Source organism: Arachis ipaensis, chromosome B6 (assembly GCF_059453495.1).
Source record: "Arachis ipaensis isolate K30076 ecotype BB chromosome B6, ASM5945349v1, whole genome shotgun sequence".
NCBI classification, from domain to species: Eukaryota; Viridiplantae; Streptophyta; class Magnoliopsida; order Fabales; family Fabaceae; genus Arachis; species Arachis ipaensis.
Genome location: NC_142441.1, coordinates 12,636,786 through 12,780,964, shown reverse-complemented (window position 1 = coordinate 12,780,964; position 144,179 = coordinate 12,636,786). Strand labels below are relative to the sequence as shown.

General features: G+C 33.0%; 9 protein-coding genes and 3 pseudogenes across 12 annotated transcripts; 7 read left to right on the top strand and 5 right to left on the bottom strand.

Moving 5' to 3' along the window:
• Window positions 1-16,013: 16,013 nt before the first annotated feature.
• Window positions 16,014-20,879, bottom strand: LOC148554644 (zinc finger BED domain-containing protein RICESLEEPER 2-like; annotated as a pseudogene).
• A 16,160-nt stretch (window positions 20,880-37,039) lies between these two features.
• Window positions 37,040-38,027, top strand: LOC107648018 (basic helix-loop-helix (bHLH) DNA-binding superfamily protein). The gene has a single exon (XM_016352048.3). The coding sequence runs from the start codon at window positions 37,248-37,250 to the stop codon at window positions 37,824-37,826; it is 579 nt and encodes a 192-aa protein (XP_016207534.1). The 5' UTR covers window positions 37,040-37,247; the 3' UTR covers window positions 37,827-38,027.
• A 10,058-nt stretch (window positions 38,028-48,085) lies between these two features.
• Window positions 48,086-53,162, top strand: LOC107645959 (importin subunit alpha-4). The gene is made up of 10 exons (XM_088490102.1): window positions 48,086-48,646; window positions 49,330-49,426; window positions 49,655-49,746; window positions 49,845-49,976; window positions 50,186-50,371; window positions 50,540-50,703; window positions 50,920-50,998; window positions 51,241-51,369; window positions 51,981-52,108; window positions 52,400-53,162. The coding sequence occupies exons 1-10, from the start codon at window positions 48,413-48,415 to the stop codon at window positions 52,779-52,781; spliced, it is 1,623 nt and encodes a 540-aa protein (XP_088346228.1). The 5' UTR covers window positions 48,086-48,412; the 3' UTR covers window positions 52,782-53,162.
• A 6,096-nt stretch (window positions 53,163-59,258) lies between these two features.
• Window positions 59,259-60,112, top strand: LOC107645960 (uncharacterized). The gene has a single exon (XM_016350122.3). The coding sequence runs from the start codon at window positions 59,421-59,423 to the stop codon at window positions 59,928-59,930; it is 510 nt and encodes a 169-aa protein (XP_016205608.1). The 5' UTR covers window positions 59,259-59,420; the 3' UTR covers window positions 59,931-60,112.
• Window positions 60,113-73,416: 13,304 nt separating this feature from the next.
• On the top strand, window positions 73,417-85,957 carry LOC148554643 (uncharacterized). Its single transcript, XM_088490421.1, has 8 exons — window positions 73,417-73,713; window positions 73,771-74,190; window positions 74,287-74,937; window positions 77,399-77,526; window positions 85,357-85,464; window positions 85,655-85,673; window positions 85,720-85,829; window positions 85,933-85,957. The coding sequence occupies exons 1-8, from the start codon at window positions 73,417-73,419 to the stop codon at window positions 85,955-85,957; spliced, it is 1,758 nt and encodes a 585-aa protein (XP_088346547.1).
• Window positions 85,958-86,629: 672 nt separating this feature from the next.
• On the bottom strand, window positions 86,630-88,573 carry LOC148554642 (uncharacterized). The gene has a single exon (XM_088490420.1). The coding sequence runs from the start codon at window positions 88,571-88,573 to the stop codon at window positions 86,630-86,632; it is 1,944 nt and encodes a 647-aa protein (XP_088346546.1).
• Window positions 88,574-97,433: 8,860 nt separating this feature from the next.
• Window positions 97,434-99,737, top strand: LOC107648494 (protein RTF1 homolog pseudogene; annotated as a pseudogene). Its single transcript, XR_015885894.1, has one exon. The product of XR_015885894.1 is annotated as a protein RTF1 homolog pseudogene (transcript).
• Window positions 99,648-102,278, bottom strand: LOC107646529 (alkaline/neutral invertase A, mitochondrial-like). The gene is made up of 6 exons (XM_016350712.3): window positions 101,480-102,278; window positions 101,247-101,406; window positions 100,956-101,167; window positions 100,379-100,872; window positions 100,222-100,270; window positions 99,648-100,110 (listed from the first exon to the last, which is right to left on the bottom strand). Exons 1-6 carry the CDS (start codon window positions 102,248-102,250, stop codon window positions 99,784-99,786), a joined length of 2,013 nt encoding a protein of 670 aa, XP_016206198.2. The 5' UTR covers window positions 102,251-102,278; the 3' UTR covers window positions 99,648-99,783.
• A 1,522-nt stretch (window positions 102,279-103,800) lies between these two features.
• LOC148554641 (uncharacterized) lies at window positions 103,801-104,464 on the top strand (annotated as a pseudogene).
• Window positions 104,465-111,984: 7,520 nt separating this feature from the next.
• Window positions 111,985-113,705, top strand: LOC107645961 (psbP domain-containing protein 1, chloroplastic). Of its 2 annotated transcripts, XM_016350124.3 has the most exons (3): window positions 111,996-112,590; window positions 112,676-112,929; window positions 113,160-113,705. In XM_016350124.3, the coding sequence occupies exons 1-2, from the start codon at window positions 112,066-112,068 to the stop codon at window positions 112,895-112,897; spliced, it is 747 nt and encodes a 248-aa protein (XP_016205610.1). In that variant the 5' UTR covers window positions 111,996-112,065; the 3' UTR covers window positions 112,898-112,929; window positions 113,160-113,705. The 2 variants fall into 2 exon arrangements, with proteins under 2 accessions (XP_088348068.1, XP_016205610.1); XM_088491942.1 differs by lacking the exon at window positions 113,160-113,705 and having other exon boundaries at window positions 111,985-112,584; window positions 112,676-112,984.
• LOC107645962 (AP-3 complex subunit mu-like) lies at window positions 113,056-115,264 on the bottom strand. The gene is made up of 8 exons (XM_016350125.3): window positions 115,102-115,264; window positions 114,915-115,014; window positions 114,731-114,841; window positions 114,549-114,638; window positions 114,222-114,469; window positions 113,776-113,985; window positions 113,422-113,629; window positions 113,056-113,306 (listed from the first exon to the last, which is right to left on the bottom strand). The coding sequence occupies exons 1-8, from the start codon at window positions 115,134-115,136 to the stop codon at window positions 113,061-113,063; spliced, it is 1,248 nt and encodes a 415-aa protein (XP_016205611.1). The 5' UTR covers window positions 115,137-115,264; the 3' UTR covers window positions 113,056-113,060.
• Window positions 115,265-115,708: 444 nt separating this feature from the next.
• LOC107648019 (Golgi apparatus membrane protein-like protein ECHIDNA) lies at window positions 115,709-117,608 on the bottom strand. 2 transcript variants are annotated; one of them, XM_016352049.3, is made up of 6 exons: window positions 117,483-117,597; window positions 117,159-117,215; window positions 116,877-117,080; window positions 116,499-116,558; window positions 116,148-116,274; window positions 115,709-116,015 (listed from the first exon to the last, which is right to left on the bottom strand). In XM_016352049.3, the coding sequence occupies exons 1-6, from the start codon at window positions 117,495-117,497 to the stop codon at window positions 115,927-115,929; spliced, it is 552 nt and encodes a 183-aa protein (XP_016207535.1). In that variant the 5' UTR covers window positions 117,498-117,597; the 3' UTR covers window positions 115,709-115,926. The 2 variants fall into 2 exon arrangements, with proteins under 2 accessions (XP_016207535.1, XP_088347532.1); XM_088491406.1 differs by having other exon boundaries at window positions 115,917-116,274; window positions 117,483-117,608.
• Between the last annotated feature and the right edge of the window lie 26,571 nt (window positions 117,609-144,179).

Below are 144,179 nucleotides of genomic sequence, written 5' to 3'. Positions count from 1 at the left end.
ATTAAGTGCCGTGGCTTGCCACCATGTGTACCAGGTTGAAAACTCGATACTCTGTTGACCCTACGACGTAAGTGTGACCGGGCACTATATAAATTCCCGGGAATGTTACCCCCATTGAGTAATATTGATTATTTGAGATAAAGCTATGCATAGACTCTTGGGGATGCACGTTGGGGGACAGTCTAAGGACAATTCAGACTTGTCGGGTTGGCTGGATAACCGACAGATGAGCCTCATCAGCCGTAGGACAGGCATGCATCATCTGCATATTACTTGAATTACTTGCTTGTGCATTAGTTGGGTGTGCCTAACTGTATTTGCCATGTTAAATGTGTAATTGTTACCTGCTGTATTTGTAACCTTCTTGTGCTTGCTTATATCTGCTTAACTGTCTGTGAAATATTGAAGGAAGTGGAGGTATGGAGGAACGGCAATATGGGGTTTAGATTTAAGGTTAAGTTAAGTCAAGTTTAGGTATTCTTAGAAAACCACCTTTTATGGCTTCTGTTTAATACTTTAAGCTCTATAATCTGAGTGTCGGCGTTCTAGGATTGCCTCTGGCATTCCCAGGACCTTATATATTATGTGTGTGGCACCTTTACCATACTGAGAACCTCCGGTTCTCATTCCATACTATGTTGTTATTTTTCAGATGCAGGTCGAGAGACATCTCGTTAGGCGTCTGGACTCTTGAAGCGGAGTGGTTACAGGGCTATTTTGTTATGCTATGATGTATATATATATGTACTCGGTTTTCTCTCCACAAATCTTGTTCTTTTGATCCTCCTAGAGGTGTCTATGGAGAGGCCGGATTGTGTATATGTACTTTTGGGTTTTGGATATGTATGTATATATATGTAAATATTCTCCGGCCAGTCTTGACTTCACAGACTGAGTTAGGATCTTGTTATTTTGTATCTTTGGCACTCTATTCCTACTTCTGTTATCATATGTTTAATAGTTATAGTTTTCTTAGTGCGCAGGTTAACTCGTTCCTTGAGCGTTGTACTTTTATTTCGCGATTTTTGCTTCCTCTATTCTTCAAGGCTCCTAGCATATTATAATACTTCTGCTATTATATGTACTCATTTTATTTTAGAGGTCGTAATACCACATCACCTCTGTTTTACGACTTAAGCGTAAAGCTTAGTGCGGTAGGGTGTTACACACCTCACATGCTTGCTTCGGTCATAATCAGAAAGAAAGAGAGAGAGAGAGAGAGAAAGGTAAATCGCAAAAAGCTAATGTCTAATCATCCAAATAAAGTAGCTAACCTAAATCAGAAGATAAAGGTGATTTATTTCCATTTGCATGTAATTTACTTTCTTTGCTTCTTCTCCAAATTTCTGCAACTCCAATTTGAGATAAAGGGAGAAAGTGTTCTCTGATGATCACTGCTGTGAATCAAAAGTTAAAATTATTTCTTAGGGACAAAGCACTTGCTCAAGGGTTCAGATTTGGATTTACCATTGAAACAAGCTCTTTGATGATCTGAGGTCTTCGGTCAAGCAAGAAGACCAGCTTTGAAATCCCTAATTTGGGGGTTAATAGAAAAAAAATGAAATGGCAAGCTTGTGAAGCACACAGCTCAAGGAGTTGACAAAGGAAAGATCCAATACAGTAACTTGTGAAGAGGTACAAAAGGAAAATTTTTGTTTTTTGAAGACTAAGGAGAGAGAACCAGATTATGAGAGTTTTGTTTTGAAGAGCTTCTCTGTAGAGTTCATCAATTTTGGACAGTGTTTTCTAGTTAAAGAAGCATTCTGCCAAGATGAAGAACTCAATCAGAGTCAGCTGAATCCGGTTCAACTTATAGCAACAGAGGCTGTTATTATATCAATCTTCTTCATGTTTTACAGTGTGTATTTCATTTTCAATGTACATCTTTCTATAATTTCTTGAAAGGTAAAAGGCTAAAAGAGAAGAATAAAAAAAAAGCCTATGAGTGATAAAAGGCTGAGTGAAACACTTGAGAGAAAAGCCTAGAGTTATTTTAGATTTCTTTAGGTTGTTTCTTATGTCTTGTGTCTTGTACCTGTGAGGTGCCCCTTTTTAAGTTGGGTTAGCACTTAGAGTGAAGATTTAGGTATTAGCATAACTAAATCAAGTTAGATTAGAACTTGAGAGAGAAAGGATTGTGTGAATCCTAAGATTGGTGTATGTAATACTTTAACTATAGTGGAAATTTCACCACTGTTGTGGTGGAGACTGGATGTAGGTTGCATTGCACAAGGCAACTGAACCAGGATACATGCCTGTGTTATTCTTCTTCTCTTTCTCTAAGTTCTGTTTTTTGATATTTATGAGACAAAACAGAATTGTCTCATAATGTTTCCGCTGCATAGTTCAAACATATTCTAAGTAAAAGTTTGTAAGTAAAGACTTAATTCATTAAATTAAAAAAGGGCCATAGATTTAACCCCCCTTCTCTAAGCCTTCTACAACCTTCAATTGGTATCTAGAGCCAAGGTCTCAAGAATCAAGCTTCACTGCTTGGAGCAAAGGTCCAATGGCAAACAACTTGGGCACAACCACAGTTGCCTACACTCTAACAGAAGGCCAGTCAAACAAAAGGCCTCCCTTCTTCAACGAGAAGAACTATGCCTACTGGAAAGAGAGGATGCGGATCTTCATCCAATCCATCGATTACAACATATGGAAAATTGTTGTTAGTGGCCCCAAAATTCCAACAAAGACAAGTGTTGATGGAGTGGTGACTCTAAAAGAAGAAACTGAATGGAATGACGACGACAAGAAGAAAGTGGAGCTGAACGCTAAAGCCATCAACCTTCTACACTGTGCTATCAGCTTTGAGGAGTATCGAAAGGTGTCAAGATGCAAGACGACCAAAGAAATCTGGGAGAAACTCTAGGTTACACACGAAGGCACCAAGCAAGTCAAAGAAACGAGGATTGATATGCTGCGAAAATAATATGAGATGTTCAACATGAAGGATGGAGAAAGTATTGATGAAATTTTTGAGAGATTCTCAATCATAATAAATATCCTAGATTCTATGGCTTTAACTCACATAGAATAAACACTAGTGAGAAAAACCCTTAGAAGCCTCACAAAGGAATGGGAAACAAAGGCCACTGTCCTAGCCGAGAGTAACAACCTAAGCCCCATAACATATGATGAGCTGAGAAAAAAACTTCTTGCCTATGAAACCACACACACAAACCAAGACTCAAAGAAAAAGGGAATAACCCTTAAGTCAAAAGTCGAATCAAAAGAGAGTGAGTCTAGTAACAGTTTTCAGATGATGAACTTGTATTTTTTGCTAGCTAGGAGACTTAGAAGGCTAATGAGGAACAAAGGCAAGTACAAGGGCTCAAGCTCAAAGGAGAACAAGAAGGACATGAGCAAAGTGATTTGTCACAACTGCAAAGAGGCTGGACACCTCAAGTACAACTGTCCGAAACACAAGAAGGAGGAAAAAAGAAAGAAAGAAAAGAAGAGAGTGCTCATGGCATCTTGTGAAGACCTTGAGAATGATTCTGATGAGGAAGAAGACTCCGAATGTGAAGCTCAAATCTGCTTTATGGCTGGTGATGATCAACTTGATGAGGTAAACTACTATGACCTGTCCATAGATGATTTACATATTATAATTGATGATCTCACACTAAATTCAGCAAAACTACTGGAAAAATACAATAAATGTAAATCCGAAAAAGAAATTCTGAAAGCTGAAAATGATTTTCTAAAAGAAAAGGTAAAGAAAACCGAATGTGCTTTGGATATTATTGAAGAAAATAGATTTTTGAAATCTGAACTTGAGAAACTAAAAGGAAACCACATTGAGGATCCTTCTCAAGAGCTTATTGCTGAAAATGAAAGATTAAATGAAATGATTAAAAGATTGAATAGTGATTTAGTAAAATTTGCGCAAAGTTCTAGCAACTTAGACAAATTACTTGCAAATCAAATACCATTATTTGAAAAATCTGGTTTAGCATATATAACAAAAGATAATGCAGGTTTTGATAGTTCTCCTACAAAATTCATGGCCTTTTTTTCAAAAACAAAATCTATCATCAACAACTCTGGTTTGGGACATGCTCCCACCTATGAAGAGGAATTTAAAAAATCTTATTCTGATGAAACTGCATTACATTCAAGAACTGAACCTATATAAAACAAGTCGGGTCTGGGCTGTCTCAAATAATGAGGTTGTTTTCAAAATTTCTCAGCTTCACAAAGAAACCTCATATTCAAGAAGCACATATGCTTTCAAAAATTCTGATTCAAATGATCTTGCAAAAAGAAACAACAATAGCAAAAATAAATTTGTCATGAGAAAGGATCATTTTTCAAAAATAAAAAAACCTCAACTTTTTAATCATTTTTAGCATAAATATTTAAATCAATTTCAGCAACATGCATCAGGAAATCATTGCATTAATTGTAAGAAAAGTAGGAAACCAAATTTACAATGTTGTTTGTGACTTTAATGCACTTGGGCAACCAAGGTGGATTAACTTCAAAGGATCCAAATTAATTTGGATACCTAAGGTTGCCTGAAATTTTATACATAATTGCCTAGCATCCAAGAAAAAGAAAGATATGTGGTTCTTAGATAGTGGGTGTTCTAGGCACATGATTGGAAAGTCAACTTTCTTCATCAAACTAAATAAGTATGATGGAAGTTTTGTGACCTTTGGAGATGATGAAAAAGGTAAAATTGTTGCTATTGAAAAAGTAGGTAACAATCACTCTATTTTATTTAATGATGTCTTTTTGGTTAATATTTTGAAGCATAATCTTTTGAGCATAAGTCAATTGTGTGATTTGGGTTATTTGGTGATTTTTAAAAGATTGGAATGTTGTGTTGTGAATGAAAAGACAAATAATATATTGTTTATAGCTAAGCATTGTGATAATGTGTATGGACTTACTCTTGATGAACAAAAGAATCAAAATGTTGCTTGTTTTCACTCTAAAGAATTTGAAAAGTGGCTATGGCACAAGAGATTGGGTCATGCTAGTATGTTTCAAATAAACAAGTTTGTCACGAAAGGATTAGTGAGGGGTCTTCTTTTGATAAAATTTGACAAAGACATCACTTGTGATGCTTGTCAAATGGAAAAACAAACAAAGAGTTCATTTAAATCAAAGGAAGACATCTCTACTAAAAAAATCACTTGAATTGCTACGTATTGATTTATTTGGTCCAACAAAAATCTAAAGTTTAGGTGGTAAACATTATGGGCTAGTGATTGTGGATGACTACACAAGGTTTGGTTGGGTTTTATTTCTTGCACACAAAAATGAAGCATTTTCGGCTTTTGAAATTTTTAGCAAGAAAATTCAAAATGAAAAGGATTTAAAGATAACTTCAATAAGAAGTGACCATGAAACTGAATTTCAAAATCAATCTTTTGAATCCTTTTGTGAGAAATTTAGAATATCACAAAATTTCACTTGTCCAAGAACACCATAACAAAATGGTGTTGTTGAAAGAAGAAACAAGAGTATTCAAGAAATGACAAGAGCTATACTTTATGAAAGTAATGTTCCAAAATTCCTTTGGGGTGAAGCTGTTAACACGGCTTGCCATATTTTGAATAGAACAATTATAACGAATTTTTTGAAGAAAACTCCTTATGAACTTTGGAAAGGCCACCCACCAAACTTGAACTACTTACATATCTTTGGATGCAAATGTTTTGTCTTAAATAACAAAGAAAACTTGGGTAAATTTGATCCAAAGGCATATGAATGTTTATTTGTAGGATACTCTACAAATAGCAAACCCTATAGAGTTTATCGTCAAGATACTAGAATTATAGAGGAGTCTATACATGTTACCTTTTGTGACACTAACTTGGTTCAAAGTATCTTGAAAGATTATGATGCAAGAAATCCAATCCAGGACAAAGATGGAGAATCTCAAAATCAAGAGAAAAAAATTTCTGGGCCAACTGAATCTGATAAAGTTACTACAGAAGATCCTGCAGGAGACAATTCTGTTTTGTCTCATGAATCTGGAAAAATTTCTGACAATACAAATTCTTTGGATCCTACTGTGATCGAAACTGCTCCTAAGTCTACAAGACCCCGTGAGTGGAGATTCTTAAAGAATTATCCACAGAAATTTGTTATTGGGGATGTTTCTCATGGTGTCACAACATGTTCATCTTCAAGAAAAATAAATGAAGAAACAAATTTGGCTTTTCTCTCTAAAATGGAGCCACAAAATATCAATGAATCTCTCAATGACCCATCTTGGGTGAAGGCTATGGAAGAAGAGCTTGGTGAATTGGAAAAGAACCAAGTTTGGACACTTGTTCCAAAGATTAATGGAAAGAAAGTGACCGGCACCAAGTGGATATTTAGGAACAAGTTAGCAGAGGATGGTAGCATTGCTAGAAACAAAGCAAGGCTAGTGGCACAAGGATATGATCAAGATGAAGAGATAAATTTTGATGAATCCTTTGCACTTGTTGTCCGAATGGAAGCCATAAGACTTCTTCTAGCCTATGCTACTCATTGTGATTTTAAATTGTATCAAATGGATGTGAAATGTACTTTTCTAAATGGTGTAATAGATAAAGAAGTGTATGTGGCACATCCACTTGGTTTTGAAAATGAGAAATTTTCTAATCATGTTTTTAAACTCTCAAAAGCTTTAAACTCTCAAAATCCCTTTATGGGTTAAGACAAGCTCCTAGGGCTTGATATAAAAGACTTAGCTCTTTTCTTTTGAAAAATGGTTTTTAAAGAGGCACCACAGACACTACTCTATTTATTAAAAATTCTAATGATTCTTTTATTTTAGTCTAAATTTATGTTGATGACATTATTTTTGGATCAGCAAATGAGACCCTTTGTACTGAATTTGAAAAACTCATGACAAGTGAATTTGATATGAGTATGATGGGTGAACTTAATTTTTTTCTTGGGCTTCAAATTAAGCAAACTAAAAATGGTATTTTTATTCATCAAGAGAAGTATGCCAAGGAACTAGTTAAGAAATTTGGTATGGAAAATGTCAAACCCATGGGAACTTCCATGCACCCTAATTTAAAATTAGAAAATGGTGAAATTGAGAAAGATGCAGATGAGACTAAGTATAGAGGAATGATTGGATCTCTTATGTATCTAACTTCCTCTAGACCTGACATTGTGCAAAGTATTGGAATGTGTTCAAGATTCCAATCAAAACCAAAAGAATCACATCTTTTAGTAGTTAAAAGAATTATTAGATATGTTCATGGCACATCCAATTTTAGTTTATGGTATCCTAAGATTAATGAGTTTTCTGCAGTTGGTTATTGTGATGTAGACTTTGCTGGAGATAGAGTAGATAGAAGGAGTACTTTAGGCATATGTTGTTTTCTTGGGAAGTCTCTAAACGTTCGATCTAGTAAGAAGCAATCCACAGTGGCTTTATCCACTGCAGAGGCTGAGTACATTACTGCTTCCTCATGTTGCTCTCAGCTTATTTGGTTGAAAACCCAACTTGCTGATTATAAATTAAATGCTGAAAATAGTCCCCTGCTATGTGACAATATGAGTGCCATAGATATTTCCAAAAATCCAGTTTTGCACTCTAGAACTAAACATATTTAGGTGAGATTTCACTCAATAAGAGAACATGTTCAAAAAGGGAATATTAGCATTCAACTTGTTAAATCAGAAAATTAATTAGCAGATATTTTCACCAAACCACTAGCTGAAGACAGATTTTGCAAGCTTAGGACAAAATCTAGGGATTTTAAGTCATGATACATTGTTTGCACATTGCTGATGTGTTTGTTGAACTTTTTGTCTCTCAGGTTGGGATGAGACAATTCTAGGCGAATGAAGAACCATCTTCCTAAATAATTTTTTCTGGGTTCAATGGCTCGTTCTTAATCTTCTAGGCCAACCCTTCAATTCAGAGATATTGTGGTCCAATATGTTTCCTTAAATTCCACCATCTCTCGGCCCAATGAGTGTTACATCATTCATGTGATTTTTTTGTTGTTTGTTTTGTCTTTTAGTGAAAAAGTTTCATTTAGATCTGTTTTATTTTATTTTTTTTTTTGTTAATAAAATAAAATCACCTTTTTCATTATGTCAAGTCTTTTCAAAGTCTAGCCATAGATGATGCAGTTGCATGTTTCAAGAAACCTTCTTTCTTGGTACAGTTACCAACCATAAATTTTCTCTCTTCATAACTCCTTCCTCCACCTCTTCGGTTCCTCCCCACTAACATTAGTGCTTTGTTTCATTCAAAACCTGGATTCACTCCAATGAGGAAGAAAATAATGATCCAAAAGAGTCCAAGGGCAAAAATCCTCAAGCTTCCAGAAAAGCCAAGACCCTCTACTCGCTCCCAAGACCAGACCTTTACACCTTCTCCTTCTCCTCCTCATACAGACCCTATGGCTTGAACAAAGAACCCTTCAAGGTTTCCATCTTCCTCCAAGCCAATCGCACCATCCAGCACTCCTTCCAAGCCAAGAACTTCGAAAGGAAAGCGCCCTGCTGCAGAGGAACCTGCACCTGAACCTACACGACCTAAACCTAGGTCTGCTCCTTCTCGTCCTCAAAGAGGTAAACCTCGTATTTCTCTCAAATATGTTAAAGAGCCCTCCATTGATCCTTTTGCACATAAATTACACTTCATGACCTCCCATTCAAACTACATTTCTCACCGTTTTCAATCTTCCATGAACAATGATTTCTATGAAGGTGTCATTGTTCATCATACCATTTGTCCCACTTTTTTTACTGATTTACCAAATCTCAAAAAGAAAGGTTTTATTTTTGCTTAAAATCTTGAATTTCTAGACTGAAACCATATTTTTAAAATAAAAAAATTCGTTTACCTAGTTTTAGTCAAGAAATTTTATACAAATATGACCTATCATGAGGGCAGTATTCACTCCTATGTCAAAGGCCGAGACCTAGTTCTGAACAATGAAACCATCAGTGATTCCTTGAAATACACTGATGTTGGTGCTTGTGCATACACCTCGGGTAAGTAGGATGAAGGGGTAGGTCTCTCTTTCAATGATGCTCTGGCCTATGTATATGAACATATCTCTTTGATTGATGGTATCACTCCAACTCATAAAGCTCTTGGTTACACTCGTGCTCAGTTGCATCGCATTGTGAACCATATCATCCTTCCTCAAAGTGTCTCATATCAAAGGGTGTCTTTCTGTGATACTTTGGTTTTGTATGCTATTCTCACAAAAACTGAAATTTCTTTTGCATACCTAATGGTAAGATAAATGTTTGTGAGAAAGATAAAGCTCTTCCTTATGGCATGTTCTTAACCTATATTTTTGAATATTTTGGTGTTAATTTGTCAAATGAGACATATAAAAATAGACGCTCATATCTAAAAGGAGGTAGTTCAGTGAAACAGCAGAAAAAGGGACCAACTCGAACTGAAAGGGTGGTTCTTGATGATAATGATGATGACTATGAGCTAGAAGAATCCCCTCCTCCATCTGCCTCTGGGACTTCAGCTTCCACTGGACACAAATCTCTTTTATATGGAGTGATGAAAGATGTAGTACAGGAATTTGTCTCTCAATCCAACCATTTGATTGCAATAAGCAAACAACAAAGGAAACTCGCTACCAAGCATGAAAACTTCCTTAGAAAATCCAGAGATAGAGTGACAGTTTTCATGAAGTTCATTGACAATCTTCAAGAGGATGAAACCATGGCCACTGACCCTAAAGATCCTGCTGATTCTCATGATGAGGATGGTTCGGATGCCAGATTTAGTCTCTTTTATTCATCTCCTATGTTATGTTCTCTTATTTTGTCTCATGAAACTCTTGTAATTTGTTTTGCACTCCCTTTGGGTGTTTCAGATGACTTTAAACCGTTTAACCACTAGTTTATTTTGCACTTGGTTCATTTAATTTTATGGGATCTGCACTAACAGCTCTTTTGCAGGTTTAGGTTTGGTTTAATGTTTTCCTTGATGACAAAAGGGGGAGTAGTATCAGTCGTATGTTTTAATTTGAATGAGTGCTCTGTGTGCTCTGTTTTTTGGTTGATTGTTTATACTATTTTTGTGCAATGTTAGGCCCTAGTTTAGGTGATGTTAAAATCGTTTGAAACTTGTGCTGAATTCTTCATCCATGGACAACAAACTGTACATATAGTATATTGTTGTGTCCCCTATGAAAATATGTAAACAGGAAAGAAGAGAAGAACACAAATTCAGGGGGAGCAACTCTTGGAAAGGAAAGGAGGAGAAATTCAAAAGCAAGTGATATCACCTAAAGAGAAGTAATTTTACTTTATCAAATTCAATTCCATTAATCTTCTCCTTTATAACTATGTTTGTCATTAAGGAGGAGATTTTTGAGTTAAAAAATTAACTAACTTAATTGATGATGACAAACATTGATGAATTGGGTTAAACACCCAATTAGCTTTGATTACATTTGATTAAGTGATACAGGTCAAAATCAAAGTTGCAGTAGCCCAAAGGAATAAAAACAAAAACAAGATCTTCAGTGGACTTTCTAACACTCAAAGCCCAAAGAAAATAATGCAAAGAAGTTAGCTGGGCTAAATGAAAATTATTCAACCAAAATCCAAGGAGATTCCATCAAGCTAAAGCCTTCCAAAGCACCTCACATGCTTGCTTCGGTCATAATCAGAAAGAAAGAGAGAGAGCTTCGTTCTTCTTCTTGTTCATTCATCAGAAAAAAAAGAGAGAGAGAAAGGTAAATCACGAAAAGCTAATGTCTAATCACCCAGATCAAAGTAAGCTAAGCTAACTCAAAAGATAAAGCTGATTTATTTCCATTTGCATGTAATTTACTTTCTTTGCTTTTTCTCTAAATTTCTGCTACAACTCCAATTTGGGATAAATGGAGAAAGTGTTCTCTGATAATCACTGCTGTAAATTAAAGGCTAAAATTGTTTTTTGGGGACAAAGCACTTGCTCAAGGGTTCACATTTGGGTTTACCATTGAAACAACCTCTTTGCTGATCTGAGGTCTTCGGTCAAGCAAGAAGACCAGCTTTGAAATCTCTAATTTTGGGGTTAACAGAAAAAAGTGAAATGACAAGCTTGGAAAGCACACAGCTCAAGGAGTTGACTAAGGAAAGATCCAATACAACAACTTGTGAAGAGGTACAAAAAGAAAATTTTTGTTTTATGAAAACTAAGGAGAGAGAACCAGATTATGAGTGTTTTGTTTTGAAGAGCTTCTCTGTAGAGTTCATCAATTTTGGACAGTATTTTCTAGTTAAAGAAGCATTCTGCCAAGATGAAGAACTCAATCAGAGTCAGCTGGATCCGGTTCAACTTATAGCAACAGAGGTTGTTATTACATCAATATCCTTCATGTTTTACAGTGTGTATTTCATTTTCAATATATATCTTTCTGTAATTTCTTGAGAGGTAAAAGGCTGAAAGAGATGAATCAAGAAAAAGCCTATGAGTGATAAAATGCTAAGTGAAACGCTTGAGAGAAAAGCCTAGAGTTATTTCAGATTTTTTTAGGTTGTTTCTTATGTCTTGTGTCTTGTACCTGTGAAGTGCCCCTTTCTAAGTTAGGTTAGCACTTAGAGTGAAGAGTTAAGTATTAGAATAACCAAGTCAAGTTAGATTAGAACTTGAGAGAGAAAGGATTATGTGAATCCTAAGAAATTGGTGTATGTAATACTTTAACTATAGTGGAAATTCCACCACTGTTGTGGTGGAGACTGGATGTAGGTTGCATTGCACAAGGCAACTGAACCAGGATACATGCCTGTGTTATTCTTCTTCTCTTTCTCTGAGTTCTATTTTCTGATATTTATGAGACAAAACGAAATTGTCTCATAAAATTTCCGCTGCACAGTTCAAACAAATTTTAAGTAAAAGTTTGTAAGTAAAGGCTTAATTCATTAAAGTAAAAGAAGGTTATAGATTCAACCCCCCCTTCTCTAAACCTTCTACAACTTTCAAATATCACACTGAGTGAGGGTGGGAAAAGAGTTATTTAAAATGTAAGGCACATCTGTCGTATCATCATTGTACAAATTATAGTAGAAAGAAGTAGCCATATTTTTCTAAAGCAAGCTTATCAGATATCCAATTACCATTATCGCCTTGGAGGGAATCAACTCTATACTTCCTTTTTCTTGCCATAGTGATACCATGAAGTACTTTGTGTTTCATCACTACATTGCATCCATTTATCCCTCGATTTTTGAAACCAAAATATCTCTTCTTGAGCAAGAATATGTTCATATTCTTCCCATAACAAGGTCTGAAGCTCTTGTTGGAATGAATTGCTGTTAAGGTTCATAGAATTTGAGATTTCTTGTAACCTACTTATAATTTTGCTCTTTCTTAGGTGAATGATACCGAACACCCTATGATTCCAGCTTTTGAGGGAAGTTTTAAAAGCATTCATACCATAATTCCATGAGCTCTGCATCTTCCAGTTCATATTAACCATGTTTGGAAAGTCTGGGCGTGATAGCCAGGCAACTTGGAACTGGAAGGGTCTTTTGCCCATGTTGGGTTGGGATTCACTACACATATTCAAACAAAGGGGGAAGTGATCTGATTTGAAATTAGGAAGATGAGTAATGCAAGCAGTAGGGAACAGAATCTGCCATTCCAAATTACAAAGCTCGCGATCAAGCCTTTCCACCAGATCACCTCTTCTCCTTGTAAACGGCCAGCCAGAATAGCCCAAGTCGAACAACCCGCAATCCGCAATGCATTCTTGAAATGCAGAGCAAGCACCCCTGTTAATGTTAGTAGATCCTTTGTGGTGTTCGAATTCATGAAGAATGGCATTAAAGCCTCTGATCAGACACCCCGTTGATCAACATCATTACTCAAGGCTTGTCATCCCACAAGTAACTACTACTAGCTCTCTGTGGACTTCCATAGATAGCTGTTAGGAACCAGTGGGAGAAGTGCCAGTTTTGACTTTCATAGCTCCATTTGCAAATTGTGAGAAAGGATTTCTACTTTCCAAATACCAGAATCCCACAAGCATCATATACCGCACGATTGATCTCTAGCCTCCTCTATAAAGTAACCATCAAAACCCATCTTGCTCTAGACTACTTTCCCACGCGACCCACTAGTGTGGGTTTCTAATAAAATGCAAAAACTAGCAGTGTATTGTTTTTTGATATCCTTGATAAGGGAGGAAAACGCCTTCCCACCCACACCTCTATAGTTCCAAGATATAATATTCATGGATAACCATTATAAAAGAAGAAAGGGTAAAAAAATGACCTCCAAATCAAACCCAGGCAGGATCCCCCATACCCGAAGCAGGCTTGGCAAACTCATTCTGGACTTCCTCAAAAGCAGTGACGGATCCAAAAAATATTAATAGTGGGGGCAAATATACTAAAAAAAAGGTTAAATTATACAGTTGGTCCCTACACTTTTAGTGAAATTACAAATTAGTCCCTACACTTTAAAAGTTTGTAATTGGATCCCTAAAGAGAATTAAAATTTACAATTTAGTCCCCGTCGGTCAAAAAGTGTTGATTTAACAGAATATTCTCAGAATATGCTGAGAATATTCTATTAAAATAGAGAATATACTGAGAATTTTCTGTTAAATCAAACACTTTTTGAACGACGGGAACTAAATTACAAATTTTAGTTATCTTTAAGGACCCAATTACAAACCTTTAAAGTATAGAGACCAATTTGCAATTTCACTGAAAGTGTAGGGACCAACTGTGTAATTTAACCTAAAAAAAACTAAACCTATATATGAAAAGTATATTTATATAAAATAAAGAAAACTTAACTTGTAATAATTTTTCTCTCTTTACTTTCAAAATAACTTAATATTTTTTAACTTAATTTTTGTACATTATTAGCTTAAAGATTTTTATATGTCTAGTCAATTATGTATCGTCAAATAAAAAAAAATAATCTTTTATATTCATTGTGAATAATTATAAAAAAATGTGATTGAATGACTACATATAAAAGTTTATATTGTCAATGCATCAAAATTAAAGTATATACTCTTAAACAATTACTTTACTATTAATTACAATTTTCAACTATTGATTACCTCCCACAATCTCACTCAATTAAAAAAATTCATTTGTTATAATATTTATGGCATTAAAAACGTTTTTAACTAAAAAATCTATTACAAGAAAAATTATTTAAGAGTTAAAATAAAAAACACTATATATTTTAAAATAAAAATATAGTTAATAAATTATTTTATCTCAACTAATTTTTGACAGAAAAACACTAATAATTTCACTTATATTTAAAAAACTAAGCTTCAATTTAGTAATTAATTAATTGTTTAGTTTCAAAAAATACATTATCACTACTTTTTTTATTGAATTGATTTAGTTATTTATTTATAATTTTGATACTAAATTAAATTTAACAAGAGAAATATTTTTGCATGTTAAGTTTAATAAAACAATTTTTTTAACATGAAACTAAAAGAATATTATAACATATTATGGGGCAAAAACAATATAACGATGGAGACAAAGATATACATTCATATATAATTATCATTTGCTTTGCAAAACTTTAGTGGAGCCAAATGCCCCCTTAAGTTTCAATGTGGGTCCGTCCTTGCTCAAAAGATTGGCTAGAATCATCCTTCATAGTTTCGTCTAGTTGTTTCTCCAGTGTTTTTCCATCAACCAATTCTGTTGTCACTACACCGGAATACCGCCCACGACAGTTTCCCTTGGGACTTGTGTGAGGAAGCTATTAGTCACAACATGTAAATCCATGAAATTATTATTCGCTTTCGATTCGTCATAAGCCTTTCACTGTTCTTTTTGAATCCTCCTCATATCTTCTACCATCTCAAGCTCCATAGAAGCTATGTTGGCATCTCTGGAAGAAAACGTTCCAAGTTGCATATTGGAGGATTGTGGCTCCGAGGAGAGCACTTTGTTTTTAATTTTCTTTGTTGCGTTTTTGGGACTTTTTTCAACATTCGAAGACCTAGCTACCCCAGCTTTATTATGTAGACTTTTTTGCTCTACTGTGGATTTTTTCCAGCTCCTTGTCTCAGGACTTTTTGATGGGCTTTAGTAGCAAGCTCATGGTTCTTTTGTTTAGAGATCAGTTGCAGCCCATTGTGTAGCACGATGGGTTAGTCATTTACGTTATTACCCTAGTTCTCATGCAAGCTATGCATATCCTCTGAATCTTCCTCAAATAAAACATTATATCTGGATTCGGATTCTGTGGCTTGACCAATGCTAGAATGAGCTCCTTCCTTAATAGGCAAAGATTCTTTCCCATATGGATTGCTTCTCTGACTCTCCGAATATTTCTCTGATTTTCTTCTAAATTGTTTTCATACCATCATCCAAGGCCCAAAGCTGGGTGGATTCTGATAAAATTTCGTTTGATTTTGTCCTCCGAATTTCGTTTTATTCCCATTTTAGTCTTCAATGATTACACCAATCCTCTGTTCGTCGAAATTAGTCTTTTCTACTATCGCTGGAAACATTCCGGCAGCCTATTTATGAACCATTGATTCACTATAGTCCTCCAAGCGATGTCCATACAAACCGCAAATGAAGTAAATAAGATGAAGACCTTCATACTCGGTGTTGAGAATACTTCCTAGCACCGAGATTCTGGGAACAAGTTTCTTAGTTAGATCTATCTCCACACAAATCCTAGCAAACCTCCCTTTAGAGTGAATAGAAGTGGCTCTATCAATTTTCAATATGGTGCCAATCGCCGCTCCCACTCTCCAAAGAAAGTAGCTATTACACAACTCGATAGGAAGGTTGGGAATACGAATCCAAGCCACTATTTTCCTTACTGATTTTTCATACTCCAGAAAGAAGGGGCGGCACCTTTGAAAAATCAGATAATGGTCCACCACCATCCAGGGTCCTCCCATCAGCGCGTGCGAATAGTCTTATTCCTTTGAAAAGTGAATCAAGAAATAGTCACGATCCATATCAATATTATTAATGTTATCTTTCTTTAACTAGTCTCGGTTGAGACGTTGTTCCATGAAGCCAAGATTGACTCCTTTTCCTAACACTTTAACGATGAGCGATGTGTGTCATGGTTTACACCATTCTTCAAACTCCTCCTGAGTTACTTTAATAGTTGGACATGGATAAAAAAGTTTCTCTTCAGTGGGGGAAACCTCGTTATCCCTATACCATCGATCCTCCGGATCGGGCGAATCCTTATCTATATCATCAAGCGATGTCATATTACTACAAGAAAGTTGCTAGAAACCGTCGGATTTACCGGCAGATTTTTTAGATAAATCTGACGGTATAAACTTCACCGGAAACTTCTTACTGTCGGAGATTTGTAGTCCAACACTAACTTTCTTCAAAATTAGTGGCGGAATATGGAGGTAGAATGGAGAAATATATAGAAAGTTACCGTCGGATTAACGTTGGCGCCATGTTTGCACATGTTCTCGCCATTTTTCCATCAGAACTTTTTTCTGGAGATTTTTTATAAAAAATTATTGGTTATTACCGTTGGTAAATTCATACGATAATGCCTACGGAAATAAGTTTTTATTAAAAATATAATTATTTTCCGTCCATTTAAAGCGTAACTTGATGACATACACAAATTAAAATAATGCTTTAAACAACGTAAAAGTATGGAATAATACATGGTAATTGATAGGGGTGTTCGCGGTGCGGTTTGGTTCGGTTTTTGAAGGAAAAGCCATCCGATCCGATCGTTTAATTAAGCTGCGGTTCGGTTTGGTTCGGTTTTTTTTCAAGGTCATCCGAACCAAACCAAACCAAACCAATTAAAATCGGTTTGGTTTGGTTCGGTTTGTTCGGTTTTTTCAATCAAATAAAAAAAATTCTACCATACTATTATGCAATGTCATAAGATTGAAATCAACAAGCCAAAATACACAATAGCTAACAAAGTCTTGATCTAATGAAATATAACGACAATAGAATTCAAATACGACAATTAAAGAAGTTTAATAGCTCAACAGTCAACACAACTGAAAATAAAAACAAATTGTCATTAAACTGATAGCAATTAGCAAAGTTATGGTGTCTTTTCCAACAAAATAGCTAAAACTTCATAATGCAAACCAACCTGAAATAATAATAAAAAAAAACAATTACATAATAAGAACAACAAGAACAACAACAAGAACAATAATAATAATAATAATAATAATAATAATAATAATAATAATAATAATAATAATAATAGGACAACAATTCATACCATAAAACTTAACAAGATGTACTTTAATTAGACTCAACACCAGAAACAATCATAACAAATAATATATATTAATAAAAACTAGATTAAAATAAAGAAAATTATAAGTAGAAACTTAACCGTACCTAATTCTAACTTCTCCAATTCCTCGATGAGTTCCTCAAGGACAAGTTTTGGAGAGTTTCGGAGCCAATTTTGGGTACAAATTAATGCTTCAGCTGTCATCGGAGTTAGAGAACTCCTATAATTATTCAACACCCTTCCTCCAGTACTAAATGCCGATTCTGAAGCAACTGTGGAAACTGGCATGGCTAAGACGTCTCTTGCAATCCCCCCAAGAATTGGAAATTTAGTGGAATTCACTTTCCACCAATTTAGAATGTCAAATTGCACGCCACTCTTCTCTAATGACTCCATAAGATATAACTCCACCTCATTCTTGTTAACACTCTCATTGAATTGCATTTCCTTCTCAAATTCCATAGCAAAAGAAGTTTCATGTGCCTCAAGCTCTTGTGTGCTAATTTCAGGAGGATCTTGCCGAGTAGACCTTTGATAGTTACCACCAAACAGCCTGTAGCTATCAAACACCTTGAAAAGCGTCTCCTTCACCTTTGAAGTTAAAAATTCAGCATCTTCTTTTTCATACAACTTTTCAAAACTCCACTTAATCAATTGAAGCTTATACCTAGGATCAAGAACAACTGCAATGAAAATCATCATGTTTGTATTCTTTATATTTCCCCAATACTTATCATACTTGGACTTCATTTTCTCAGCCATGCTTGAAAGTACCGTATCTAAGCTTCACATCCAATGCTTAAGTGTAGACAATATTTTACAAAAGTCATTAAAGTATTGAGAAGATGTCACAAACATTGAACCAGAAACTTTGTTAGTAACCTCATAAAATATTTTTAAAAACTTGACAAAATGCCTTGCATTCTCCCAATCCTCAGACCTAGGAATCCCACCAGCCATCATAGCAAACTCAGAATCTCTCTCCCCCAAACGTTTAAATGCCTTTTGAAACTTCAAAGCACTTTCAAGCATTAAAAAGGTAGAGTTCCACCTGGTAGGAACATTTAAATGGACAGTGCCTTTTTTCAGAATTCTAGCTTCCTTAATCATAGTTTTAAACCTCTCAGTACGACCAGGTGATGCACGCACATGTCGAACCGCATTACTAATCTTTAAAATTGACTCATGTATTTCTCTCAACCCATCATTCACAACAAGATTTAAAATATGAGCACAACATCTAACATGTAAAAACTCTCCCCTTAATGGATGTGAGTTCCAATCCTCCATTCTATTTTTCAAGTAAGAAAGTACAACATCATTTGAACTAGCATTATCAACAGTGATAGAAAAAACCCGGGATATCCCCCAACTCAACAAACATCTCTCAATCTTCCTACCAATTGTTTCTCCCTTGTGATTCTTGATAGCACAAAAATTCAAGATTCTTTTTTGCAACTTCCAATTAGCATCAATGTAATGAGCAGTAAGGCAAAGATAGTTTAAGTTTTGCACAGATGACCAACAATCAGTTGTCAAACAAACATTTTGATTTGGTTGAGAGAAAATAGACTTCAACTTAATTTTTTCATTCAAATAAAGCTTCCAACAATCCCTAGCAACTGTGAGCCTTCCAGGAATTGGAAACTTGGGTTGCAAACAACTCGTATAATAACGAAAACCCTCCCCCTCAACATGCGAAAAAGGCAATTCATCCACAATAATCATTCTAGCAAGCGCTTGTCTACAACGATCAACATCAAATGACACGGCAGAAAGTGAACTACCTATCCCTTTCCTATCATCTTTTACCACATCTTGAAAACAAAGAATCTTTTGGGTAGGATCTAATGCCTCCTTTGGAAATTTTTTGCATTGCGATAACAAGTGATTTTTCATGTTACTAGTGCCATTTTTATGTGTATCACATGCATAACTAGCCCCACACCAATTACATTTAGCTCTATGATACTGTGGATTACTAGTTTCATCTTTAGTAAAGTGATCCCATGTCCAAGACCTAGGTCTAGAAGGTTTTCTCTTACCTTCGTCGGTCTTAGTTTCAACAGAGTCATCAACAGGAGCTTCTTCAACAGCCCGCCTTTTCCCTCGGCCTCTACTAGCAAGCTTCCTTGTGTTTCGTTGAGGAGATGGCACAGGAGGCAAAGCAGTCGGAGATCTGATGGTTGTTGATTCATTCGGAATAGGAACTGGAGGCAATCCAGTGTCGCCCATATTCTCACTTGAACTAACGTCAAACTACATAAACAAGCAATAACCATTAACCAGCAATAAACAAGCAATAAACAAAACAGAACAAAACTTGATAATGCAAACAAGCAATGAACAAGCAATAAACCAAACAATAAACAAGCAATGAACTAGCCCTAAACCAGCAATAAACCAAACAGAATTGGCACTTGATAATGTGAACAAGCAATGAACAAATTAAACCAGCAAGGCAGCAATAAACACTAAACAGAATTTGCAAATTGAACTTGGCAATGAACAAATTGAACTTGGCAAATTAAACACTAAACAGAATAAAACTTGATAATCTCAAATTAAACCAGCAATGAACCAAACAAGCAATGAACAAGCAATAAACCATTATACCAACAAATTGAACTTGGCAATAAACAGCAATAAACCAAACAATAAACAAGTAATGAACCAGCCCTAAACCAGCAATAAACCAAACAGAATTGGCACTTGATAATGTGAACAAGCAATGAACAAATTAAACCAGCAAGGCAGCAATAAACACTAAACAGAATTTGCAAATTGAACTTGGCAATGAACAAATTGAACTTGGCAAATTAAACACTAAACAGAACAAAACTTGATAATCTCAAATTAAACCAGCAATGAACCAAACAAGCAATGAACAAGCAATAAACCATTATACCAACAAATTGAACTTGGCAATAAACAGCAATGAACCAAACAATAAACAAGCAATGAACCAGCCCTAAACCAGCTATAAACCAAACAGAATTGGCACTTGATAATGTGAACAAGCAATGAACAAATTAAACCAGCAAGGCAGCAATAAACACTAAACAGAATTTACAAATTGAACTTGGCAATGAACAAATTGAACTTGGCAAATTAAACACTAAACAGAACAAAACTTGATAATCTCAAATTAAACCAGCAATGAACCAAACAAGCAATGAACAAGCAATAAACCTTTATACCAACAAATTGAACTTGGCAATAAACAGCAATAAACCAAACAATAAACAAGCAAGGAACCAGAAACTGAAAGCCTCTATTTTAGAAGCCAAATTCAAAACTTTGATCCTATAAATGGTAAACATTACTTATAAACTATTTTTCAGGTTAAATTATGTTAATGATTAATTGATTATATTAAAATTGAACTAGATCCCTAACATCATTTTTCAGGTTAAATCTATTCAATTCTATCAATCTTTATATTAAAATTGAACTCCTAGATCCTAACGTACAAAAAAAGATGATTAAACTAACCTGAACAAACTGAACAAACTGAACATTGAACAAACTGAACAAACTGAACATTGAACAAAGTCACAAACTGAACAAACTGAACAAACTGAACATTGAACAATAACCATTAACCAGCAAGCACCAAGCAGCAATACCAACAACAAGGCAAGAATGCATAAGTAAAGTTTACCTGAATAGATGGCTTGGGCTCCATATGCACTTGAATCGGTGGCTGGGTGGGAGGCTTTCTGGGTGGAGGCGGCGAGGTCGGAGGTGGTGAGGTGACCCTACAGAACCCAGAAACGCTGCTGGGTGGAGGCTTTCTGGGTGGAGGCGGTGACGTCGGAGGTGGTGAGGTCGGAGGTCCTGTGGGTGGGTGGGTGACTGGGTCTTCGTCTTCGTGTTCGCGGTGAGTGGGTGACTGCTACCTTCGACTTCGAGTATCAAGGACAAGGAGTGAAGAAGGTGGGTGACTGCTGGCCGTTTGGGTGTGTGGGTGCGTGGGTGGTGGCTCCAATCTGGGGTTTGGGCGGCAGGGTTAGGTTTCCATGGGGGGAGCTGGGGAGGGGAGGGACTCGCGCAGCTGCTGTAAGTGTAACGCGTTTGGGGGGGTGGGGGTATGGGGGTGGGGTTGGGGTAGTTTTAATTTTAGGGTTTTCTGAAGAACCGGTTCGGTTCGGTTAGGGTTTTGGTGGCAAGAATTGAAAACCGAACCGAACCACATAAAAACCGTAAAACATCACTTTTTTTGGTTTTTTCGGTCTTCGGTTAATTCGGTTTTCGGTTTTTTCGGTTCGGTCTATCGGTTTAGTTCGGTCCGGATCGGTTTTGAACACCCCTAGTAATTGATATATCAGAAACAATGTTAATTACAATACATTATTTTCAATGTTTGGTAAAGAATTTTACATATCATAGAACTATATTTACATTAACCTTATTCAGATTCATCATCTTCTTTCTCTGGTTCACCATCCTCATCCTCTTCCGAGGTAGTTTTTTTATCATCGAACTCATCTTCCTCTTCTTCGTTCATGTCGACCCTGTCTTCTTCTTCAAGATCTTTGTCCTATTGTGGTAGTGCGTCATCTTGTAATCCAAGGTCAATGATATCATCATCCCTAACAGTAGAGCTAAGGATAATCGGCTCACCGGTATCAACCACTATTTTCAAAGGGATTGGGTCATCAATCTTGTAAGGTTCCTGACCCTCTGTCATATCATCAGACTCGATGCGGCATCTTGACTTAGTCTTAACCACAACAATCCAACTAGACTTGCATGAACCCGGATAAGGCAAAAAGTACACATGTCGTGCATTTTGAGGTAGAATAAAAGGATCGTAGTGCCTATACTTTCTAATTACATTAACTTCAGTGATATCATAGTCATTGTGTCATCATACCATTCACATTGAAACACACACACCTTGTATGTAGTACGACAGAAATACTCTAACTCAATTATGTTATGCAACACACTAAACCATCTGAATCCCCACGAACCCAAACTCCAGTGTTATCAGTTTTCTTCCCTATCGACCACTGTAAGGTATGGAACCAATATCCATTAACAGTGTGCATTGGGTATCTAGTGCCCTTATTCATTGGACTGAACTAAATGCAACTAGTTCTGAATCTATTGTGTCACTTAGATACACGCTGACATATTCTCTAAACTAATGTGAAAAGTTGTTCAATAAGGTATCAGGATTTACCTCTTGGAATAACATGTATGATAGAATAGGATAAAGAAGTTTTGATTACATTAAAAAGTTAGAATGTTACTAATTGCAATATTTACGACGACTTAATAAACTCACATGAAGTACAGTAAAATCCGGTCATAGTTAAACAACGCATGCAAATGTGCAGCATCGATTTTCTTCTGCTCTAACCAGTAATGACTGCCCGCACCCATTACAACTCCTTCGGGGCAAAGATTGGGTATATTGTTCCACTTGACGATGATTGTCCCCTCTCATCGTTCCTTGCAACCCTTGTTCTACGTGACTCAACTTGAGGATGAAAATAGAATGAGGAAAATGCGACTATTCCCTTAGCTAGGAATGCTTTGCAGATGCTGCCCTCAATCCGAGCTCTGTTCTTCTCGGTGCGCTTGAATGAACCAATCATCCTCTTAAATGGATGCATCCACTAAAATTGTACTGGCCCACACAATATTGTTTCGTATGGTAGGTGTACTGTTAAGTGCTCCATAATGTCAAAAAAGGATGGAGGGAATATCCTCTCTAGCTTACAAAGTAGGATAGGAATGTTCCTGTCCATGACTATGGGATCATTAATGCTAAGTTTGGTAGCACATAACTCCCTAAAGAACTCACTTATTTCTGTGAGGGGTTTTCAGATGTTGGTTGAAAGTTCTCTAAATGGGACCGAAAGCAAAGACTCTATGAAAACGTGACAATCATGGCTCTTCAACCCAGTAAGCCTGTCCTGTACACATTCGCACACTTGCTCAAGTTAGAGGCATAACCATCAGAAAACCTCAATTTCCTAATCTACCTACAAACATTTTGTCTCTGCTCCTTCGTTAGAGCGAACACTGTATTTAGTTTAGCCCACCGCCCTTTATCAAGTCTCCTTAAGTTCAGATCTGGCTATCTGTAAATGTCCATCAAGTCTAACCGTGCCTTATTGTTATCCCTTGTTCGTTCATCGTCCATTATTGTGTGCATGATATTATCGAACACGTTTTTCTCAATCTGCATCACATCAAAACAATGTCGAACCAAGTTGTCTCTCCAATAAGGCAACTCCCAAAATATACTCTGTTTAGTCCAATTATGATCCCTTCCATATCCCAGACGTCTCAAATATGTCCTGTTTGTGACGATCCTTGAGATTCTACTGACACGATGCCAAACTTGCCTACCATTCAACTTTACGGGTGACTCTTTGTGTTCAATTGTATTCTTTTTGAACGAGTCCCTATTACACTGAAAAGGATTATTATAGTCGAGAAATCTTCGATGGCAATCAAACCACAAATTCTTACCATCATTCGACAACCAAAATGCTTCCATATCCTTCATACAAATAGGGCATGTCATTCTGCCCTGAGTGGACCAACTTGACAACATGCCATATGCAGGAAAGTCATTAATGGTCCACATCAAGGCATCCCGCAATTGAAAGTTTATTTTCATTGAAATATCATACGTTTCTATATCATCAATCCACAACTCCTTTAACTCATTCACCGAGAGCTGCAAGAAGACATTTATTTTCGCCTTTGGATTGCTAGGACCAGGTATGATACAAGTTAGGAACATGTATGGGTCCTTCATGCACATTTCGGGACTCAGGTTATAAGATGTCACGACTACAGGCCAACACAAGTATGCGTTACCGAAGTTGGAGTTTGATGCGAACTCGTCAGAGCACAAACTTAGTCTAACATTTCTAGGCTCGCTCACAAATGTAGGATGGACCTTATCAAAATGCTTCCAGGCTTCGCCGTGTGACAGATGCATCATAGTTTCATCATCTCTCTTGTTGTTACTATGTTAGGCCATATGAGGGGCCGAACTTATCGATGAAAACAATCATTTTAGCCTAGGGATCAACGGCAAGTAGTGCATCCATTTCATTGGAACTCTCTTTAATCTGTGTTTACCAATATATTCTCTCTCGACTTGGAACCTTGTGATTTACAGAATCTGTATTCAGTTAGGTCTGCATCCCCTTGTAATATAACATGCACCCATTCAAACAACAATCAATTTTCAATGACTTTAGACCCAATTTCAAAACTAGCTTCTTTGTTTCGTAGTGGTTTCGTTGGATGCCAGAGATCCTGATAGGTACCAGTTTGTTGCAAAGGATGGCCCACTTATCAAAATACTCTTATGTATAATTTTACTCCGACTCAATAGTCATCATTCTAACACATGCAGACAACTCCGAATGAATGCTTCCCTCAAACAACAGTTTCGTAGCATATTCTAACAGATGATAAAATATCTTTGCCTTTGGGTTAGGCTCTTGTTCAGCCTCTTCCTACTCCATAACACCTGTTGCATCAAATACCATCTCGTTGTATCTCTGTTGGTTATCCTCCCAAGTCATGTATTTGATGTTTAGTTCTCTTTCGACCCGAATCTTCATTGATCGACAGTCAAACTTATTGAAATTCAAGCTAGACCGGTTAATTTTCCGTTCATCCACTTCTCCGTATTCCGTCCACATTCAATACATATCCTTGAACCCGTTACGGTAAAGGTGAAGTGTTATATCCGCAGGCCCTAACCACTCAGTCAGCCGACACTTTTCACATGGACAACTAGATACCCCTTCAGACCTAAACGGTTTTGTGCTACACACATGCCCAAAAAAAGCTTCAACCCCCTTAGGTATTGATACAGAGACTGAGAGACTGAGACTTAATATCATGTTTGTTGGTTCAGAGATTGGTACTAAAATTTCTGTCTCTGTCTCCAAAATTTCAGTATTTCAGTACCTCCAAAAAGTGGGGACACAGGGGACTAAAATTTTTAGAGATGGAGACTGAAACTTTAGTAACATTTTATACCTAAAATACCCTCATTTCAATTAATTAATTCCAATTTTACCTTTTGTACAAATTAAATTAGAGTTTCATTCTTATTTCAATTTCTGTCTCCCATTTTGTACCAAACAGAATACTGGAATTTATTTCAATCTCTATCTCTTAGTCTCTGTCTCTTAGTCTCAGTCTTTCCGTCTCTGTCTCTCCACTAAACGCTACCTTAAAGAATTAAAGTTTTAATTCCCCCATCCACTTTTATCTCTATCATACATCCATAGATGATTACTTGGAATCATTTTGAATCACACATCCTAGAATTCGATGAACAAGACAAAATTATTAAAGTTTTTACATAATCCAGCATAGCATATCCTATAATTAGAATCTTCTACAAACCAAACAATTTTTAAATCAAATCGCACGAAACTTTGGTAGAACTTTTTCTTAACTCAGAGACATCCATCAAATAAATATAACAATTTTCACAAAGGAAACAACTGCATGCATGTATTAGAACAAACACAAATTCAATAACATATCAAATCCTAGCCGTTCTAGTGCGTAACCTCTTATAACTCCACAATTTTTCAACAAACAAGGGTTTCGAGAAGGCGCCTCTACGCGACCTTCTCCCACTTCCGTCCTAAAACACTATCCTAGAAAAAGTAAGTAAAGCATAAAACTTAAACAATTTATTATAGTTAGAGATAGAAAATCTACCTGAAATACGGATGCACAAAATATGGAAGAAGCGAAATCCAATTATTCTCAGAGAAATAGCACCATTTTAATAAAAAAACTTATTAAACTCACTATGTGAAACTAATTAATTCAACAAACCAAACAAAGTCGAACAATGTTAATCTCACCCTACTTAACATACATTAACTTAATTATAATTTCTATTTGCATTAAATTAACATAACAAATCCTAACCACAATCTGCATTACCCTATTTTAATCAATAATTTGATAATAAAGTATATAACAAAATCCTATACTTACAACAAAATCTAAGAAAACTAATAAAAATTTTAAACCACACCTTAACCACAAACTCTATTACCATAATTTAGTCAGTAATTTGGTAACATATCTAACAAAATCCTAAAGTTACAAAAATTTAAAAAACAATAAAAAAAATTATACCAAATCCTAATCACAAACTTCATTATACTAATTTAAATAATAATTTCCTAAACTATCTACCAAAAAATCCTAAACTCACGTAAAAATCTTAATAAAATTTAAAAATTATGCCAAACTTACTTTTGATCATGGTTGCCGGATGTTGGAGCAGTGGTGGTACCAGTAGTGATAGCGACACCGACGATAATGGCCACCAAGAACAGCAGCAGCATTTCCAACCTCCCCGACAGTGACCGACAACTCCAGGGGCGACCACGTGATGCGGCGGTGGCACCAGAAGCTCCAGCAGGTGACGGCAACACCGACAGGCCCTCCTCCGACGACGGAACACGGGTGGCGAGAGAGAAAACCAGAGGAGGGAGAGAGAGAAGAGAGAGAGGAATTCGAACAAGTGAGAGAGAAAGGGTTCACGTTTGAATCTTATACCATTTTACTGCATCCAACGGTAAATTGAGGCAACACAGCGTTTCATTAAATCCACTTACCGTCGGCGAAAACCACCGATAAAGCCGCCGATAAGTGTGGCGCCAACAAAATAATATTTCGCGTCAGTAATCACAGTCAGATTGCAAAATATGACGGTAAATAAGTTCGGAAAATATAAACTACCTTGTATCCTACCCAAAATCTGTCGGTAAATTAGCCGCTAATATCTGATGCTAATTCCAACAGTAAATCGGATGATATTTAGCGTTTTTCTTGTAGCGTATCATCTTTTATTGAGGGACTAGTTGGTGTCAGCAGGGATTCTTTGTAAGATGCTTCTCGTTACTCTGTGGAAGGATCTTCTCCATGTCATCGCTTGGTTGGTTAAGGTCAACCTCTCCACGAGTTTTGATCTTTTTGTACTGCGTTGTACTAGATCTTCTCCTTCCTCCGTTGAAATCCTAGGAGAGTTCTCAAGGTTCTCCATCTCTGTTGGATCTGACTAAGTTAACATATATTTAGTTGTTTGGTATAAAGCACAATGATCGTGGGTTTATTCAAAGCTTGATCATAATCTATACTAACGAGAAATCCCATGATGATAGCACACTTGTTGAATAGTAATAATCTGCTTATTCACAATTTCATATCATCATTATACTAGTTTTCCTAGATTTTTTCTTTTATGAATAATATATATAATTGGAAGTTTGTATCACACCTTATATATATATATATATATAGTTTTTAAATACTAGTTGTCTTTAAATTACCTTACTAAACAATGAAAAAAAAAAAAGGAAAAATACTTAACCAATATATTGCATAACAAAGTAATCCATTCGATAAAAAGAAAGTGGAATGCAAATTAACTTTGTAGAATAATGGATTGAAGTAAAGGATGTGCAAAACTGTTTTATTGATGATTCAAATTCGTTATTAACCAGGGAGTGATACATATCATCAAATATCACATATAAAGTATTGATGAGCCAGATTTCTCCATTTGGTATTAACAAAGATTTTCAAGTTGTAGGTCTTGGAAACCTTCGAACCCAACAGGAGGATCTAAGGTTAATTAAGAGTGAATCTAAGAAAGTAAAACCTGATTGTTTCCTTTTGTAGTAAAGATCAATTTACGACCCAGAAAACTTTGAAAATTCAAATGTAAGAAGTGCACGAGGACAGCAATCAATATAGAGAACAATAAACAAAAAGAGTTTCATTTCGTGACCATGTGCACCCTATTGGGACACTTCACACTCGTATTTTGTCAGCCAGTGAAGTTTCCGAGAAAGAGGAAGGGATGTCAGTCTAATTCACATAGTTATTCCTCATTAGCATATGATTAAAGCGTACCACTTTGATTATTTCCTTACTGAAAGCGAAAACCATTGTACCGGACCAAGTTCATTCTAGTTTAACAGTATTTGTTTTCCCATGGATTTTGGAAAGCTTAAACAGTAGAGCATGTCTCTTTCTAGGGGGCAAAGTTCTGTGCCATGTCATTTGGTTGGTTGGATGCGAAACTGATCTATTGTATCAGATTTATTTTCGACTATTAATTTATGTCTCGGCTCCCTTTTTTCTTTTTTTTTAAATGACAAATAAGTCCTTAATCTTTTAATCGAACATACTTAAGTTATAAAAATTTGAAAAATTCTTATTTTTCTAAAATTTGAACATTTCGGTTCCTCATATTCACTTGTGTATGTTAAATTTAACAGAAAAATTAAACGTAACTCTCGTTGTACTAATCTAATTAATACGATTAGATAAATTAGACTCAAAAATCGATATGTGTAAATTTAAAAAAGATCAAAGACTTAAATATGTTTTTAAATTCTCAAAAACTTAAATGTCCGCATAACAAAAAGTTAATAATCGATTTGTTTTTTTCTTTTTTTTATCTCTGATATGCTCAATATTTAATATAGCACAATCTTCTTAAAACCACACAACATAGAAGCAATTGATTGAATAAAGCCGTGGGAATGGAGGGTGAACAAATAATGCAGGATTCTGTACAGAAAAATATTCTCCGAACTACATTCCAGAGAGAGGTTTGGGCAATGTGGATGAAGCCTGGCCACACCGTATGAGAGGTGAGTTCAAAGCTTCCTCCTTTTATTTGTTTATTTATTAAAATAACAAAGACGGAGGCCCAGGTGATGGAAAGTGCGATGAAAACAACCACATGCGTTCCTTTTTTTCTGTCTTGGCTTTCATTTGTATGCGTTCCCCCCTAATCATTACCGGGAATAAAACAATCAAGTCCGGCCCCATGCCCGGAACCAATGAATTGTTTCCAACACAATTTTGTCACCCAATAAGGAATTGGCACGTCATAATTGCCTTCAAAAGATTTTTTCTTTGTTTTCTGGAAACTAAAGCCATCGCTTTATATGCCTATCAATCTATTCCACCTAAACGAGAGGGAGGGTAACGTCAGTTTTTATTTGGAAAATGATATTGACTAAATACTAACAATTTATCAATTTTTCAAGGATTGAGCATTCAATCCTTGCAGATAAAGGCATGAAACTCGATGATTTTTGACATTATATAATATAAAGATAGATCTTAGCTAGTGCTTTTATCACATGCCACCGTTTTGATGGATTCAGTTTAGACCCTACCAAAATTTTAAGTAAATAGATAAAACAAACAAAGCATTATTATCGTTGGTTAAGAATTAAGGCTGCGTTTGTTTTTAGAGACAGGACAGAACATGACACTGAAACGGAGACAATAGGACGGAAACACTAAAAATTATTTTTTGTATATTGTGTTTGGATACGATGGACAAGACACTAATGTAATGTCTAGTATTATGTTTGGATACACATGGACAAGACTAAAATATTATATGAAATGACTAAAATAGCCTGTGATTCCAAATTTTCTACATCAATACAAATTAATTTAATAAAAAATGAGAGAACGTAGGAGTACAGACGGAACTTGAAAAAAATATTTGAAGAGGCAAAAAATTTTAATAAAAAAATATATTAGTATTTATATTAAAATAAAATTTATAAATATAATTATTTTATTTTAAAATTTATTATTAATATGTAGGAATACATTAATATGTAGGAATACATATGGTTAAGATTAACAAAAATAAATAAATTTGAGTTTGATTAATAAAAAATTTTGTTTAAGTTAATAAGCCAAATTAATTTTAAATAAAAAATTAATTTTAAAAAAAATTCATTTTTACATGAAAAAATAATTAGTTTTTGTATATAAAAATCTATTTTTATTTAAAAAAAAACTAATTTTTTTATCTAAAAACTGATTTTTTTTAAATTATATAAAATCAATTACAATTTATAAATTATTTTTTAGCATTTTAAAAGATGAATTTTACTTTTGTTAATATTTATCTTTCAAAAGTTTCAAGATTAATTATTTTTGTTATTATTTTTATTACAAATCAAATAATATAATATAAGGTTAAAATGGTATTGAAGTAAAACGATAAAAAGAAAAGAATTATCTACCCCCAATAAAAAATTCTACAGAAAAGAGAGAAAAGAGAGAGTACCTGAAAAAGAAAGAGATAGAGGAAAAACAGGAAGAAAGAAGTATCTCTGAACAACGCAATAGTAAAAATAAGAAGGGGTAATAGTGAAAAAAAAGGAAAACAAAATTTATAAAATTGTCCGTGTCCACTCTTCCAAATCCCGTGTCCATCATTGTCCTTCGTGAAAGAGTGGACACTAAAGTATAAAAAATTGTCTCAGAGACAATATGTCCACTGTCCATGTCTCTGCTTCCAAACACTTTTTAAACAAGTGTTGTCCATATCTCCGTGTCCTGCCCTCAAAAAACAAACGCTACCTAAGAGATGGCAATGTTCGAGCACTGTTTGATTGGAATACTTTGATGTGTGAACTTGCATCTTGTTAGGAGAAGAATAAGATCTTAATATTTACCTGCAAGTGACGTAGAGCTCAAAAGGTTGTGAACTAAACGCTAAGATATATCAAAATAGAGTATCATCTATATATTATTTATATGCAAATGAAAGTTAGACAGTTTAGTTAAAGAATACTATGATGCAATTTGGATAAATAGCTTAATTAAGTTACTTTTGAAAAAATAGCTTAAACAATAAATGACTATATTAAAAGTAGCTTGTAAATAAGTTATTTTGTATTTAAATTTTTTGTTTTAAAAGTGCTTATTTTATAGAAATGTGATAAAAAGTAGTAATATTACGATAGAAGTCATTTTTTTTAATTTCTCTATAAGCTTTTAAATAGCTTCTTAAAAAACTGTAATTTAATTTTAAAAATTATGCCAGACATTAATACTACTATTTTTCATAAGTCAAAAGTTCAAAAATATTATTTTTAAAACTTTTTAAACGGACTCTAATTCTTTAAGCTGATTCATTTTCGTCTAATATTATCTCTCATCCTTTTTACAATAAGTCATGAATCATGATTATTATCAAATATAAACATCTAAAGCAAAGACAAGACTTAAAATCTTATTAATGTGTGTTTTTTTCTTCTTTTCTTTTTGTGTCGTTGGGTACGGTCTTTACAAGCAAGTTAAGATCATTAACACAGAAAATTTTATCCATAAGCAGTTCTAAATGACAGTGATTAGATACTAACTTTAAAAGTAGAAGAAAGTATTAGAGGATCAATGAATTAATTAATAATAGTTAGTGCCTCACTCCCATAACTTGAATTTAATGTTTGCTGAAACGAATTTTGGAATAAAAAAATCTACAAAGGGGTGGTCAGGGCCTAAAATTGAAGGAAAAGATCACTAACAGGCTAGAATGAAGGAGAATGTGATAATTTATTGAAACAAGTTGTCCACTGGCACACCTTGTTCAATCATATACACGAAAATTTCCTTCATAGGAGGTGCCATGTGAGGTCACTATCTGCATCCCATTATTTTAGCATATTCAAAACACTCAAAATATTAGAGAATTAGTAAAATTTATTAGTTTTTGTTAGTAATTTGTTATTAATATTTAAAAATATAAATTATAAATTTATTATTAAATTAAAAAAATTAAATTAATAATTAAAAATATTAATAAAAAATAATAAATTATACTAGTTTTTGAACATTTTTCTAAAAGCATTGTGTTAATATATTAGTAGTGTGCTCAAACTCTCAAATGAAACTCTGCTTAGGTTATTACTCATTTATTTCGATTCATGCACTCCGCTCTAAAATAACCACCTCCTCGCATTCCCCCTAACTAATCAACAGTTGGCAGCTTGAAGATTGAAACCAATGTTAAATGCACACTGCTTGCTAACACATGGGGCTGTAAATTCATAACTGAAAATCAATAATTTAGATGTACACAATTTTTTACCTCATTTTCCCTTTTTTTGAAATTAATTGTTAACTTTAATAATTATTTACATCGAATTTTTAATCATTTCTTTTTTAAAATTTCAATATATTTTAATAATTTTTTAATCAAATTAAACATTTAAAAATAGAATATTAATTTATAGAAAAATCAAATCAAATATTTTTATTAGAAAATGTTAAAAAATTATCAAAATTTATTATTTTTTATTATTATTTTTAGCTATTAACTCAATTCTTTTAATTTAGTTATCCAATAACATATTTTAGTTCATATTTTTAAACATAGATAACTAATTAATAATTAAAAATAATAAATTCTGATAGTAATTTTTTTATTATTATATAGAGTATGAGTTGGCCAACATTTTTGTCCTATTCACTTTACATTTAAATAAATATTACCTAATTTATGTTTTTTACTATAAAAATATTAACTACTTAGCATTTACGGTTAATTTTTTTATATATTGTTTTAGTATCCGTGAATCACATAGATATTAGGTGATTTGGTATTTAATAAACTTACGAAGGCGTTTGTGACACAAACAATTCACAAAGAACCTATTATAAGAGAAAATATTTTTAATTTATAAAAATACAGTCCACAAAAAATATATTGTCAATCTATGAGCGCGTATTATAAAAAAAAAATCTTTTATTTATAAAAATATAATTCACAAAAGGTGTATTATTAATTCGCAAGTGAAGTATTATCAATTATCAGCTTTTTATAAAGCATTATTTTTTTAGGAGTGTTAGGGCCAACAAATTTTGTGAGTTGTAGTTATTAATTAGTTATCGTTAATATTTTTAATGGTGTGAGATTTCATCCAATAGTATAGAATTACTCATTTTTTTTAGTGGTTAAATACTGGCTAAATTTTAATAAAAATACTGACCCCTAATCTTTCTCTTATTCTATTTGGAGTGTGTTTTTCAGATATTACTCTATAATATCAAAATAAAAAAAATCCAATATTATTGGCCGAAAGAAAAGCAAATTAAAAATAAACAATACTCTAAAAATTGAATCAATTATCGAATCGTTCTAATTATTGGTTCATTAGTTTATTAGTTTAATGGATTCAATTGTGATTCAATCGAAAAAACTGTTTTATAATAAAATAATAAAATAAATATAAATAAATACACTAAAATATAATTATAGTTGGGTAAAGTACTAAATTGGTCTCCTAGGTTTGGGCGTAATTCTGTTTTGGTTCTTAAGGTTTAAAGTGTTCTATTTGAATCCAAAAAAGTTTCATTTAGCATCAATTTAGTCCCACAGTGAGGTTAAAATTAAATAATTAACAAAATGTCCTACATAACAACAGTTCAAGAACAAAATCGATAATCTGGAGAAAAGTACAAGCTCCAGAGGTACAAAATCAACCATTGATGCATCAATACATTTATTTATCATTTTCTTTAGTTTTATAAAAAATATTTTATTTATATTATAAAAAAATAATAAATAAATGTATTGATATATCAATTGTTGATTTTATGCCTCTGGAGCTTGTACTTGTTCTCCAGATTATCGATTTTGTTCTTGTACTATTGTTATGTAGGACATTTTGTTAATTATTTAATTTTGACCTCACTGTGAGACTAAAGTGATGCTAAATAAAACTTTTTTGGATTCAAATAGAACACTTTAAACCTTAAAGACCAAAACAAAATTACGCCCAAACCTAAGGGACCAATTTAGTACTTTACCCATTATAGTTTAATATAAATTTTTAAAATGTCATCTAAATTAAAGTTATTATATCAACTACTATTATAATTTCATTCAAATACAAATTAAAAATCAAATAACAAAAAAAACAACTAAATATAAAATATCAACGTCAAAATTTACCATCAATTATCAAAATACAAAAAAAAAACTTATATATTCAGTATTGATTATTGGATGTATCTACTAATTTAATAAGCCAACCCATTCTATGACTATCCTACGGTTATTTAATTCAGCTGAAGAATGGTGTTGTTGAAGTAAGTGTTTTCATTACATGTAATAACACTTGAGATCAGAAGCATCAACTCCTAACATATAATTTCAAGGCAATAATCAAAGTAAGCATAAATTCATTGGTTTGAAAATTTTAGCTAGACAAAAATCTTCAATTCAAAGTACGAAATTCGTCGATAAACTCAACATAATAACAAAACTATAAATATTTATCACAATCATCTTCATAAAAAATAAGGACTATCAAATTAAATACCATTTAATCAAATTGATTAAAAACAACAAACCACAACAAAAATAATTTAACAAATTAATAAATTAAAATGTCAAAAAATAACACAATAATCTAACCATCACAAAGTCAAAAACAACACCACAACAATTTAACAAATTAACAAATTAATAAGATCAAGAACATATCAAAATCAGTTAATAATCAAATAAAAAACATAACAAAACAAGTTAATAATCGAAACAAGTTAACAAACAGGGAAACTAACAACAAAACAAAAACTGTAAATTTGAAACATCAACCTAACAATTAAAACAACAACAAACTAAAATAATAACTGAAAATCAACAGAAGAGAAAAAGGAAGCTGAAACTTTATAACTCAACAGAGATGACTGAACAAAGAATTGAGCTGCGCGGAAAGGAGGCTAAGCAAAGACGGGAAGATAATGGCTGGAGTGCGGCAAAAGCACGGCAAAACAGAGGGAAAGTTCGACAAAACAGACGTGGAAGCGCGACGAACAACGGCTAAACAGAGACGTTACAATAACGCTAGAGAAGTACGAACAGCGACGATGACACGACGGTGGTTGGACAGAACAAAGGAGGGAGGGAGTGAGGGAGGAGCTCGAAGAAAAAGATGCTATTGCCTCTAGTAGTGAGTGAGTAAGTGAGTAAGGGAGGGAGGGGATTAGAGTCACTGAGTTACCTACTTATTTCCAGTTTTCCATCTTTTCTTTTTCTTACGGGACAGTTTTTGGACAGTTTGACGATTCATTTACGATTTTTAAAATAGATGGTTATAATTTCTGTTCAAACTGTTTTTTTATTGGTATACGATTTGACCGATCAATTCGAACCAATTTTCAAAACCTTAAAAATAAATAAAAGTAAATATTTTTATAAAAAAAAATAACATTATAAACCAATGTTCTGAAAATCGGTTTGAATCGGCCTGTCGAATCGGTTGAACCGTAAACCATTGGCAAATACGATTTAGACAGATGATAAAAATGACAGATTTAGAAACCAGAGTTTGACCGCTGAATCAGTCAGAAACTGATCAGTCGAAACGAACCGTGATCCGACCGGTTTTTGAAATTGACTAGCAAAACGCTGCGTTTTGCATGCTGAAGAAAGGGCCAAAGGGGAACGAACCCTAGTCTCACTTACAGACCCACTCACCCCTTTTCTCTCGAGCCTCTACGGTCCACTCTCACCTCTCGCTCTCAGTTCTCATGTCTCTGGTCTCCACCTCGAGCTTCCGGCACAACTTCTGTCCAGCCACCACCGCCGTCGCAACTTCCGTGGAGCCACCACTACTGTTCGTGAAGCCATGCTCCGTCGCCAAGTCAGCTCTCGAAAATCGCAACCACCGCCAGCGCCACTTTCTGTCGCGCAGTTAGGGACCGCCAGTGCCAGCTCTATTTAACCCTGTCACCCCTTCAGCCACCTCTTGCTGGTCACTGTCCCTGTCCTCGCCAATTCTGCATTTTTTCAGACTTCCAACTTCTAATAACCTTAGGTATGAATTTTGTTTTTTGCAATAATAATAGTTGAAATATTGATTAATTGTTGGTTCAAAATTTTGTTATTGATTGTTTGAAGCATCTTAATTTTTGAAGCATTGATAGATTAATTGATTAGGGTAGGGTTGTGTTGTGTCGTTCCAAGGTGAATATGATTATTTTGCTTTGCGACGCTTGCTGATGGTTTTTTGATGTCACTGCGTTTTAACATTTGATCAATGAATTTTTTTTGCAAATATTCAGTTTTGGTTTATATTTTCATATATTGACTTGGATTTATATTTTACTAAAAGTTATCTAACAAAATAAGTCAAAGTAATCTCAAAAAAATCCCAAATAATTAATAAGATTGAATCTAAATATTTTTGCAATTTTATATATATTAACTATAAACCCTCTATATATAGTAAAACTAGCTTAGGAAATTTAGAAAGGTTAATATAGTTTATCTAAATTATTGTAATTAATTTCCTCATAAGATCATGACATATTATTAGAAGTTGAGAATTTTTGTAATAATAATGGTTGTTTGTTAAGATTATTGGGTTGGAGTGAATTGTTGTGATATTGTAATTGGATTATATTGTTATTAAATTATTGGTAATTTTTAAGTATAGATGATAGTATCAATCAAGAACTATTTAAGAATAGTAATGCTGAAAATAATTATATTAGACTATAATTATATTTTAATGTGTTTATTTATATTTTATTTATTATTTTATTATAAAATAATTTTTTCGATTTAACTACAGTTGAACCGATTAAATCTGTAAACTAATAATTAAAATAAGAGTCCCACTAGGGAGACAATGACTTATTTATACAATGGGTTATATGAGTTACAAAATGAACATTCCCATACTATCTAAAATAATCATCTGAGTACTAGGGATAATAAACATCTTTCTAAAAGCTTAAACTAATTCAGCTGATGGAAAAAGATAACACTAATAATTATATATCTAATACTCCCTAAACTTCTATTATACACATTATACAAATATTCCATTAATTCCTCATACTTTTTCTTAAAATAATTCTATAATCAATTCGATTTTTAAAATTTTATTATAAAATATTAAAATTATTAAATAATTTAATATATTTAACCGAATATATTTAACTTAACTGCTAACTCGATACCGGTACAAATCACATATGAAAATGTCATCGTGAGTATTCCCTATAGATAAATGTGAGTAAAGCAACGACGCGTGGTTCCTCGTGAATTCTTCTCTCTCTCTCTCTCTTTCTCTCTCATACACACATCAATATCTTCCTTCGCTCATCCTTCGAGTTCCAATTCCAAAAATTTCCGATCAGTCTCACAAAGAATCTCTATTATTTCATTCCACCAATTCAATCACAGATACAGATGTCATCTCTGCAACCGAACGTCGATTCTACAAATTCGGAAGCGATGCAACGATCCAATCCCAAGAAGCGCCGGAAAATTGGACACAGCAATTCCCTCAGCCTCGTTCCATGGAGATCCGAGACGCAACAGCGGATCTACTCTTCCAAGCTCGCAGAAGCTCTCCGCCACGTCATCCATCGGAACCCTCCGTCTCCGCCGGCAAAGTCTAGTGCCGGTCGAGAGGTTCGCGAGACCGCCGACCGAGTCCTCGCTTCCACTGCAAAAGGCCGGACTCGTTGGAGCCGCGCTATCCTTGCTAGTCCACTCAACCGGTGGAAGCTCCGGCGGATGCACAAGAAGGTTCACAAGGCCTCCACCGGATTGCCGAAGAAGTCGCCGGAGACTCGCCGGAGATTACCGGTGGTGCAGAAGAAAGCGCGCGTTCTCGGCCGGTTAGTCCCCGGCTGCCGGAAGCTCACGTTCCCGAACCTTCTAGAAGAAGCCACAGACTACATCTCGGCGTTGGAGATGCAGGTGAGAGCCATGACGGCACTCACGGAGTTACTCACCGGCGGCGGCTCCCTCGCCTCGGCTTGACTCGGCCGTGAAAAAAACACGTTGACTCCCGCTGTTTTTTAGCCTTAGGCTATACAATTCGCACCAGGTGGTATTTTTTCACTTGTTTGTTTTCCTTATGAGTAAATATGTGAATTGATCCACAAATTTTATGTATGAGTTAAATTAGTCGTCAAATTTCTATTGAATTAAATTGGTTTTAAATTTATTTTTTGTATTTAAGTAGTTTGACTCATGCTTGATTTGGACGGTAAGTGTACGTAAAATGTAACAAAAAAAAAAAAACCCACGTAATTTTTCGACGTCGTGACGGAAAAAATGTTGGAAATTAATTTGATTCAATAAAATTAAAAATAATATTTAATAATATTTAAAAATATTTTATTAAATTATTAGACTAAAAAATTAAATTAACTAAAATATTAATAAAAATAATAAATTATACTAGTTTTTTTTTTATTTTTTTCATAAATAATTTATCTCATAAGTAAAATTTAAGATTTTAGAGCATTTACTCAGAATGCATGGGTTTCAGAGTCGTGTAATTTTCAGTGTATATGATGCGTTTTTTTCGATCTTCTACTTTCCATCATCGCCACTTTGCTTTTCTATTTTTCTTCTTCTTTTTATTTTTATCGTCTCGGCTAATTAAATTAAAAGTGTTTGCGTCCATTACTGCTTGAAATTTTCATAGGGTTGCTAATGCTTTTTTTTTTTAATGCTTTTATTAAGATTTCTACGAGTCGTTGAATTCTTGAATTGCATTCTTCCAAAATTATTCTTCCTGAGTTTATTAATATTATTGTTATTCTCAACAAACGATAAACTGAAAACCTTATCAAAGAGAAGTAGTTTGTTTCGTTCTTACTTCTCTTGTGTCTTGAGTGACACTTTCGCCTTCCAGCGTCTCACACAAAATGTGTTTGAAACACAATCTAATCTTTTTTTTTATCAAAATATAATAATTGTAAAGAGAATGCTAGGGGCCAGCAACATTTGGGATTTATAGCCATCAAATAGCCATCAATGAGACTTTTAATGGTGTGAGATTAATGTGAGATTTCATCCAATGGCTCACTCTTGTTTGATGGTTACATGCTGGCCAGAATTTGATAAAATTGCTGGCTCCTAGACTTTTCCAATTGTAAATGTGCTTGACCTCTCAACCCCATGGAAATATTGTATACATTTTGATTAATTGTGCTGTATAGCATATGTGACACACTGACACCAAATTGTGATTTGGATAAGTCACTGAACTTTTGTTAGTAATCAGAGACTTCACTTGAGTTGTATGCATGAGATTAAAAATTCATGTACTAAAATAATTTAGAATTCCAAATAAAACTATGAATGTGGTTAATTTGGGGAGGGGGAGGGGGATTTGAGTCCTGAACCTGGTCAGATCTTTAGGCCTTCCACTGTCTCATGTTGAAGGAGTACAATTTACCATGGTTCTGAAAATGCAATAATGCATGCATCAAACTTTTAGAAAAGTAAATAAATATATAATATAATCCACATCCATGGTCACTGACTCACTGCCTATAAGCATATTATACACACCACACGGATTTGGGGCTAAGCTTTGATATCCTTTTCTTTGAAAACTAAAAAGGAAAAATGGTAGCAGTGAGGCAGTGATCAATCAAGATCAGAGACGCAGTGCCGTACGGATGACTAGTTTATATTCCATCTGAATTAAATATTTAGCTAATACGTGTTTTTAAAAAAGAACCCTTTCAAGGTTATTAATTAAATTTTTTATATTATTTATTTATTAAATAAAAGCTTTAAATAATAATTTTAAAATATTATTTTTCAAGATATTTGTTTTATCCAAATTAACCTTGTGTGGCACATCACACAATAAGGTTTATTTAACATGTGTTTTAACTTTTAAGAATACATAATAAGATTATCCACAGTATAAAATTTTAAATTTTTTAATAAATAAAAACCAAATATATTAAAAGTATAAATTTTTTATATTTTTAATAATAATTTTTTTAATTTATAATTTTAATGTATGGTGTTATTACACAAGATAGCAAAATTCTAACTAGAAAAAGGATAATTCAGTGCTTCATACGCATATGTTACCGTAATCTCATTCAGTTCTCCATCATCTTTGGATTTACAAACTGTTCTAGTTAATAATAACATCTTGCTTAGACTGGCTTGTAAGATCAGTTACAAATAAAAGAGCCATTAACTGTATTCAGTGTAGTCAGAGGATTCTAACGGTAATTTGCATATTTTTAATTAGTTTTTGTTGCAATGGTATGGATTCATACACAACATAGAGTAATCAAGGTGAAATGGCAAGGATGCTATGACAATTTTGGATATTTGAGAGAGAGAAATAAGAACCCCACATTTAAAAGTTAGGACCAAGAATAGAGAAACTTTGAAAGAGGCTAATGAATCATGTGGGTAGGTGGCCCCGCAATATCAAGGGCCATAGGGGGCACCGAACCCTTGAACGCCCCCATTCCTCCTACAGTGGCTTGCATGTGACTATGAGACCTAAGAGAAAAAAAAAATTAAATAAATAGAAACGTTTACATGACTATACTTTGAATATTGAATTGGAATATAATTTTAATTTATTAGATAGAGCATTTTTATTTTTAAATGAAATTTACATTTATCAAATGAAAAATAAGTGCAAAGAATAGTTTAATACTTTAATTGGAAACATGGCACATTTTAAGGAAGAGACTGGTGAATTTGGTTTAATTTTGATGGAAGAGGAAGAGACAAATGAGGGTTGGAGGTACCCCACGCCTGTGTGGGCTGTTTTCCTTATAAGGGGCTGGCACGCATGCAACCTTAGCTTCAGAATACAACTGTCAATACTTCCACATAATGACATCCTCCTCCCCCATGTTAATGTGCCACCCCATCACCTTCCCATAAATTCTAGTTAAAATAGTTGTGAACAAGACAATAATTGTTGGGGTAGTATTTATTATGGTTCTAAGAATCGAATGGAACCGGTCGGTTTAACACACAAAAAAATTAGTTGTTAACAAATTGGTTAAAGAACCGATTAGTGGGTCAAATTGGTGTGATTTTTTAGCATTATTTAACCAGTTTAAAACAGTAAAATATTAAAAATTATTTTTTTGAAAAAATATATTTTATACATAAATATATTATTTTATTATAATTAATTTAACTTCAATTGAATTAAAATTAAAATTTTTTATTTTTAAAATTTTAAGAATCTTAGTATTTATGTAAAAATAATAATTAAAAATAATTAAATAATTTTACTATTTGATATAATATGGATCAATGTTTTAATTATTATTTTTTACATGAATTTATTTTTAAAATTTGTTAAAAATTTTAAAAATATTCTAAGTTTTATTTTATTTTAATTATTTTAAAATTTTTTGTCTACATCAAATATACTCATGGCAATTAATTTTTCAAGAAGTTCCTAATTCAGCAATGACTTCACAAAAAGAACTTTCAACACAAGCAAGCGAGGCACAAAATTCTGGCTCATAATTATAAAGTATTATTGCTAGATTGGTTTTAAAATTATTGAAAATTTAACTGCTAGGTACATTTGATACAAATCATAAATTATGAGATAAAATAAAAATAAAATAATACTTAAAAATATTTTTAAAATTTTTGACAAATTTTAGAAACAAAAAATATGTTTTATCCAATATTATTTTAACTATGAATAGTTATCTAAAATAATATTAATTACTAACAAAATTATTCACAATATATCATGAAGCATATTATTCCTGTATTTTTGTTATTACCATAATAAGGCCATCAACACGCACCATTCGATCAACAAAAAATAATGCATCTGGAAGAAAAAAAATGAATAATCAGTGTGCATTTCGAGTTTTAACTTTTAACGGCAACCCAATCATAGCAATAACCCACCAAAAAAGGCAAAAAACGCAGCTACATGTAACGAACCTGGTGATATGCATCGTCCTTTCTTAGCCTATTCCGATCCCTAAAGTAGCACAACAATTAGGTACAAGAGAGTTTAATTCAGGTATGTTCTTTCAAATATGGTCCATTAGACATATATGTGATCATGTGGTGTTGAACTCCTTAATATGGTAAATGGGACCATTGGTTACTACGAATCCATGCTTTTTCGTAATTTAATATATATAAAAAAAAAAAAAAGATTTCCATGTTGATCACTATTGGTGTCATAGTTTCAAATTACACATGATTTTATCCCATTATAGATAGTTTACCAAGTGATTATATATTTATATGCTCACTTTGGAGCCTAATTAAGCATCATAATTTAGGTGTTTTTCCATCTCTGTTGTCTGATTAAAGAGGATTTGATGGGATTGTTATAATATTTAGCTATTAGCTATATCTTTATTCTTTAGCATCGAACAAGTGATGTTATTAATAATATGCAAAAAGAGTTGAACTTGAGTCATAATTTATACAATATTTAAGAACTCATTATGTATCCGCATATGAGAAGGTGAAGGTGAAGGTGCTTAAAAATGTTAACCCTATTTTTTAATCAACAATCACAATCTAAGTGGGAATTGGGAACTGGGAAAGAAACACAGAGAGGGCTAAGGGAGTAAGGGGTGTGAAACAAACGAATATAACAATTAACAAACACAACAATAACGTACATGGATTGGGCCCGAAGTGTGAGTTACCACACGTGGACTCTTTGAACGGTTATAGAGGACATTGGGTATAATGGGCCCAATACTCACATGGATTGCCCACCACTCCCTTAACCCTTCATTACATCATCTTCGGTTGTAGGGAAGGAAGGGCCAGCCATGAGCCCATGAGAAAGGGATACTCTTCTGGTTCTCAGCTCTTCTCTTGTAATACATTAGATTTTCTCTATTCTAGTTAAAAAAAAAAGGGTTCACCATTCTCTCCCAGTCCCCATGCACATAAATTTGAGCTTTATTATGTGTTCTATACTTCTATCCAAAAAAAAAAAAAAACGAGCTTCATTATGCGTAAGAATGACAAATATATTTGTCCAAAGAGTCACACTAAATCCAGTGCCCAGCAATAACTGAGTGAGTGTGTCATGTGTGTATGACAAAACAAATAAATTAGGGCTTCATTTATTACTTGACTCCCACCACTATTCAAGAATTAATATTCTAAACTATTAGCATTATAGTTTAGAATTAATTATTCTTTGTTTAGGACCTTAGGTTGTTCACTAATTTTTTTTTAAATTTTTTAATAAAATAATAATTCTATTTAAATAATAATTAAAAATATACTTTTAGCATCTTTTGAACTAAATGCAAATTAGTTTTATCACTTAGGATTTATAACTAAGTGCGAATTAGTTTTCACGTAATAACAATAATAATTAATAATTATTCAATTAGTTTTTGTGTAAAAATAATAATTTTGTTTACATTATATCATTTTTTAATTAGTTGTTAGGATTTATATTTTAAACTCAAATCAAAGCCAATTAGGTTTTAGAAAATTTTAACTATGAGCCAATTATAAAAATACGAATTAGAGATGTATAGCATCGTACCTCTCTTGTTTAGTACAATTAATTACTTCTTTTAAATTTTTTCTATTTTTTTCAATGATAATTCGTGTTCACAAAATTGTTGAGATCAATCCTAAAGTTGATAATTTGTGTATACATATACGAGTGATAAGGTTATAGACACTACCGAGTTACGAAAATTTTTCATTGTCATCTTGTGTCTCAATTGTTTAGTACAATCAATTACTTCCTTTATATTCGCCTTATTTAAAATTTCTCTACTTTTTTTTAATAAAAGTTGGTATTCAGAAAATTATTGACTACGCTTAAAAATTTGTGTGTACATATACGAGTGATAAGGTTATGAATAGTTGAACACAACTGAGCTAAAAAAATTCTCTATTGCTATGTTCAATTGAGATGGTTTGCCTCGATGAAAATGTGAATTTTTTTGTCATTTTTTAATTAATGTTAAATTTGTATTATTGATCTTTCAAATGTGTTTATTTATCATTTTTATTTGTTCTTTGATTTTTGTGGGTCAATTCTAGGGAAAGAAATACACACCTCAGTTAAGAAAATTTTTGTGTTTCGATTCATGAATTTGCTAAGAGAATGAATAGTTTTGTGAGCTTAAATCAATGTATCGATGTGCGGAGACTTTCGAAATCGTCAAGTATTCCATGGATTTAGTTTTGTGAGTTTTAACACTCTCAATACTCTTGAATTCGATTACACCTATTTAGTTGGTAAGTTTATTGTTTAAAAAAAAAATATTCAATGATAAATTTATTTAACTCATTCATGATTTCGGCTGAAATTTTTAAACTAATTTATTGACAATAAATATTTTTTAATTTAATCAACTTTAAATAATATTGGATATCTTGCTGGAATTAGGAATGAGATCACTCTTAAAAAGGATAGCAAATTTAGCACATACAATATTATTAAATTAGAAGTCTATGATAGAAAATTAATTATTATTTTTTAAATATAAATATTTACACATAATAGATGAGTAAAATAAAATTTAAAAATTTTAATATTAACTTTAATGCAAATTTATTTATTTGAATTTGTTTTAAGATTTTATTCTATATAATATTCGAATTTCTTTGTTTTAGTATTTTGTATTAAATTATTATGTTAATTTTATTTTGTGATAAATATTTTTATAATATTAATTTTTTTTGTGTTTGAAGAATTTTAATTTGTTGAAAAAATTTATTTTCGATGAATAAATATTTTTTATTTAAAATATTATTAATGGTATGTTAATATTAAAAATATAAAAAATAAGCATACTTAAAAAAAATACTTTACGTCGTTTGATCTTTATAAAATTAAAATGATTAATTAATTAATTGTTAATTTTTAAATTGTCATTATTTATTTAATAAAAAATAATTTATAAATTATGTTTAAAATTTTATGAATTTGCTAATTTTTAAATTTTAAAATATAAAATATATATGAATAGAGTTTGGTACAATTTTTTTGTTGTTATTTTTTAAGTTGTAATTATTTTTTTTAATATAAACACTCACACATATTAGATGATTAAAATGAAATCTAGAAATTTTAATATTGACTTCAATGTAAATTTATTTATCTGGATTTGTTTCAATATTTTACTCTATAAATTCAAATTTATTTGCTTTAGTATTTTCTATTTAGATTGTTATTTTAATTTTATTTTATTATAAATATTTTTGTAATATTAAACTTTTTTTGTGCTTGAAATATTTTAATTTGTTAGAAAAACAATATTAAAAACTAAATATTTAGTGATGACACCTAAGTACGTTTATTTTAATATTTAGGTTTTAATATTGTTGAACTAATTATTTACTCAGGTGTTGTCATTAAAGACTTGTTTGGGTGAATTTTTAAGAAAATATTTTTTTTCGAGTTATCTTTTTTTAAAAGATCTCATGGAAAAGTAAAAGTAATTTTATGTTGGAGTATCTCATACCAAAAGATCTTTTTATCTATCAATTATGTTTGGGTATAACGATATAAAAGTAATTTTTTGTTTATTTATTACATAAAAAATATCTTTTTTTTAAGAAAAAAAGATCTTTTAAAAAAAGATGTAAATTACAACTTCTCAAAAAAATATTTTTTTTTTATTTTTCTAATACTTTTACTTTTACTACTAAAAATTTGTCAAACACGCTAAAAAATTAAAAAAAATATTTTTTATTAAAAAAATATTTTTTTATCAAGATAATTACGCCCAAACAAGCACTAAATACCTAACAACCTAAGAAAGCGTAATTTAAAATTTAAAAAAGTAACAACTTAAGCAAATAATAATTTATAATTTATAAATAAAATTCTAAAAATTTTTAGTGACGACACTTAAATATTTGTGTGTCTTGTTCATTATTTTTGCCAACAAAAAACACAATTTTAAAAACTAAATATTAAAATAAACATACTTAGGTGTAGTCACTAAATATTTAGTTTTTAATATTATTGTTCTAACAAATTAAAATCCTTCAAACACAAAAAAAAGTTTAATATTACAAAAAATATTTATAACAAAATAAAATTAAAATAACAATCTAAATAGAATATACTGAAACAAACAAATTCGAATTTCTAGAATAAAATCTTAAAACAAATTCAAATAAATAAATTTATATTAAAGTCAATATTAAAATTCTTAAATTCCGTTTTAATCATTTAATATGTGTGAGTATTTATATTAAAAAAATAATTTTAACTTAAAAAATAATAACAAAAAATTATACCAAACTATATATATATATATATATTTAAAATTAAAAAATTTTCAAATTCATAAAATTTTAACACACAATTTATAATTTATTTTTTATTAAAAAAATAGTTACAATTTAAAAATTAACAATTAATTAATTAATCATTTTAATTTTATAAAGATCAAACGATATAAAGTATTTTTTTAAGTATGCTTATTTTTTATATTTTTAATATTATTTTTAAGAGTGATAAATAAACACATTTGAAATATCAATAATATAAATTTAACATTAATTAAAAAAATGACAAAAAATTTATATCTTCATCGAGACAAACCAGCTCAATTGAGTATGGCAATAAAAATTTTTTTTAATTTGGTAGTGTCTAATTTTCCATAACCTTATCACTCGTATATGTACACACAAATTCTTAACGGTGGAATTGTTCTCAATAATTTTGTGAATACCAATTTCCATTGAAAAATGGTAGAAAATTTTCAAATAAGGCAAATATAAAGAAAGTAATTGATTGTACTAAACAATTGAGATACAAGATGGCAATGGAAAATTTTCGTAACTCACTAGTATTTATAACCTTATCACTTATATACGTACATATAAATTATCAACTTTAGGATTGATCTCCGCAATTTTGTGAACACAAATTTTTTTTTTTACCAAAAATAGGAGACTCGAACCCTCAACCTCTTAATTGAGTATGGGGAGACTATGTCATTTGAGCTATTACTCATTAGCAATTTTGTGAACACAAATTGTCATCGAAAAAAGATAAAAAAATTTAAAAGGAGTAATTAATTGTACTAAGCAAGAGAGGTATAATACTATTAGCTAGAATTTTCTAAAACCTAATTGGCTTTGATTTGAATTTAAAATATAAATCCTAACAACTAACTAAAAAATGATATAATGTAAACAAAATTATTATTGTTACACGAAAACTAATTGAATAATTATTAATTATTATTGTTATTACGCTGAAAATTAATTCGCACTTAGTTATAAATCCTAAGTGATAAAACTAATTCGCATTTAGTTCAAAAGATGATAAAAGTATATTTTTAATTATTATTTAAATAGAATTATTATTGTTATTAAAAAATTTTAGTGAACAACTAAACAAATAATAATTTATAATTTTTAAAAAATACTAATGACAACACCTAAATAAATAATTAGTTCAACAATATTAAAAACTAAATTTTCAACGATCTAAAAAAACGTATTTAAAAATTTAAAAGGTAACAACTTAAGTAAATATTAAGTTATAATTTATAAATAAACTTTTAAAAATATCTAGTATGAATGCCACGTCAACTTAAGAACTCCCTATTTGTATTATTATTATTACTATTATTATTACTATAAGAGCTATTACGATAAGAGTTATCTATTTGTATTATTATTACTATTACTATTATTATAAAGATAACGATAAAAATAAATATTATTATTACTATTATTATTATTACTACTATAAAAATAGAGATAAAAATAAAGATGAGCGTCACATCAGTATGAAAGCTTCCCATCATTATTATAATAATAAAAATTCAAATTCAAATATTATTATTATTTATTATTACAAGAGAAAATAAGTAAATTATTAATAAAAAGAGAAAATGTAATAAAAAAAAGTTAGATATTAATATATAATTTAAAAATAAATGTCAAAAATTAAATTTTGATATAAAATTTTTGTAATTAATATTAAAAAAATAACATTTTTATCTTTAAAATTTAATAATTTTATACTAAGTGAATTTTTTAATTTTTTTAGTGTAAATGATTATATTTTTTTAAAAAAATAAAAAAATTAAATTTTGTTTCAAATTATTTTTGTGAATCTTTTAAATACTTATTTAAATATTATCACAAAAATTTAGATAAATAAATAAACGATTTACTAAATATAAATTTTTTTATTATTTAAAAAATATAATATTTATTAGTTATTTTTATCATATTTTTAAATTATGTAATGCTCTTGTATCGATAAGAGAGACTTTTTCTGGGCGAAATCTTTCGTACAAATTGGTACTTAAGCCAACTAGCCAAGACAAAATAATAGAAGAGCTGAATTTATTTTAAAATATCTGGCTAGATTGAACTTTACTTTTGCAGTGAGTTACAATAGGGATTTGGTTGCATTTTGAAGCAGCATTGGTTGCGTGGGAGAGGGAACAACACACGCACTCTTCGCTCTTGTTAGTTGAACACAACACCCCCCTCTCTCACTCTCAATCCTTTCTTCAAACACTTGGTCTGCACATAACCCCCATTTCAAGATTTATTCTTTAACATTCAAATTCAACGGAGCCAGAGAGATTATAGTAATAATAATAATAATAAGAATGTCTCTGCGACCGAGTGCCAACTCTCGCTCGGAGACGAGGAAGAAGTCCTACAAGATCGGCGTCGACGCCGACGAGGCTCGTCGCCGGAGGGAGGACAACCTGGTCGAGATCAGGAAGAACAAGCGCGAGGACAGTCTTCTAAAGAAACGAAGGGAGGGCCTTCTCCTTCACCCTCATTTGCCCAGTAACAACAATAACCATGCCCCTTCTCCTTCCTTCCCCGCCAACCGGGTATGTATATATGATTCACAATCAATTTCAATCTTACGTTTGTCACGATGTTAACATTGTAGATCGTAATTTCGCTGTTTCGATTCTGTTTGCACAACCAATGAAGGAATCATATTTGTTATCTTAGACGTGATCACGGATTAGTTTCTCGAATTGTAGATCTTTGTGAGCAGTGAGTAGTGACTTGTTGACGTAGGACCACAACGGAATCAGGATGTGGTACTAGTTGGATCGGATTTGTGTTTGTCTTATAGACACAAAATGTACGATACTAGGGCATTTTTTTATGTACTTGCATTTTAACTGTGGCATTATTAGTACATTATTACAAAGCACTTTCGGGCAGAAGCTACTTAATAAACCTGCCTATAGTTGAGAGGATGCCCGGGATTTACCAGATGATCTATACTTCAAATGAAAGTGGCTTCAGGGCAGTCCTGTCAGAAAAGAGAAAAGAAAAAAAAAAGGGTTTGGAGCTAGAAATGCATTTTTGTTAAACAAATGACAGTCCCCCCCCCCCCCCCCCCCCCTCTCTTCTCTTTTTTTTTTTCTTTTTTGGGCCTTTGAATTGAAGCATAGCAATACTATATATGGGACACCTCTATTTGTACTGATCTCCAATCTTCAAGTTTCGGAATGATACCTTAGGTGTGCTAAAAAATCATCTTTATGTTGTTTAACAGTTAGAAGGCATTCCTGTGATGGTACAACGAGTATGGTCCGATGACCCAGCTGCACAATTAGAAGCAACTACTCAGTTTAGAAAGCTATTATCAATTGGTATGAATGCAATTGTCATTCTCATAAATTTGTGGTGTACCATGTATCACCTATACTTAAATCAAACAATATGATTATCCTGTCTAAATCGTATTACGGCACTAATTCTGATATGTAATTCTTTTGTTGGACTATTGTCATTGCCTTATCTGCATCTATTGGTACAGTACTCACTTGTTGTTGGATATTCCCATATGAATTTTAACTTTCATTGGCTGGTCTGTTTAGAACGCAGCCCTCCAATTGATGAGGTCATTAAGGCAGGTGTTGTCCCTAGGTTTGTGGAGTTTTTGGGAAGGCATGATCTACCACAGTTGCAAGTATGGGTGTTTCTCTACCTTTTTATTCTTGCTCTAATGCTCTCTACTTGCTTTGCAAAAGTTTTATCCTGGCTGATCCAATATTGTTCCCTATGCAGTTTGAGGCTGCATGGGCTCTAACAAATGTTGCATCTGGAACATCTGAGCACACAGGAGTTGTCATTAAACATGGTGCTGTTCCCCTGTTTGTGCAGCTTCTGAGCTCTGGCAGTGATGACGTTAGAGAACAGGTTGAGTCTTACTCAGACTCTTGGCCAGATTTTATGTTTAAATATTTTAAAATTTACTGTCTTAATGACTGATTAGATGGAAGTTTGAAGAAAATTTATTCCTTTTTTTTATGTAATAACACAAGCTCTTATTTACTTATTTATTTTTTCTGAAATAAAGGCGCCTTCTCTATTTTCTGACAATTTTTACTATCTCTTGTGCTGAATAGGCAGTATGGGCCTTGGGTAATGTTGCTGGTGACTCCCCAAACTGTAGGGATCTTGTTCTAAGTCATGGTGCACTCATGCCATTACTGTCTCAATTGAATCAACATTCTAAACCATCTATGTTGAGGAATGCTACATGGACTTTGTCTAATTTCTGCCGTGGAAAGCCTCCAACACCCTTTGAACAGGTTGGGGACATTTGCATAAAATCTTGCTTGTGACTTGTGAGGTCCTGTATAACTAACAAGAAGCTCACTTGTGAATTTGTTTCCACTATTCTACGTCCTTTCATGTGATGTTGATATTTTGTCTTCTGTACTATTGTGCTAGTATTGATTGGATTTGATCTCTACCAGGTAAAGCCTGCCTTGCCTGTTCTTCGGGAGCTCATTTACTTGAATGATGAAGAAGTTCTAACAGATGCGTGCTGGGCTCTATCTTACCTTTCAGATGGCCCAAATGAAAAAATTCAAGCTGTAATTGAAATAGGAGTATGCCCAAGACTTGTGGAGCTCTTGCTGTAAGCTACTCTGCTCTCTGAAGCTTAGCATCCTCTGAAAGTTTTAATTTGATGCCTTCGTACTTCTTATGTGTCGCTCTGTATTCTGTAAACTCATGGGTGACTCACTGACTCCATCTATCTTTCTGTTCTGTTACTGACTCCATCTATCTTTCTGTTCTGTTTTCACTTTCGTATTGTTGTACTACTTGTGCTTACTGAAGTTCCTTTTGGCAGACATCCATCACCTACAGTTCTTATACCTGCTCTTCGAACTGTAGGAAATATTGTTACCGGTGACGATGCTCAGACTCAGGTATAAAGAATGCTTATCTCCTGATTATTAAGAAAGTCTTTTTGCCATATTATCTCATAGACTTGAGCTAGTTATAACTTTGTAAATTACTAGGCCAAGTGTGTGTACATGTGTGGATCATGTTAGTATATTTTTCCATATATATACTATCTCATTATAAAGGTTGAAGATCATACAATAGTACCAAATTATTTTTTAAACCGCCTTGAATTCCTTATGACTAAATCAGCGATGTATTTCAGTTTGTAATTGATAAAGGAGTTCTCCCCTGTCTTCACCAACTTCTTTCGCAAAATAACAAGAAAAACATCAGGAAAGAAGCTTGTTGGACGATATCAAATATCACAGCTGGGAATAGAATTCAAATACAGGTAAAACGAGGGTGGATATCTAAATCTATCTTGCTTTAAGAGGGATTAATAGGGAGCTTGAACTTTACATGTGATATTTTTTACTATTATTAATAAATTCATTTATTAGTGGAGTCTAAAATTTCTTTGCTTGTTCCCAACTCTTATCTTCGTTTCATGATATTGGTCATATATGATTTGACTTCATGTTATCTAGTAAGGACAAGGTCATTTGTTGAAACGGGTGGTATTAATTTGTTTATTCTTTTGTGCATGCATTTTGTGCTGGAGTAAAAGAGTTCCTATTATTACACATCCAAGTCTTTTTATGAACCAAGTTAAACAATAAGACTTGGAATAATGCTAGCCATAACTGATTTTTGTTATGTTAGACCAACTTGGTTAACAAAAAGACTTGGATGTGTAGCATTATTCTAAAATTACCTGGAAATAACTGTGATTGATATGAAATTATTAACAATAATGGTGGCAAGTTAGTAGTTACTAATACTGCTATTAAGTGAACAATTTCTGATTGCTTTAACGTGTTCTACTAATTCACTATGTGAGTTTCAGTTTTCATTTCTATTTTAACAACCGTAAGTCCGTGACCAATATGGGTATTGCTACAGGCTGTCATTGAGGCCAACGTTATTCCTCCTCTTGTCAATCTTCTTCAGAATGCAGAATTTGAAATCAAGAAGGAAGCTGCATGGGCTATTTCCAATGCAACTTCTGGAGGATCTCATGAGCAGATTCAGTATGGTTTCACTTCACTATTACATTTGAATTTCCTGTATCATCAATTTCACCTTTTAGGGGGATATTTCTGGGTGTAAGAAAATACACGGTTTTTCCATCAGGTTAAAAAGACTAAAGGCAACAAAAACTTGAAAAGGATGCATGTATTGGGTCCTACAGTCTAAAGCTAGGGAAACTTTCTTCTATTTCTGCATTATATACAAACTTGGGATTTATGGGTTTTATTTTATAAACTTGTGTTTATAATGCTTACTTTGGTTGCAATATGTTGTGATGAACATTGCTATAGGTTCCTGGCAAGTCAAGGTTGCATCAAGCCATTGTGTGATCTATTGACATGTCCCGACCCAAGGATTGTGACAGTTTGTCTTGAGGGGCTGGATAACATTTTAAAGGTTGGAGAAGCTGACAAGGAAATGGGACACAACGGCGGGATCAATATTTTCGCTCAAATGGTTGACGAATGTGAAGGATTGGATAAGATCGAAAATCTGCAGACCCATGACAACAATGAGATTTATGAGAGGGCTGTGAAGATTTTGGAGAGATATTGGGCTGAGGATGAATTGGAAGTTGAGCAGAGTCAGAATGGCGGGGATGGTACTCAGCAAGGTTTTTCTTTTGGGACTAACCATCCCACCCTCCCGCCAGGTGGTTTTAACTTCGGGTGAAGTAATACCTAGTTTTTCTTATTTTTCCGGTCTTAAATGGATTTTCAGCTGTGTTTACTGAAGTAAGAGCCAGGATTTTTTGTCAGGCACATAGGTCATAGTTACCCGGCAATTATTGAAATTGTTAGCATGGTATATCCATATTTTCTGTTGGATTTCTTCAAAACCCCCCGCCCCCCCGCAAAAAAAAATTCTACAAATGAAAAGAGTTGTATCTAAATCTGTTCCGCGTTGCGCTCACTGAAGAGAGGAAAGTAGCTAAAGTTAATAGCAGCTTCCTAATTTCTATTTTCTAGGGTTGAAACAACTCGATCAACTACCTTTCTTGAATGAAATCCTGCATGTCAAATTCAGGTTGGGCAGCTCCTACCTACTTTTTAATTTTGTTCGTTGTTCAGTCGTTTTCCTTAGTTTCTGGCAATGAAAACCACGTGATTGATGTTTAATTTTGCAAGTTTTAGCATGATAATGCTATATCTAGCTTGATGGAATTTCAAATTCGTAAAAAAGATTCAAGTGTTTCGTAAGAAATCAAAATTGCTTACCAGGATTTTACTTATTTTATAAATAAATTGTTTTTAAATATGCTTCTTTTTCTCCCTTCTCCTCCTCCCTAAAAAAAAGAAATGATATTTGTGAACTAAAATCAGTCACTAAAATCAGTCACTAATATATTTGTGTGTAAACATATATGTTATTTAATTTATTTTTAATATATATTTTATATTGGTAGCTGATTTTAGTGTATATGTAGTATAGTTAATATAAAAAACTACCTTATTATACGTGGTAAATTATACGTATTCATATGTTACTTAATTAGATTTTATTTTGTTGTATGCTTTATTTATATGTAATCTTTTAAGTAATAGACTAACTATTTATTATCATAACATTCAAGAGTTTTACTAATAAAAATAATATACAAGAAATGCATCTCTTTTTACGATTTATAATTGCATTTTTTAAATACATCTGTAACAATGAATTCTAGATCTATGATTTTATTTTATACAAATTTCTCACCACTGAATCATTTCAAGTAGTTTGGTTTCAATAGTTTCCTTTGAGGGGGAAAAACAGAGAGTAAAAGCAGGGCAGGGATTGGAGCCAAGAAATTCAGATCCTGATCATGGTTGTTACTTGTTTTTGCCGAATCCGAGGGATGGATCTTGTCGATAATTTGGCATGAAACCAGGTGTTGTTTAGCATGAATCAAAGCAAATTTTGCCCAACTTAACATTTTACTAGAACTAAGTATATGTACCCGGGATCATATACAAAAATATAGTCTTTTTTCTGAATTTTTTAAATGAAAACACGTATAAGAATTTCCGTTATAAAAAAATTATGAAGTTACTAAATTTAAACTTTAATTATTTTTAATATTAAAAATAATGAAATTAATGAATAATAATTTTACTTGTTTTTAAAATATAATAAATAATTATTAATAGTACATATAATTTATGATTAAATTTAAATATTTACATTAGAATCTTATCGTTTTAAAGATTTTTCTTTAAATAACATTAGCAGTTGAATTTGTAAAATTTTTTTCATGATTCATGAGTAAAATTTTCAAATCATCTTACTCTTATGTTAAAACTGATATAAGTAAATACAATTTAAGGTGAGATAAAATTTGTCATTGAAATATCTTCTTTATTATTATAGCAAAAAAAACTATTATGAGCAACTGTTTTTGTTGTTTTGTATTCTAGTATCATATTTTTTCTTCAACATTATCTGTTGAAACTTAATAACATATTTTATCTGTTCTTGAATTGAAATAGTTGTATCTATATTTAGAAACGATTTCATATTTTTGTTAGTTTAACTACCTACTAAAACTTCTAAAAATAAGACGAATGCACATAATTATTACTTTAGCTGATTGGTATTCTATTCTCAATATTATTTCTAATATGATAATAAATAAATAACTCAATTAAACTACATAAATTATTATATTAATACCAAAAAATATTAACTTAGTTTAATATTTATCTTCATCAAATCAAATAACTGATATATTAGACAAATTATAATTAATTTGGTTTAATAAAATCATCTGTATGTGATTATATACTTTTAAAAGTTAGAGTACTTTTTAAAATTAATTTATACTTATTAAAATTAAAAAATTTAACATAACCTCATATATTGATAAAATTCAAATTTATTCTTATATTTGTGTTTATTTTGACTTTTTAAAATTTTAAAAATTATTTTACTAAATAAAATTTTTGTTGTACTTATTAAAAATAATTTATTTTTTATTTAATTTATTAAACACAGGTGCAACAATTTTTAAAAAAATATTTTTAAAAGTCAAATTTAATAAATTATTTTTGATAATTAAAAGTTTTAACAAACTGGTAATTAAAAAAATTTAATAATATTTGACTATAATTTCTATAAAGATATGGACATAATTATTGAATTTAAAAAATATCATAATTATTAAATATATTTTATATAAATAATTTCAATATAAAATAAAGATAGTCAAAATCAATTAATATTAGGGTCATCATTAAGTTTTTTGAGAGTATAATAAAATTATCTATTCTCTCCCATCAATTTATGTCACATACATTTAGTTTTGTTATAGACACTCATTAATAACTTGTCATTCAATTAATATATTAATATAAGAGTTATAATTTATACTGATATTACCTAATAATTTTTTTTAATACTGTATCGCAATCGCAACATTTTATGAGTGCAACGACAATCATGTTTCATCATTCAAGTAAAAAATAAAAAGTAAAAAGTAAAAAATATTACATAATTAAAATACAATATAACTCATTTCATTATCTTTTATATAAATAATAAATTAAAAAAAGCAAGTTTCAAATTTTTTTTGTACAAAATAGAATAAAATAAAATACATGAATCAAATAGGTATAAATATAAAAATCATAAAATTTTATTAACAATTTTCTTGTACAAAGTTATCATTTATAAAACTATATTAACAATCTAAAATAAATTTAATATCCTAAAACCTATTTCGGTGTCTATTTTAATATAATTACTGACCTTCTATTTTTATAATTATTAACAATCCAAATAAATAGTACTATTAACTTACTTCATTATCTATTTTAAAGTAACTAAGAGCATTCTATTTTTCTAATTATTTTTTAGTTTTATTTATCATTTATTTTCAATCAATTATATTAATGTGTAAGTAAATTAAATTAAATACGGTAATAATTATACTAATAAACATAAATTTTTAATTTGGAATTAGTTTAGTTTTTTTTTTGTAAAAAGTGATTATTAGAACAAAAAACAAATATATTGGACCAAAAAATTGTTAAAATACCAAAATACAAAGGAACAATATTAAAATACCTCAAACAAAAAAAAGTGAAATATAAAATAATAGGAATAATCATAATAAAAATTTATCCAATATTTAAGTACATCATCTTCAAATTCTTTCAATTTTTTTAATCTAATTCTTCAATCCATTTTTTTTTATCTTAGTCCCAAGCCCTTAGTTATTGTAATAAGCATATAAATTTATTGATTCTTTAGTTAAAAAGAGTTGCACCATTTTTAATACTTTTTGTTAAAATATTTGAGTCCAATACAAATTTAAGGTAATATTCAACTAAAAGAATTAATATATTAGACTAAATAAAGTAACTATCGAATAATTATAATTTTTTCAAAATTCTATAATTACATATAACTGGTTTAAAATAATTTATAATATTTTTTTTATTTCAAGATAGATAACAAAATTTTTATTAAAAGAATGATATGATTTATACTTATTTTTTATGCATAAATATTATTATATATAATTATTCATAATTTATATAAAAAGAGAAGTAAGTCAAAAAACCGAAGAAAATGTACAACAACCTTTATCGATATTATTTCATTATTCAATCTCCAAATCAGAAATAAAATTAAGTATGTAAAAAATATAATTTTAATATTGAAAATATTCAATATATGAAGAGTTATGATAAATTAATTTGTATGGGATAAAAAATTATAAAACCTTAAATAAATAAGAACAAAAGAAAAGAAATAGAAGAGATAAATATAACAAAGAATAATAATGTTTTATAGTTTATAAAAAATATGAACGAGTAAAAATAATGTATCATAGATAGAAAAAAAATATTTACCTAATGGAAGAGCTATTAGTAAAAAAAATGAGATTTTTTTTAACATATATAACTTTTTTTTACAGTGATTAAATTATAAAATATAAAAATAAAAAAATAAAATTGTGTTTTTTAAATAAATTGAAGAGAATATTTATGATTATATAATTCATAGTAGCATATAATTATTATACAATAAATTATAAAAATTATTAATAAAAATATTAAATTTGATATTAAAATAAAAATAAATATAAACAATAAATAAAAATTTAAAATTTAAAGTCAAAATGTTTAAGGTTAAAGAAGGAAAACAAGAGAAATTTTTTATAAACAATGACTCAAACATTAGTGTGATAATAAATTAAATAATTGATGTAATAAATTAATTATAATTGTTTGACTCAATAAAGTAAGTTAAACAAATAAAAAATATCTTATAATATATCATGTAAAAATTATAATACTTTTAAAATTCATTAACCAAAATGCATAAGACAAAAAAAATTAATACAAATTAAAATAAAATCAGTTCATTTATTTCAGTAAAATCAAATAATTAATATAATTGATTATTTATAATTAATGTAATTAAATAAAATATTAAATAATTTGATATTTATCTCAATTAAATAAAATAAATAAATAAATAATTATAATATTTTTAAAAATCATTAATCAAAATACATCAGATGAAAAATTAATATAAATTAAAATAAAAATAATTTATTTATTCTATTCAAATCAAATAATTAATATAATTGATTAGTTATAGTTATGTGATCAAATAAAATATTAAATAATTTAATATTTATCTCAATCAAATCAAATAAATAATTAATTAATGTATTTAAATAAATCAAATAAAATAATTATAAAATACTTTTAAGAACATACCATGTCAGCGATACTATTAATGGAAGAAATCTAATTTTAATAATGTATAATAGATGTTAAATTAATTTTGGCTTAAGAAAACAATTATTTATAGTATGTATAATAAATATTTAAAGTTTTGGAGAAACGATCGGTTCAATCTAATAGTACCAAAATATTCCTAGAGAACTTAATAAACAAATTCAAGTTATAGCAATACATGAATAAATTCTGACGGATAAAAAATATATAATGTATTATCTAATATCCACAAGTTGTTTAATAAAGCGGATTCTACGCGTATTCTTTACTTTAAAATCAAACTAAAAAAAATCCGTATAGGATAGGAAACCACAAACCTACATAAGTTCGCTTTGATTTACCAAAAGAAAGAAAAAAACAAGGACATAAAAAAAAGGTAAGTAGATATGAATACGAGTAATGTAGGTGATGGGTAAGGTCTAAGGTGGCAAATGAGTACAAGTATAAAGCCTAATAAATACTAATAGGTGACCTTCCCAACTACATTACTTTGCGATGGCTATCTGTCCTCAATTCCCTCTTTATTATGCCATAAATTTTCAACCGTATCAATCATAAAGCTGTTTAAACTTGCATCAACTAAATAAGTACAATGACAGTTGCTAAATAAGCAAATATCACTCCATCTTAAGGACTAGAAAAAAACAGTAATCCATTTGAGACTTTTCCTTTTTTTCTTTTATAAAAAATGAGGCTTTATAAGCGATATTTGTAGGAGTTAATTCGATTAATGTCTGCAATAGAATAGGAAAATGTTACAATAGTGTGTGGAACGGTGGATGATATGTTTGTAGGCAAAATAGAAAGCTTGCATATTCATTTGCCAATTTCCAAACCTTCTTTCGGGCCCATTTCTTTAAGAATTTTTCTTTATTTTACGTTGACAATAATAAAATTTAAAATTCTATATATTTTCTATATCTCACGCGTACTACTCAATATTTTTATTTTACTATTTGGCTAAGTGGCTAACTATATATTACACATAATAAATTAGTTAATTAGGAATTTAATTTTAATACCAAAGTTTTTTTTTAGAAAAAATAAAATCCTACCAATTCTGAATTTTATTAAATCCATTTTAATATTACAGAATTTGAGATTATCTGATATTTTCTTAAATAGTAATAATAATAAATAATATAATTGCAAAACTAATTTCGTTCCTTTTTAAGATTTATTTTCAACTTCCATTTACCGACATATTTATGAATTACAGTGAAATACAGATGATGAATTAGTAACAAAAAGATTTCTTAACAAGATGGAATTCAAATTTAAAAGATTCATTGAACCCCAATGAAAACAATTTAAAAATATTTTACCTCCGAAAGTAGTTGAAGTTGATAGAATTTTAGAAATGGGAAGAAGTTGATGTCATGATATTAGAGAAAGCAGAGAAGGGCTTTGTTGAATATAAGGGAAAGAAAAGGGGCAATTTCATAATCTCAAACCCTATATAAGAAGCCACACCTATCTATCTTTCTCCCCACACCAACATAGACTTATTATATAGAAGAAGCAGATCCAACTGAAATTAATTAAATCAAAATAGTTATCATCACAAAAGAAAAAGAAGATGTCTCTGGTAACAGAAGAAATCAAAGCTAGGTCAGAGGTATATCATGGAGACGAAATGTGTCAGGTGAAGTCGAAGGAGCTTCTAAAGGAGATCGAACTTCCCAACGGTCTGCTGCCATTGAAGGACATGGAGGAGTGCGGTTACGACAGAGGAACGGGGTTCGTGTGGCTGAAGCAGAAGAAACCCTACACGCACAAGTTCGAGAAGATTGGGAAGCTTGTGTCGTACGCGGCGGAGGTGACGGCGCAGGTGGAGAAAGGGAAGATCAAGAAGCTGACCGGAGTGAAGACGAAGGAGATTTTGCTGTGGGTTACGCTCAGTGACATCTATGTCGATGACCCTCCCACCGGCAAGATCACTTTCAAGACGCCCGCAGGGCTATTCAGGTCTTTTCCTGTCTCTGCCTTCGAGCTTGAGGAAGAGAAAGACAAGTCCGACGATGTCAAGGCTTCCGCCGCCGCCACCACCACGCAGGTCGACGAAGCCGTTCAGGTCAAGGAGGTCTGAATCAATCAATCAATCAATCAATCAACCAATCAACCAATCGTGTTGATTTGTTCTTGTTTACTTTTCTTTACTATCATCTCAGATTCCGTTCTGTGCTGTTTAGTTGTTCTACGCATACCATCCTTTATGTTCTACTATTATTATTATTATTAATATTAATTATAAAATGTGATTAATTCCAATATCATCTTCTTTTTTTTCGTTATCATCTAATTTTGTATCAAGGGGCAATTCTGGTTTCAGAGGATTATTGATTGATAACGAATAAATCGATTCGAATCTTATTCCGCATTAAGATTTTAAGGGGTGACTGGGTGAGACTTGAGAGTATAGGGATAGGATGAGGCCTAACCTCTTTTCGGTTTGAAGTCTCGTTTTTTTCTTAAATTATCAAAAATTATAACTTCTTATACATGGCATGTAACTGACTGAAAGCAGGAGAAGGATAAGACAAAGAAATGGTTACGGCTTGTTATGATTATGTGTTTTTAATTTATAAAAATCAAAGATTTTTTTAATTAAATTTGATAAAAAATTTATTTATTTTAAAAATAAAAGTTAGTGATCTATTTATTATTTTTTCAATAATTTAATTTACGTTTTATACAACATAATTATAGCTCAAATGACATAGACTTTCCATACTTAATTAAGAGGTTGCTAGTTCGAGTTACATATCTTTCTAAATTTTTGCCAATGAGTAATAGCTCAAATGACATAGTCTCTCCATACTCAATTAAGAGGGTGCGGGTTCGAAAAAAAATAATAAGTATGTTTCATTCTTCATTTATTGGCAAATGACCCCAGATTTTTTTTTACAAGAAAGAAGTGAACGAACAAATGACTTAACTTGACAAACTCTTTTTTCCCTTATTTAAAAAATAATTACAAATATTTCAATTTTATTTACTTTTTTTCTTTCATTTAACAATATTATTGAAAAATTAAATTAATATTGTTATTAAACATTTCTTAAATGATATACTACATCAAATACAATTTTTAAATGAATACTTATTTAAGATTGATTTAGTAATTATATTTATCTATATTTTTTTTAATTGAAAATAGGGATACTTAAATTCGCGACCTCTTGAATGAGTACGAAAAAACTATGCCATTTGAATCATAATTTATTGGCTTATATTTATCTATGTTAATATTTGATTTTATTTACAATACTATAGTTTATGGCTTATGATCTGATTTATCTCTAATCAAGTAATGAAATCCCATAAACCCAATTTTTAGTGAATGCATTGCGACGTCAAAGGTAATCATTGAGCACAAGAAGAGTATGGTGATATGAAGTGCTTTTTTTAAACGAAAAAAGAAACCAAAACAAGAAGTCACAGAAAGAACATGAACCCCATTCCGGAATTGTGGAAAATTAAAAAGGTGCTGACGAGAGACAAAACAAACCGACATTGCTGATCGGATTAGCGAAAGGGTCTACATTTAAAGAGCAATTCCACCTGGGAATTGGATCTATTAACAATGTTGTCTTGATTTTGAATTGTGATTTTTATTAACTTTCACACCAGAACACAATAACACACAATGTTTTCTTCCTTCAAAAAAAAAAAAAAAAAACTGACACCATAACACAATGTTAATGTACCAAAAGCAAACCTTTTTTTCTCTAATCCATCGTTTGGTTTGAGAGAGAATGGTAGGATGTAGGAAAAAAAATTAAATAAAAAAACATTCTCATTCCATTTGGATATGAAAGAAAACAGAAAAAATAAAACAATTATAGTGAGTTTCACCACAAATATTTTTTTTTGAATCACAAACAAAAAAATAGGAGAAAGTATTTTTTTTTGTTTTTCTAGTAGTATCCTTAATTATACGTTGTTACTATAAATGGTTCCAGCCAGTCCTTCCGAAGTAGATCTCGTTGATATCGAAAAGTGTTCTTGGATCTCATACTCTTTTTTTGGTGGTACTATAGATCCCTCGAAAATCTGACCCGTGCATAGGACTTGCAAAAAGGACTGTGACGCTCAAATTAAGGGATAAGTATTGTTTTGGTCCTCACGTTGAGGGTCGGAATCGAACCCGTCTCCGATCTAATTTTCGATTTAGAATCATCCCAACATTTTTTTTCGTATTAAAATCGTCTTTTTTAATTTTTATTTCTAAACTACCCATCCTTTTTAATAAAATTTAAAAAATTAAAAATAAAAAAAAATAAAACACGGTTGGGGTGGGGGGAGGGGAGACAGGGAGGGGGAGACCGGGGGTGGGGGTGGCGGTGGCGGGAAGGGGAGACGGGAGGGTGGGGGTGGGGGAAGGGGAGACCGGGGGTGGGGGTGGCGGGAAGGGGAGACGGGGAGGGGGAGACCGGGGGTGAGGTGGGGGGTGGGATGGGGGTGGATGGTGGTGGGAAGGGGAGACCGGAGGGGTGGGGGAGGGGGGAAGGGAGACTGGAGGGTGGAGGAGGGGGGAAGGGGAGACGGGGAGTGGGGGAGGGGAGACGGGAGGGGGAGACGGGAGGGGTGGGGGAGCGGGAGGCAGGAAGGGGTTTTATTTTTTTTTTAATTTTTTAAATTTTATTAAAAAGGAAGGGTAGTTTAGGAATAAAAATTAAAAAGGACGATTTTAATACGAAAAAAAAAACGTTAAGGATGATTCTAAATCGAAAATTAGATCGGGGACGGGTTCGATTCCGACCCTCAACGTGAGGGACCAAAACAATACTTATCCCCTCAAATTAATATTAATTTTCAGAATATCTTAATTAAAACTACGAGTTTGGTGGTTTATGTGTAATTCTCATTTGCCTTCTACAATCCTGATCTTTTTCTATTTATTGTTGTTTAATAATAACTGACTTGTATGTGCTTTGGCCGAGTTTTGCGTATGAGCTATTGAAGTGCTAAATGATTACTTGATGATATCAAGTTTAAATATTTGAAAATCGGTTCCGAGGTATGACATCGTATATCCGAGTTATTCGAATACGGATCACAGCCCCAAGCTTGACTTGTGTATTTATATGGTGTAAGCAAGTTGAGCTTTGCCTAGATGATAGCACCATTGTATACCTCAGTACTTGAACTATCCTATATTCCTATTAGCCCCAAGCTCAACATGCAGTTGTTTTGTTAATACTTAATACAGACAAGCTTGGAGATTTTTTTTAGATATATATTAGGTTTAATTACTCTATAGGTCTCTATAATTTCACCAAATTTTCAATTAGGTCAATATATTAATATATATTTTTTCTTTTCAATTAAATCTTTATACCATATCATTTTTTTAAAATTTAGTTTCTATTAACGTTAAACGTCTAAAAAACGTTAGTAAATTGTGAATTTACTTATCTACCTATGTCCCCCACTATCATTGCTTGCTTCCCATCACTTTCCCACTCTTCTTCCATCACAATTCCATTGCCAATTTCATCTCCTATAACCTCATCATCATCAAGCATTCTCCCTGCTGAATTTTCCTCTTCTATTTCTTGATCATCTTTCTTAGAAATATTAAGTCGAGCATTTGGTAAATGTGACTCATCATCCTTCACAATCCCTTGTTCATAACCATTATTTGATGATATCACATATTTCTCATAATTCTTAATCACATTCTCAACACCATCCTCTCTAAATTGGTCCTCATCTTCATCAAGAAGCATAGGATATTTATGATTATAAGGAATATGGAACAACTTACTCATTAATATCTATGTATAAACACGGCTTGCCAAGAAGAATGCATAGTTGGAAGGTTGAGGTGCCGTCAAGCTTCAACCTTAGCTTGCAACGTAGCAATGGCCTCCCCTTCCCCACATTCTTGTTCTTCCTCTTCTTTCTCTATTTTTTCCTGTATTTGTTGATTTTGGTTTTATTTTTCTAGCTTTTAGATTTAATAATTTTTTTTGTGATGTGATTTCTTTCCTTTGTTGTGTCATTATTCTCCTGTACGGATGGTTTAGATGTGATCTGTTTAAAAAATAAAAAATAATTTTTAAACTTGAGATATTTTAATTAGAATTTAAGATATTTGAGTTTGTTAGTCTAAAAACGGCTTTTGACTAAAAAGATAACTTACCAATTCATAATAGCTTATTTAAGAACTTAAGATGACTGATAATTGATGCAATGAATATAAAATAAAAAAAGAATAATTTCTTATGTGCTTTCCATGCCGGTCGTGACCATAGTGGTAGCTATATGGTCAATGATATAGACAAGAAGTTGAAGTTCCACTTGTATTTCTAACTATCTTCCACATTCGTTGTTACATTCATCATTCATCAATGATTCTAATCAACCCTCCCTCGCTATACCCTTGTAGTAATCTTTCAAGATATGATTAACTTATGCAACCATTAGATCATCCCAATAGGAGAATGTTCACTCACAAGTATCATCCACCTTACCTTCTACTATGAGTCTATGAAAAATATGCATGTAGTTTTGTATCATTAACAAAAATATTATGTATTCAGACTTAACAGAAAAATTATTGAGATGTAATAATTACTGTCGTGCGGTTACTTTGGGGGAATCAAAACCATTTAATTGAATAGTAGTTGAAAAATTTCTTTGATCTAATGGTTGGTAAGTAAGATTGGTAGAGATCATGTGATAGTGATTTTGTTGGTCCTTTATTGACTTTTCTGTCTTCGTGCTGAGAGTAGTCTTTGTGCCCTACTTCAACAAGTTTAGCCAAAATAGGAAATGACTTCAAAAGGTTAGTAACTTTCACTTTTTTACTGTTTGAATTTTCTTCCTCCTGTTGATGGCTGAAAACAAGGTTGTAGAGGTAAAAGATGACTTATATGAAAGAGTACATGTGGATGTGAAATGTTGTGCTTCCCTTTTTCAGAAAGAAAAACGGTTTTTGAACTTGGCGTTGTTAACTGGGTTAGGAGTAGTGATTTGGTTGCTGTGGAGTTTATCCCCTATAATGGCGAGGAGAGGGTGTGCGAGAAGAGGGGTGATTAGGCTTATTTTTACTTTTATAGTTGCATGTTAATAAAGCTGAATGTTAGGTTTTTCTTTTCAGATTTTGAGTGTAAAGTATTGACATAGTTGAATTATGCTCCGTTATAGTTACATCCTAACACATGGACTTTTCTTCGAGCCTTGATGGAGCTTTTGGAAATTCCTCCATCACTGAATTTGTTTTTTTCTTTCTTTCAATTGAAAAGAGTTCGAATGGATCTCTGGGTAAACCTTAGTAGTTATCTAGGCCGGTTGCTTTTTGTATTGTATAAGTCTTCTTTTAAGAACTTTAAAGAAATATTCGTGAAAGTCCATTCTTCGAAAACAGAGTATCCTTTTTTCTTGGATGACGAATTAGGCGAGAAGTTTTCTCTGTATTGGTGTCTGAAACCAATGTAAATTTTAGATGTTATGATGAGAAGTAATGAAGAGAATTTGATCCTAGATTTCCTGATAGATTATTTCTCAGCGGGAAAGTTATTATCAATTTCTGATATGTTGAAAGTGGAGATTAATAAGAAAGCTTTAAAGGAGTATATAGGTAAATACTAGTATGGGGAGTTTTAGTTTTTGTGAGGATGCTATTTTAATATATGTCGGTTGTGTGTTACAGGTAGGAAGGTTTCGAGCTTGTCCTCTGATCGGTTGAAGTCTTTTCTAGACCAGAAAAAGAAGAATGAAAGGGATATCTCTACCATCGGAGTAGACAGGGATATGGCATAGATGATGTGGAAGCTAGTGCTCACCCTCACAAAATAAAGAGGAAAAAGCTTGATTCGGAAAAGTCTATTGAAGTTCTTTTTACGACTGATGTAAAGATGGGTTCAGATGGTGGGAAAGAGGTTAGAAAATCGATACAGCTTTAAGGTTTTATTAGTGGTGTAGATGCCCAATCTGTTTGGGGTGACCATTTTCCTCTCATGGAATTAGCTAACAAGATCACTCAATATCTAGATGATGTATGATTTTTTAAGGATGTAGGAAAAGAGGTTATGGGACAGTACATGTAGGTAAGAAGGAAAGGTACTTATATGTTTGATGTTTCCAGTTGTTATGTTGTTGTGCTAAGTTTGTTGTGCTCTTTTTAGGTGATCGGCATGAGGATGCTTTGTATGGGTCGGACAAGGAAACTACTGGGGGCCGAAGAGAGAAAAGAGTTAGAGAAGATACCAAATTTAGAGAGGTTGTTGAAAGAAATAGATGTAGTTATTGTTGATGTGACAACAAAAATGAAGAGCAAAGAAGAGGAAGTGCTAAGGTTGCAGGGTCAAATATGCAATTTGCAGAATCAAATCTAGGAAGCTGATAATGAGAAAGGAAATATGACGTTGAGGATCCATGAGCTTGAAAATGAAGTGTTAGAGATTTTCTCGGCTAGATTTGATCGCGCTGTAAGTCAAGTTGTTGCCTTATCCTCCGATTTTGAGGTCGACAATCTTGATGTTACTAAGATTGTAGTGAATGGCAAACTCGTTGATGATGAGGCCAGGGGGAAGCTGAAGATGAAAGGATGAAAGTGTGGCAGCTGTTGATAAGAATAATTGACTCGTTTACTTATGTGTTTGTGACTATGTTATTGCTAGTATGAAAACTTTTTGTTTTGTATATTTTGATGGATTTGTCGGATGAACAATGCATGCACTTGTCTGTGTGTTTTGAATTTTTATGAATGGTGATTTGTTTTACCTATGTATTGCTAGCTTCCAACGTTTGTATGTTGGTTAGGTAGAGATAGAAAAGAACACTGAATGTTATTTGGGTTTTAGTAGATCTTCGAATGTAGAAGGTGCAAAGTGATCGAGCTCGTTAAAACCTCCCCGAGTAAAATCTGAAATGAAAAAAAAAAACCTTAGTGATAGAAAAAAAAGTTCCTCTCGCCTCTGACTTTTACAGATAACTAACTGTAGTATAAACGTAATGATGATACATCCCAAGTATTTGGTAGCTTGGCCCCTGTCATAGTTTGCAAAGAGTATGCTCCTCATCCGTGTACTTTTGACATTTTGAAAGGTCCGTCCCATGTTACAAGAAGTTTTCCTTGCCCTGGTGGTTTTTGCATGTCTTCTAGTTTGTGTAGGATGAGGTCTCCTTGTTGTAATGCTCCTAGAAGTGTCTTTTTGTTGTACTTTCGACGTATGTTAACCTACATAGGTTGTTGCCTGATTTTAGTTGAGTCGCGTTCCTCATCTAGTGTATCTAGCTCGGCGAACCGTGCATGTATGTTAGTTTCCTCATCCAAAAAGTCAGTTTGCAACGATCATTGAGAAATTTCTACTGGGATCATTGATTTTGTGCCATAGACTAGTTGGAATGGTGTTTCTTTTGTTTTTGTGTGTGGTGTTGTGTTATAACTCTACAGTATTTTAGGGATTAGCTCGGCCTATTGACCTTTAGCTTTAGTTAGTTTTTTGCATAAAGCCTACAAAATAATTTTGTTAGCAACCTCGGCGAGCCCATTAGTTTGTGGGTGCTCTACAGAGAAAAAATGATGTTTATATATAGATTTTCTAAGAAGGATGCTAACTTCCTATCAGTGAATTGCCTACCATTGTCAATAATGATTTACTTAGGTAATCCGTATCTACATATGATAGACTTCCAAATAAAAGTTCATACCTTTTCCAAGGTTATTTTGGCAAGTGGTTTTGCTTCTATCTATTTTGTAAAATAATCGACTACAACGAGAAAGAATTTTACCTATCCCTGTAATGCAGGGAATGGTCTGAGGATATCAAGCCCCTATTTGTGAAAAGACCATATGATGTCTACAGTGTGCAAGATCTCAGCAGGGCTGTGGATTCTTAGTGCACACTTCTAGCAATTGTCACAGCGTTGCACTTTATCCATGCAATCCTTCTTGAGGGAGGGCCAAAAGTATCCTCCTCGTAAAACTTTCGAAGGTAAACTTTGGCTGCCTATATGTGTGCCACAGATTTCTTTGTGTACTTCTGACATTGTGTAGTTAGATTCCTCATTTCTGAGACATTTCAATAGTGGCCTGGAGAAACCTTTTTTATATAGGTTGTCTCCAATGAGGGTAAAGTAACTTTCCCTCTTTTTAAACAATCCCAAGTTTTCTTCTGATGTTGGCACCTATCTAGTTTTCAAATAATCTACATATGGTGTTCTCCAATTTCCTTGCTGTGATAAATTTAAAATATGTATGCTATATATTCTTGGTTTTCCAAGGGTTAGTTATGATAATTCTGGTGATATATCTGTTCTAGTAGTGGACTTTAGGATTGCAAATCTGAGGCGTTGAAGGTGATGTTTGGAATGGGTGAGGTCAGTTGTTGTAACGTCGAACCTCCTCCTTCCATAGTTAGCATGGCTCCGTAAATTCTCTTTCTGGCCGAGTTGGTGATACCTCCTCTTGCAAAGCCCCCTGAGATGTAATTGATAACTTTTCTTGCTACAGAAGCTTGACTCGGAGTGGACCATCTTTTGTTGTCCTTGGAGGTGAAGCTCGGTTGGTCCGTGATCGTCAGAGGCTTGTTGCATCTTTTTGAATTCGTCTATTAACGTATTTGTCCAACAATTCTTGTCATGCCAATCATTCTAACTAGTCTTTTGCCACCACATATTCATCAGTTATGTGACCGAATTTTCGGTGAAAAGCGCAACACTTGCTTCTGTCCACGTACTTCTGATCTTGATAAGTTCCTACGTTGCTGGGTGTTTTTATGATCTTATCATGAAGGATTTCTTTGATTATGTCTTCTCTCTTAGTGTTGAATTGGGTATATGAGTCAAACTTCGGTGTTAGCCTGGATGGTTTCTTGTGATCTCGCGTTTGACTCGGCTTTCATCTCTGTGGGGTGTCTGTTTTTTGGTTCTCCTAGCTTCCTTGAGTTCCTCGATCTCCATCTGTCCAACCTCTTTGTCTCTAAACTCAGTTAGTGTTTTGGGCTTGGTGACAGCAATCGTTTAATTTCTTGGAATTTTTCTGAGTAGAGACCACTCTTCAAGGCATGCAAATGTACATTGAAACTAAGATCAGGAGTATTCATCGCAACGTTAGCGAACCTTGTCATATAATTTTTTAAGCTTTCATATTGGTTCTACTTTATTGTGATGAGGTAGCCAGAGTCATGGATGTAGGTTTTTGAAGCCGTAAAGTGGTTGATGAATAGATCGGCAAACTCCTCAAAGTTGGAAATTGAACCTGCAGGCAAACTAGAAAAACAAATTAAGGTAGTTCCATCCAAGAAAGTAGAAAAAGAACGGCATAAGATTGGATCAGAAATACCATTTAAAAACATCATGGACTCGAATTTGGTGACATGTATTTTGGGATCATCGATCCCTTCATATGGCTTCAAAGTTGTTCGGAGTGTAAAAGTTTTAGATATTTGAAAGTTCATTATTTCTGCCAAAAAAAGGTTCGTTCTTCTTTTTGTGGTCTTTGGGATGATGAGTTCCATTGCCGAGTTTGTCTCAGAATGGTGTTCATCTTCGATATTTTTCTTGTTGACATTCTTTTTCTACCCATCCTCTTTGGTCCCATCTGTGTTACTGACGAGAAGATCAACCATCTTTTTTACTTCCGCCTTGAGTGCGGTGTTCATGTCCACCAGTTCAGCATGAGTTGGAGTTGGAGGAGGTGGTGGCACAGCACCATCAGCCATGGTCGTTTTCCTGCAAAAGAAGAACAAATTATAATCATGGGATTATACGTAGTACCGGCTCCACGGTGGACACCAAATATTCCGGTCAGGAATCGTCCTTCCGAGGTATATCTCCTTGACACCGGGAAGTGCTCCTTGGTCTCCTACTCTTTGGTGGTGCTATAGGTTCCTCGGAAATTTGACCAGTGCGTAGGACCTGCAAAAAGGACTCCGACACTCAAATCAACATCAATTCTCAGAATATCTTAATTAAAACTATGAGTTAGGTGGTTTATGTGTAGCTATCATCTGCCCTCTATAACCTTGATCTTCTCCTATTTATCGTTGCTTAATGATAACCGACCTGTATGCAGTGGCGGATCCAGAAATTTTATAAGAGGGGGGCCAAATTAAATATAAAATAAATTAAAATATAACGTAATAAAAAATTAACAAAATATAATTTATAGTATATTGGTCAAAATTAATAATTATATTATATAAGAATTAACATTCAACTATACATACTTTAAGATTTTGGAATTTTTGAATTTGGTCTGCGATATTTCATATAACTAAAATTATCAATTTATCATCTGAAAGTAAATTTTAAAACATTCTCTTTTTCAACCTATACAATCATATAATTTGCTAAAAGTTCGTCTTTCGTCTTATTTTTAAATATTATTTTAATAATTTTTGTTATTTAAAAAATCTATTTAATTGTTCCTGTTAAGCAAAAGTTTTTTTTATAATTATTACTTTTTACATTAATCTAAACCTAAAATTTTCAATAAATTTTCAATTATTTATATATTTATATGTTTTTATTATTTTTTAAATTTATTTGTTAATTACTACTAATATATTATAATACACAATATAATTTATACATATTAAGTTACTAACTTATAAATTTCTTTTAGTATGTAATATATAAAAATATATTTAATCTATAATATATATATATATATATTAATTATATAATAATAATAAATTAATAGTGCTAATTTTTTTTAAAAAAATTGGGGGGACCATGGCTACCTTAGGCTCCCTTGGATCCGCCAGCGCCTATATGTGATTTGGCCGAGTTTCGCGCAGGAGCTATTGAGGTGCTAAACGATTACTTGATGAGATCATGTTTAAATATTTAAAAATCAGTTCTGAGGTATGACGTTGTATATCTGTGTTATTCAGGAATAGATAATAAATTATAAATTTATTTTAATATGTTATTATAATTAAAAATACTATTTGTTTACTAAAATTAGTCACTAAAATCAACCACCATTATATTTAAATAAAAATATGTATGTAGTTTAATTTATTTTCAATTTATATTTATATTTTAATATGTATTTTATACTAATGACTGGCTTTGATAACTAATTTTAATGTATACGTAACGTAATTGTATTACAATATTTGTCACCTTGCTTTAAACGTTACATTTATTAAGCAAAAAATTTATATCAATGTATAAATTTATAATATTTAAAAATTCAATTAATAATAAATAAATAATAAATAAAATATTTATATTTTATTTTATAAAAAATAATATATCATTTTATATGCTAATTATTTTCTCTTTTATTATTTTCTCTTCTATTTTCTTTTAATTCAAACAATATCAAAAATAAATAATAATTTTTTATTTTTTATTTTTTTATTTTTATTTCTCTTATTTTTCTCTAGGTAATCTGTTTAATGAAATTATCAGAGGTGATCAAATTTTCTTTTAATTCAAACAATATCAAAAATAAATAATAATTTTTTATTTTTTATTTTTTTTATTTTTATTTCTCTTATTTTTCTCTAGGTAATCTGTTTAATGAAATTATCAGAGGTGATCTAATAATCAAAGAATTGAATAGCACATACGAAATCTGTTTAATTCAATGGCGGTTAGTGTATCCAAAAAAGTTTTATAATTTCTCTTATTATTATTATTATTATTATTATTATTATTATTATTATTATTAAGATTTAACTAACATGTGTTTTAAAAATACATAATAACACTATTATTAATAAAATATTTTAAATATTTTTATTTAATAATTAAAAAATAAATATATTAAAAATTTTAATTTTATTTTTTTAATTTATCATCTTAATATATACTCCTATTAGGATTCAAATTAGATAAATCCTTATCGTTATATCAGTTTTATATTGTTTTTCTATCATAAAAGTCTTTAATTAATTATGTTTCACTTTTTTTTACTACAAAGAATGTAATTATTTGCAAAAACATGACATGTAACTAAAGGATAAACATAAATTAGATAATATCTATATATCTGTAGTATTAAATTATCAATATTTGGTTTATAAATTATAAATATTATTCGATTTGCATGATTATCGAATTAGATTGGATTTGATTCACACTCTAATAAAATTGAATCGTGGATATCATTTATGTATCCGCAGATTTGATCTATAAAGTCGCAACATATAATAAATAAATATAATTAAATAGTATATATAATTAAGTTTAATCTTACTATTTTAGAAAGTCTATTTTTTTAATGGACCACAAATACGACACGAAAGAAAGTGCTATGTTAGGATTTTTTAGTGCTCTGTTAGAGTTTCTTAATGGAGTTTCTACTGCCATCAAGACTGCATTGTCAACGTCAATTAAATCTCAATACAAATCTACTTAATCTGCATGGCTGAGACAACGAGGGATGAAGATCAGACCGAAGAAGACAACCGGAAAGGAGGTAGGAATGTGATTCTACTGGAAGAGGCAGACATATCAGAAGGTATTAATGCTTGCTCCAATAGTCTCTATGGCAGACTCTTTGCTTCCAAAACCTTCTCAATTGGAACCATGGGGAATGCTTTAAAGGCTATATGGGAAAACCCGGAAGGATTTAGCGTGAGTGACAAAGGGGATAATTCCTTCCAATTCTTTTTTAATAAAGAAGTGGATGTCTTGCGTGTTGAACGTGGTTTTCCATGGCTATTCAAAGATTATGTGCTCCATGTCAAGAGATGGAAGGAAGATTAGAACTGTGATGAAGAGATTATTTTCAATTTTCCAGTTTGGGTTCAATTTTGGGGTTTGCCATAATCGTTTAAAACCCTCGAAGTTGGACGTAAATTGGGAGAGAAACTGGGCACAGTGTTGGAGGTAGGTAAATTTCAGATGCGAGGCAGAGAAACTAGGATTGTGAAGACCAAAATCAATATTGATGAGGCCAGGCAAGTGAGAGATCAGTTAATAGTGGCAGGACCTAATAAAAAGGAGGTAGAAGTGGCACTGCGCTATGAGAGACTTGGAAAGTTCTGTACCTATTGCGCAAAATTGGGGCACGAGGTGAAAAACTGCCATGATCTGCTGAAGGACACAGAAAGTGATATGGTAAAAGAGGATGACATTGGCGAATGGGTTAAAGCCAGCCAAGTGGGAACGTGAATCTACTCCGAAGGAGAAAGAACATTCAACAACTCAACCCAAAATCAGAATAAGGCCACTCAACATAAGAAAAAACTGGTCTTAAATTGCTTATTGGAAGAATTTGCAGGGATGTCAATGCAAGAAGGGAAACAAAGTTTGAAACCACAAGACACTGGTAACAGGGCAGCACTTGAGTCACCTCAATCAGCCAATTCTAGAACAGAATGCATGGAGGTTATCATAGCTGGTCAGTTCAATACCAAGGAGGATGAAGGGCAGCTTATGCAATTCGCTATTGGGCAGTGTCTCACCACAGAGAAAGGTAGGAAGTGGAAAAGGTTAGCAAGACAAGGTGCTTCAGAGTCAGATACTAAAAGTGAACCCAAAAAAAGGTTGATGAGTGGTATAGCTGAAGGATTTACAAAGAAAGCAAGAACAGAGGATGAAAATGAAGTTGAACAGATGGTGGAGGGTGCCAACCTACAAATGGCACCCAAGGCGCCATGAGAACTATAGTTTGGAATTGTCGGGGTTTGGGGAGACCCCTGACAATTCACACCTTAAAAGGGATCTGTAAATCCCACTCCCTCGAGATTGTGTTTATAAGTGAAACAAAGAACCAATCTCGACAGGTGGAAGCAAAACTTCGGGTATGCGGCTACGAAAACTGGCATATTGTTAACCCGGCAGGAGTGGCAGGAGGACTTGTGCTAGCTTGGAAGGACAGCATCAGTGTTCAAATTATTAGCAGTGGAGAATTCTTTGTGGCAGCCGAAATTAAGGAAGTCGGAAGTAGTGAGGTATGGGCGTTCATTGGTGTCCATTTGAGTTGTTCAGAACAAATTTGATCCTTACAGTTTGAGGAGCTTACAACAATGAGCCAACACCTGGAAGGAAAAACGGTAATAGCAGGCGATTTTAATGCTATAACAAGCCAAGCGAAAAAGGAGGGTGGAGGCCAAAAATCAGCAACCACCACTGCAACATTCACTAATTTTATTGACAGTAACGAATTAGTGGATATTGGAATGGTGGGGCGCCCTTTCACATGGACAAATCGAAGACAAGGAGAGGATTTGGTGAAGGAGAGGCTTGACCGCTATTTAGTTGGGATGGAATGGAAGTTGAAGTTTCCGAATGCAGTGGTGCACAGGCTCACAGAGTCAGGCTCAGATCATGCTCCAATTTTGATGGAAACCGAACCTCAATCCTGGCATAGTAAAAGGCGATTTAAATACCAGGAACGTTGGTGTGGAGAAGAGGATGTCAAGAGAATTGTCAGCGAAGTGTGGAGAATGGAAGTTGTAGGCTCGACTATGTTCTCCTTGGCCCAAAAATTGAAAGTTTGTAGACATAGACTAGTTCAATGGTAGAAAACTCACAAAGCAAACTCTCGGAAAGAAATTGAGGACCTTCAAGCTAAACTAGAGGAGTTGCGGGTGGCTGGAATCAATGGGGGAGAGGAGGTAACCAGTTTGGAGGAGAAGTTGGAGCTGGCATATTTGAAAGAAGAGAGCTATTGGCGAGAAAAATCTGGAGTCAAGTGGCTAAAAGAAGGAGATCAGAACACTAGATTCTTTCACCAGAAATTTCAATCAAGGATGCGAAGGAATAGAATTTGGAGATTAGTGGGGAGGGACAATGAGATTGCATCAAAACCGGAGGATATTGCAAAGGTAGCTGAAGACTACTTTTGCGATATTTTTACTTCTTCTTGTTCGGCTGATCCGAATCCATACTTAGAGGATTTGGAGCCTAAGGTTACAACTTCCATGAATCGTAGGATCCAAAGGCTAGTAACTATGGACGAGGTCAAAAGAGCTACATTTAGTGTTCATGCTCAGAGTGCTCCTGGTGATGACGGGTTTACAGCTAAGTTTTTTCACTTTTTCTGGGATATAGTTGGAGGTGACGTTTTTAAGGCAGTGAGAAGTTTCTTTCACAGTGGCAGAATTCTAAAAAGCTTCAATCATACTCAAATTTGTTTGATTCCAAAGATGCCAGGTGCCAGTGACATGACTCAGGTACGACCGATCAGTTTGTCTTCAGTTATGTATAAAATTATTTCTAAAGTTATGGTGCACCGATTACAAGGTATTATGAATAAAATTATAAGCCCAAATCAGAGTGCATTTCTCAAAGATAGACTCATTTAAGATAATATTCTAATTGCCCACGAATGTATGCACTATTTGAAAAATAAGAGAAGTGGGGCAGAGCATGAGATGGCTATTAAACTAGACATGAGCAATGCTTATAATAGGGTTGAATGGCATTTTTTATGGTATATTATGGATAAGCTGGGCTTTGATGCTAAATGGATTAACTGGACTAAGGAATTGGTAACGACTGTTTCTTATTCTATCGTTGTGGAAGGTCAACCTTTTGGCTATTTTAGGCCAAATAGGGGCATCCGACAGGGTGACCCCTTATCTCCATATCTCTTTCTTTTTTGTGCAGAAGGGCTTTCCTTCTTGCTACACAAGGCAGAGCAAAATAGATTAATTCAAGGAGTTCAAGTTAATCGGAGATGCCAAACAGTTAATCACCTTTTGTTTGCTGATGATTCAATCTTTTTTTGCAAGAGCGTACCTAATACAAGCCAAAGTATTCTAGAATTGCTAGAGATCTATGAGGGTTTCAGTGGGCAAAAAGTCAATTTGAATAAGTCGGCTATCTTTTTCAGTCACAACACACCTCAGAACACAAGACTAGCAGTTGCTCAGACACTAAATATTGAACATATCGGAGCACAAGACAAATACCTGGGACTGCCCTCTATAGTTCAAAAATCAAAGAAAGCAACCTTTGGAGCTATCAAGGTTAAAGTTCAGAAGAGGATTATGGGTTGGAAAAGAAGTCTATTGTCATCAGGTGGCAGGCACACGCTATTGAGAGCGGTGGGGGAGGCGATTTCTATTTATACACTCTCTTGTTTCAAGCTCCCGGACACGCTGTTGACTGAGATTTATAGCATGCTCTCGCAATTTTGGTGGGGTCAAAAAGGCGCTGAACGAAGAATGGTTTGGATTAAATGGGACACAATGACGAGACCGAAGAAATATGAAGGGCTGGGGATCAAGGACCTAAGGGCGCAAAATTTGGCTTTATTGGGCAAGCAATGTTGGCGTCTAATGAAATACCCTAATTCTACTCTATCAAGAATGCTCAAAGCTAAATATTTCAGATATACAGATTTTCTACATGCAGAGATAGGAAGCGTACCGTCGTGGGGCTGGAAAAGTGGTCTTGAAGGGTGCAAGGTGATCGAGAAAGGCTTGTTATGGAAAATAGGCTCTGGCACTAATGTTCGCATCTCCCATGACCCCTGGCTCCCACCACCAGTGCCCCTTAATGTCCCTCAAAATGCACTCATAATCCCGCCAAATCTGCAAGTGTATTACGTTAGTGCGTTACTAAATCTTTATAGCCAACTGGAAAAACACCAACGGTAATTCGAAACCAATAGATTCGATTTGATGGTTTTGTAAATTCGACCCCCATTGTTTTGATTTAATAGTTGTTTCCATATCCCATTATTAGATTTATACATTACTGACATTTTTTCATTTTATCACGGTTTTACGTATAATTTTCATAAGTACACTTTTTTTTATCTATTATTTCATCAAATTACATTGAGTGTCCATCATCTACATCTTTGTATTTTATATATAATATTTTATATATAATATTTTTACTTTATATCAATTTTAAATTTATAAATTTTTTACTTTATAAAAAATAGTGATAATGAGTAGAAATAGTATCATTTATATAAGTATTAAAATTTTTGTTTTTTTTATTTTTAATACTTTTGAATTTTTATTATTATAAATTTTTTATATTTTGTGTACTCCTTATTTAAAAATTTTTTGATATTCTTGTACTATATTAGTACTCATATTTTTAGTAAAAATATTTTATATATATATATAAAATTAAATACTAAATTAATCGTTATACAATTATGTATAAATATTATTTAACTTATTTCAAAGTCTAAATTATACTTTCAACTTAATTTTTTATTTTAAGTACTTGTATAAATGATATTATTTCTACTCATTATCACTATTTTTTATAAAGTAGAAAATCTATAAATTTAAAATTGATATTGTTTCGGTGTAAAAATGATCACCGAGGTATAGCTCGTTCTGTCGATGCTTGAACTAGCTTTCCTTGGAGTAAGGAGGTGGAACGTCGTCTTCTTACTGGGGAGGCGGCGTTGGGCACCTGCAAAGGGACGCTCAAGTAAAAGAAAGAGTGTAAAGTGATTCATAGTAAAACTGAATGTATTGCGTACCTGTGACTAAGCTGGTCACTCGTATATATAGTGTTAGCTTTTAGGCGGTTATTCGTATTAGGTTTGACAAAGTCTTGTTTGCTATTATCTCGGCTGCTGGAGTTATGGTAATTTTAGTTAGAGAGATTTACGGGGAAGTTATCTCAGTCGATTTGCTGATTCTGATTCCGGAGTTGTAGGTAGAGGCCGATTTAAGGGAAACGGATCATAACCCCCAAGGTCGACTTGTTTTGAGAAGCCGGGTTATAAGCAGGTTGACATTAATCCAAGTTATAGTTCGGAATCAGAATCAGTGGAAACCCCCAAGGTCAACCTTGTTTATTAGTGGCTTGAAAAGCTGGTGACCGTGGGTTGTTGGTGGATGAGCCAGATCTTTGTTTTTTAGGAATACCTCGGAAATGGGATGGTACTCTCTTTTAAGTTGGTTTGGTGTTGACTCTTTTTTGCGGTTGATTTGAATTTATCGGATAAGTCGGTTAGGAAAGCAAAGCACGTACCCCATGTACTCCTGATGTAGGACGTGTTTATTTAGTTTTAAGCAGATTCCGATTTATAGGTTTACTTGAGCCGAGTTATAGCCAACAGATCATAGCCCCCAAGCTTGACGTGTGGTATTTTTGTGGTGATACGACGGGTTGAGCTTATGTATTTTTGTGGTGTTATAAATCGAAATAATAAATATAGCTCGGGATAGTGATTATAATCATAGTTCAGAATGGTGATAGTAATGGTAGTAGCCCCCAAACTCAACTTGTTGTATGTTAAAGAGTGATAGTCATGCTTGAAATTTTGGCGCAGATGAATAGTAAGATAAAAGAAATTTAAGAATGATTAAGGATAATGGTTAAATAATGAGGATAAGCCCTCAAGTTGAATCTAATAGCATGAAAAATAAAATATTTTTTTTTTTGAAAAAAAGGTTCTTGGTATACATCGGCTTAATTTTGACTAATTTCAACTTATAAATGCAAATTCGTATAAGTGTGTTGTTTGGATTGAATCGGACTTATAGATGAAAATATGATTGAATTTGTTCCGACATATAACTGTTACTGCATGTTTGAGTATAGTGGAGTATAGTGAGGTTGAAAGAGGTAGCATGATTTGCATGATAATTGTTCGGTATACCATTTGATGCTTTGGAATAGTTTGATCAAAAAGGTATTTTTGACTTATAAGGAGTAGAAATATTGATGAGAAAAACAAGTAAATGTTGACTTGGTTTGACAAATTCAATAAGTATGACTAGTAGTAATCAATGACGACCGTTGTTGATAGGTCAATATGTTGGTTGTTGTTGAGTTGTTTGGAAAATTGGTGAACTGATATAATAGACCGGTTTAAAATTGGGCATAGCATAGAGGTTGCCAATATTTAGAGTTGTACCAACTTATAGATCGGTTTGTTTGAAATTATTCTGACTCATAGGTGTCGGGTTGTTTTAAATGAGTTCGACGTATAGTTGTCAGTTCGTTTGAATTGAAATTATTTCGACTCATAGGTGTCGAGTTGTTTGAAATGAGTCTGACTTATAGATGTCAGTTTGTTTGAATTGAAATTATAACTCAGGAGAGTATATCTCGGTCGGAGATTCATATATGATTTTGAAGATTCGGAGTGGTTTTATCTTGTATGAGATGACTTATAGATCAATTAGGAATGATGAAAATGACAGGAAAAAATAAAAATAAGAGTACAGATATTTCATTAATGAAAAAATAATACATACATCTATTAGGCTAGTATTTGTATATTAGAAAGTACAAATTGTCCGAGTTATAATCTGCATGGCGGTACTGCGGTTGATTTGGTGAGATGATCTATAGCACTGGCTTTTTTTTTTCATCGGCATGATTGTATTACCCTGTATATAAGACTTTGACGTAGAAATGTATAATAGAAAAAATAGTACCAGATATACTTAAAGAAAGTCAATCAACAATGAAAGACAGATTGACAATATACAACAAAATATAGCATGTTCAAGATTGGTATATGAAATGGTAAGATACATTAAGGTAAAATGGTTCAAGTATATGGGTTAGTGCATACTTTATAAGAGGCCATGTAAAATAAAAAAAATTATATAAGCGGGTAGGTTATGCTAGTATAGGACGTATCAATTTTATATGTTGAGGTTATTCGTCTCTCAATTATCATTCAAGTTAATTTTTGGGTTTTTTTTTGTAAATTTATGTTTTGAATTTGTTGGTTAAAACTAAAATAGAATCCATTTGTTCGGGGAGCAGAATAATTGAAAAATAATGAAAAAAGACTTGAATAAAATAGTATGGATTAAATACTGAGCAATCAAAGCGTGATTTGAAAAGTAAAATAATAATTATAACAATGACAATGTAAACAAGAATGAGAAAAACTTGTTGTAGGTGGGTTTAGATTCATATATGATTCAACTCTTGGTTATATATCAAAAATAATAAAATCAATTTATTTGATCAAATACCTGCATAATTATGCTAATTCGAAATTTCTAACGAAAACATGGGAACTGAAAATGTAAATATGTAGTTAAAATTATATGTACCGTTAGATAATGTTACTAGAACATTTGGCAGAAATTGGTTTCTCTATTGATGGGTTTGGAGTGACTATTACCATATAAGAATAAGTAATTTGTATTTGTGCTGCTTCATTGAAACGCTAGATGATATTACCGAGCATTGTGTCGACCTTAGTTGGGAGAAAATCAAGTTTGAATCTTTATCTATGCTTTCATTACCGTGAGTAATATTCATGTCGTTGATTTGAAGCTTTATCAAAATTTTAACAATGGCTAATGCAGTTTTTGCTTCTATTTCTTTTAAACAAGAGTTCGACTAAAATTATTAGCTTTCAATAATTGATAATAACAAATATAAAGGTAGATTGATCATGTACAAAAACATAAAAGCAAAGAATAGATAATAACAAAATTTGATATATTTTATATCATGTTTGTTTTTACATTAATCAAATTACTTGTAAAGACATCATAATTATTTTTAATTTACTGAGAATAAAAAATCATCAGATATTGTGATGTTATATTAGATAAGGCATAAATAATAAAATTGAGTAGCAAATATTTCTAGAATATGTAAAAAATAATGTATATGTCATATGAAAATTTGTACAAAGATATTATAAAATATTGTTAAATTTGGTTAAAAAATTTGAATATAATTCCAACTTTATGAATATAATTTCCCTTTACTTAGATAAAAAGTTTGTGTGAGCTGTTTTCGTTATATTGGTGTTGATGACCGAGTCAGTATTAGATGTGGATCATTGTAATAGTGTAGGTGAAGATGACAATCTAATGGTAGATTTTTTAGTTGAGTATATTTCAGCAAATAAATTATTGAGTGTGCCTGAGATGTTGAAGATTAAATCTATACATACTGCTAAAATGTTATTAATTGAAATGTGAATTGTTTTTATTCAAAGTGTTAGTTGATATTGATGTGTGGTTGGTCTTCAGATTTATAGTTTATTTATAGTTTATAAATGATTTTATATTTTGGATAAGTTGAAACATGCGACGACTAGAAATAATAATAATGAGCTATAAAAAAAAAGTTACCAATGCTTTTAAAAAAGAAAGAAAAGGCAATATCTTAGATGGCAGAGACAGTGGTTTGATTAGTGCATTTTACTTTTAATAGTAGTTGGCTATGAACTTCTACCACCGAAGTTTTGGTATTTTTTTTTTAATTAATTAACTATAATTTGATTGGTATAACTTGAATGTTTGTTAAACGTGAACGTTGTATTTGTAGGTAAAGATATTGTAATACCCTACCACACTAAGCTTTACGCTTAAGCCGTAAAATAGAGGTGGTGTGGTATTACGACCTCTAAACTAAAATGAGTACATATAATAGCAGAAGAATTATAATATGCTAGGAGCCTTGAAGAAAAGAGGAAACAAAAATCGCAAAATAAAAGCGCAACGCTCTAGGAACGGGTTAACCTGCGTGCTAAGAAAACCATAACTATTAAACATATGATAACAGAAGTAGGAATAGAGTGCCAAAGATACAAAATAACAAGCTTCTAACTCAGCCTGCGAAGTCAAGACTGGCCGGAGAATATTTACATATATATATATATATATATATATATATATATATATATCCAAAACCAAAAAGTACATATACACAATCCTGCTTCTCCATAAACCTCTAGGAGGATCAAAAGAACAAGTTATGCAGAGAGAAAACTAAGTACATATATATACATCATAGCATAACAAAATAACTCTGTAACCACTCCGCTTCAAGGGTCCAGACGCCTAACGAGATGCCTCTCGACCTGCATCTGAAAAACAACATAGTATGGAATGAGAACCGGAGGTTTTCAGTATGGTAAAGGTGCCACACACATAATATATAAGGTCTTGGAAATGCTAGAGACAATCCTAGAACGCCGACACTCAGATTATAAAGCTTAAAGTATTAAACAAAAGCCATAAAAGGTGGTTTACTAAGGATATTTAAACCTAACTTAACCTTAAATCCAAATCCCATTCTGCCATTCCTCCATACCTCCAACTCCATCATGCATTTTCATAGACAACTAAACAGACAAAGGCAAGCACAAGAAGGTTACAAGTATTGTAGATAACAAATATACATTTAACATGGCAAGTACATTTAGGCACACCCAGTTAATACACAAGCAAGTAATTCAAGTAATATGCATATGATGCATGCCTGTCCTATAGCTGATGAGGCTCATTTGTCGGTTATCCAGCCAACCCGACAAGTCTGAATTGTCCTTAGACTGTCCCCCGACGTGCATCCCCAAGAGTCTATGCATAGATTTTTCTCAAATAATCAATAGTTCTCAATGGGGGTAACATTCCTGGGAATTTATATAGTGCCCGGTCACACTTACGTCGTAGGGTCAACAGAGTATCGAGTTTTCAACCTGGTACACGTGGTGGCAAGCCACAGCACTTAATCCAAGAAATCTCGTATCTCAGATTATTCAAATTCATAAGCCATATAAATAATTCAATTATAATTCATCAACATCTACATCATTCTCAATCGCATCTCATTCATCATTATACGTCAATCATATTCAATCCTTATCCTTCATTATCACACCTCCCATTCCGTCCATCAATAGTTCCAATTCAAAACATAATTCATTCTTTTCTAAATAAATCAAACTTAAAACATGCTCATTTCTTAATAACTCTAAATCAAACCATATAACACTTGAGTCTAAATCTTTTTAAATAATCATATAAACAAAATCTCTAATTTTTATAAAATTTTGGCAGCATTTCCTCTAAAACTCAGACTTTGCCATCCTTTTCGGGTCCAAACCTGCTTTCTTTTCAATTCAACATACCCTTCCTCATCATCATAACAATCACCACAATAAATCTACCTCAGATAAACAATTATACTCATACAATATTCAAATCCAACAACCCAAAATTCAACTAAGAATCATAGTTCACAAATCCTAGGTTTTTAACACAAAATACCTCATTATCACAACAACCTCCACAATAGTTATACCTCAAATCAATAATTCACCAAACTATTAGTTAATCGACAAGCACCAAACCAACCATGTTCATCAACAATAATATTCAACCATAATCCTCTCCAAATTAACATAACAACATTCACCATCCAAAATTAATAACTAATTATTCAATAAACTTCAACTAAATATATTCATCGACAAATTACTAAACATTAAACATACACCTGCATTCCAACTTATCCTATGGTCGTCTAGCCTAAGTTTTCACAGAACATTATATATTAAATGCAAGATACCTAAACCATACCTTGGCCGATTTCCACGTAACGACAAAAGCTATTTATTCAAAACCAAGACAGCCCCTCAAAACTCAACTAATCCGCTTCCCCCAAGTTCCAGTATTCACAATTTCAAGCTCCAATTATTTATTCACAACCTAATACACATTCATAACACATATATATCCAATTTAATACTCAAAGCTCAAATTCAATGAAAATAAAATAGAATTATCGTATCCTCACCTTACCCAAGCTTCACATAAGCAAGAGTGAACGTTTTTCTCAAGCTAATTGGATCCTACAACATCAGAAATCAAATAAATTCAACCTTCCCATTAAAAACTCAAAAATTGGGGAAAAAGAGGGCTGGAAGTGATTAAACAAGTTACCAGTAAAATTGTTCCGGTAGAAACGTAGAGCTCGACGCGGTGAACGCATAACAATTTGACATTCTTTCTTTCCTCTCCCTGATGCTCTTCGACACTGCCAAAAATGGGGAGAAGAAGAACGTGGGTTTACTTAAAGGGCTGGTCCGGTTGGGCCCACGGCCCGGTTCAACCGGTTCGGCCCATTCGGTCCAATCTTGGATCGTTTTCTTCGAAATTAGTGTCAAAATTTTTGTTTCGATGAGTTCTATCCTAATTTAATATAATTTTCTCATTTCTAATCATCCTTATTAAAAACTAATTTATTAACTAATAATCTACTAATTTAACCGGGGTTTACAGATATACCATGAGTAATTGCAATGATTAAATAGATGATACGATATTAATAGATAATATATAATATTTTTATTATTAAGTATAGATACCGTACTTTTAAGTACTTTCATATATATATTTATTATTATGATAAGAAGTTATGTATTCTAATTTGAATTATTATAATATAGAACTTATGGTATCTGAAGTTTTGAACTATAAAGAGGTAACAAAATAAAATGAGTTAGGCATGAAATAATTAAATACATGCTATTTATTGACCATTAGTATTTACCATTGTAAGAGGTATGGGTGGATCTTGTGTCTTTTAGATTATAGAGTCGGTGATCAGCTTATCATCAGGTTGTGTTGCTACTTTCTTCATCACTTCGGTCATCCTTTGAATTTCAGCCTTAAGAGACTCATTGGTCACTCTTTGAATTTTAGCCTTAAGGGACTCAATTTAACTATCAGTTTCGTCTGACAGGAAGTCGGGATCATTGGATTTTGTGGTTTTGTCCTTAATCAAAAAAGCCTGTAAAATGAACGAGAAATAGGAGAGACATAAGCGATAAAAAAGAAAGAAAAAAATAAGAGTAATTACCCAAATTAGTCCCCGAGGATTTTAAAAGCGGACATTTTAGTCCCCAAAAAAAATTAATACACACATTAATCCCCAATGTTTATCTCCATCACCCAAATCAGTCCCCAATCCAATTTCCGGCGTGACTCATCAACGGAAACTGCTGAGTTGGCACGTTCACTCGCACACGTGGCACTTAAGTGTCCACGTATGCTAAAAAGACAAAATAGTCCCTGCACAAGTAGCGAAAAGTGATGTCGTTTTAGTGTCTTCTCCCAAACATCTCATTGCAAATAAGTGTGAAATTCTTCATCTCTTGAAAACCCTAGTTCTTCGAAAGTTTCTGATTTTTGTCCATAACTAGAAATATCAATCTCACTTATTTATGGAAGAAGATCTAATTTTTCCAAAATTGCAGGATACAGCTTTGATTTATGGCGACACGAAATAGGACTTATTCGAATCAGATTCAAGGGTAGATCTTGCAGCTTGGAGTTATGTCTGCTTATGGCCATCAAATGGAGAAAAACTATTCTGCAAGGAGTCTCTTTGGTGATTCTGGTATGTAACTTTATCCCTCTTCTTCATTACTAATATTTTGGCACAAGAGAACGGCACTGTAGCTCCGCGCACTTTCAATTTTCAACACTTCTTTTTTAAATATGATTTTTTGTTAGATCGGCACTATTGTATCTAAGAACATGGACTCCTTTCCTTTATTAAAGTTAACAAAAGAATGAGTATGCATGATCTGTACCTAGCTAGGTATGGTGTATTTACCATATACATACAAGATCATAACTTGGATTAATATAACAATAGTGCACCGTATTCATACATCAAATTAGTAAAAAAAATATAAAAATATACAAAAAAAAGGTTATCAAATTACTAATCATATATATAAACATATACAAAAATGCTTTATCTTTCTCCTTTAAATTATCCTTTTGGTTATTTTGGCACAATATTGATAATTATCTAAATTTTTTATTTCATGATAACAGAGTTGAGGAGTAGTTATGTCTTGGAATCAAGATTCTACATCACTTCTTTTGCAGTAACAATCTTGATTACCTCGCTCGCCACTATTGGCCTTCTAATGATTACTATGCTGGTTGTTCTGATATTTTGCTATTGAATCCTAATTCATCCAATCTATATCGTAGGTAACATACTAATCTTGCCTAAATTTATTCTTTTTTCAGTTTATCAAAGTTTATTTTGAAATAACTGATAGTTTATCATGTCTTGGAAAAAGAAAAGATTTTTTGTGTATCTATAAGTATTCTTTTTTGTTGTTCTAACTCCAAGTTGATTTTCAGCACCAGTTAACTTGACATGATCTTATTGGTGTAGGTTTCATGATAACAACATTGTTAATTGTATGTTAGAGTTGCAATTAAAAGGCAATCTTGTTCTAGGATGTTGCAATGGATGGTGGTGAGATTGTTGGTAATGTTTCACACATATTTGCTGCTGGCACTGCTAGTTTGGAGCATAAAGTCATGGAGTTGCAGAGTAGAACTGACATGTTAGAAATTTTATCCAAATGTAGTTCCAGAAATTGAGTGCAACACGAGATTTTCAATGTATTTTTTGTTATATCGTATTTGCATTGTTGATTTTGGTCATAGGTTGCAACTGCTTCTTTGTAACTGATATATATAAGCAATGATTCAGTTCAAGGTTTGAATGATATTTGCATTCTGTTTTCTTTGTGAATTGAATCAAAGTTACATTAAACAAAATATTTGCAACATATAAGTGTTTATAAGTTTTACAAAAGATTTTCTTGGATGTTCATTATAAGATAATTACACAATTATATTTGTATGTAATCTAGCAAATTATTGGCTTAGTACCAAAGCAATTAATAAAAAAACAATAGTGTATGAATGGATTTGTTCCCTGGATGTTAGTTAATAAATTCATATACGCATTGGATCTAATATAACAAACTCTAAAGATACTAGCAAAGAAATTAACAAAAACAAGAAAAAGGTTTTGGCACCATTAACAGAAAAAGAAAGATCATATATGACAACACTTCAAGATATGCTGCAAAGTAGAGGTAGGTTATCCACAAAACTAAAGAGCTAGAAAACGAAACAAGAAGGACAAAAATCAATATATTAAAACTAACTATCAAATAACTAAGAAATTAGTAATTTAAGAGTGTTAAAACTAATCATCAACTAACCAAGAAATAAGCAGTTTAACCGATATGTCAAATACTTATCAGAATATTAAAACTAACTACAAATTAACTAATAGCTCATATAATTTGAGTATTAATACTAGCATAATAAAACACATTTGGCTTTGGTAATATTAAGCTAAATATAATTTTACCTTTTGTTGGTCTGAAATAAAATTCCATCCATGGATATATTGATCCCCAAGATCTTCTTGCAACAACGTGAGGAACCATTTCCAGCTTTCTTTAGTTTCACTATCAACAACAGCAAATGCAATCACATAGAAATGATTGTTTGCATCCTGACTTACAGCCGATAGAAGTTGTCCCCCAAAGTAGCCCTTCAAGAAGCAACCATCAAGTCCGATTAGTTTTCTACACCCAGCTTTGAACCCCCTTTTACAAGCATCTAGAGAAATGTATAGCTTATTGAACAATGGAGGGGACTGAGGCATCGGTGTCACATCTAATATGGTGGAGCTTCCTGGGTTACTCCTAAGGATCTCACTCAAATAATCCCTCAACTTACTATACTGTGCTCTCTCATTCCCGATCACACGCTCTCTTGCTTCTTTGAGGGCCCTATAAACCATCTTCCCATTAATGATAACATTGTAGTCGATTTTGATGTGCTCATAAGCCTCACTTAGAGTAATATGAGGTTGAGTTCGGAGCCTCTTCTCCAACTTATTGGCTACCCACTTCTGATCAGCCATATTGCTGCCAAAATCTCTGGCACAGGTGTGTTGAGGTATATAAGTCTTGATTTGGTAACTCTTCAGCTGATTATCCCATGCACAATAAATTAGCCATGGACAAGGATTAAGTTTGATAGCACCACCACCCACAGCAACCACATCAGTAGTACCAGCATCCACTTCTGCGGTCTTAGCAGTAACAGTTTCAATAGAGTCAGTTCCAAAAGTCACATTTGCAGCCTCTTCATTTGCAGCCTCTGTATTCTCATTAGTAGATGCCTCCTTGGCCCCCTTTGCCTTTCTTGGCTTTTTTATCCTCTCTACCCCATGCTCACAATCACATCTAACTCTCCTTTGATCGTTTTTTATATACCTAATCTTCCTTCCCTCATAAATAACATGATCCTTCAGAGCAGTTTTGAAAGATTCAATTGTTGCAAATTTCATTCCCAATTCAAAATACACCTCTCCAAATCCAGCAGCATCATTAAATTGTGGAAATTCATACCTCTCTCTTTCATCTTCAGAACTTTCCGGTGTCAATAATGACTCTGATTCATACTCAAAGATTGGATCTTCTTCCTCCACATTTTCTGCACTTTGTTCATCATCTTCACCAGAATTTACATCCTCTGATCTTGGAATAGCAGCTCCTTTTCCACCAAAATTTGTCCTAAATAAAGTTGACCCAGCACCCTTTTGTGTAGTATTTTTTGGGTTCTTGGAATTGGCCTTAGCACCAATAGGCCCACGAAATTTTAGGACTCCAACACTAGTAGGCCCAGTAGATTTTGGCCCTGTAGCACTAATAGGCCTAGAAGATTTTGGGCTTTCAGCACCAATTGCTCCATCAGACTTTGCATTGGCAGATTTTTTGGCACCCTCAGTTTGCCTAGAACTTGACATAGCAATACATTTGTTATCAACTATTGAAGCCTTCTTTTTCAAATTAACCATCTTTGAGCTTTTATTTCCCACCCCATCATCACTGGACTCTTCTTCAACATCTGCATCAACGTCAAAGTCTATGTCGAGTCTCTTAGGAGGAGTAATCATTATCAGGTGATCAAAATACAAATAAAACTCCTTCAAGTCCTTGTTCTTTAGTTTATTCTCACGCATCTGATTAATTTCCAGGTCTCCTTTTATAGGATGCAGCCCACTCTCTAAGTCAGGTGCCGTAGGATCAAACCAGTACATAGTTTTGTAATCCAAATAACCCAAACCTTTGAATAGAGTTTGCAGGTCAAAGAAACATATCAGATCAATATCCATCTTAGGGAATTTGTCAACTCTTCCATCAATATATCGAAGAACTCTATTGTTATCCCTTACAAAATTTCCACCATGGTGGAAAACAGGAATCCCAAATTCCTCCATCTACCTGTATGAATAAATACTTATAATCAACAAACATACTCATATAAACCTAGCTCTACTGTGACAATTTTCCTAAAAAACAAACTAAAAAATGTTCATTCAACACATTTAGTAACTGTCAAGAAACATGCATACAAAATTAAAGAGACTCTGAAGACATAACATTGTGCTCTGTAATGCAAAATACACCAGAAAATAATATATTGACTCTAACAACTATAAACATATTCAAACATAGTCTCACCTTCTTCAATGTGCTTCTTCAATGGTGATCAAATCCACTTCAATGCCTCCTCCTTGCGAATTGGTGCTGACGCATCTAGGAGAGACGTCTGGGTAACGGAAAGCTAACCTCTATGATGAAATTGACAATGTCCGTCACGATCGTGATGTTGGAGATGAGGTGGGAGATGAGACGGGTGGTGATGAGGTAGGGCTCTCTGTAAAAATTGAAAAATGTTTAGGGTTTGAAGTCTTTTTGCAGTGAAAAGGATTGAAAGGGAAGAGAAGAAACATGACTTTTATTCTCCTCTTGCAATGCTGTGTTTCTACATACTCAAACGACCTCGTTTTACTTATTAGGATAGGGACCAATATGTATGTGACGGACAACTGTGCAGGTTACTGGTCACGTTGGATACTAAACATGCCAACTCAGCAGTCTCCGTTGATGAGTCACGCCGGAAACTGGATTGGGGACTAATTTGGGTGACGGAGATAAACATTGGGGATTAATATGTGTATTAATTTTTTTTGGGGACTAAAATGTCCACTTTTAAATTCCTCGGGGACTAATTTGGGTAATTACTCAAAAAATAAAAGTAGAGGTAGGGCAAGGTTAAACTCTTCCGGCCCCACGGTGGCACCAAATGTTCCGGTGTAAAAGTAATCACCGAGGTATAGTTGGTTCTGTCGATGCTTGAACTAGCTTCCCTTAGAGTAAGGAGGTGGAACGCCGTCTTCTTGCTGGGGAGGCAGCGTTGGGCACCTGCAAAGGGACTCCAACGCTCAAGTAAGAAAGAGTGTAAAGTGATTCATAGTAAAACTGAATGTATTGCGTACCTGTGACTAAGCTGGTCACTTGTATATATAGTGTTAGCTTTTTGACAAAGTCTTGTTTGCTATTATCTCGGCTGCTGGAATTATGGTAGTTTTAGTTAGAGAGATTTGCGGGAAAGTTATCTCAGTTGATTTGCTGATTCTGATTCCGGAGTTGTAGGTAGAGGCCGATTTAAGGGGAACGGATCAGATATAAAGTAAAAATATTATATACAAAATACAAAGATGTACATGATGGACACTCAATACAATTTGATGAAATAATAGATTAAAAAAAGTGTAGTTAATGGTATGTAAAACTGTGATAAAATGAAAAAAAACGTCAATAATGTATAAATCGAATTATGGGAGATGGAAACACTAGTAAATTGAAACAATGAGTGTCGATTTACAAAACCATCAAATCAAATCCACTTGTTTCGAATTACCTTGCGTTTTTCCAGTTGGCTAAATCGAATCTATTGAATTCGATTTACTCCTACTTATAAATCGAAGCAAATTTATTCGATTTGCTACCATTTTAACCATGCACTTAAATCGAATCGATTTTTGTTTAGCAACGTTTTTCACCTCATTCAAATTCATTGGATTCGATTTACTTCGTGTTTCAATAAATCGAATTTAATCAATTTGATTTATATAGAAATGTACTTTGAGACTTGACGTTGCATTTTTTAGTTTGGACATTCAGGTAATATTGATATACATTTAGTTTAATAAAGTAAATTGCCATTATTTTTACTAATATAATATTATGTAATTAAATTACACCGCCAATCCATTAAAATTAAATTCTAAGCTTTGTTGGTATCTAAACAAGAAATAGTTGTCACTAGTATTTTTACCCGTAATAATATTACGGAAATATACATTTTTTAAAACTATGGTCCATTTTGTTTTGACAGTCTATAGATTATGCATGGCACAAATGATTTATAAAATTAAACTACTTTTACAAAAAAATCGAAGGTTGACAAAAGTTTCTGGCTAAGAAGACCAAGGTATCTATAGATAAAAAATTAAATAATAAGATTTTTAGTTATTATTTTTATATAAAAAAATCTAATTTTTTATTAATAATTAATTTTAACATTCATTATCTAAAATTTAAAATAATTTAACGTGTATAATTTTACATTTAATTAGGTGTTAAGTCTGTTGCACAAATAAAAATAATTAATTTTTATACTTGTTATTTAAAAATAATATTTTTCTCTCTCTATATATAAAAATATTATTAGATATTAGCATAAAAAAGTTATATTAATAGTTATAAAATTAATTCAAAATTAATTTTTTAAAAATAATTGAATCTTGATTCTAACTTTTAATGATAACATTAGTATTCTCTCCAAATTATGTATAATAAATATTTAAAAGAAGAGAAATAAAAATATAGATTAGAAAGATAAGAGGTTAAAATTTAAAATGAAATAATAATAATAATAATAATAATAATAATAATAATAATAATAATAATAATAATAATAATAATAATAATAATAATAATAATAATTTTTATTTAAATTATTTTATTTTGTTAATTTTGTTTTCTGTAGAACAGAAAGGTAGAAAAAATAGAGAATAAGAGAAAAGAGAGAGAAAGATAAAGATGAAGAGTGAGAGTGAGAGTTTGATAATTTTGAAAGAAAAATTTTTATTTTAATTATAATAAAAAAATATCGGATGACATATTTTGATTTGTCAAATTACATAAAATATAAATTATATATAGAGTAAAAATGGTAGAGAGAAATAGAAAAATGGAGAGAGATAGATGAGAGAATTTAGGGAGGGAGTTTATTAATTTTGGAAAAAATATTTTCTCTCAATTTTAATAAGAAAGTGTCATGTGACACATTTGATTATTAAATTAGATAGTAATATATGATACATAATATAAGTATATTTCAGTTTCAATTTTAATTTTAATGTAATTAAAAAATGTCATGTTGCACATTTTGATTGTGAAATTAGTAATTAGTCATTGATATTAATAATGATATATAAAATAGATAGAGTGGTTGAAGGATTGAGAGAGATAGAGAAAGAAAGGGAGGAGGGAAGAATTCTTTAGTTCTGGAGGGAAAGATTTGATTTCAATTGCAATAAGATACTGACATATGGCACATTTTTGTTATAAAATTAGTATGGAAGAGGAAAAAATTCTTTAATTTTGAAGGGAAAGATTTAATTTCAATTACAATAAGAGAGTGACATGTGGTACATTTTGATTGTAAAATTAGTAACGAGGAGAGGAGAATTTTGTTGTGATAAGGATGAATGATGTGGATGACCATTTTGCATGAGACTTAGTTTACCAAGGATGATTGCATTTAATTATGTTTGAAAAGTAAAGCTTCTTTGTGCTTATAAATAGCAACGTAATATGAAGCATATAGAACACACAAAAACAATAAAACACCCTTCTCTCTTTCTTTCTCTAATTATATTTCTTTATTTATTACCTCTTCCTTATTTATTTATTTAGTTATTTTATAACACGTTATCAGCACGAGACTCTGATAAAATTTTAGGAAGACTCCAGGTAACAAATTTTCATTATGTCGAAATTCTCTCATCTTGATTTTAACGCTCTTGATATATCTGGAAATAATTATTTATCATGGATACTAGATATTAAAATCCATCTTGATTCAATGGATCTTGAAGATACCATTAAGGCTGAAAATAATGTATCCCAGAAGGATAAAGCCAAAGCCATGATTTTTCTTCGTCGTCATCTTGACGAAGGATTGAAAAATGAATATCACACATTAAGAGATCCTGTAGATCTGTGGAAAGACCTCGAAGAAATGTATAATCATCAAAAGACGGTGATACCTCCTCAAGCCCGATATGTTAGAGAAAACTTTCTCAACCTTCTATGCCTCGAATGTGCTCCTGCAGTTGCAATCGAGAAAAAGGATTTAAAAATATTCTGAGCTAATTTCTTGCTTTCTTGTTGCTGAACGCAACAATGAGTTGCTCTTAAAAAAATCATGAAGCGCGCCCAGCTGGCGCCGCCCTGTTTCCTGAAGTAAATGTGGCAAATTACCCCAGAAGAGGTAAATGACAAAGTTTTAATAGCAAGAAAAATTATGGAAGGAAAAGGAATTATGTTCACAAAGGATCTCACCAGAAGTGGGATAAAGAAAGAAACAATGGGCAAAGTAAATCAATTAAGGATAAATACTTCCGTTGTGGTGGAAAGGGCCATTGGTCACGTACCTGTCGTACCCCAAGGTACCTAGTTGATCTTTATCAAGCATCCTTGAAAAAGGATGACAAAGGAAAGGAAATAAATTTTGTTTCAAATAATGAAAATTTCACCACTCATTATGATGTATCTAATTTCTTTAAGAATTCTAAAGGAAATATTGGCTATTTGATCAATGATGGAATAGTTTGATATGTGTATGTGTTTGTTAAGTATTCATGTGAATAATTTTACTGTGCATGTACTTCTACCCATTTTATTATTATTATCATTTGTCTTTGAAGAAAAATGGCAAGGACATATTCTGAAGATATTTGCCTTGCGGATAGTGCAAGTTCGCACACTATTCTTAAAAGTGATATATATTTTACCCATCTTGTGCCAAAAGAAGAATATGTTAATACTATTATTGGCTTGGGCAATGTGATAGAAGGCTCTGGAAGATCTATAATTTTGTTTTTCGGAGGAACAAAATTCATAATAAATAATGCACTATTGTCTATTAAGTCTCTGAGGAACTTATTGAGTTTCAAAGATATTCGCCGAAATGGATATCATGTTGAGACAATGAATGAGGAAAATCATAAGTATTTATATATCACAACTCATGATTCAAATAAGAAAGTTATATTAGAAAAATTACCCTCACTTTCATCTGGGTTATATTACACCAAGATTAGTGCAATTGAATCACATGCCATTGTAAACCAGAAGTTTACTAGCCCAAATGAATTCATAACTTGGCACGACCGATTGGGTCATCCGGGAACAACCATGATGCGGAGAATTATTGAAAACTCCCATGGACATTCACTAAAGAACCAGAAGATTCTTAAAACTAGTGAATTTTGTTGTGCTGCATGCTCTTAGGGAAAGTTAATTTTAATGCCATCACCAGTAAAGATTGGATTTGAGTCCTCTGAATTCCTATAAAGGATTCAAGGCGATATATGTGGACCTATTCATCCACCATGTGGATCTTTTAGATATTTTATGGTCCTGATAGACGCATTTTTGAGATGATCACATGTGTGCTTATTGTCTTCTCGCAACCTAGCGTTTGCGAGATTACTGGCTCAAATTATCGATTAAAAGCACAATTTCCAGAAAATCCAATCAAAGCAATTCGTCTTGATAATGCTGGTGAATTTACTTCCCAAACTTTTGATGCTTATTGTATGGCTAATGGAATAAGTGTTGAACATCTAGTAGTTTATGTTCACACACAAAATGGATTAGCAGAATCACTTATTAAGCGCCTCCAATTAATTGCTAGACCCTTACTTATGAGAACAAATCTCCCAACCTCGGTTTGGGGCATGCTCTTTTACATGCCGCAGCACTTATTCGATTGAGGCCAACGAGTTACCATCAGTTCTCTCCTATACAATTAGCTTTTGGCCAGCAGCCAAATGTTTTCCATTTAAGAATATTCAGGAGTGCGATATATGTTCCCATTGCACCACCTAATCGCACCAAAATGGGACCCCAAAGAAAATTGGGGATATATGTTGGATATGATTCTCCCTCTATAGTGAGGTATCTTGAGATACAAACCAGAGATGTATTTAAAGCCTAGTTTGCGGATTGTCATTTTGATGAATCAAAATTTCCAACATTAGGGGGAGAGAATAAGCTTCCTGAAAAGGAACTTAATTGAAATGCATCATCGTTAATGCATTTAGATCCTCGATCAGGGCAATATGAACTAAAAGTTCAAAAAATTATACATTTGCAACGAATAGCGAATGAATTGCCTGATGCATTTTCCGATACAAAAAGAATAACCAAATCTTATATACCAGTAAAAAATACTTCAATTTGAATTGATGTCCCAGTAGGACAAGTAGCCACTAAAGCAAATTCATGCTAGAAGCGTGGCAGGCTTGTCGGTTCCAAAGACAAAAATTCTCGAAAAAGAAAAGAGGTAAATACGATTCCTATTGAAAAAGACATAGTAGAGTCACCTACAGTTGTCCAAAATTCTGATATAGTTTTAACGCCAGAAGACGTTCAGGTACCTAAAAATTGTGAAAATGACGAGATCTCGATAAATTATGTCTTTACAGGAGAGAAATGGGACCGAAATAAGACAATTGTCAATGAAATATTTGCATATAATGTGGCATTAAATATCATACATGAAAGTAAGGATCTTGAGCCAAAATCAGTCGAAAAATGTCGACAAAGAAATGATTGGCCAAAATTGGAAGAAGGCATGAACGCTGAATTAGACTCACTTGCAAAACGTGAAGTCTTTGGACCTGTAGTCCGTACACCTGAAGATGTAAAACCTGTTGGATACCGATGGGTATTTGTGAAAAAACGAAATGAGAAAAATGAAACCTGTTGGATACCGATGGGTATTTGTGAAAAAAAGAAATGAGAAAAATGAAGTTGTACGCTATAAAGCTCGACTTGTAGCACAAGGTTTTTCACAAAGGCCCGGTATAGATTATGAAGAAACGTATTCCTCTGTAGTGGATGTGATAACATTGCGTTATTTGGTCAGTTTATCTGCATATCATAAACTGCATATGCATTTAATTGATGTGGTAACAACCTACTTATACGGCTCATTAGATCGTGATATCTATATGAAAGTCCCTGAAGGACTAAAGATATCTAAACCATCCAATGAATATTCACAGGGGTTATACTCAGTCAAATTGCAAAGATCTTTATATGGTCTAAAGCAATCTGGACGAATGTGGTATAATCGTCTTACTGAGTATCTAGCCAAAAATAATGATATTTGTCCATGTGTTTTCATAAAGAAATCTGCATCTGGATTCATTATAATTGCTGTGTACGTTGATGATTTAAATATCATTGGGACTCTTGAAGAGATTCCAACAATTATAAAAACTCTAAAAGAAGAGTTTGAGAAGAAAGATCTTGGAAGGACTAAATTTTGTCTCGGTCTGCAGATCGAGCATATAAAAAATGGGATCTTTATTCATCAAACAATATACACAAAGAAGATCTTGAAGAGATTTTATATGGATAAGTCACATCCATTAAATACCCCGATGATCGTAAGATCTTTAGATGTGAAAAAGGATCAATTCCGTCCTAAGGAAGAAAATGAAGATATCCTTGGTCCTGAAGTACCATATCTTAGTGCCATTGGAGCACTAATGTATCTTGCTAATAATACACGACCTGATATATCATTTGCTGTGAATTTACTAGCAAGATATAGTTCCTCTCCAACCAGAAGACATTGGAGTGGAATCAAACAGATCTTTCGATATCTTCATGGAATGGTTGATATGGGATTGTTTTATCCCTATGGATTCAAGTCACAATTAGTTGGCTATATATGCAGATGCTGGATATTTGTCTGATCCACATAAAGGGAGATCTCAAACAGGATACCTATTCACATATGGTGGTACAGCTATATCATGGATGTCCACGAAACAGACGATTGCAGCAACATCCTCTAATCATGCTGAAATACTAGTGATACATGAAGCTAGTCGCGAGTATTTTTGGCTGAGGAGTGTGATTCAATATATTCTGTCATCATGTGGACTGATTGATCAGAAGATGGCTCCAACTGTCCTGTTTGAAGATAATACAGCATGTATTGCTCAACTTAAAGGCGGATATATCAAAGGTGATAGAACAAAGCATATTTCTCCCAAATTCTTCTTCACTCATGATCTTCAAAATCAAGTGACAATTGATATCCAACAGATCCGCTCAAGTGACAATCTAGCAGATTTATACACAAAGTCACTCCCAAAATCCTCCTTTGAAAGATTGGTACATCATATTGGGATTCGTCGATTTCAAGATGTTAAATGATATCGACAAGAGGGGAAACTGTACTCTTTTTTCCTTGGTCAGGTTTTTTTTCATTGGATTTTTCTTGACAAGGTTTTTAATGAGGTAGTCTCCATCACTAAAGGATATTGTACTCTTTTTCCTTCACTAAGATTTTTTCCCATTGGGTTTTTCTTTAGTAAGGTTTTAACGAGGCAATAATCTTAAATAGTCATCCAAGGGGGAGTGTTGTGATAAAGATGAATAATGTGGATGACCATTTTCCATGAGACTTAGTTTACCAAGGATGATTGCATTTAATTATGTTTGAAAAGTAAAGCTTCTTTATGCTTATAAATAGCAAAATAATATGAAGCACATAGAACATACAAAAACAATAAAACACCTTTTTCTCTCTCTTTCTAATTATATTTCTTTATTTGTTATCTCTTTTTTATTTATTTATTTAGTTATTTTATAACAAATTTTTTAATTTTAGAGAAAAAATTTTGATTCTAATTATAATGAAAAAATAACATGCGATATATTTTAATTGTAAAATTAGAAATATACGGTAGATTTTTAATGGAAATGACGATTAACTATACACATGTTTATATTTTGTTTGAAGCTGTCAAATACGATATGCGGAGATTATACGTACTCGTAGGAGTTAGTTTAATTTCTATGGAAACGAGCTCCAATGCACGTGTCCAGGAACATGCTATCTCTCTCAATCAATACCAATACCAACACCAACGTATACATGCTCTGATCTTCGTCTTCATTAACATTATTATTATTATTATGGCGGACTTGGAGAACATGCTTCTGGAGGCAGCTGGAAGAACCAGCTCCCCGCACAGAAAGCGCCACAATAGTAATAGTACTAGTAGTAAGCCGCGAAACCAGAAATCCAAACGAGGAGATGATGGTGGAAGTGAGTCCAGAGGGGAAGACTCCGACGCCGAGGGCGGCGGAGCAAGCAAGAAGAAGCCGCCATCGTCATCAAGGAACGTTCCTCTCAAGAAGAGGTTGGACCTCACCAAAACTGAGAGGGAATTAGGCCATGAAGGAGAGTTGTTGGAGGATGATGATGATGATGATGATGATGAAGATGAAGAATCTGATGTTGGCAGTGATCTCTACAAGAATGAAGATGACAAGCAGAGGCTAGCAAACATGACTGAGCTCGAAAGAGAGATGATACTCTCCGATCGAGCTGCCAAAAAAGGCGAAAAGGAGTTCAAAGAACAATTAAGAATGAAGAGGGACACCAACAACAATGCTACTTCAAAGAACATGATCAATCATCAATCACCTCTTCCACCACCACCACCACCATCATCATCTTCCTCCAAGGTTCGTTCCTCCACCAGACACGCCGAGAGGACCGCCGCCAAAGGCGATGTCTTAAGCGAGTTGCGAGCCAAGAGGATGAAGCAGCAAGTGGTAGACACTCACCATGGAAAACCATCATCATCAAGCACCAATAAGGGGATTCCAATGAAGAAGAAAGCAGCAACTACTTCAAGTAGCTCAAGCCAGAGCGAGAGCGGTGACAGTGATAGAGATTCCTCTGAAGGGTTGGCTGATAGTGACGATGACGATGACAAGAACATGTTGAGAGAATCAAACATGCCAACGTTTGAAGAAATCAAGGAAATCACCATTAGGAGATCGAGGCTTGTGAAGTGGCTGAATGAACCATTCTTTGAAGAGTTAATTGTTGGGTGCTTTGTTAGAATTGGGATTGGAAAATCAGAGAGTGGAGCTGTTTACAGACTCTGCATGGTTCAGAGTGTTGATGGTGGCGATCCAAATAGGCACTACAAGGTTGAGAACAGAATCACTCACAAGTACCTTGTTTGTGTTTGGGGAAGTGAAAGCTCTGCCAAGAGGTTCCAAATGGCTGTGGTTTCGGATTCTTCGCCGTTGGAGAAAGAGTTCAGGCAATGGGTTAGGGAAATTGAGAGAAGTTGCAGCCACATGCCGAGTAAGGCGAGTGTTTTGGACAAGAGAGAGGCCATTAGAAGAACGAATAACTATGTCTACTCTGCAGCCACTGTGAAGCAGATGCTGGAGGAGAAGAAAGCCGCGCCTACTCGGCCGCTTAATGTCGCGGTTGAGAAGGACAAGCTGAAGAGGCTGATGGAGGTAGCAAAGAGCAAGAACGATGAGGCCGAGGTGCAGAGGATCTGCGCCAAGCTCCTGGAATTGGACGCGGCGCGCGAAGCCAGGGATAAGGACAGCAGGGCTAAAAGATTAGCTGAGATGAACAGAAAGAACAAGGTTGATAATTTCAAGAACTTGTCTGAGCATAGGAATTTGCAGGTGAATTTGAAATTGGGTGAGGCAGGGTATGATCCATTCTCTAGGAGGTGGACAAGGTCTAGGAATTACTACAATGCAGAAGGGAAAGAGATTAAACAAGAAGAGAGTCATCAAGTTAGTAATAATAGAGAGAAGCATGAAATTAAGGTTGAAGAACCAAGTGTGTCAGCAGGTAATGCTGTTGGGTTTAAAGCCACAGAAGCAGCACTGGAAGCTGCTGCAAGTGCAGGGAAATTGGTGGATACTTTGGCTCCGGTGGATTGCGGAACAGAATCAAACATGATGCATGATTTCGAGTTGCCTATTTCACTGGCTGAACTTAAGGATTTGGGCGGACCACAGGGATTGAAGAATGGGTTCTTGGCAAGGAAACAGAAGATAGAAGCAACGGTTGGGTTGCAGGTGCCTGAAAACGATGGAGGTAGGCATGCTCTCACATTAACTATCAGCGACTACAAGAGAAGAAGAGGGCTGTTGTAGAGTATTCAGTTTCAATTTTTTTACTTCAATCATATTCTTTTGACAAGTAGAAAATGTTGTCACCAGATATTTTTTGAGCACTTAGTATTTAATGTGTTTGTTCATCTGTGTTCTGGTGGTTGAGACATCCACTATTTCTTGAAAACACAATAATCATGCTATAATTGTTTCTGGCATTGTTTATACTTGGTAGAATCTTGGGGAAGCAAAAAGGAACATTCTATATGAACAGAAAAATGAATATCAAGATATTTACAAATGTACAAAAGTGAAAAGAAGGAGCATTATTCACAGTCACAACAATGTGGAACAAGAATGTACTATTTACAATGTTGGCAGAATCCTAAACAAGAATCTGAGACTTGGCGGCATCGCGAGAGCATTTAGCCCTCCCACTCTTGCTCAGTGCACAAGCACATGTCTCAAGAATCTCAAGGTCCTCTTCCCAGCACAACATGGCTGCTGTCTCAGGATTCTTTAAGAACATCTTGGATGCAAGGAAGCCGGCTAATGTCCATGTCTGATAAAGCCGGGCCTGTTTCCCGATGAACTTGCCGGTGCGAGTGTCATAGTATTCCGGCCATGAATCAACTGGAAGCCTTTTCTCAGCCAAAGCAACTGCATCCTCAGCAAGTTCAGTTCTCCCCATTTTGATGCATGCAAGTGTAAACTGAATGACAAAAATGAATCACATATTAAACCAAAGGGGAAAGGGTAAATAATTATGAAACGACACCATTGAACTTCCATGATCATAATATTCCCATAAAGAAAAATTTACCTGCCATAGAAGTGTTGGCCAAGATCCACCATTGTGATATGACCAAGGGCTGCACAAGTTGAAATGTGTCTTAGAATCAACTCTGACTATAAAGTCACCAAAGTACTAAAACATCTAAACAACACCATAAAAGGAAAAGAATTAAAGAAATTTATACGTATTCTTTGGGTCACTGCCAGTGATTATGCGCCATTCCTCAGACTCCAAGGCAGGATAGCATATCTTAAGAGGCATGTGGCCAACAAGATCATCCCATTTTGCTTCTATGAGATTCAGAATGGACTTATTCTGTTTTGGGGTACCCAAAGATGAAACAATGGACCACAGGTTCCCAAGCATGAAGAACCTGAAATCCATGTGTGCCGGTTGAAGGTTTCCAATGAGATATCCCCCTTCCTGTGGAACCCAATCCATTAGCCACAGAGGAATCTGTTCTGGATATATGTTGAATTTGTTGGTGGCATCCAACGAATACTCTTCTGTTTTGTACCGGTATATCTCGTTCATCTTTTTCATATCCAACCAATAGTATTCTCTAATGTGGAATGAGAGTGCACTCAGCCTGTTGTTGATTTCTCTAACCAGATTCTTGGATCCATCATCCACCTTAACCATCTCACGGGCTGATCGTAGAGCTGAGTAAAACAACGCCTGCAAACCAAAGTAAAATAATTAGCTAACTAATATGTTGAATCTAAACCCTTGTTATCTATATCAAAATCTTCCTCACTCACTTGAATCTCAAGAGGGTGACCATGAATTCCCATCCTCCTATCTATCATGCAAGAACCATCAGTCACCAACAGAGATGGGAACATATCGAAGCCATCGGTTAAACACAAGTTAAGGATCATCTCTAAGCCTGTCTGAACATCCACCCTTTCTTGCAAGCTGTAATCACCGGTCAGCTTCCCATAAGCCCTCAGCAAAATGATCCACCACAATCCTATGTCAACCACAACCAACCATAAAGTACCAATCTTCCAAATAAGATTATTATTACAAAAATTCTCAGAAATACTAACCTGAATCTACCGGCGCAACACGACCAATAGCTGATTCCCCAAAGTCAGGATCCAAAACTTCTTCTACCTTTTCTTCATCAACTTGCATGGTTTTAACTTTGAAGCTCGCAGGCATCAACCCCTGCCCTGGGCTATAGCAGTCCACAGTTTTCTCCCAACTCTGTTGCAATACCAAACATTATATCATCAAAGAGAAAAGTGAGAGTATTGATTGAATAATATATAGGAGGTACCTGGAGTTGCAAGGTATGAAGGAGAAAGTTCTTGACGATTTCATTTTCCCCCTTGAGCAAGAAAGCAAGGGCTGAAGGGATGAAATCCCGAATGAAGACCTGATCATAATTCAAAGACTCCTCACTGGAATCATTTGCAGCCACCGTTCCCACAGGGGTGTCACAATACGTAACAAGTGCCTCTTGCAACAGCTTCCATGCCTCTCTTTCCACGTCTGTCTCCTCCTCACCATTGTTGTTGATAATTGGAGCAGCCACACCCTCAGATACCTTATTCTCTGATCTTGCATTATCTTCTTCACCCCCAGCTTCTAATTCAGACTCTTTGTCCGCTGATTTTTCGACAACTAACTGCTTCTCATCGATGCCATTGTCCGTCTTTATGTAAACCTTCTCAATCTCCAGATTCTTTTTGTCATTCACACTTGACTTCCGAGGCTTCAATCCAAGTTCATTCACGGTAGCAGTGGTGACGTCGCCGTTGATTCTGGTTGCGGCCGGTGAACGGAATATTTGAGGCCTTGAAGTTAAATGGCTAAAATATCTTGAAGAGGGTAACCGAAAAGCTCTGTGGTTACCGTTCATTATTCGTGCAAAACCCAACATGCGAAGAGGGTAGTGAATGTTGTTGGTAGAAGAAAGGTTATTAGACATTGCACGAGGAGTAGTGGGGTGACATCTTGCAAGAAACGATGAAGAATTCTTGCAACTAATGAGCATCCTCGGAGATGGTTTCATGCTGCAAATGCTAATAAGGTTCGTACCGATCATAACATGAATATCCAGGGAAACAAAAAAAGAATTCAAGAACGTAACTGAATAACTAACTGTCAATACGAAGGTGGTTAGAATGTGACATTTTATTTTATTTATTTATTATTATTATATAGGCGAAACTGCGATGCGCAAGGAACAAAGATTCTAATTTCGCTCACACTTTTCACGTTGATTTTTCATTTTCCACCAATTTTGGCAAACAAATTATTTTAAGATGATTTATGGGATACTCTATCTCACATGTGGATGATCTATAAGTAACTATTGGATGATGATCTTCGTTTTGTGATCAGTGAAATGTTCCGTTATGCTCGGGTCAGCATTCAGGAACTAGGACCTTTTTCTTTTTTTTTACTACCCTTCCTCCTTTGTTGGAAAATTCGGTCTTAGAATGTGCTTTTAATAAGTTCTATTTAATTCATGTTGCCATGTTAATTCACTTTAATAAATTTTAGAAACTAACTCAAATATATTATTTCAGTGTCATTATAAAAGCCACATAAAAACATAATCAATTTTACGCTATATAAACTGAAGACAAATATTACTTTGACAAAAATATGCTACTTAGAAAATTCATAACTCATATAAGAAAATGAAAAAGAAAAAAAAACTCCATATCACCAAAAAAATTCATTATTTTTAATTAATATTTTTAGTTATTAATTTAATTTTTTTAGTCTAACAATTTAATAATATATTTTTAATTTTAATTTTTAAATATTGTTGATTAACTACTGATAAAAACTAGGGGTGCACATGGTCCGGTCCGATCCGAAGACTCGGCCCGACCCCGAACACTTTAGGGGCTAATTTGGTGTGATTTTACCGGGTTTAGGGTCGGGTAAGGGTCTCAAAAATAGACCCGGTCATTATTTTGGGTCGGATCCGAGCTATAGCTCAAGTCACCCGAACTCGATCCGGTGGCCCAGTCATCATACATAATTAATATTTTATATTATTAGTGATGGATCATGGTTATTCTTATGTGGAATTTAAGTATTGTAAACCTTAGTATTTTGTGTTATTAATCATTATAAGATTACAAGTTAATGTTTTATGTTTAGAATGCATAAGACTTTAGACTAATGCATAATATTGTGTTATTTGTATTGATTTAAATATTTGGTGTTATTAGACAATATTAATATTAATTGTGCTCCTTCTTGATCGTGTGGTGCTCCTTACTTGTTAGCTAAAGGACATTTGACTTCAAGTCATCCCAACATCTCTGTTGATGGAAAAATGGTATGAATTGAGTTATTAGAATTGCCTAGCATCTATCTCCTGTGAGACCTTGAGAGAACTCAATGACTACCGAGAGCTCTGCTAGGGTTTCGACAGAGGAAGTGGATCTGGTTCAACGAAGTACGAAGAAGGTCAAGTCTCGCGAGGAATTAGATCTAAATCGACAAGGAGACAGGGTGGATCTTGATCAAGACATTTCTCATAAAACAGATGGCAAGAACAAAAGTTCGTATAAGGAGTGCCTACTCTCGTCCCCAGGCGGCTTGGTAGATAATATGTCTACTCATAGCGATGACATGGGCGAGGATCAGCCTAATCCGGAAGACCAATGGTATAGGGAGGAGGAGGACCTAAGTGTTAAACCTTTCGATCCATGCCCCATTATCCTAGTGTCCAAGGAAGAGTTTGAGGACTGGTGCAAGCCGTGGAAGAATGCGCTGATCGTTAAAGTTCTAGGCAAGAGAGTAGCCCTAGGTTTCATCGAGCAGCGTTTGCAGCGTGACTGGGCACAGAAAGGGAAGATCAGCGTGATTGACATGGACCGAGACTACTACTTGGTGCACTTTGCTGAAGAAGAGGATTACTCCCATGCTCTTATGGGAGGACCATGGATGATCGCAGGACATTATCTTATTGTTCAGAGATGGAGACCTTTCTTCTTAACGACCGAGAACCATGTGAGAAAGATTGCTGCCTGGATTCGCATCCCCAACCTTCCTATTGAGCTATATAACCACCGTTTCCTATGGAGGGTAGGTTCAACTATTGGGCATATGCTGAAAATTGATCGCGACCTCTATACACTCAAGAGGAAAATTTGCGAGGATTTGCGTCGAGATTGACTTGTCAAAAAAATTAGTGCCCAGAATTTCTGTTCTTGGAAACACGTTAAATATTGAATATGAAGGTCTACATCTTATCTACTTCTCCTGTGGAAAATATGGCCATAAGGTGAAATAGTGCAGTGAAGATGGTGGGAATAAGCTTGTTCAACCGGCAATGGAGATGGGAGGCGGAGCGGAGAGAGCGACAGCGGTAAGGAGTAGGTAGGGCTGAGGTCAGCACTGGGGAAGTAAATCGGGAAACTTCGGATAATCAGGAACACATTAATGACTATATCATGCAACGGGAAAATCAAAATCCCCCTGATTTTGGCCCCTGGATGATGGTAAGGAGGTACCAAAGAAGAAAACAGGAGAAAATTCCAAGGAATAATAAAAAACAAAGTCAAATCTCTACTGCCATGCCTCATAAGGAAAGTAACGACAATATGAAGAACACCTTTAATGAGGGAGGATCCAGATTTAATGCCTTGTATGAGGAAAGGGATGATGAGATGCAAGATAATCTGCAAACGGAAGAGGCCATGCATAGTGGGTCCAAATTGGTGATTTCAGACCAGGCTTCTATAAAAGATCATTCTAATAAAGAACCAGACTATTCCAAGCCCATTAACAAGGCCCCTGATCGAGCTCTTGTCTCAACCCTTCCTAAACCAAATGAGAGCAATGCTGGGCCGCCGAGTCAAGCCCGAAACCAACTGAACAAAGAGGAAGGAGCTAAAGTGTATTTAAGGAAACCCGGAGTGGGTAAAAACCCGCAGGGACCCCAAAAAAACTACTGCCCTGAAGATTGGGCCTATGCTAACAAAAAAAGGATTTAAACCCAAACAAAAACTGATGGACAAGGGTGTACTCTCCCTGGGGGTTGCTATCAACAACATGGACAACACGGCATCTTCATCCTCCAAGAACACGGATCGAGAGCTTATGGAAGGAGCCATTCTTGATAGGATGAGGGAAGTCACGAAACAGCAATGGGAAGACTACCAGCTAGCGACAAACCTTAACAGAATATCTGAGACCAACGCGAACCACAAACCCCTCTTAAACCAGGACAGTCTGCGCCGTGAAACCCCTGTGTTGATGGGGGAGGATGGAGACAGTAGAGGGGCTCCAAGCGAGCAACAGGGCACAGCCAAGGAGGGAAATAAAAAGTCCACCAAGGGTAAGGAACCGATGTTCCATGCAAAGGCTTCCGAGGTTATGGGGGGCAGCGCCTAGGGCTTCTAGTCGAGGTATCTTGGGTCTGGATGACCATCTTTTTTGTCTAGCTGATCATGAATTTTATAGTTTGGAATTGTAGAGGAGCTGGAGGTAAGGGATTTTCTACTCTTATTAGAGATCTGAGGAAGGACCTTGATGTGAATTTTGTCATTTTGCTGGAAACCCACATTAGCGGTGTTCGGGGAGAGAGGGTCAGGAACAGAATTGGGCTAAATGGTAGTTTTGTGGTGGAGGCGAGAGGGCAGTCAGGAGGCATCTGGTGTTTGTGGGACTCAAACTTTTGGAAGGTGGAGGTGATGAGCCATACTTTTCAATTTGTCCACATGAAGATAAAAGACAAGAATGCAAATCAGTGATTGCTTACAGCCGTTTATGGGAGCCCGAATAGAGGTTTCAGGAAATCTCTTTGGGAGGATCTTCGTGAAATCAGCAGGGATGCTAGCATTCCTTGGTGTGCCATAGGTGATTTTAATTCCATTATGTATGATCATGAACGGAGTGGGGGGGGCTATGCTTCGACAGGGCGGGGCGTGCCTCGATTTTAATGCTTGCTTGTCTGACTGTGGTCTACTTGATCTTGGATACTCGGGCTGCCCGTATACTTGGAAAAGAGGTTCTCTGGCAGAAAGGCTTGATAGGGGTCTTACCAATCCCGACTGGCAGATCACCTTTCTAGGAGCTTCCATCCAGCACTTGCCAGACCTGAAGTCTAATCACTCTCTTCTATTTCTTCGTCTTGCCCCTAAGGCTCCTCCTAATAAGGGAAGGAGGCCCTTCAGATTTCTGGCCGCTTGGCTGGACCACCCTGACTTTGATGATGTTGTTAACAGAGGTTGGAACCTTCAGAGGAATTGGAATTCATGTATGGAAAACTTCCAGCAGGTGTTAAAAAATTGGAACCATAATGTCTTTGGTAATATTCACCGGAGAAAATCAAAGATTTTAAGGAGGCTTCAAGGCATCAAAAATAGTCTCAATATGAACCCGAACCTCTATTTGGAGAAACTGCAGAGGGATCTCTGGGAGGAATATGAGGAGATCTTGGCCCAAGAGGAGCTTCTTTGGTTCCAAAAATCACGTTGTAATTGGTTAGAGTTTGGGGACCGTAATACCAAATTTTTCCATACTTCAACTATGGCCCGGAGAAGAAGAAACCAGATTGAGGCTCTACAGGACAATAATGGGAATTGGGTATATGAGCGCACAACCCTGGAAACAATGGCAACTAGCTTCTATAGCCGGCTGTACACCGAGGACGTTCCAGACACCCCTTTCGTTCTGAAGAACTACTTCCCACCTCTTGATACAAATGACCTTGCAAGCATTGATAGTAGCATTTCCCGGATGGAAATAAAGAGTGCTCTGTTCTCTATGGGGAGCTTCAAGGCCCCGGAAAAAGATGGAATCCAGGCTATGTTCTATCAGAAGAAATGGGATAGTGTAGGAACGGACCTGTGCAGATTGGTTGAAAAAATTCTCAACAGGCCCTCGGAGGTTTGGGAGATTAATGAGACCCTTATCACTCTCATTCCAAAGGTCGAGCCTATAGTCTCTCTGAAGCAAATGCGCCCTATCTCTCTATGCAATGTCTCCTATAAGGTCATTACTAAAATTTTATCGAGAAGGCTGAGAGGTATCATGGAGAAAGTGGTGAAGCCGACTCAAAGCAGCTTTGTTCCAGGAAGGCATACCTCGGATAATATTATTATCACCAAGGAAGTCATAAACTACATGCGTAATAGGAAAGGCAAGAAAGGTTGGATGACAATCAAGATCGATTTAGAGAAGGCGTATGACAGGCTGAACTGGAGCTTTATTAAGGATACCTTGCAGGATATTGGGCTGCCAGAGTATATGGTGAACATTATTTATGCTTGTATCTCGACGGCTAGGATGAGGGTCTTATGGAATGGTGAAGCTTTAGAGGAGTTCGCCCCCTCTAGAGGCATTCGGCAGGGGGACCCCCTCTCGCCCTACTTGTTTGTTCTCTGTATTAAGCGCCTATCTCAACTTATCAGTGTGGCGTTGGATATGGATGTATGGAAACCTATTAAGCTGTGTAAGGAGGGCCCAGCCCTCTCACATCTTTGCTTCACAGACGACCTAATCCTCTTTGCAGAAGCTTCAATTGGATAGGCTGAGTGATGCGTGGCAGAAGTTAACCAATTAAGAGAATTCAAATAAAAGAATAGTGTTGCACGTATAGCTCTTAACCAGCTAAGATCTGCCTCACCAATTTAAAAGAGGTTGTCACAAATTTTAGAAATAAAAATATTGGGAGTATGAATCCCAGGTCGTCTCCCAACGAGTTGCAGGAAAGAGTGCTAATTTATTAATCAGAAAATTTTCAGAAAGTTTAAGTCGGATAATGAGTAATTAAAAGTAATTGTAAATTAAAGCAATTAACTAAGAATTATTATTAATATTAAAATGTCTTGACTGGGGGAATAATTAATTGGAAGTTCTATCCTTGTTGGAATCTTCTCAAGTGTAGTGTAAAGAGGTTGTTGTTTCACTTGGTTAACCCTTACTGAATAAGGGAAATTATAGTGATTGAACTAACTCTTACCCGCAATTCCTAGTCCTCTCCCTTGGGGAGGTCTAGTGTTAGTAGGTACAAAATTAGCCTACAACGTCCAATGTAACTAAGCACTTGAGCATTCCAACTCAAGTGTCTCCTCTTAATTAACCCCCATGTCAAGTGGAATTTCTACTCCATTGACATGGATTTAATAATCATAAAAATATAAGAAGACATAATCGAATAAAATAAATAGAGAGAATTAAAATTAATTAAAAATAAAAATAACTCTATATATTAATAAACTCAAAATGTAACATACTTAATTGAATAGAGTCAATAATCAACTGAAAAGAGTAAAGGATAAAGGAACAAACTAAAGTAGTGTCTTCACAGAGGTAATGGCTCTTCAACATCCACAATCCAAAACAAAAGCATAAACTATCAATGTAACACTAATCTAGATTCAGATCTAAAACTAAAGTAATCATAATGTGATGAATCTCAATGTGTGTGGATGCCTCTTGAGTCTCTGCATGTTCCCTCGCTTTATTATGTGTTTTTGGGCCGAAAATTAGGTTAAAACGCGGCCCAAAATTGTCTCCAGCGTATCCTGTAATTTCTACAGACCGCGCAGGTCACGCGTACGCGTCGTCCACGCGTTCGCGTCATTCAGCGATTTTCCTTGCCACGCATTCGCGTCGTTCACGCGTTCGCGTCATTCGTGCAGATTCCAATCCATGCGTTTGCGTCAAGCACGCGTTCGCGTCGCTGCGATTTCTCCAATTCGCGCATTCGCGTGAGCCATGCGCTCGCGTCAGTGTTCACTGGTCATCTCCTTGGTTTCTTGTGTTCCTTCCATTTTTGCAAGCTTCCTTTCCATTTTCTAAGCCATTCCAGACCTCTGAGGCCTGAAACACTTAACACACAGATCACGGTATCGAATGGTATAAAGGAGGATAAAAATACATAATTAAAAGATCTCTAGGAAGCAAGTTTTCAACCATGGAACAATTTTGGGAAGGAATTGTAAATACATGCTAATCATATGACTAAGTGGGTAAGGACTTGATAAAAGCACACAATTAAACACAATATAAATCATAAAATAATGGTTTATCACTAAGACTATTAACAAAGTGTTATCTGCCTTTTGTGATAGCTCTGGCCAAAAAGTTAACAAGGAGAAGACGCACATTTTCTTCTCCAAAAATGTTTGTCACACTGTCAAGGATGACATTAGGCAGGTCCTTTAATTCTCTATCACGCAGGACTTGGGTAAATATCTGGGTGTTCCAATCATCCACTCTAGAGTGACAAAAAATACTTATAATGATATCATCCTCAAGCTTCAATCGCGCTTGAACAATTGGAAGGCATCTTCCCTGTCCTTGCCAGGGAGATCAACCCTGGTGAAATTTGTCCTTACTTCTTTACCTAGTTATACTATGCAAACTGCTTTTCTGCCTGTCTCTACTTGTAATATTATTGACTCTAAATGCAGGAACTTCCTATGGGGGGAAACAGAGAATGTCAAAAAGGTCCACCTGGTTAGCTGGAAAAAAGTTAACATGCCGAAAGCAAAAGGCGGCTTGGGTATCCGACATGCAAGAACCTTAAATCATGCTTTCATGATGAAGGTTGGTTGGGGGTTGGTTGAGAAAAGAGATAGCCTTTGGGCTAAAGCATTGAGGACTAAATACAAATGCGGTAATGACATCATTCCTGACATCAGGAGGAGATCCAAGGATTCTAATCTATGGAAAGGGGTTTGTTCAGCTTGGAAAGATGTTGAGAGGAACACGTCTTGGCGTATTGGAGATGGTACAAGCATAAACTTTTGGAACCACAATTGGGTGGCAAAAGCAGGACCTTTGGACCAATACTCAAAAAAAGTAATTAATCCAAATGATTATCAATGGATGTTAAATGATTTCCCCTTGTTTCAGGTGATTGGGACTTGGAAAAAATTCGTGAATGGATCCCAGAGAATTAGGTTTCTAAGATTGCTGCTATGGCCCTCCATCCCTGTGGAAGAATGTTGATCAGGCTGCCTGGGATCCTAGTGCAGATGGAATGTTTACTGTGAAATCAGCTTATGAAGCTTTGAATACGAACCCCACTGAAAATGATCACGTGTTTCGGCTTATTTGGGACTGGAAAGGACCTGAGAGGATTAGAACCTTTCTGTGGCTACTGGCTAATGATGCTCTTCTTACCAATCACAACCGAAGAAGGAGAAACATGACTAGTGAAGCAGATTGTCCAAGGTGCAATTCCAATGAGGAAACTGTCTTACATGCGGTCAGGGATTGTCCTACAGCGAGGTTAGTTTGGCGAGCTCTTCTATCTCATCAGAGGAATCAATATTTCTTCAACTTGGATATTCGCGACTGGATATGCTCGAACCTAGAAGCAAGGGACTCCTGAGCCATTACCTTCGGTGTTGGAGCTTCCTCCCTTTGGTATCTTCGGAACAAGTTTGTTTTTGAAGGCTCATTCACTATGCCAAGAGATGTTGCTACCTCCATTATAGTCCACACCAAAGAGATTTCAAACTGGTGCCGGAAAAAAGTCATCCCACGCTCGATAAACACCAATTCTGAGTTGTATTAGATGGATTCCCCCTGATGGGGGGTATTATTAAAATAAATGTGGATGGTTCGGTCTTTGCTCAGACAAATAATGTTGCGTGTGGAGGTGTGGTCAGAGATTCTATGGGAACTCACCTCATGAGTTTCACTTGTAATCTTGGAAATTGCTCAACCATGCACGCTGAACTTTGGGCTATTATCAAAGGCCTCCAAATTGCAGCTGCTAATGGGATGAATGATGTGATTATTGAATCGGACTCGCAAATGGCCATTAAGCTCGTTCGAGAAGGCTGCCCCCTGTCGCACCCGTGCTATCCCTTACTGCAAGATATTAGTATTCTGGTCCGTCGAATCCACCACATGAGTATGCGACATACCCTCCGTGAAGCGAACGTTTGTGTGGACGTCATGGCCAAGAAGGGACATCAGCTTGGATTTGGCTTGCATTTATTTGATCATCCTATTCCTGAGATATATCTTCCTATGCTTTTTGATTGTGCGGGTTATTATAGGCTTAGAGGCTCTGCGTAGCCGGGTTCTATTTTCTGGTTTTCGGGGTCCCTGACCCCTCCTCACTCAGCAAAAAAAAAAGTATTAATTGTGGTTATGCTTTAATTTTGAAGAAGGGTTTGTTCTTATTATATTTTTCTAAGTGAATTTTACCATGTCAAATAATGATTGGAGTTTTAAAAATTTGGATATTTTTACGTGCTAGCTTACTAGAAGGTATTAACGTACTGTAATATTAATGGCTCGATTTTCACCCGATTTTTACCCGGTATAATTGTGGCCCAAAAGTGTGTTGGTTTCATCGGGTTTAGCGTCGAATTTGGGTCTAATAAATAGACCCGGTGTATATTTCGAACCGGATCTAGGTCACATCAAATCCGGCTTCACCCGACCTATATGCACCCCTACTAAAAACAATAAATTTTACTAACTTTTTAGTATTTCTCTAAAAATATTTTTATGAAAAAAATTTAAACACAAGTAAAATTTATTGTTTTTTGTTAATAATTAATTTAATATATTTAGTCTAATAATTTAACAATATATTTTTAGTTCACATTTTTATATATTACTAACTAATTATTAACTATAAATAATACATCATATTGACTCTCTAACATTATTTAATTCTTAAGATATTTTTATATAACTTTAAAAAGCGTTAAATCAATTGGATATCAAATCAATTATTCTATATAAAATATTTATTGAAATATAAAATACTGGTTATTATAATTGTGTGTGGGCTAAGCAACAGAGATGACGTGGGCCAGAGAGAGAGAGACAGAGGTGTGGTGATGTGGTGGTGAGAGTGTGATACTAATACCATATCCATTCATTTCATGATTTGGAGAGGGAAGGGGGGCGGCAATGGCTATTGCCTTTCCAATTCAGCGCTTCTACGATATTCCCATCTCTCTCTCCACCTGTTCCCCTCGCTGCATTTCAGGCCACTCTCAGGCTAAAGGTTTTGCAGTTCCACGGAGGAAAGCATTGTCCTTGTCCTTGTCCTTGCTCCTACCAACTTACATTCTCTCTGGCTCTGCTGCATTGGCTCAGCACTCCCCTGTGCTGCGCGAATACGTAGACTCATTTGATGGCTATTCATTCAGGTACCCCAGCAACTGGATCCAAGTGCGTGGTGCCGGTGCTGACATCTTCTTCAGAGACCCTTATGTTCTCGATGAAAACATATCTGTTGAGATCTCCTCTCCATCATCTTCCAGATACAAGACTGTTCAGGACTTGGGTTCACCCCAAGAAGCCGGCAAAAAGGTTCTCAGGCAATATCTCACTGAATTCATGTCTACGAGGCTTGGTGTTAGACGCGAATCCAACATCCTTTCCACCTCTTCCAGAGTTGCCGATGATGGCAAGTTGTACTATCAAGTTGAGGTTGCCTCACAGTTTCAATTACAATGATTATTTTTCTTTCAGTATGAGCTTCATTTCCATGTCCTGAATTGAATTGAATGTGTAGGTAAACATCAAGTCATATGCAAACAACAATGAGCTTGCTGTTATGCCACAAGAGCGGGTGGTACGCATGGAATGGGATCGGAGGTATCTTTCAGTACTTGGAGTTGAAAACAATCAACTCTATGAGTTGAGATTGCAAGTGCCAGAGAATGTCTTTACAGAGGAACAAAATGATCTTCGTCAAGTCATGGATTCTTTTCGTGTCAACAAGATTGCTGCTTAGGAAGATAATATAATATATATTCACTTTCTCTTGTAAGTTTATTATTGTTCCTCTCATCCTCAATACACAAGGAAAATTTGCACTACATACTCAAATGTTATTGCTTAGATGAGTAACCTAACCGAACTAAAAGTTTATTCTTAAATAAATTGAAAGTACAAGGTTATGATCTGACTTCAAATTCACCTGCACGGCTAACAGCTCGAAAACCTTTGAAGAAACGGTAAGGAACAGTTTTCAAATCCAGTTTATCTATTTTCAGGCCAGAGAGAGCAACACCCATCATCTTAAAACCCACTCTAAATGTGGGGAAGGTGTGAAGACGCTCCAATCCAGTCTCAAGCACCAACGTTCCAGACATTGAAGGGGCTTTATCTTTTGGGATCCGACCAATGTTCCAATTGCATGTCTGATAAAATAGAATACAAAGAAAGCTTCATTTCTTCAAATTGCATGCTGAAATATGGAGCAAAGTAGATTGTATTTGATAAAAATTAACAGAAAGGTTGCTGCTTGTTAGGTACCTTGTCAGCAAGGATGTTTACTGTTCCATGATTTGAGGTAAGATCTGCAGATAAAATGCATGAAGGAAGCTGAAACTGAACTGTAACTAAATCAATAGTCTTTCCATGATTATTTCTTGAACCAACCATTACATTAAGACGGCATGTCCCACCATTCGATGTCAACTGTGGCTTTACATATAATGGGGTGCTCTTCAATTTTCTAACCCTGAAACAAGATGAAATATCAAAAATATTGAGAAAGAGAAAATTGGGAATATAATGGAATGGAATTCATTTCGCAATTACTTTTCTTTATCCAAACTCAGTTTTCAAATTCTGATTCAGACATTAACATAAAGCTGGATACCTTACCTGTAACTCATAAGTTTAAATTGTCCATCAGGAGGCACAAATGAAAGAATCTGATGGGATTCCCATTGGCGAAATCTAACACATGGATGGAACCTCACTTGGTCTAGGATCGAAGGATTTGTAAATGAAAGTGTCATGTCAGGAAGACCACTGATATGGGAATTTACTTTAACTTGACCATAGACCTCACATTTCATCAGAGCTCCATCCCTAAATCAACAGAGGTGTTTAGCAGCAAGTATAAAAGAAATGCTGCATAAGATTTAAACTACTAAGGAGGAACCTTGAGATGATCTTAGATAAATGCCAGCTAGAATCAGTAGTATACTGTTAGCTAAACTTGGAGATGCGTACATGCAAGACTTCATGGCTTGGGTGAGCTAAGAACTGTTTCTACTAAAATGATCCAATATTAAAAATTGAGAGATGAGAATGAGTATATAGACCTGTTTATTGTAGCATCCATTTCTTCAGCAAGATCTATATAAACTTCATTCTGGGCATACTTTGGATCTGCTGTTCTCCAGGGAACACCAGAAGCTGATGCACCAGGAAGGGTGTCACTCACATTGGAACTGGTGCCAGTGACAACACTCAAGACTTTACTAACAATATTTGGTGGAGCTATCATCTCTTGCAGGATGTTAGGTTCCGTAGTTAGTGGGAAGCCATTGTCTATCATCTCATCCAGCAGCTACAATAACAACAAGTATAAAGGGACCAAAATCCTTAGCAGCATTTCGTTTCACATGAAATTCAGAAGAAAAAAGCACCTCATAAACAATGACAAAGTTGTCTTTAATCAAGTCTTCGTTCAAACCCCCAAGATAATCATTGAGGACATCTGCTACCCTACAAAGGAACTGAAGAATAATCAGACAGTTAAAAACAAAGAGAGTTGCTATTAAGAAATTGTGAGCTGCAATGGGAAGGGAATGTATAACGAAAAGTATACCTCAATGGCCATCAATGGTGGCATCTCAACTTGGGTGCAAGCCAGAAAGGTGATTCCCTCACGAAAAACTTGGAAAAGATAATGTGTGGGAGAAGCAATCACTGGAAGTTGCTATTAAGAAAGAAAGTGTAAAGGGAAGAAGCGGAGAAGAAAAATTAATGAAGGTAAAATGTGAGAAGGATACCCCAAAGGAATGAGCTTGAGAAATGGATTGGTCCCAGAACCAGGAACATATGGAGCGATCGACGCGGTGGCCAGTGAGCTGTTTCTCTAGAATCACCTCTCTGCGGCGGAATCAGAGATTCAGAACAACCATATGTTCAATTACTCTTTAAAAAGTGATGAATTGAGAATAGGAAATACAGTAATACCCGGAATTGGAGAGAAGGAATATGCATTGCAACATTTCTGTAGAGAGAGTCCAGAGATCCGAGGAAGATGATGATTGCACTCTTCCTCTCAAATACTTATACAACGGTTTTTCTTTTTTGGTGTCTGAGATAACGGTTTTTCAGTTATTCACTCTTTACCTCTATGCTTTAAAAAAGTCAATTATATTTATCTTCTCTGCAGAAATCTTTCTTTTTTTTTTAATTTAATATTCAGCTTTCAAAATTTTATGGAGCATATTATTTATTTATTTACTTTCCTTTCCGTGAAGAATCTGGTGCTATTATTTTTAGATTAAAATAGTTTATATTATTTTTTACTATACATTTTATTGAAAATTTGGATTATATTTTTCTGTTCGCATAAAATTTGCATAAAATCGTATAAAATGCAAGTATAATTTCAATTCTTACCTGCTTTGCACAAAAACAATTTTATATCGGAGAGATATTTGTAAAAAGATGATTCTATGATGCCTGCTCTTTGGATGTTTAAGTTGTCTATTAAATTGTTAATCCCTACGTTGGAGGAGAAGGAGCGGCAACGAACGAAGAGAAAATAAAAAATAGAAAAGAAGAAAAAGGAAAATTTGATTTACATTCTCAAAGGAGTGTCATTATTTCACTAAGTAATTTGACAATAGAATATTAATTATCGTGTACACAATTTTGCATTTGAATTTCTCTAAACTATATGCGAATCCAAAATAATCATTATGCATTTATGCACTATATCTCTAATCTCTGCTTTCAAATTTCAAAGATAATCCACTGCTTCTTGCATTTACATGTTCGGCAGTAAACAATTCAGACAATACTAAATGCTGACTGAAAGGTAGATGAGACCCTTGAGGCAAGTGTCCTAGCAGCAAATTGTTGAACTTGATTCTTAGCATCTGCAAGATACACAACAAAGCAGACATGTTATCCGTTGAGTTCACATGCATGATGAAGCAGAGTTGAGAATCCCTCTTTCAATGCCAATATCCATGGCCCCACAAATTTAAGAAGATGAATGAGTAGCAAACCTTTTCTGCATTTGGTGAAACCAACAATATTTGCAATACTGAGAGTCAAACAAACTCCTACAACTAGGATGTAATCAGCTTCAAACCTTATGAGCGAGAATATTGACAACAAAAGCCATATACCTGCCTATACAACATTACAACAACAACAAAATGAAGGAAAATTTATGCTGATTTACCAGAGAACATATCTAAGCAATGCAAATTTAACACAACTACTTGCTATCTATATCCAAAGCTTAAGTCAATTGATGAATGATGATCCTTGTTTTTTTATCATAGAACCCTGTTTAGTATTTACATTAAAGCAGTGCATTGCGATATAAATTTAACCATGCCATGTTCTCTTACGTTCAAGTAAAGGGTCCACCAGAAAAGCCATGAATCTTTCTTGTTCAACCGAGCCATTGACTGTGGATTTAAGAAAAAAAACAAACATGAGAGAGATTGATATATTGTACTGAAATTTGGGTAATTGCAATCTTACACTACTCAACAGAGAGATTGACATATAGTATTTAGATTTAAATAATTACAACTAAAATGCTATTTACACACTAAAAATCAGTCATAACAAATTTGTGTATAAATAATTGTAGTATTTAATTCATTTTCAATGTGTATTTTATATTTGAACATGTATTTTATTTGATTTGGTGATTGATTTTTAGTGTACACCTAGTATTGTTGGAATTACAATTACAATTACTATATGCAAATCGAAATTACCTCTTGATCGAGGCATTCAAATCTCCAAACACTCTCACCCTGATCATCAATTTCATTCCACCACCTCAAACCAACTAAGATTCTGCCACTTACATTCTTGACGACCCAAAAATCAAGAGCAGCAAGAAGGGCAGTGACCACGAAAATGACGACAAAGTTACCAACAAAGATGGAAAATACAATGTAAAATGCCAAAGCTGCGCCCTGCCAGCCACAACCAGAATCACACAAAGATCAAAAAGAATAAATATGAAGGATGTTGAAAAGGGCAAAGTTGGAAACCTTGAAGAAAACGTGAAAGAAGCAAGTAATGGGATTGCCGTAGTTTTCACCTGCAGGCTGCACCAAGAGTTTATATCATTGTGTTGAAATCAATCAGCTAAATCTACAAGGGATCCATATAATTATCATAATCATGAAAACAACGTATTAATAAGAAAATCAGTGCCAGAAACCAGGCAGGTGTAGATGAAGAGGAAATAGAAGCAAATGAATCGAATCCAATGATAATGCAGATGACAGAGGAGATTTAATCGTTGCACATGCACATCAATCTAACTGGAAATTGAGAATGTAGCCAATGTGCATTAACATTGAGAGACATACCTGGCTGAGATCCATGACTGTTTATGTATTTGAGATCATCCACGACTATTGTTCTTCTTCTTGCACGGGTGATGTATATTACGCATTTACAGAGAGAGAGAGAGAGAGAGAGAGAGAGAGAGAGAGAGAGAGAGAAAGAGAGAGGGGCTTGTCTCTGATTCATTTGGGCTAGCCTGATGCCTTGCTCGATCAACTTTCTTTTTTATCCAGTTTGGTTCATTATTTTGTACGGCCCAATTATATGATTTTATTCTTCTCTTGAAATCTTGTATTATCTTGACCCAAAAAAAATATTCTTGTATTACGTGGCTGAGGCTGCGTTTCGATAACAAAGTTGTTTGCCTCCGAAATTGCCACACCGGGCTCGATTCCCAGCTGGGGTGATTAAGGAGTCCTATTGTGTGTGTAAATGGGTGAGTGTGTGCTATGACCCATAAAAAAAAATTATTGTATTACAGAATCAAAGTTAAGAAATTAGTAATTACCCAAAAAAAAAGTTTAGTAGTAGAAATGAGTTAATATTTGTATTGGTCATAAAATTATACTTTAATTTTAATTTAGTCCTAAAAATTTTAATTTATTCAATTTAGTATCTGTAACTGAAATTAGTCCCTAACTTGATTTTATTACAGGACCATTCTTAAAAAATTTTTAAAATTCTTAAATAAAATTAAAATTAGAATTTTAAAAATTTCATAAAAAAAATTTGAGGTAAAGAAATTCTAATTATCACATCAAATATTTATTAAAAAATTTAATATAACAGTCATTAGTCTATCTCAATATATTAATAACAGTTCTGTGACAAAAATAAAATTAGAAACTAATATAAATTAAAAATATAAATTAGAGACTAAATTAAATAAAGCAAAATTTTAAAAATTAAATTGAAGTATGAGAATAATTTTAGAATTAGTATTAACTCTATTAGAAATAGTTGTCAACCATTGTGTGGCTTATCTGCTTTGTTGTCTTTGCAATTGGAAGGTGGAGAGAGATTAGAGTTCCTAAATAAGATATTAAGATATGATTTGAGGTGAGAACTGAGAAGCAGTATTAGTTACGTAAATGATACTCTAAAGAAGCTAATAACTGCTCTGATGTGCTGGCGAAATAAGGAGCTTCTAGTGACATTGGTTTCCAACTTCCCGCCATAACTGATAAGTCTTTCCAATATCACTTTCGTTCTTACCTTTTTTCTTTTTTTTTTTTTTTGCTGCCATACGTGCTGGTGTTTTAGTTTATGCATAATATTCCCACTCCAAAGTGGTGACTTTCTCATTCTATAAATGTCTTACGATAATTAAATCAAGATGTTGAATTTTATTGATGAATTATTCTATTATAATAAATTATCACGTACAAATTTTTTTGGTATACAAATTCATATAAATTGGCACAAATCCAACAAAAGCAATTCTTAGTTTAGATTGCGTGTAAACATGCGCTTTCCCAACTTTTGAATAGTGCGAAAACTATTATGACAAACGGTCCCTTAATCAAAATCGTAACACTCAAAATTTAAACAAAGATCAAAATTTTTTAAAATTGTCGCGAAAAGTGAAGGAAGTTTCGAAACTGAATTTGAAAAGAATTATGAGAAAATGAAGAAGAAGAAGCAGCAGAAGATGAGGACGAGGAAGAGGAAGAGTTTTAAATTATGCAGAACTTATCAGTACAAAAATATCAAAAATTCTTAAACAATACACATAAATATCTTAGTTTTACACCGAAATTGGCTGCAAATATACAAAAATGTTTCCTTTAATGCTACATTTTTTTCTTCTTTTTTTCCTTATTTCTTTCTTTCTTTTAGTTGAATGAATGTAAGTTCATCCTCTTCCAAATAATTTTGCAGCATTATGTGTTTCTTCTTTTTCTTTGTTTGATTTTTTTATTTTTATTCTTGTTAAAAGAGTAAAATAAGAAGAAACTTGAGAAAGTAAAACAAGAAAGAAAAGATGAATAAGAAAAAGAAGAAGAAGAAGAAGATGGTGATGATGATGAAAAAAAGAAGAAGAAGATGGTGATGATGATGAAAAAAAAAAGAAGCAACAGCAGAAGATGAGGAGGAGAAAAATGAAGAGTTTTGAATTATGCAGAACTTATCGGTATAAAAATATCGAAAATTCTTAAACAATACACATAAATATCTTAGTTTTACACCAAAATTGGCTGCAAATACACAAAAATGTTTCCTTTAATGCTATATTTTTTCTTCTTTTTTCCTTATTTCTTTCTTTCTTTTAGTTAAATGAATGTAAGTTCATCTTCTTCTAAGTAATTTTGCAGCATTATATGTTTCTCCTTTTTCTTTGTTTGATTCTTTTTTTGTTTTTATTCTTATGAAAAGAGTAAAACAAGAAGAAACTTGAGAAGGTAAAATAAGAAAGAAAAGATGAATAAGAAAAAAAGAAGAAGAAGATGGTGATGATGATGAAAAAAAAGAAGCAGCAGCGGAAGATGAGAATGAGGAAGAAAAAGAGTTTTGAATTATGCAGAACTTATCAGTACAAAAACACCAAAAATTCTTAAATAATACACATAAATATCTTAGCTTTACACCGAAATTGGCTGCAAATACACAAAAATATTTCTTTTAATGCTGCATTTTTTTCTTTTTCTTTTTCTTTTCTTATTTCTTTCTTTTTTTTAGTTGAATGAATATAAGTTCATCCTCTTCAAAGTAATTTTGCAGCATTATGTGTTTCTTCTTCTTCTTTATTTGATTTTTTTTTGTTTTTATTATTGTTAAAAGAGTAAAACAAGAAGAAACTTGAGAAGGTAAAACAAGAAGGAAAAGATGAATAAGAAGATGATGATGATGATGATGATGATGATGATGATGGAAAAAAGAAGAAGAAACAGCAGAAAATAAAGAGGAGGAAGAGAAAGAGTTTTGAATTATGCAGAAATTATTAGTACACATACACCAAAAATTCTTAAACAATAGACATAAAATATCTTAGTCTTACATCGAAATTTGCTACAATTACACAAAAATATTTCCTTTAATGCTGTATTTTTTCTTCTTTTTTTTTCTTATTTCTTTCTTTCTTTTAGTTGAATGAATGTAGCTAGGTTCATCCTCTTCCAAGTAATTTTGTAGCATTATATGTTTCTTCTTCTTCTTTGTTTGATTTTTTTTTCTTGTTAAGAGAGTAAAACAAGAAGAAACTTGAGAATGTAAGACAATAAAAAAAAGATGAATAAAAAAAAGATGATGATGATGAAAAAGAAGAATAAGAAGCAACATAAGATGAGGAGGAGAGAGAAGAAGAGTTTTGAATTATGCAGAATTTATTAGTATACATACACCGAAAATTCTTAAACAATACACATAAATATCTTAGTTTTACACCGAAATTTACTACAAATACACAAAAATATTTTCTTCAATGCAGAACTCCTACATTACATTCAATTCAAACCATCAACGATGAACAACAATTTTCAGTTTTCACAAACAAAAATAACATTATTCACCTATAGAATCATAAACTATTAACGAAAACATTAACTATAATTTAACCACACGATTCAAAACAATAATCCACTTCACTCTTGTTCAATTGACAATATGAACTTGAATAATTTATTATCTTCAACAACAAAATAACTGTTTAAAACTGATTTCAGAGCTTGATTTCAAAAACGCATAGAACGAAAAAAATTGTGAAAAACGAAAAAGAGAACGCAGAGAACGAATGAAGAGAAACGCAGAGAACGTAGAGATGGAAGAGAACATAAATTGAAAACACTGAGAAAATTACGGAAACGAAATTCTTTTAAAAAAGGCAATTATATATTCGCGCGTTGATTAAAAAGTTGGTTAGATAGTAACGCGTTAGGTGAATTAGGTTAAAGAGACTTGTATGGACTTGTATCGAAAAATGATTTGTATGTGAAGAATATTTCATAAATTATTGCATTATTAGAACTATCAAACCAATTTGAATTAGTTAAGTGATCAACTCACATGTTTGTTTAAGTGTTTGGGGTTTAAATCCTACCTTATACATTTAGCAATCTATTATATTGGTGAGCGACAAATCCTTAAATAGATTTTAGATCTACGACAAATTAATTTTTAACCTATCAAATTAAAAAATACAACAGACAACAAAAAAAAATTACTAATTTAATATCATATTAAATATCCGTGTCAAAGAAAGAAATAAGGATGAAAATTTGGTTTCTCTCATCATAATGTTACACAATAAAAAGAGACACTAATTAATCATTTTTATATTAACTATTTTATGTATATATTAAAATTAATTATTAATATAAAATATATATTAAAATATAAATATATATTAAAATAAATTAAATTATATATATTTATATACAAATATATTGATAATAATTTTAATGATTTAATTTTATTGTATGAAGCTCAATTTTTTGGTTTATACGGATGATCTAAGTCATCTAACCCCCTCCCCCCCCCCTTCTCTTGGTGGGAATGGAAATGGATAAAGCATTAATTATACAAGAATAATTAATTACCTTTACATAAAATTCATGATCCGCTTGCGTTAATAGACATCCAAGTTTATTATCCAGAAACTAATCCATTCTCAAATCTTAGTTTTTTAAAAGGAATTTCGTTAAGAAAACAATAAAAAATCTTGACAATATATACGATCAATTAGTAATTTAGTTTAAATACATAAAAAAAATAAAAATCACTTTATAAATTATTTAAATAAAAAAATTATTTATTTATTTTAAAAATAAATATAATTATCCGGGTTAAAAATATGATAAAATTAAAATTATAATTTTAAATTATTTTTTAAAATTAATTTAAATTATAATAATTTGATTAATAAAAAAGTAGCATGTTATGTATTTTTTTTTAAATTTAGTGTTAATTGGATTAACTCTAAAATTGTTATTAATCGGTTTTAATAATCTACTTTTTTCAATAATTCAGACATAGATACTGAATGTGATTATAAATAATATAGTAATAGTTAAATCCACCAATAAATATATTAGTTATTATCACACTATAAAACAAATTAAATATAAAGGCTATTAGCACTTATAAATCTATAAAATCACACTGTCTTTGTTCGCGTGCAAGGATTTACTTATCAAATAAACTTAAAATATGAACCAAAAATATTTATAAATTGGACCTAGCATCACTTGAAAGAATAATGAAAAATAATCAACTTACCTTATCATCCATGAGAACCATTTCTATGTAAGTCGTCTTCTTGTTCTTGTCAAATTTGAATGAGACTTTCCATAACCTTATATATTAATTTTGTTAAATAATTATATATATATATATATATTACGATAGTTTTTCTTAATATATATACATATACATAAATAATTCTATACATATACATAAATAAAAAAATATGTAAATTATATTTTGTTAAACTCTACGTTACCGTTATCGGTTATTAAAAACATATAAATCACATATATTAATTATTTTTTTGTTATAATTATTTCGTTTTATATAAGATTATTTTTTATTCTACAATCGTGCAATGGTTTTTTATTTTTTATATCTATATATATTCCTCAATTCCAACTCCATTTATACGCATATTAACATTTTTTCTAATAGTGATGTTTTAATTTTTTGTTTTCCTTTTTTCACGTATTTTTTTTAAATAGTGATGTTTTAATATTTCTTTTTTTTAAATATATTTTTTTTAATAATTATATTACTAATCTGAAATATAAAATGAGAAAGAAAATAAACTTAAAAATTAGAAAAAAGAAATTTTATATTAAAAAATATAAAAATAATATATTTGAAAAGAATAGTCGTAATATATGAATTGAGTTAACAATTTAAATTTCTCTAAAACTAATTTAATCAAATACCAATATTAGAAATAAATTATTTAAATAATATTTAATCTATTCTCGTCCTTAGACACGTATGGATTAGAGTCATTCTCGTAATGACAACGAACTGAAACAACGTCGTAAGTTCGAATATTTAGAATTCGTGCAAATTCAGACAATTCCTTTGTTCTTTGAAAACCTTCAATATCCCTTATAGAGTTGAATCGAAATTCCTTTTATGAAAAAGGAGTTACAGAGATAGCTTTAATGTGTTGGAAACCAAAATTCGAAAGTCACTATTTATATTTGAGTGTCACACCCATTAAACCCGAAAGACCAAATAAAATAGTATCTCTGATTTTATTCTCATTTAATTCAGCATTTATGATAATAAATGAGATGACCATTATATAAGTCATTTAATGTAAAATAGCTTAATTTACGATTATAATTAATATATGTATTGTCCATAAATAGATTAGAAAATAATAATTTTGTAACAAAACAAATCATTCAATTTGAATTACAATGAATTGATTGATAGAAATTATAATAAATTATATGATATTTAAAAAATTAACCAAATCAATTAGTTGATATAATTAATTTATTATAATAAAATAAATTTAATGAGTTAAAAGAAATAAACTAAAAAACACCATCAGAAACATGTTACGACAGTTTTATCATTAAGTGCAGAAATTTAATTTTTACATAATAGAATAGATATTTACAGATTATTATATTAAACACAGACTAAAAAAATACACTAAACAAAATAAAAGCATCAATGACAAAATGTAACCTAAAAAATCACTTAAACTAAAAAAGAACCTGTGATGAATTATAATAAATCTATATATGAGAAGTAAAAGTAAAATAAATAATTAAAAATAAAGTAAAAAGATCAATTAAAAAAAGTAAAAAAAGATAGAAAAGATAATGTGTGGAGTAGATAAAAAATGTATTGTAATAGAAGATTAATATAATTAATTAATACAAAGGATGAAAGAGAAAAATCAAAATACGATATTGTTAAAAAAATTTCAAAAAAAAATATTTTAAAAAAGAACCTATTAATAAACTTTTATAAAAATATTACAAAAAAATTAAATTATATTTAAATAAAATAATGATACCCTTAAGAATTATTAATCAAAATAAATAAAAAAAATTAATATAAAACAAAATCATAGAAAAATATTAGCAAAATTAAGATAAAAAATAAAAATAAAAAATTACAAATATTTTACCTGAAGTATAAAATAGAGAGGGAAAAAAGGGATATATAAAATAATAAGATAATAATTTGAATTAATTGAGTTCATTTATTTCATTGCTTTATATATTATTTATTAAATAATTTAATATTTATCTCGATCATATTAAATAATAAATTAGTTATAATTAATTTGGTTTAATGAATCAAACAAAATTTAAAATAATTTGATATTTACTCTAATTAAATTAAATATTTGAATTTATGATTAATGTAATTTAATGAATCAAATAAAATATTAAATGATGAAATATTTATTCTAATCAAATAAAATATATAATTAATTAGTTATAATTAATACAATTGAATGAATCAAATAGATTAAATTGAAAAATTATTTAGTTAATTTGTGTCTTAAGAACACATTTTAAAAATATTTATTTTGCAACAACTTTTATAAAAGATTTTTTTATAATATTTTTAACTTATGGTTTAAAGGCACAGTTATAATAACCCATTAAAAAGTACTTAATTAGTTAATACAAATAATTAATATAATTGATTTAGTTCAATAAATTAAAAGAAATAAATATGAAAGAAAGAGATAAAGAGAAAGTAAAATTATAAAAATGTATATCCATTAAAAAGCAATAAAAAGTCCTTTTTAGTTTTTTATTTATTAATTATTAATTTATTATAATTAATTTCACAACATTTATTACACGTTATTCATCTTATAAATTATACAATCAATTTATTGATATCAATTATCGATAATTAATTATAATTGATATAACTCATTTCGCTATACTTTTTAAATAAATAATAAAAAATGCATGTCTCAATTTTTTGTTAAAGTAAAATAAAATAAAATATATAAATTGAGTAGATATAAATCTAAAAATTATAAATTTTATTAACAACTCAAATAAATTAGTACCATAAAATTAAATTTAATGCCTATTTTAAAAATAATTACTGATATTTTATTCTTTTAATTATTAATAATTTAAATAAAATTATACTCTATAACTTATTTTGTTATTTGTTTTAAGTAATTAATAACATAGTTGTTAGTAATACCTAAGTGTATATTATCAACATAATTTTATCGCGGATATTTCAGCGTTATCGTCATTGCGATTTTGTACCGTCTTACTTTTTTAATTGTTATTATTAGAATTGTTAAATAATATTAAAAAAATCTTTAAAAATAGAAATTGTAAACTCCGGTTAAATTAGTAGATAATTAGTAAATTAGTTTTTAATAAAGATTAGAAATGCAAATATTATATTAAATTAGGATAGAACTCATCGAAACGAGAATTTTGACACCAATTTAAAAAAAAAAACAGTTCAAGATTGGACCGAACGAATTAAACCGATTGAATCGAGCCAAATCGGACCTGTGGACCCAACCGGACCAACCCATTAAATGAGCTTAAAGCTCGTTCTTCTCTTCAAAGACAGCAGAAGCAGTGACGCATTAGGGGAAGGAGAAGAGAAATTCACCGAAACCCTTACGGTGATTTCAAAATGCCGTAGCTCCTCTGTCCGAACTCCGATCGCCGCACCGTTTGTGACCACGCGTCCACCGCGTCGAGCTCTACATTTCTACCGGAACAATTTCATAGGTAACTTGCTATTTCACCTCAGCCTCTTCTTTTTCTCAATTTTCAAATTTTGAGTGGAAATATTGAATTTCTTTGATTTCTGATATTTTAGAATCTAATTAGCTTGAGGAAAATGTTCACTCTTACTTATGTGAAGTTTGGGTAAGGTGAGGATACGATAATTCTATTTTAATTTCATTAAATTTGAGTTTTGAGTATTAAATTGGATATATATATGTTATGAATGTGTATTAGGTTGTGAATAAATAATTGGAGCTTGAAATTGTGAATACTGTAACTTGGAGGAAGCGAATTAGTTGAGGTTTTGAGGGCTGTGTTCTTTTAGAAAAAATTATCTTGGAATAATACTTGAGAATCAGTTAAGGTATGGTTTAGGTTTATTGCATTTAATATATAATGTTCTGTGAAAACTTAGGCTAGATGACCATAGGATAAGTTGGAATGCAGGTGTATATTTAATGTTTAGTAATGGGTTGATGAATATGCTTGCTTGGTTTGGTGATTTGTATGTAAGATGATATTGGTGGCTAGTGCTAGTTGGATCTTGGAAAGGATATGTGATTGAATTGTTGATTATATGGCTATATTTTAGTTTGGTTGAATGATGATTGATGAAAAGATATGGAGCTTGTTGAGGATTATTGTTGGCAATTTGGATTGGTGGTAATAGGTTTGAAAATAATTGGAATGGAATTTTTGAATGAAAAATGAGGTATTTTGTGTTAAAAGCCTAGGATTTGTGAACTATGATTTTTAGTTGAATTTTGGTTGTTGGATTTGAATATTGTATGAGTATAATTGTTGATCTGAGTTAGATTTATTGTGGTGATTGTTATGATTATGAGAAAGTGTATGTTGAATTGAAAAGAATGCAGGTTTGGACCCGAAAAGGGTGGAAAAGTCCGAGTTTTAGAGGAGATACTGCCGAAATTTTACAAAAATTTAGAGATTTTGTTTAGATGATTATTTGAAAAGATTTAGATTCAAAGGTTATAGGGTTTGATTTTGAATTATTAAGAAAATGAGTATGCTTTAAGTTTGATTTATTTAGAAAGGAATGAATTATATTTTGAATTGGAACTATTGATGGACGAAATGGGAGGTATGATAATGAAGGATAAGGATTGAATATAATTGATGTATGATGATGAATGAAATGTGATTGAAAATGATGTGGATATTGATGAATTATAATTGAATTATTTATATGGCTTATGAATTTGAATGATCTGAGATACGAGATTCCTTGGATAAAGTGTCGACGTGTACCAGGTTGAAAACTCGATACTCTATTGACCCTACGACGTAAGTGTGACCGGGCACTATATAAATTCCTGGGAATGTTATCCCCATTGAGAAATATTGATTATTTGAGAAAAAGCTATGCATAGACTCTTGGGAATGCACGTCGGGGGACGGTCTAAGGACAATTCAGACTTGTCGGGTTGGCTGAATAACCGACAGATGAGCCTCATCAGCCATAGGACAAGCATGCATCATATGCATATTACTTGAATTACTTGCTTGTGCTTTAATTGGGTGTGCCTATCTGTATTTGCCATGCTAAATGTGTATTTGTTACCTGCAGTAGTTGTAATCTTCTTGTGTTTGCCTTTATCTGTTTATTTGTCTGTGAAAATGCATGATAGAGTTGGAGGTACGGAGGAATGACAGTATGGGACTTAAATTTTAAGGTTAAGTTAAGTTAGATTTAAATATTCTTAGAAAACCACCTCTTATGGCTTCTATTTAATACTTTAAGCTCTACAATCTGAGTGTCGGCGTTCTAGGATTGCCTTTGGCATTCCCAGGACCTTATATATTATGTGTGTGGCACCTTTACCATACTGAGAACCTCCGGTTCTCATTCCATACTATATTATTATTTTTCAGATACAGGTCGAGAGGCATCTCGTTAGGCGTCTGGACTCTTGAAGCAGAATGGTTACAGGGTTATATATATATATATAACCCTACCTCTCCATATACACGTACTTGATTTTCTCTCCACATAACTTGTTCTTTTGATCCTCATAGAGGTTTATGGAGAGGTAGGATTGTGTATATGTACTTTTGGGTTTTGGATATGTATATATATGTATATATGTGTGTATATTCTCCGGCCAGTCTTGATTTTGCAGGCTGAGTCAAGAGCTCGTTATTTTGTATCATTGACTCTCTATTCCTGTTTTGGGTTACTTTACACTTGACAGCTGTAGCTTTCTTAGCACGCAAGTTAACTCATTTCTCGAGCATTGCACTTTTATTTCGCGATTTTTATTTCCTCTATTCTTCAAGGCTCCTAGCATATTATAATTCTTCTGCTATTATATATATACATTTTATTTTAGAGGTCGTAATACCGCACCACCTCTATTTTACGACTTAAGCGTAAAGCTCTATGTGGTAGGGTGTTACAGAAATAGCGATGACACCTTGAATAATTAATTCAATAGAATTAAATTTAAATGAATAAGATGATTCAATCAATTATACAAATAATAGCATATTTATAAATATTAATATTAAAAATAGTCTCACTAATATAAATGATCAATACAATAATTATATAAAAAAATAACTAATTACATAATTGCATAATTTTCAAGATCCTATATAGTTAAATCTAATGGACAAATAAAAAAATATTTTTATGGTAATGTCCTAATATTTTAGCATACTATAAATCATATTATAAATTTATATATCATATTATAATTTTAATTCAACTCCTTAAACACATTATAACATCAACCATCTAAAAAGATACACCAAATTAACGAATATCACATGGGTCACAACATACACTCTAAATTGTCACGATATTTCAAATAAAAAGAGCATCAATACAGAAAAATTAATGAATATATATAACTAAAATAAAGAGCAACAAAGAGACACACACAAAAATAAAATAAAATAAAGAGAATCAATAAAAATATTAACATATAAATCACATACACGAACAATGTATATATTAATTGTGAATCACAAAAAAAAAGACAATATACACATATATATATATATATATATATATAAATTGAAGTAGACATGAAAAAATAGGATATTACAAAATAAAATTATAGTAAAATTATTTAAAAACAACATAAAAATCACACATTTTTTTGTTAATCATAAGCTAAAATAAAAAAAATTGTGCGCCTAATAATAAGCAATTAAAATAAACAAAAATTTTAAAAAATATAAAAAAATAAAATGTATAAATAAATATAAAAGAAACAAAAATTCAATAAATTACAAAATTGTACCTAAACACGAGAGAGAGAGGGGGAGAGGGAGGAAGGAAGGGAGAGAGAGAGAGAAAAGAAAGCGAATGAGTAAAAAATATTTGATCTTGTATAAATAAAGGATATTGAGAAAAATAAACTAATTAAACTAATTCATATATTTCGTTATCATATTTATTATTTATTAAATAATTCGATATTTACTCCAATCAAATTAAATAATTAATATAATTAACTAAATTAATTAATTGATATAATTAATTATAATAAATGGTGAAATTTAAATATCTAATCAAATTAATTAATTGATATAATTAATTAATTATAATTGATTTGCTTTAACGAATTAAATGAAATAAATCAGGAAACACCTTAAGAGCATGTCGCATCAGTTCTATTATTAAGTGCAAAAATCTGATTTTTATATAACAGAATAGATAGATACTAAAGATATTTTCTTAAATTAGTATAATTGTGCATTATTCATTAAATATTAATTGTAATATTGTAATATAATTATAATAAAGATATTTTTTTAAAATAAAATTATTTAGAAAAATATAAATTAGTTATTAATAACCGGTGCCATTATCATATAATTATCATATTATTATTATTATTATTATTATTATTATTATTATTATTATTATTATTATTGGATAATAAATAAGAATTAGAATTATATCAATACTTTTAAAATTAATATAATTAAAATGACTAAAAATATTTAAAATTAATGTGCATTATTAATATCATAAGATTTGATCATTTTATGATTAGAATCAAATATTCTTATCATGATTACCACGATCGGTGTCATTATCATATCATTATCATATATTATTATTATTATTATTATTATTATTATTATTATTATTAATTCACAATTGATAAGTAGTTTAATAATGTATTAAATATTGATTTGATATAATTATAATGAAGATATGTTCTTAAATTAGTATAATTATGTATTATTTATTAAATATTAATTATAATAAAAATATTTTGTATAAAATAATTTAGAATAGAGAAAAAGTGTATTCATTTTGGAGGGAAAACGGAGTCACGAGGGATCGACACCTCACCTTCATTAGTTAAACCCAGTTTTAGTATATTAAGTAGATTAATCATTCTAAACTCTAATTTATCAAAGCATTTCACTCTAACATCATCTTCTTTCTCAATCAGCTATCACCCCCATTTTTATCAATAATCATTCTACTTCATCGTCGTTACTTGGCTTGCCACACGCCGTCACCAGCGTCGCTCACCCATTGTGAAAATAACCATCCATTTAAAGATAAAAATAATCATCTGCATATCTAATAAATTGAACATTCAACATATTTTAATTATATATAACTAAACTCAATCCAATCAAAATAATCATTCACATAACAATTAAAATAATCATCTGTATACCTATTAAAATAACCATCTTAAACTGGCTATTGAATTAATATAATCCAAGAGTAATTAAGGAGTAAGAGGAGAAAATTATTGGTCCTGTATCATCAATTCCAATAAATTCACCAATTTTTCATGGGCCCGGTGGATCCTATATTAATACTCCGATAGTAATAATTGATGAAAAAAGGGTGGTTAATCAAAAAAGTTTCACATACAAACACCTTAAGTTGACAACAAAAAATTCTAAGAGAAAGCATTTTCTTGGTGAGAGAGGATTGGAAGTGTCTTCAAAGGATGGCTTAGCTGAGATGATGCTATGACTCTAACAAAATCTGGAATGGGGATCTCTGTCGCTATCAAATCTCTTAACCAATTTGGTCTTCAACACCATCAAGAATGGCTCGTATGATCACCATCAACTCCACGATGTAGCAACAACTCTACGAGAGGGTTGCACAAAACCACAGCAATGCAGTGAGGGAAGAGTGGCACGAAAATAACAACAGCAGCGTTGGACTAAGCGCCGGAAGGCGAGGCGAGTCGGGCTGACCGACGGAAGTGGAGGCGGTGTCGGCGGGAGGCTGTGGCGGCGTTGGTATGGCCTGCGAGGAGTGCAGCGGCGCGAGGTGAGAACCGGAGAAGATGACGGCAAAATTTGGACGTGTATTGGAGGTTATGGTAAGATTAACAATAACCGTAGTGTGAATGAGTTTAAATGCAAATCCTAATTTTTGTTTGAATTCAAAAAGGAAAATTATTAAAAATTAATTAAATTAATTATTATATGATCTTAATTCCTTTTTTACTCTTATTGTACACATTGTATACTAAAACTATTGACTCTCTATACGTACACATTGTACACTAAAACCATTGACTCCCCATATTTTCTTAAAAGGAATTAAGATCATATAATAATTAATTTAATTAATTTTTAATAATTATCCTTTTTGAATTCTAATTGTTAGGATTTGCATTTAAACTCATTCACACTATGGTTATTCCTAATCTCACCATAACCTCCAGTATACGTCCAAAACTTGCCGTCATCTTCTCCGGTCCTCACCTCGCGCCGCTGCACTCCCCGCAGGCCATACCAACGCCGCCGCAGCCTCCCGCCGACACCGCCTCCACCTCCACCGGTCAGCCCAACTCGCCTTGCCCTCTGGCGCTCAGTCCAACGCTGTTGTCGCTATTTTCGCGCCACTCTTCCCTGACCACGTTGCTACGATTTTGTGCAATCCTCTCGTGGAGTTGCTGCTACATCGTAGAGTTGATAGTGATCATACGAGCCATTCTTGATGGCGTTGAAGACCAAATTGGTTAAGAAATTTGACAGTGACAGGATCTCCATTTCAGGTTTTGTTGGAGTCATAGCATCATCTCTACTAAGCCATCCTTTGAAGACACTTTTAAATCCTCCTTCACCAAGAAAATGCTTTCTCTTGAAATTCTTTGTTGCCAACTTAAGGTGTTTGTATGTGAAGCTTTTTGGATTAATCATCCTTTCTTCATCAATTACTACTATCAGAGTGTTGATGGTGGATCCACCGGGCCATGAAAAATTGGTAAATTTTTTGGAATTAATGATATAGGACCAATAATTTTCTCCTCTACTCCTGAATTACTCTTGGATTATATTAATTTAATGGCTAGTTTAAAATAGTTATTTTGTTATGTGGATGATTATTTTGATTAGATTAAGTTTAGTTTATATAATTAAAATATGTTGGATGTTCAATTTATTAGGTATGCGAATGATTATTTTTATCCTTAAATAAATAGTTATTTTCACTATGGGTGAGCGACGTCGGTAGCGAAAGAAGAGGATATTAAAGTGAAATGCTTTGATAAATTAGAGTTTGGGATGGTTATTTTTTTGAAATAAATGAGTGAGTTTTTTTATTTAGATAATTTATGGAGTATTTTTTATTTTTTATATGTATTTGGGCTAAATCACCAGTCCATTGTACATATTGTTAAGATTCCTTATCTAGATGTGTATCTATTTGCGTGAGTTTTTTTATTTAGATAATTTATGGAGTGTCTTTTATTTTTTATATGTATTTGGGCTATATTACGAGTCCATTGTACATATTGTTAAGATTCCTTATCTGGACGTGTATCTATTCGCATATCAGGGTTAATCTGCCATGGTACTAAACTCTATTTAAAGGTTTGTCACTGGCTAATAGGTTGGTACATGCAAAAGGTGGAATTCGAACCTCCGACATTTGCTTAGGTAGACTAGTGAGCTAACCACTAGACCAACCTAACTTCGTTACTTTTCATTAATTAATTCCAATAAATTCAATGGATATTTAAATGACACATTAATATTTGTTATACTATATATCATAAATAGTAATGTAAACTTAAAAATAATTTTTTATCATAATATTTAATTTTAATTTAATTAAAATTTTATTATTTATATAATTATTTACCATTACTTTTCATTAGTTAATTCCAATAAATTCAATGGATATTTAAATGACACATTAATATTTGTTATACTATATATCATAAATAGTAATGTAAACTTAAAAATAATTTTTTTATCATAATATTTAATTTTAATTTAATTAAAATTTTATATTTTTTAATTATTTTATCAAAATAATTATATAAATAATAAAATTTTATTAATTTTTTATTAAGATGATATCATCTTTTTAAAATGAGATTGATTTTATTTCATCTATTAATTTTAATTTTAATGTAAATTTTAAGTCAATTTATTTTTTTAAAAATATTAAAATAATATTCTAAAAATATTTTATTAAAATTGTCCTAATTAAAAATATACAAATAATTCAATAATCATAATAATAAAATCACATATGGTAGCTTAAGTGTTATTGATGAGAGTGATAACATTTGTATTATGTAAAAAGAATATTAGAAGTGTATAATATTTATTTTTGATAGATACTCTAATAAAGATTTTATAATTATTTTTATATAAAAAAATTTTAATTATTGAATGATGAATTATATAATTAAATTTTAATATTATAAAAATATTATTTTTATTTAAAATTTAACTAAATAAATAAATTATATTTTTTAAACAAAATATTTTTATGAAAAGATGATTTTGATATCTTCATTTTATTTGAGTAGGTATTTTTATTTTTTGATTGTAAACTTATATGAGGGATGTGAAGCACTTGAATGTTGAACTATTTCAAGTACAAATAAAAAAGTATAGATAACTAACAAGATTCCTAAAATAATATTTTGAGAGTTTGAGAACAGTTTACGAGGAAAGAAGTGAAAAAAAAAATAGTTGATTAGGTCGTCTAAAATATTTGGATAAAAAAAAAATATATTATGAATACATATCACTAATTAAAGAATTTATTTGCTTTCTCATAATTACAAGTAATTCTGTTCATCTTGCCTTAAAAAAAAACGTTTTTTTTTCTATTACACTTTAAATAATTCGCAATGTGTACATATAATTTGTTTTGGTTTAAATATAATGCAGTTTCACTATATCACAAAACTTTGACCAAAATATCCAAGTTATACCGTACCATTACAATTATATTTTCCCCTTATTTTTTGAAAAGGTTTAGTGTATAGTATGAGACATGAACACAGAGATATAAATTATATAGACATAGACATAAAATATATAAAATTTTAAAAAGTCAATAATATTCTCATCATCTACTTTTACCACCATCATTATTATCTATATTTTTTCATCAACAGCTGTAATGATTTTTTTCTTTCATCTCCATTCATGACAAAAAAATTACCCAGATAACAAAAATTTTAATAATTTCAACAACAAATTCAATACATATATTCTTAATCAAATAACAAGTAATTAATTGGCATGATTCTCATTTTGAATTTCTTGTGTCAATTTTAAGTTGTTAAAAAAATTAATTGGAGGGTGAGATATTTTAACGCGTAGAAACCAATGGAAATAAATTATCCATAGTATTCAGACTATAATTTTTTTCCTAACACAGTTTAATAATAAAAAAAAGAAAAAATAGAATTTTATTTTAGGAAAAAAAATCCAGAAAGGGGCAGATAGAATGATGAACAGAGATAAAGATAGAGGCACGATGGGTCGATGATGGAGGTTCAATTGCGATATGGCAGAGATACAAATTACAGATCTGGAGATTTAGAAGAAGGAAGAAGACAGAGACGTAATCTGGAAAGTATGAGGAGGAAGTGAAGTGGTGACAATGGCAGACCATGAAGAGAGAAAAAACAGAAATTGAAATGAGGAAGAGAAGGGAGAGGAGAATAAATTCTGCTTGGTTGGCCATGAAGAGAGAAGAGGGAATAGACGGAAGTTAAAATGGAGAGAAGAAGGGTAAGGAGAAGAGATGAATAGATGAAGAGATCTAGAGATGGATGAGAGGAGATAACAAAAATAAAAATATAGAAATAAAACAAGGATAAAATTGTCAAAATAATCAGTGTAATATTAATTTTTGTGTCTCAATTTATTAGAAGTACACTGAATACATATAATTTGTGTCAATCTGTGTACCAGCATGTCCTTTAAAATTGTGTGTTTCAACAACCAAACAAAGGACATGTGCCAGCATGTCTCTATCTTATGCAGACACACCCACTAACCAAACACTACCTTAAAGAAGGATTTCCTTAGTTTCCCTAATCACTCCTATATCATAGAACGATATTGCTGGACCATAAAGCACAAAGAAGAAAAGGAATTAGGTTCTCTTAAATTTTTTTTTTTTTTACCACACAATAATACACCCACACTATACATCTACATTTACATGCACATATGAGTTTCTTTTTTGTTATTGGCTAAAATTACATTCGAACCATAATGTGATTTTTCTTTTCATTTAAATGTGATTGCTTAGGAGGTATATGATATACCACTTGAATGAATTCTCTAATTTTTTTTCCTTCAATTTTACACTATATACTCACCACGTTTACACACATTAAAAAAGATTTTATATTCTACTTATGAAATTAAAATCCTGATACAACTTAATGAGATACTTACAAATTCTTTACCTATGTTAAATTTTTGTTGTAATTACCCATGTCTCTAACCTCAAAACATATTTTTTTTACAATATTTTTTAATTTGGTTAAGAATTAATTTATTACGTATTTAGAATTTATTTAAAAATTTATTATTAATTAATAAATTACTGCATGTATAAAATAAAAATTTAAATCTCTAACATTTATTTAAATAGATTAGTAAACTAATAATTGGAGTTGGTTACCTCAAAATATATTATTAGTATCGTTTCTCTTTGTTTTGGGCCTTGGCTTTGTCTTGTAACAAAAGACCAAAAAAAAAAAATAATAAATGTTAACCGGAAAAAAAGAGGTCATTGTTTAATTTTAAACAATATCGGACTATATTCAAAGGAATAATATATTTTCGTAGCATTGGTATAATAGCCAAAAATTATTTTAGATATAGAAACGTAAGTGGTGTTTTAATTAAATATTGATGTTTGGGATGTTTTATAGAGTAGTAAAAGTAAGTGTCAGAAATTCTGCTCAATACGCAGGTAATGTGATACCCGCAGTAGAGATTTTGTAACACCCTACCATACAGAGTCTTATGCTTAAGTCATAATTTTGAGATGGCAAGGTATTACGACCTCTAGAATTAAAATTTAGTACGTATAGTAGTATGAATGATTTATTATAACTAGGAGCCTTTGTAGAAAAAAGGGTAAACAAAAACCGTAACTCGAAAGCGCAACACTCCAATCGATAACGTAACGAACATGGATAAGCTAACGCGAGATTATATATATACAAAAGAGTGTCAAAAACGGGAATATCAAAACTCAAATCCGGATGCGAAGATAACCGGTCCGAGCATAGCAATATATACATATAATAAAATAAGGAAACCCCAAAGGAAACCCAAAGGGACACAAAAACAGAGAACCTAGACTCCAAAATCTCCTCTAAGAGGAGTCATCACAGTTTGTATTATTCAATGGAGATAAAAGTATCTAAGAGAAATCATAAAATCAAAACAGAGTCCCGAGAACAAGGATCTTCGCTAATCCAGAAGTCTCCAGCATGCCTCAACGAGAAGCCTCGCGTCCTGCATCTGAAAACCACAAAATCTGCATGGGTGAGAACCAGAGGTCCCCAGCATGGTAACAGTTCCCCATATATAACATGTAATAATAGAGGAAAGCCGAAGGCAATCCTAGGACTTCCTCCAGATAATATCAAAGCTTATAAACAAGCTAAACCATAAGTGGCAACTGACTAAAGATCCTTCAGTCTAACTAATACTTCCCTTTCCAATTCCTTCAGACCTCCCAACCACCAGTAGGAGTATAATGTAGCAAACACAGCTAAATCAAACAAGAGATATACAAATAGGAACAGATAAGACATTTAGACAATTAGCAAGTAATATGCAGTCAAATAGGCAATCTCAAACAATTCATATAGTATGCATATGATGAATGCCTGTCCCTAGTGGCTGATGATATCATCTGTCGGTTATAGAGCCAACCCGACAAGTCTTGGTAGCTAACCATTGGACTGTCCCTCTGTCGTGTCTCCCCAACTCAAGTTATACTCAACAAATCGTGATCATAATCATGATCCATATCCATCACCCTCACTGGTGAATATATATGGGGGTGAGCTCATCCGGGGCTTTCACAGTGCCCGGCCACCCTGACGATATAGGGTCAAAAGAGCTTCGAGTCTCAACCTGGAGCAGGTGGTGGCTAGCCACTGCTTCCTCCCAGGGAAACCCTCATCTCCGATTGTGGAAGTGCAAACATTCACAATTCATTCAACAGCATATATGCATTTATACTTAGCCATAATCATGGCTCCGCCGTAACACGGCAATGATCCAGCCATCCAGCTCACGGTTAAATCCATAACCAGCCAATTCATTAATAATTACGGCCCTTCGGCCCATGGCATAACAAGCACTTCCACCGCCATCCTCCGCATCTCACATAATCATCTTTGATCCTCATTGATCATTCATTTTTCCCTTGCTTCACTCGCAAGTTACCACATTCACTAGCTCATTGTCTCATTGCTAGGCATATCATAATGATTTAAGACATAAGTGGTGAGATCGGAGGCTTAGAAGTATGAAATTTGGCCTTTAAAACTCAAAAATCAACTTTGGGATGAAAATAGGGCCACGCGTACGCGCACTCCACGCGCACGCGTGGATGGCCACAAAACTCATCGACGCGCAAGCATCATACGCGCGGACGCGCGGATTGAAAAATAGCCAAACGACGTGCAAGCGTCAGCCACGCGTACGCGTGGGTGCTCTTGCTCCCCAGGCACAAAACTGGCATAACTCTGGCACAACTCTCGGAAAAATAGCTGGGCATTTGGTGCAGCGCATTGACGCGCCCGTGCACATCACGCACACGCGTGGATGGTGCTTTCTTGAAGAACGGCGCGTACGCGCCAAGTGCGCCTACACGCGGAGGGTCATTCTGCTAAAAATTTTCTAAGTTAAAAGCTGCAGAATTCACAGATTCAACCCCCAATCTTCCGACGGACATAACTTTCTCATTTTAAATCGTTTTCCGCCCGTTCTTCCAGCGGCGTGGACATCCCAGATCCAATTTCATTTCTAAATAATTTTGGTACAAAACGGGGATCCGTAGTCCAAGTTATGTCCCATCAAAACATGCCCGAAAACCATGTTTTCATACAAAACCACAAGGTGCCCTTTTCAAAACAAACAATTTTCAACTCTTTTCAAAATCAACCAAAATATGCCAATTTTGCCTTTTTCGAAATCAATCAAAATGTACCAAAATCAACATCAAGTCATCCTCAACTCACACATTGACACCTTACCAAAATTCCCAAAACCACCGTCCAACCATTTTAACACTTCTCAATCAAATGGCTACAGGGCAAACACAATATCATATCACACATCCTTCCTCATCCCAATTTCCGATAATACCATTTCCAAATCAAACATCATTATACATAATCATCATCATACTCACCATCAACATGGTACCACCCACCAATTCAACCTCAATCATTCATCAAGCATATATCACAACATGCAGTTTCTCATATATCACACAATCAAGGCATCAATATTCATAATCACATATATGATCACATCATATATCTCAACTATTCAACAACATCATCAATTCAATGCCTATCTTAGGGCCTCTAGCCTAAGTATTTCCTACCACATTACATATTAGATATGAAAACCGAGACCATACCTTAGCCGATTTCCCAAGCTCAACCGGAGCACTTCCAAACTACTTGTCCACAAGTCCTCTAGGTCTCAACACCTCCAAGAACAGATTTTTACTATCAAAAATCCCTTTTCAAGCTTTCTAAGGTCTCAATCAAGCCCCAATATTCACATATACACAACCTAAGCCACAATCATCATACCCATACACAACATCTCAATACCCAAACATCATAGAAAAATAAATTATACTAGGGTTGAGAATCTTACCACACCCAAGGTCCAAGGAGACAAGATTAACCTTCTCCTTCAAGAGAGTTGGGTCCTATAACATCAAAGAGCCCAAAATCTCAACATTTTTTCTCATGAAACTCGAAATCAAGGCTGGAAATTCGAAGAGTAAAACGTGGCTTACCTCAAGATTAATTGTATAGATTTTGTAGAGCTCTCCGCGATGAACGCGTGGCCGTAAACGGTGCGGCGATCGGAGCTCTAGATCAAAAGTTATGGTGGTTTGAAGATCAAGTGAGAGATAGAAGTTTGAGAGAGTGTTCTTCCCCTCCCTTACTCCATTTCAGCGTGTGTGTGTGTGTAACAAATGAGGAGAGAGAGTGCTGAAAACTAGGGTTTTGACTTAGTTTAGTTGGGCCAAGGGCCCACTTTCGGTCCGGTTGGCCCGGTTTGACCCGTTCGGTCCAATCTTGGTCCGATTTCTATAAAATTGGTACCGAAATTCTCGTCTCAATCTCCTCTATCATCTTTAGCCATAAAAATCACATTTTTGGCTTTCTAGAATAAATTCTCATTTATGGATTAATTAGTCGTTAATTAATCGGGTTTTACAGATTTTCTGTAGAAATTCACCACGTGTCGTCTTTCCAAACAATATGCAGGTAACGAGTTGACAGAGCAGAGATTCGACACAATTTTTCAATGCAATTTTATCAGAGATTCCCAGTAGAAATTCGCCACATGACAGCTACAGAGTACCACGCAGGTAACATAGTACCAGCAGCTCGAAACATGCAAACGCCACGTGTCTCCATCCGGCCATCACGTAGGTTGCATGGTAAAGAGATGCTGCCACATGTCAGCCATGCACCAGCACACAGGTAATGTGTTGTGGCTGTCTCCTATGCAAGAAGTAAGCTTTGCTCTAGGAACCAGTGTCAATTAATGTTCAAGGTTAGAGTGAGTGGTATAAAGGAAGAGGACGGGTGGGGTTCACTTCATTTCACTTTCGTATCTTCCTTCACCTCACCATACAACCTCATCTCTTGAAGCCATGGCCAGCAACAACGCCTCTTTTTTTTTATTTTATTTATTGTGTTAAGAGTGATTAGTTAGTTTTAGAGTTGAGAGTAAGATTAGAATCTCTAAAATGGTACGTGATTATACGTCTGCAGAATATCATATCATCAATTATTTGGGACATCCTAACTATGTAAGTTATTATTTTCAGTTAATTTGGTAGTATTTATTTGGTTAACATTAGTATAGTAGTTTAAAAGGTGGAACATCCATCGGGTGATTAACTGCGGCTGGAACCACTAAAATTTTCGGCACTGCCTCACCTCCCCCATCGCCGTCCTCGTCCTCATCACCGGCTTCAATTTGTACGTAGCTTCGAACTCATCATTGCTATCATTGTTCACTCCGAAGTATACCTCAGCTCTGTCATCTTGCACATCTGTGTCATGTTAAACCTCATCCGCAGCTATATGCTGAAACTTAACATATAACTCAATCCTCGGGTGTTGCACTTAAGTTTGCTGGTGAATACGAGACATCCGCTGAATATTTGGTTCGTCGACGATTAGCATAACCTCAAACTGTATCAGACCGCCAAAAACGACAACCAGACTCCTGTAGAGAATGTTGGTCACCCTCTTTAATATATTAGCCTCTATGCTTTGACAGAATCCGTACTATAGTTCCGCGAGCGTTATAGTGCATGGAACCGCAAACAAAAACATATTCTCACACGCAAACCTCACCCCCTCATATGTTATTTCGTATGACCTCACCGTTGTGGTAAACCACTATATTTGCAGTGCCCTCCATCGTACCAACCCTAGAAAAAAATACTTCTCTCACAGTGAAACAAAATTATTACGAACTTTGGTTTTTATAGGCAGAAGGCTCACCTCGCAAGTCACGTGTTGCTAAAGCATCCAACCAAAATCTGCCACGTGTGCAACACGCAATCTGCGTGTTGCCTGCCACGTAAGAATCACGCATCATGCGTGTTGAGCGGATGATCGCCACGTGTCAACACGAAATTTGTGTGTTGACTGCAATTTAGACAAGTGTCCAATACGTTGGCTGCATGCCGAGTCAGCACATTACCTGCTTACTGTGCTTGCACTTCTGCGCAACATCCACCCACCTATTTATATACCAAAAACATTTATTTTCAGAAAAAACACACATCTTTACTCCATATTTAAATTCTTTAGCTTATAATAACATTCAATTTTTTTTAGGATCCAATAATAGTAGTCATTTTTACCCCTTGATTTCAGTTATTCGGTTTGTCCAACCAAAACGAACTTTATAAACTGACTAGTAAAAGATACTTCGAGTAAGCCACTGACATTTCCAAGTTAGTTGGTCGGCCCAGCGAGAAGATTTCGCATAACATTATCCTAAACAAAAAATCCACAGCATTAATTAACATTATATTGCACTTTCATTATCCTAATTTTATGTCGATGATTTTACAACGATGACCGTGTTATTAAAACTGGAGTCGGTCCGGTCGTGGATTCGGACCAACTAAATTAACCAAAGGTGCATTCGCCGAAGCACTTGTTTGTCTAAGACAGAGAGTGTACACTAATCGCCACGCGGCACTGTCATGGCCACTCTTCAAGCTGGTGCCGACACATGTCCCACAAAATTGCCCAATTCTATGCGCTAAACACGCAATGGATTTTGTGGACCCCACACAAAGTGAGAGTCGGTAATTTAGTTGCCACGTGGAGTGGGAATTGACGTGGCGAGTTATTAAGGTTGTTCCCGCTAAACGCTTGGGGACCCACTTCACCTGAAGGCATTGGTGTAATGCTGTTAGCGTAAAACGTAACAGCCCCATTTGGTTGAAAGACATGTGTATAGTACTATAGTGCAACATTATTCATAAGTTAAGTAAATTGAATCCTTAATTACTAGATAGGGTGTAGGGCCAGTCGGTGATGAAATTCTTGATTTCTCCCTTGCAATTCTATTGCTTGGGCGGTGGCAGTTAACCAAAAATTAGTATATTATATGCTCGCTTTAACGACTCATTACAGGTTATATTATTTCTTTATTTTACATTTGTAAATTTGAATTTCCAATTGAAGAAGTAAAAGATTACCTCTAATATCAGAAAACAACATGTAATGCCAAAAACACATGATCCGCGACCGCAAATTTTTCATTAATGGCTAGACGCTACTTTAAGAGATTCATCATCTTTATCATCTTATTCTTATATGGCAATCATATACAACACCATGTGTAACAGTTTTCTCGAAACTACAGATGCATGGTTCTTTCAACGTTGGAAAAAGAAGTGTTTTGAAAATATTTAATAATAAAATTATTTTAAAATTATATTTCCTAAAAATTTAAGTTGTTAAATACGAACACATACAATAATATATCTATAGCTAATGCCCTTTTCTAGATCTTATCTCACTCATAATATATATAATCAAAATCAAATTACTTTTAAAAAAATAATTATCAAGTGAAAGTACCAAAAATAAATAATTTTGAATGTAACCAATTAAAATATTATAAACATGTTATCTTTGGAATGTGCCAAATACTTTTTGTATGTTAACAGAAAGTTAAAATATTTGAGTGCAACAATAAACGAGAATTATATATGTGTATGTGTGAAAAAACATGAGACTGGCTAGTTGTAAATAAATAATACAAAATAAAAGAATTATGTCTTAAATCACATATTCCACAGTCAAATCACAAGGTTTTATTCGTGGTCTCTGGTCGCTTGCTAAGGAAGAAAAGATTAAAGCAAACAAAATGTCTGGAATTCAGGCTTCATATGTGTCTACTACGGTCTCCGATCAACTTTGTCAAACAAACTAAATTTCAAGTTTTGGTCGCCATCAGAAAAGTATATATATATTTATTATTACATATTTGGTTTTAAAGTAGTATTTATTTTCATAGATCGGAAAAGGGATAATACTAATATTTTAGTCTCTGTTTCTAAAATTTTAATATTTTAGTATTTTTAAAAAGTAAAAATACAGGAGATTAAATTTTTTGGAGATGAAAACTGAAATTTTATTAATAATATTTTATATCTAAAATATCTCTATTTTAATTAATTAATTTTAAGTTTATCCTTTGTATAAATTGAATTAGAACTTCATTCTTATTTCAGTCTCTGTTATAACACAATACGAAAATTTTTTTAATTTTTATTTCTTAATTTTTGTCTTTCAGTTTCAATCTTTCAATCTCTATTTCTCTTCCAAATGTTACCTAAAAATACTATTATTATCCTAAAAATAAATTTGGAAAAAAATCCGAGCGAAGAAAACAAATGTAGTAATTTATTATTCAATCGTATTACGTATACATCAAAATCAGTTATTAAAATTAGTTACTAATATAAAATATATATTAAAATATAGATACATATTAAAAATAAATTAAATGATATATATATAGTGATAACTAATTTTAGTGGCTGATCTTAAATATACAATATAAACATTACAATTTGAGTATGGCTATTTTTATCTAAATATTTAATTATTATGTTAATCTCTATAATTTTATCAAATTTTTAGTTAAGTTTGTATATTTTTTTTTAATTGAGTTTTTACACTACTTTTAATTTTATAATTATATCCTTTTTAGTGTAAAAAATATTAGAACTAACTGAATAACTTTTTCAAATTAAAAGTATTCAAAATGGGTTGGTGCGAAGGCTAGGGAGTTGGATACTTATGGCTTCAAACTTTGGTATACATGAAAGGTGAAGAATAGGAATGGGGTTGGAATAATTGTGGATAAGCAGTGGAAGAAGGACGTAGTGGATGTCAAGAGGGTGGGAGATCGGATCATCTCTATCAAACTTGTAGTGGAGGGAGGTGCTTTCTATGTGATTAGCGCCTATGCACC

Bases quoted from the DNA above. Each gene is read 5' to 3' on its own strand.
- LOC107645961 (XM_016350124.3), top strand. From the start codon at position 112,066: ATGGCTATTGCCTTTCCAATTCAGCGCTTCTACGATATTCCCATCTCT. The intron at 112,591-112,675 runs GTTGCCTCACAG...TTGAATGTGTAG, and splicing joins AGTTGTACTATCAAGTTGAG to GTAAACATCAAGTCATATGC.
- LOC107648019 (XM_088491406.1), bottom strand. The intron at 117,081-117,158 runs GTTTCCAACTTT...TGTGGCTGGCAG, and splicing joins TCTTTCACGTTTTCTTCAAG to GGCGCAGCTTTGGCATTTTA. The intron at 116,559-116,876 runs GTAATTTCGATT...TTAAATCCACAG, and splicing joins TTGAATGCCTCGATCAAGAG to TCAATGGCTCGGTTGAACAA.
- LOC107646529 (XM_016350712.3), bottom strand. From the start codon at position 102,250: ATGATCGGTACGAACCTTATTAGCATTTGCAGCATGAAACCATCTCCG. The intron at 101,407-101,479 runs GTACCTCCTATA...GTATTGCAACAG, and splicing joins TTCATACCTTGCAACTCCAG to AGTTGGGAGAAAACTGTGGA. The intron at 101,168-101,246 runs GTTAGTATTTCT...TGGTTGACATAG, and splicing joins TGTTGCGCCGGTAGATTCAG to GATTGTGGTGGATCATTTTG.
- LOC148554643 (XM_088490421.1), top strand. From the start codon at position 73,417: ATGAGAACTATAGTTTGGAATTGTCGGGGTTTGGGGAGACCCCTGACA. The intron at 73,714-73,770 runs GTATGGGCGTTC...TGATCCTTACAG, and splicing joins AGGAAGTCGGAAGTAGTGAG to TTTGAGGAGCTTACAACAAT. The intron at 85,830-85,932 runs GTTAGAAATTTT...TTTTGGTCATAG, and splicing joins TTGCAGAGTAGAACTGACAT to GTTGCAACTGCTTCTTTGTA.
- LOC107648018 (XM_016352048.3), top strand. From the start codon at position 37,248: ATGTCATCTCTGCAACCGAACGTCGATTCTACAAATTCGGAAGCGATG.
- LOC148554642 (XM_088490420.1), bottom strand. From the start codon at position 88,573: ATGGAGGAATTTGGGATTCCTGTTTTCCACCATGGTGGAAATTTTGTA.
- LOC107645959 (XM_088490102.1), top strand. From the start codon at position 48,413: ATGTCTCTGCGACCGAGTGCCAACTCTCGCTCGGAGACGAGGAAGAAG. The intron at 50,999-51,240 runs GTATAAAGAATG...GATGTATTTCAG, and splicing joins GTGACGATGCTCAGACTCAG to TTTGTAATTGATAAAGGAGT. The intron at 51,370-51,980 runs GTAAAACGAGGG...GTATTGCTACAG, and splicing joins GGAATAGAATTCAAATACAG to GCTGTCATTGAGGCCAACGT.
- LOC107645960 (XM_016350122.3), top strand. From the start codon at position 59,421: ATGTCTCTGGTAACAGAAGAAATCAAAGCTAGGTCAGAGGTATATCAT.
- LOC107645962 (XM_016350125.3), bottom strand. From the start codon at position 115,136: ATGTTGCAATGCATATTCCTTCTCTCCAATTCCGG. The intron at 114,842-114,914 runs GTATCCTTCTCA...CTTTCTTAATAG, and splicing joins CTCAAGCTCATTCCTTTGGG to CAACTTCCAGTGATTGCTTC. The intron at 113,307-113,421 runs GTACCTAACAAG...CTATTTTATCAG, and splicing joins TAAACATCCTTGCTGACAAG to ACATGCAATTGGAACATTGG.